Below are 137195 nucleotides of genomic sequence, written 5' to 3'. Positions count from 1 at the left end.
TCAGAGACGTCCCTGCTTATTTCAGCAAGACAATGCCAAGCCACATTCTGCACGTGTTACTGTTGGAGTTATTCTGTAGATACACTTTTATTTTATCATGCATGTTTTGTGTTCTCTGCTCTGGTAGAATGTAGTTCTCTCTGCTCTGATAAAGTGTACTGTACTGATGTGATGGGTGAAGGTTACTTAAGATATGTGACATGACGTGCTTCTGCAAGTTGTGGTATCTCTGTGTGCACGCTAAGCTCTTTTTCAGGACATGTGAAGATGACCCAGGCAGAATGCAGCCATAAGCGGAGCAGTGAGATAAAGAATAGAGAATTGAATGTTCCAACCACAGTGTGATTATGATACATTAGTCCTTGTGTCAGAAGAAGTGTGATTAATCGTTAGATGTCTTAAACACATCTTAATCGAGCCCAAGATTAAAAAGGTTCTGAAAGTCCTGAATGTATTGTGCAATCAGCGGTTCTGCGGCAACAGCTCACGCGCTATCACTCCTCCCCTTAGGAGCTGTACCGCCCATGTATGTAGGGAAGTCCTAAATAAAAGAGCAGGAGCGCAGGCCAGACTTTAGTGTAGCTTTGGTGTACAGCCTGACTTGCACTCCTCGCGAGCTAAAATTGACTTTCTGTCTCACTGTGTTTCTTGACTCTGTTTGTCTTGTTAAAGGTTTTAAGAATGTTTGGAGGAGAAAATACCCAACATTGACTGGGGGCTCGTCCGGGATTTGAACCCGGGACCTCTCGCAACCGTAGAGGAGTCCGCCCTCCTCGCGGATTTTAACTGCTTTACATTAACAGACGATTCCACGCCATCGCTTACAGAGTTTAACTGTCTTATGTGATCTGATCACCACTCACTCAGTACTGTTACAAAGAAATTCTACTCACGGACTCGACCTCCTGTCTGTCTTCTTCGGGAAAATCTCGTCAACCAGACGATGCCAACGGCGGTCGACAATTGCAGACACGATCAATCGATCGCACCTTGGCCAAGGATTTACGTCTGGACTTGGCGACCCTCCGCCGGACACCTCCGGTATTGTTGGGTATTTTCTCCTCCAACATTCTTAAAACCTTTAACAAGACAAACAGAGTCAAGAAACACCAGTGAGACAGAAAGTCAATTTTAGCTCGCGAGGAGTGCAAGTCAGGCTGTACACCAAAGCTACACTAAAGTCTGGCCTGCGCTCCTGCTCTTTTATTTAGGACTTCCCTACATACATGGCGGTACAGCTCCTAAGGGGAGGAGTGAGCGCGTGAGCTGTTTGCCGCAGAACCGCTGATTGCACAATACATCAGGACTTTCAGAACCTTTTTAATCTTGGGCTCGATTAAGATGTGTTTAAGACATCTAACGATTAATCACACTTCTTCTGACACAAGGACTAATGTATCATAATCACACTGTGGTTGGAACATTCAATTCTCTATTCTTTATCTCACTGCTCCGCTTATGGCTGCATTCTGCCTGGGTCATCTTCACATGTCCTGAAAAAGAGCTTAGCGTGCACACAGAGGTACCACAACTTGCAGAAGCACGTCATGTCACATATCTTAAGTAACCTTCACCCATCACATCAGTACAGTACACTTTATCAGAGCAGAGAGAACTACATTCTACCAGAGCAGAGAACACAAAACATGCATGATAAAATAAAACAGTGTATCTACAGAATAACTCCAACAGTTACAACAGTGTGGCTTTGTAGTAAAAGAGTGTGAGTACTAGACTGGCCTGCGTGCAGTCCAGACCTGTTGCCCATTGAAAATGTGTGGCACATTATGAAGCGCAAAATACGACAACGGAGACCCTGGACTGTTGAACAACTGAAGTCGTACATCAAGCAAGAATGGGAAAGAATTCCACCTACAAAGCTTCAACAATTAGTGTCCTCAGTTCAACAAACGCTTATTGAGTGTTGTTAGAAGGAAAGGTGATGTAACACAGTGGTAAACATACCACTGTCCCAGCTATTTTGAAACATGTTGCAGGCATCCATTTCAAAATGAGCAAATATTTGCACAAAAACAAAAAGTCTATGAGTTTGAACATTAAATATCTTGTCTTTGAATATGGGTTGAAGAGGTTTTGCAAATCACTGTATCTGTTTTTTATTTACGTTTTAAACAACATCCCAACTTCATTGGAATAGGGGTTGTAAGTGTGTAATCAGTATGTATAGTGTCTGAATATGTGCCAGTGGCCCTCATCTGTCAGTGTTGTGCAGAGTAAGGTTTATGTTTTGGGTGCAAATATGAAATACACACGAGGGCGTGCGGTATTTATGAATATTGCGCACCACCCAGATTCCACCGTACACACCTGCAGCTGTTGATAAATGCGGCGGCTGAAAGTCATCGTAATTATCAAAGGAACACCCATAAATATGCACCGCGGGGCTCTTCCATGCCTTGTTTTTACGACAATGACAAGTGAAAGACCTTAACTATGAAAAAAAAAAAAACTTCATGGAGCTAGAAATGGAGACCCTCACCAGGGAGGTAGAACTCCAAAAATAGTCGTTTTGAAGACTCAAAAGTGGGATAAAGGGAGCTCACACACAAAAAAAAATATGGCTAAAATCACAGCCCTTGTAAACAGCGTGGGGCCCATTGTTAGATCCCCTGATGAGGTAAGTTATTTTAATAATATGGATAATTTATTTAATTCAGTCATAATTTGTGCATTATGCCTATGAATTTACAGGTAAAAAAAATGGTTTGACCTAAAAATAGCTACCGAAAAAAGAGTGGCGGCTCTGAAGAGGAGCCAAACGCCAACAGAATGGGGAGAATCAGATGAGACATTAAAATTGACCCAAATTGAGGAGTAGGTCACGGCTCTAATTGGTACGTTCTCTATTGAAGGTGTGCCAGAAGGTGTCAGACACTCATGAGTATGTCCCAGGTCCTCCAGGTAAGTCTTAACATACTTTTTTCTACAGTGCAAAAAGAATATTTTCCCATCATTTCAGTAATTTTGACGAGTAAAGAAAATCTGCCAGTGGGGTAAGTGTTTCACTCAAAATTAAAAATGAAATTAAATAAATCAAGTTAAGATATTTTACTCATACCCCTTTAAAGTCAAACACTTGCCCCACTGGCAGAGATTTTACCTTTTTCCAAGTGTAAATTACTCAAGGGAAGGTAAAAGCTTTGAATAATATTTACCCAAGAGTTTTATTTTTTGTACACAGTTGCACTCATTTTAATGAATAAACAGTATAATTTAACAAATGGGTAATCTTTGATTTTCAGTATGCTTTATTTATAGAAGACGAGCCAACTCCAGGCCCCAGCTCACAGGCCAAACCACAGGCAGGAACAAGCACAGAGCTTGACACCACGGAGCGCGTGGAACCAGTCCCAAGCCCTGCAGCAAGATCCCACGGGTAATGACAGAAGAGGTCCAAGAAAACAGGACGAGATATGTCAGCAGCTTGTAAATATTAACAAAGCGTTGCTGTCAATTGATGACACTTGAAACAAAATAAGCGACAATCTGGAAAAATAAAGATGTTTCAAACATTGCTGTGATTGTCATTTGCATTATACCTACATTAAAATCGTTGAATGAGCTCCTGTCTCAGTTGTATGGCCCAAGGTGCAGGAGGGATAGGCCATGGTTCCTCAGTATTTGCCTGCTCTGCTTGTGCATTAAATGGCACACTGGACTCTTCAGGTTGTGCAGAACAGAGCACGCCAGGATAATGTGGCACACCTTTTCCGGGGAGTACAGGAGCGTTCCCCCAGCTTCCCTTAAGGCGACCCACGCAGCACTCCACCGTGGCCCATGTCCAGGTGTGCGCTTGGTTAAAACGGTGCTCTTGTAGCATGCGCGCATCTGCCAGAGGGATTATAAGGAAATCCAAGAGGGGATAGCCTTTGTCACCTGTAACATAATTATTCATAGGAACTTTTTCAATTAAAGTGCAACCACTCACTTTAGACCAACCTAGGAGATAACTTTGTCCCCTCAGAGCTCCCTCTTGCAATCTTCTGCCTACACTGCTGTGCTGGAAGATGAAGGCATCATGTATGCTACCAGGCCACCTGACTACTATATTCAGGAGCCAAAGCTTGGCATCGCTGATGAGCTGCATATTGATGGATTGGTAATTTTTCCTATTAACATATGCGTAATCATTAACCGATGATGGTTTCAGACGCACATGAGTGCAATCGGTTGCCCCTCTAACATTTGGGAGGTCAACAATCTCATAAAATTCTCTCTTAATCATTGCTTGCTGGTCATTGTCATATGGGAATCTGATATATGCTGGAAACAGGTGTCTGATTGCAGCCAGCACAGATGGTAGCATGCGGCTCATGGTTGGCTGGGTTATTCCAGACCTGTCAGCTATTTCCCTTAGGAATGACCCCGTAGCCAGGACACCCAGCGTTGACAGCACTTGGAGCGGCACGGGAATGGCACGAGACCAGCGGGTCTCACGTCTCAGCCTCTGCTCCAGGTTGGCACATAACTCCATCAGGACATGTCATGGTAGCCTGAATGTACTGACGAGCCATTCGTCAGACTCGTGTAATAGGTCTGCTCTGTTGCGGAATACTCTCTCTCTTCTCAGAGCAGCGTTTGCATCCTCCAGAAGTGCAAAGTCTGCCATTGTTGCTGTAGTTGTGTGACTTGTTGCTCATTTTATAGTTGCGCTGGACATGCGTAGCCAAGCACTGTTTGACACTAATTGAAGGGGATTAATATTTGCATTCTATTTATTGATTCTGTTACAGGAGTGTTTAACATTTAACATCTTAACAGATAAGATGAAACTGCTCAACATGATCCAGATGTGAAATTAATAAAATGTATGTTTTATGTTATTATATATTTTAATGTGAGAGGAGGGTTTTTGGTATTTTCAGGTCGGAAATATATTGTGATCGTTATTTTGACCTTTCTGCGTGATGTGAAGCTGTTTTGAATTTAGTGTAAATTATACACCACCTCCCGACTTGGTGTAGGATTTGAGCGCAGCGCACACCCACATTGGGATTGATAAATGTGAAACCAGCAGTGACTTTTTCCATACACCTCATCTACGCACGGATTTTGCCATATGCAATGTTGATAAAGGAGGGCCAATGTGAGTGTATAAATGTATTAATACCTTATCACATGTATCATGCCCTGATGTATCTGTAACAGCCCAAGTCCGCCAGAGAAAGAACAAGGACCCCTTCTTCTCCTTCTTGGTTCCCCTCAGCCATTCAGTGAACAAGTTCACATCACTCTCCGTTTTCCTGGTGGTGTTCTTGTTCTTATGTCTCTCTGTTAAGTCATGAGTGTCCTCTTCGCTAACTTCTTGATGTCTCACAATTTCAGTATGAGACTCAAGTTGTAGAATTCTCCCTGCTAGGGAGGCTAAAACTCTTATCTTGATCAGACATCTTGACTGAATTAAATGATCTGGATCCTGTCTCAGGATCCTGCATTGTCACCAGGGTAACACAAAATCGGTGTATGTCATTGGTTTGGCTGAGAAATGGGGGCTCCTGATTGGATGAAAAGTGGAGAGATACAAAGCCTGTATTTTAAATGTCTTTTTTGTATTGTCCTGTTTTAAGATTTGTATTGATATTGTTGCCACAGTTTCGAGGGCAGTAAAATTGATAGGAAAAGTGTATGATTTATCAGCCCTATTTTTTGTTGTATCTCATGAGGGCTGGTTTATGAGTATAGGGCAGATTTTTGTTGTAATATGTGTTGGGAAGGTGTCGTGACACGGACCCACAACAGGGGGCGTTAATGAACGGACAATGGATAAGCCAAAAGGTAACAATTTAATGTTGTGAATCGCACAACGAGATACAGACAACGACAGAGAATGTGGATCGTCAATCATACACGAGGTGAAGTGTGGGCAGGCTCGAAGATAGAAGACATCTGGCAAGAGAAGAGCCGGATCCCACACAGCTTCCACCGCCAACGGATCTGAAGAACACCGGAGCCGCCAAGCCCTGCGCCCCAGGTGGCCACTGTCTTTAGCAGTCAGACCCGGTACTGCTGGCAGAAACAAACAGTTAATGGTGGGTGTGTGAATACACACCCAGCAATCTTACAGTGCTTATTCCTCCAGGAGGGAAAACCTCCACCTGCAGATACAGAATCACCTGTGCAGCTCCTGTCAGTCACTTCCCTGGAAGGAGTGAGAGGCGAAGACGTCGCGCTCACACTATCCGCCAATCCAGCTTCAGACTGTATCCACAGGAAAACGGCTGCACACAGAACAATATTCAGTCTCAGAAAACCACAGCAGAGAAGGTTACCTGAATGGTAGCTGATTTCTCGGCGGGGAGGTGGAGTTGCAGTCCGGCTTTTATGGAGGATGTAGTTGATGAGTGACAGCTGGTGTTGATGATGTGTGACAGCTGTCACTCCAGTAGTTTCGAAGCCCTCTCGTGCTTGAAGCCCGCACTCCAAGCAGGGCGCCATCTGGTGGTGGTGGGCCAGCAGTACCTCCTCTTCAGCGGCCCACACAACAATATGTGATAAAATGGTTTATCTAATCTAATGCTAATCTGACCTACATCTCTCCCTTTCTGGTTGTCAATCAATGAAACTATACTAATAACACACACCAAAACTCTCCTCTCAAAAAACCCACAACGTACAGAGGGATTGCCAATTTATAGGTACTATGAGAGTTTGATAAGTCCCGCCCCGAAATCAAATCGGTGTGACATAGTGACGATTCATTTGGGGAGTCGCGTGATTTTTCGCAGGCTGAAGCGAGGCATCAAACAATCTTGCATCAACACTTCTGCTTTTTAAAGATTGATACGGTGTTGAGTCGTCTGCTTCGAGCAAAACGTCATGAGAAACCACATATGTATTCAAGAAACATGGTTAGAGTGTAGTTGGGATTTTAGACTACATAGGGAGCAAGGAAACGGGAGAGGGTGTACTACTTTTATAACGAGATGAGTACCATACAGAGTAATGGGTATATAATAGGAAAAGGGCATGAATATGTGGTGGAAGTATGGGTGGATAGTGGTAAACTATTATAATCCATGTAAACAGAATTTGATGAGAAAAGGAAAGGCTATGAGTGATAATGTTATTGGGTGTGAGGATTTCAATGCCCATAATACATTATGGGGAGGGATATGTTAAATGAAAGAAACCTAAATGATGGAAAAAAAGACTAGGATAGATACAAGAACTGGCAAAGAGTCAGTGCTGAATCTCACATTAGTGTCTAGCAGACTGGTGTGAGTGGGTCATGTATGACAAAGGGCCTGTAGGACATGATCACTATCCAGTTATGTGTAGGCTGGATATTACTATATCACAGTATATTGAGAATGGTACTGGAAGATGGGTCTTCCGAAAAGCAAACTGGGGAAGATTTGTGGAAGTGAGTGACACGTACCTCAGCTTAGTGCAAAAGGAAGATGATGTTGAGAAATTTGAAAGTGAACTGTGACAGAGTATACATTTGGCTGCAGTAACTGCTATACCGGTAAACATTTGAGGAAAGCTGTTCCTTGGTGGAATGATAAGTGTGACGAGGTAATTAAGAACAGAAATCGAGCTCTTAGGATTGCTAAAAAGGACTCAATTACCAGCATTTGATTGATTATAAGCAGTTACAGGCAGCAGTGAGGAGAACTGTAAGACAAAAAAAAAAGGACATACTGGAGGGATTACTGTGGCTCCATTAGAAATACCACTTCTATAGATGAAATATGGGGGTGATCAAGAGGATGGAAGGTAATAGAAGAGACTGGAGCTACCTTATCCTTTCTGATGGAGGACAGGTGGCAATATCAAATGCAGAAAAAGCAGAAATGATGGTGAGAACTCTGAGTAGCATGCATAGTTCTTGTAAACTACCTGAAGAGGAGAAAAGCAGCAGAGCAGATACAGGGGGTGGGGGGCATAGTGGCTATTTTGAATTTAGTCAAAGAAAAGCTAAGTCCCATGATAAGTATAAGTACAATGTTCCATTCACTCTGGGAAGTGTAATAAGTCCTATAGTGTTTATTATGATAAATGATATTTTCTCAAATATTCATTTAGATATTGGTAAGTCATTGTTTGCAGATGATGGAAGCTTATGGAAAAGGGGGAAAATGTTAAATTTATTGTGGGAAAGCTGCAAGAAGCTGTAACTCAAGTATAAGATTATGAAAGTAAGTGGGAATTTAGGTTCTTTGCTGAAAAGACTAAGACCATGATCTTTACGAGGAAGAACTTTTTTTTCTTTCCCCTGTCTGCATATATAGTAATGGTAAGTGCCACACTGGCAGAACCATTTATGAACATTAATGCCCATATATGCAATTTATTCTTGCAAGACAGAAGGTATGTAGTGCATAAGTGAATGTGGTGTGTGTGTGACCCCATCCGCCCTTCCCGATCAGCCTACAACATCCTACTCAAAACCAACCGACAACTTCTATCAGGAAGGGCTGACCACCAAAACGACACAAAGACAGACAAGAATGAGAGACAAGTGGTGAAGACAATAACTGTGACGTGAGACACCAAGGAGACAGGGCCCCAACCATACAACATAGCATGACAAACAACCACACATGAACAAACAGTGACAGCAACAGTCTGTTGTCTAATTAGTGAGCATCCATACCCTAATCTAGAACACCATAGTGTTAATCCTCTTAAGAGCACCCAAAAACCGAATTGTGGTGACGGCCACAAACACGTGACCATCCACACACAGAGACCCAGATCACAGCTAAATATCCGATCACTACTGTGGCTGGTGTGTTGGGCCAAGACAAGAGTACAGAGAACCTTACCATATGACATGGACCACACCGGCACATCAGAAGCCACGCGGCCGGCCGCGAGCAGCGATGGAAGTGGGTCAAGGATGCAGGGCCCCAGGGGAACCAGGAGAAAAGGGGCAGCGGAAGGGCACGGGGGCCAAGAAAGGCAGCCTCCAGAGCCACCGGGCAGCACAGCAAAGCAACAGGGGAGCGGCCCGACGGCGCCGGAATGCACCCCCAATACCCCCCCCCCCCACGGAGGCACAGGGAGCCGCCCCAAACCCAAGGGAAGCACACAGGGTGCCGGCATAGGCCCACCAATAGGGGAGCCCCAGAACCACGCCACCAGGGCCACGGGCCCTGAAGGCGGGCACGAATGGTGGCAAGGACGGGTAGCAAAGGAGCCACCGCAACTGAATCCAAAGCACATGGTAGGAACCACTGAGCCACACGAGGGCAGGGCCCAGCCCCCAGACAAGAGGCAAGGCCCGACCCCGGGGCCAAGAAGAGCACAAGGCCCCTCGACGCCAGGCTCCCCAGTGCAGCCAGCAGGGCCCCCCAAACCCACCCCCACCCCGGATCCCACCCCAACCACCAAAGCCCATGACCAGTAGACTGCCCGAGCGAGAGTGGGGCCCACCCCGCGGAGACCACGGCCCCCCATACCCCCAGCAACCGCCAGCCCCCCAGCGCCAACACCATGCGCCCATCACCACCACTCACCCCCACAATGGGCCGCGGGTCCCCGGGCTCCACAGGCCCAGAGCAGGGCCAGGGGACCACGGCAGAACCGGTGAGGCAGACCCCTACCCCAGAGCCCCAGACAACCACAGCCACCCGGGGCCAACCCCACGTGCCACACTCACCCTACCTACCAACCCCGCCATGGTTATTACAATTAATCTCCCTTGCTGTGTACAACCCCTAAGTGTGCAAAGATAAAGTGTTGCATTAAAAGCAGGGCAAGAGATGGCAGGTGGCAGACTGTCATGGGTGGCCACGGCACACCGCTGTGCCACAGCCTGCCCTGCAAACCCACCACCGCCTAGTGACCCCGGCTCTAAATTGGTGAAGGTGTTTACTAAACGTGTAGAAGTAATGTCACAGTGGTCTTTTTTTTTAGTTGGGTTTTTTTTCTTTATGGTCCCTCAATTATTTCAGTTTTTTTATTTTTTTATTTGGGTGTTGTGTCTGTTTGAACAGGTTTTTTTGTATGTACTTGCTTGTAGTTTTGTGGTTTTATTGGGTTGTTATTAGTGGTAAGTGTTTATTTGGATTGGAGTTGGGAGAAACTGGACTAATTGAATGGCTCCTCCCTCACTGAACTTTATTGGCTGATTTCAAAGCTGGAGGCTGGTAAAAGGGGGCGGAGGGTGCAGGAGGGGGAACCCGGTCAAAGGGAACCAGGAAGCAGCTGTATGGGAGGAAGGTGTGAAGACAGAGATGCGAGGAGACGGCGCAACTGGGGAAATCTCATGCTTGATGAGCTAAGTGAAAAGGGATGTCGTTTTGCAGCGTGCAGATTTGGTTGTGTGGTCTAACGTTGTTTGAGTCAGGCCGCTAAAAGCTGTCTCGTTTTGAAGCGTGCGTCTCCATTGGCTTCCTGGATATCGGGCCGGAGCGTTTTTTTTCCCCTGATTCATCGGCAGTGTAGGCAAGGACAACCACACTTGGATGTGGGGCCCCGGAGAGCGATCCAGACTTGACGTGGAGAGAGGATTTGACACTCCATAAGCTAAGTAAAAAAGGGACGTCGCCCTGCAAGAGCCAATTGTGTGTGTGTGTGTGGGTGTGGTTAACGTTGGACCAGGACACTGAACGCCCCCTTCTTTTTTTTCTCCCTCTCCCTCTCAGTGTGATGGAGGTCGAACCCGTGGCGACGGAAGAAGGCTTCCTGCTTTCCTCCCCTCTACAAAAAGGACAATGCAACTGGTGTTTTAAGTGCATTGGAGACTTTTGGGACTTTGTTAGTTGTTGTTTGGTTTTATCATTAGTCCTTTTTTTTCTCTTTCTTTTCTCCAAGTACAGACTATCTATTTAGTTTTATTGCTGGGAGTTATTTTCTTTTATTGGGATTCTTTATAACTGTGTTTTATATCTATTTGTACTTTTTTGATTCTATTAAAATTTGTTTAGTATTTGATATTGCTGACATCATTTCCAAACATTTGGTATCCACAAACTTGACATTATTTATTTTTGGCGTTGTCGGCAGGATACCAATATTGTTTGGAAATGGATGCAGCCCCAAAAGGTTCGGACTCGGCCATTACTGCACAGTTTGTCATGCCGTGGTTTATGGGGGCAGCTTTTATACCGAAATTTGATGGGGAAACTACTAAATTTGCTCAATGGAGGGCACAGGTAGAAGCTATGTTGAGGGCACAAGGGCTAAGCCAGCAACAACAAGCAGATTTTGTTCTTGGGGCATTAGAGGGCAACGCTAAGCGAGAATTGCAGCTTTCTGGCCCAAGGGAGAAGGATACGGGCAAGAAAATTCTTGATTTATTACAGACCCTGCATGCACAATCAACTAGTAAAGCACAGCTATGAGCTAATTTTTTTAATTGTAAACAAAAGATTGATGAAACTGTTAATGATTTTATTTTGCGGTTAAGAGTTATTTTATAGATGGCAAGAAAATGATGAAGATGGCGCCAGTGGGGAAGATGAGGCACTGTTGGATCAGCTTATGGTGGGCTTGAGGAAGGGGCCAATTAGGCAAGAATTGATCCGACAAATGAGACGTCAAAGAACTACGTCCTTTAAGGATGCCTACAAAGAAGCCCAGGCTTTGGCACAGGAGCTCGATGAGGATGAAGAAGCCACTATCTCGAATAGAGTCTATGCCCCACAAAGCCAGGCAGCAGTTAACCCTGATCAATTAAAAGCACAGATTAATGCCAAGCTCAAGGAAGAATTGTTTGGTGAGATAAGGACTGAGATTAAAGATCAATTAAAAGCTCTCTCTTCTGATCTCATTACAGAGATAAAGGCCCAGTTTTCCATCCACAGTTTACCACCTGTGACTCCATCAGCTCCCCGCAAAGGGGCGCCAGGGGGTACTACTGCTGCAATTTATCAGTGGGATTCAGAGGGGAGACCTATTTGTCGAGCTTGTAGAGCAGCCAGTCATGTGCAGCACCCCGTGCCCTCAGAGGTCAGTTAAGCCACAGGATTTTTAGCTTCCCCTGCAGCTGAGGGCCAAGTCGTGGGGGCAGTAAATCTGGAGCAGGAGCCCAAACCAAATGCAACCAAGCCTGGGATTGACTCAGAGCCGAAGTCTGCCCTTGTCGGTGAGTGCCCTGATGTTCTAATAAAGTTGAATAACCGAGCTGTTCCTTTTGTACTTGATACCGGGTCGCAGGTCACGCTGATGAGCCAAAGTCTATTTAAGAGGCACCTGGAAGGGACTGGGGTGACTGGTGCCAATACTGTGCCTTGGCTGACTCTCCGGGCTGCTAATGGATTGAAGATACCCTATATAGGCTACGCCCTTGTTGATTGTATGGTGGGAGGCGTTGATGTTCCAGGTAAAGGGGTAATAATTGTAGAGGATGGCTGTTTGGGCCCCGATAAGGGCATACTGGGGATGAACATTATAAGGCCAGTCTGGTCCGCCCTTACAGAGGGGAGTCATCCGGGGTTGCTAGCTTTTAAAACTGTGATGCCATCTACAGAGAGTGAAGCCTGGTCTAGAGCATTTGTGGATTGTCAAAGGGCGGCTATCAAAGAGCCATTGTATGAACGGGTTGCCAAGTTGCCTCACCAGTTGCCAGTAGTCATCCCTCCTGAGTCGGAGATGGTTTTGTGGATGCAGATAACTCCCACCTCTTGTAATTCATCTTGTGTTGTGGTTGGACCTCTTCCAGAGGGTGATAAAGAGTGGCGTATAGGGCAGACCTTGGCCACAGTGACAGAAGGGCGTGTTCCATGCAGAGTGTGTAACCCTAATCCATATCCAGTGGAAGTCCCGCAGCGACAGCCAGTGGCTAGTGTCAGGGAGGTTATGGTGGCGGATATCCAAGGAGAGCAGGAGCTTGTATTGAACCCTGTTGCCCCAGATGTTGTTGAGGTGACCGTGAGACGTGTGGGGGTGGGGGATGGAGAAGTTGAACATTTACATTCTGTGTTGCCCCTCCCGGGAGGTGGCCTTACTCCGGGCCAGCAGGAGGAGTTGACAGCCTTGCTCTATAGATGGAGGAAGGTTTTTCCACAACACGAGGAAGACTTTGGCCGAACTGGAGTCGTTAGACACCAAATACCAACAGGCTCAGCGCCCCCCTAGTCAAGAGTGGTATCGTCCAGTCCCTCCTGCGTTATATCAAGAACTACAGACACTATTAACGAATATGCTTCATAGTGGAGTAGTGAGGGAAAGTGCTAGCCCATGGGCTGCCCCGATTGTGCTTGTGAGGAAGAAGGATGGTGGTTGGAGATTTTGCGTGGACTATAGGAAACTCAACGCACTGACTCATAAAGATTCTTATCCCCTACCTCGCATAGAGGAATCCCTGACGGGGCTGAAAGCGGCCAAATGGTACTCCACTCTGGACCTAGCCAGTGGTTACTGGCAGGTCGAGATGGACCCTGCTGACCATGAGAAGACAGCATTTACAACTCCTTTTGGGCTGTATGAGTTTGAGAGGATGGCCTTTGGCTTATGTAATGCCCCTGCCACGTTTCAGAGGCTGATGCAGCGCTGTTTGGGTAGTTTGGTTAATGACTCTCTGATATATCTAGATGATGTTGTGGTCTTCTCTCCAGATTTCAACAGCCACCTGAAACATCTGGAAGAAGTGTTTCAAAGGCTGAGCCAACATGGCCTTAAGTTGCAACCAAAGAAGTGTAGCCTTTTTCAACGGGAGGTGACTTATTTAGGCCATGTGATTAGTGAGAAGGGAGTGGCGACTGACCCTACTAAAACTGCGGCAGTAAAAGAATGGCCAGTGCCTCAGACATCAAAACAGGTGAAATCGTTCCTTGGCTTTGCCGGTTATTATAGATGGTTTATCCCTGGTTTCTCAAAGATTGCCACACCTCTTAATGCCTTGACTCGGAATACTGCGCGTGATAAGTTGACATTATTGGACTGGTCTGAAGAATGCCAGAAAGCCTTTGACACTCTCAAGGCAGCTTTTGGTAAATGCTCCCATTTGGCTTATGCTGATTTTCGTTATCTTTTAGATTATACACGGATGCCAGTTTTCAAGGCCTTGGTGCTGTATTGGCTCAAGTCCAAGGTGGAAAAGAGCGAGTCATTGCCTATGCTAGTAGAAGTCTCCAGCCTGCTGAGCGCAATGACCAAAATTACAGCTCCTTTAAGTTGGAACTGTTGGCCTTGAAATGGGCAGTCACTGCCCATTGGCACTGCAACAGTAAGGTGTGTGCATTAAAATTGCAAGGAAGGAGTGGCGGATGGAGATCACAGTGGAAGGCTGCAGTGCACAGCTGCGCCACAGACTGCCCTGCAAACCCATCCCCAACACCCTACCGCAAATCATGTGAACACTACAATGTGCTACTTACAACCCAATATGATGTGCGTGCAGGTGCTAACCTGGTGAAGTGCATTAAATGGGTGTGACACGTGAGGCCCAACCCCAAGCATCAGGCGGAAGGAGAGGCGCGGCAAGGGGAGGAGGCCAGCCCCACCGGGCCCCCAACCCAAGATCCGGCAGAGGTGCCAGGGAAACCACGGGACGGGGGGTAGGTGGGCAGCCCGGGAGGAGCACCGGGGGCTGGGGAGGAGCAAACCAACAGGGGGGACAGGGGGCCAGGGAGCCACAGATAGACGGGCCACCCCGCACGGAGATCCCAGAACCATGGAAGGTGCAGGATGAGACCCCGGAGCGGCAGGGGCAGCCGAGGAGCCATAGGAGACAAGCGGGCCCCACAAACCCAGAGGGAGAGGCCAGGGCATGGGGGCCACGCACACCCGAGCCGGGGGAGAGGCACCATCCACCGTCCAGGCACCGGACCCCAACCCACCAACGGTAGAGCAGACAGACCCAACTGAAAAGGAACGATGGCCGCCAAACTCTCCCCCCCCCCGCCACCCCCATCCCCACTGCCAATAGGACCAGAAGCCCCACGGCACAGCACCCGGGCCCCCACCAGCGGGCTGGCCAGCCACCCAGCCCACCCCAGGCACAGAGACGCACTCACGCACCGCAAGGGAGGAGCCGAAGGGAGCGCGGGCCAGCACCCAACCCAACCCCCCTGGAAGCCCGCGGCGCCAACCGGCAGTACTGGGAAGCAAACCCCCCAGACCCCCCAAGCCCCACCCCAACCCCAAATCCCCCAGCAAGTCCAGGTCCCAACACCCAGGACACCAAACCATCCACACACGGCCAGGCCACACAGCCTCGCCGCACCCAAGGGGCCAGCCACTCTAAAAGACACAATCTCTCTCCTCCACCAATTCAATCATATTCAAGAAAAGAATAGGAAAAAAAAAACAAAACCACACAGTATCAGTCTCTGACAACAAGAGTACCCCAAAGAACTGCAACCTGGATCAGCGGCGCAAGAGAGAGAAAAGTCAGTAGGTCAGCAATAATAGGAACAAATCATAATCTAATATTAATACAGTACAGGTGCAAAAGTGGAGGAAGAAAATTTGAAAAAAATATAAAACTCAGTGTATGGTAAAAATTTGGACAGTGTTGTTTTAAGTTTGTGATTTTTCTTTTTTAAATTAAAGACTTACATATAGGGATCATATAATAAAATGAAAACAAATGCATAAAGGTGATGAACATAATGAGGTGTCTTGCTGGAACGGAGTGGGGAGCAGATATGGCATCCTTAAAGTGAATTCATGTGTATTTGTTAAGATCAAGAATGGAATATGGTAGCTTGGTGTGTATGTAGGTCTGCCTCCAAGTCAGTTTTGTCTTGGTTGGATCTAGTTAATGCTTCTTCTGTCCAGGAGTTTTGTGGCCTCCTGTTCGTTTGTGGCAGCTAGAGATACCAAAGGTTGACTTTGTACTACTTGAAGTTAAGGCAGTGAATATTTATGGGGTCCTGGTCAATGCTTTTCATGAGCATGTAACAGAGAGGTACCTGTTATGATTTGAGGCCAGGATTTGAACAGAGTCTGATATTTCCCAAATGCAGGGCAGTAAAGACAAATGGTTGAATTTCAAAGAATACAAGGTTTAATGCAAGACTGGTGGCAAAGATACAAAAACAATGGAGGAGCAGGAACAACAAACATACAATGTTCACCCACTCAGGGTGTGGGGAGGTCCAGGGCATGAGGAGCCAAGGTTAAACATAGGCAGACAATCTTCTAGGGAGTGCAAAAACCAGAACTGAGTACTTACAAAAAGTGGAGCAGAGGAGAACACAGGACATCAGAAAAGGTGAGCAGTTCCTTTAAGAATGTTAACAGAATGTTAAGCCAGTACTGCATGGACAAGGGCAAACAGCTACACAGGAACCAGCTACAATGGGAAAACAGCAACAATAGACCCACAAGGGACATGAACACAGGTGAGGTTAAATACTGAGTCTGATGAGTGAATTAATGCCAGCTGGAAACTAATGCCACATTCACACCGCACGCCACGCAACGCCACAAATTTGCTTCCCTCGCCTGGCAATGGACACGCCACCATTGCCCGGTGTGTCACTCTGCTTTTGCTGTGAAAATTCTCCCCAATGCGTCATCAAATAGGAGAAGCTTCCATTCGGCTCGCCGTCAAGTCAACATGCCGGACCTTGATCACATGGAGCGAGTTGCTGTGCTCTATTTGTTGTGGAAAGCTGACAAACGTCGCCAGCGGCACCGTCGCTGGGTTCACAACATCTTCATAATACGTTCCCAATTCGGGGAGTTTCATTATTTGCTGCAGGAGCTCCAGTTTGAGGACCTCCTGTCCCTTTCGCGCGCGCACATGTAAACAAAGAAAAGAAAAAAAAACTAGCTGCCACTGTGGTTCCTACGGTCACCATTTGTTTTATTATACACCTGTGTAGTTAATAAAATTATCTTCACGGACGATTCATTCGTGCGCGCACGTGAAACAAAAAACTGGCTGCCGCTGCTGCGGTTCCTCACTCTCCCTTCAAACTCTGTCATAATTGTGTTATAAACCAGTCACCATTTGTTTTATTATACATCTGTGTAGTTAATAAATAAAATAATCTTCACAGATGATTAGTTCGTGCGCACATGTGAAAAAAAAAAAACTGTCTGCTGCTACTGCTGCTGCTCGCTCTCCCCTCAAACTGTCATAATTGTGAAATAAAGGACAAAAGGGACATAAGTCTACCTCACAGGCTGGCTGCCAGAGACAGGACATGTCCACATCAAGTATAAACTCCAGACATCTTCACGTCACTATATATCCAGTCCCTGATTGGTCATCGCGATGCAACAAGACGAAAAAGTTCAGATTTTTCAACTTGCCACAAACATGCCAATCACTCAAAATCACTTCATTCGCGTCGCTTCATTTGTGTCCACTGTGTTGCATTGCGTGGCTTGAACTTTTGTGGCACCACAACGCATCCTTCCATAAGGATTACATGGCAACCTGTCGCCACCATCACTCGTGTGGCGTGCGGTGTAAACGCGGCATAAGAGACAGTGTGTGAAGACTAAATTAAGACACTAAATGGCAGCAGAGAACAGAACATACATGAACGAAGAGCACAGACATAACTGACCCAACATACTCTTAAGCCTAATGATATAGAAATGAGCAATGATGAACACAGTGGAAAGATCAAGACACAAGCAACCACAGGAGTGTAGAACATAAACTTGGTTGGAAAGAACGATGAGAGACCAGACAGGAAACATGACTTGAACAAAGGGTGGGGTCTAACCAGGACCGACAGCACTGCGCGCTCACAGTGAGAAATACCAAGACACAGAGCATGCACGTGCACCAGAAACAACAGAGAGACATATCCAATCTATACAGGGACCAGAACCCCAGGACTAAAGAGACACCTGCAAACAAACTGAGACGAGCAGGAGAAAACAGGAGCTGACTGTTGGGTTGTTTTATCACGGTGAGACCTCCAAAAAGACGGACAAGAAACGGACTTCAAAGTTTAGATGTCGTATTGAAAAGAGTTGTTGCACCGGTACAGAGTTATCTCAGCACTGGACTCTTTGCTGGTCACATGCAAACACCAGGAACAAAGAACCCAGACTTTCTTTGTTCTCTAACTTTTATAACCAGCCTAAGCCACTCCCATATGGGCGGTCCTGAACCTGGCTTGAGTCAGTGTCTATGTAAGCTGGCTGCAGGGTGGTGAAAGTGGGCGGTGTCTTTGCGGTGTGTTTGTGGTTGTTATGTAAAAATCTTATAGTGTGTGTTTATGTATGTAGTGTAGTTTCATGCAATAAAACAGAGTGTTCCATCATGCTGATTCTTTTTCCAAATAGACATGAATAGTTTTATCAATTAAAGTTTTATCAATTAAACATATTTAAAAATATCAGATGGTTTGATCAGTTAGACAGCTGGATCTGATAGTTTTACCAAATACAAGGACATTTTGTGCATCAGACATTTTGAAAGGCAGTTATGTTAAGATCAGATAGTTACAAGGACATTTTGGATGTGCGTCAGCCATTTTGTGTTATGCATCATGGAACGCTCTTACACTGACAATCTCACATGCACACAGAACATGACGGGAGGATGTGGAAGACCGACAACACACACACACACACACACACCCACACACCATACCATACCAGAGGAAGGAGGGATAATACAAATACACATACACAGCATGACAGAAGAGGAGACTAAGACAAGAAGTGTGAATGAGTGCCCAAGGAAATCACGCAGAACTGCATTCACACACACTGACGTACACATCCACATGGACAAGGGCCAGCAAGCACGTCAACGTGGACCAGGAGGGGGGCATGCTAGAACACATACATGCAGCTGCACACACCCATAACCAGAAGTGCACATGCACCTTCACACACACGACTCCAACTCTTTCATCCAAATGACAAACAGATTCACACAGACAGGAGACATGAACGGACACAGAACAAATACAACAGAAAACTTGGACACTGACCATTCAGAAGACAGGACAGATGGACAAGGATGGATACAAAATACAAGACCCCAAAAACAACCTGATGGGATCCTAACAGTACCAAGAACATGTTTTACTTTTCACTGAAGGGTCAAAGGATCCAGAAACAGGTGCTACTGGAGCACATGGGCGCAATTTGGTGGGGGATAGGGGGGACATGTCCTCTTCACCTTTTCAACCAAGGGGGACAGAATATGGTATGTCCCCCCCACCTTCTGACATATGTGTGTACTTGAAACATGCTATGCCAGTCTTATGTGCAAACCGTGTCAGTCTTGTCTTATGTGCTCGTCATCAAGCTGCGCCGAAAGACGGCAGCACTGATGGGGAGCTCCGTTCAATTCGCACTCTTTTTGCTCGCTTTTCTGTTTTATTTTACCTTTTGCACTTGCAATTTACCGCATGAGACACTCCGCTTCGAGTATGACCGTGCAACACTTTTGGATTTACGTTCCTCAGCAGGAGAGGAGCCACTCTTCGAGGACGGCGCAGCGGATGTGCTGCCCCTGGTCCTAAACATGCTTGTATTTCTCTGTTCTTCACGACGCCGCGGGACAAAGAAAAAGACACGGAGAGGAAAAAGAGCCGGTATTCTGTGCAGAACTCAGAGACTTAATAAACCTCCGCTTCCCTCTATCCTCCTCGCCAACATGCAGTCTTTGAGGAATAAAATGGACGATTTACGTGCAGGGATTAGCTGTGAATGGGACACTAGAAGCTGTTGTGTTTACGCCATTAGCAAGACCTGGCTGGAGCCGGACGTGCCTGACGGCTTGTTAACACCAGATAACTTCACCATTCATCGGCTGGACCGGCTGGACAAAAACTCAGGCAAGCTGGGCGGAGGGGGTGTGTGCTTTATGATTAACTCCTCGTGGGCCACAGATGTTCGGATCCTAGCGTCTCATTGTACACCAGTCCTAGAGTTACTCACCATTAAAGTAAGGCCCTTTTATCTGCCCAGAGAATTCAGCTCAGTGATACTAAGTGTAGTTTATATTCCACCTACTACATCTGAGGCTATTAAAACCCAAGCCCTGGATGAGCTGTATGGGATTATAAATGGACTTGAAAACACACACCCCGATGCTGTTTTCATTGTTTTGGGAGACTTTAATCGAACAAACATGAAAAAAGTATTGCCCAAATACTATCAACATATTACTATGGCCACCAGGGGAGATCAGACCCTAGACCACTGCTATACACCCTTTAAGGATAGCTACAAACCCCTCCTCCGCCCCTCTCTAGGCAAGTCGGACCACAACATGGTCCTCCTCCTTCCTGCCAACAGACAGAGACTGAAACAGGAAAAACCGGTTCCTAGGGAAATATTCAAATGGGACACTGCAGCAGACGGAGCTCTCCAGGACTGCTTCGAGACAACCGACTGGCAGATGTTTGCTGACTCAGCAGAGGGAGACCTTAACGAGTACACAGACTCTGTCATAGGTTATATAGGGAAGTGCATTGAGGATATTGTACCAAAAACCACCATCTGCACCTACCCTAACCAGAAACCATGGGTCGGGCTAGAGGTACGTGCCAAACTCAAAGCACACACCGCTGCCTTTAATTTTAGAGACCCTGAGGCCTACAAAGCAGCCAAGTACGACCTCAGAAAGACTGTACGAACATCACAGCGGGAGTATAGGAAGAGGGTCGAATCTGCCCAACAGAGCAACGACGCGCGGCAGGTGTGGTATGGCCTCCACTGCATGACGGACTACAAGGGGAGGAGCAGGTCTGTGGAGATGTCCAGTGCATCATTCCCGGACGAGCTCAACACCTTCTACGCCCGGTTTGATGCAGACAACACCACACCTGTCACCAAACCACATGTGGACAGTAAGGACACCACACTCCACATAGACCCAGCTACAGTGAGACAGGCATTCAAGAAAGTAAACCCTTGTAAGGCTCCCGGGCCCGACGGCATCCCAGGGCGGGTGCTGAGAGTCTGCGCTGACCAACTCACTGAGGTGTTTACCAACATCTTCAATCTGTCACTGAGCTTGTCTACTGTACCCACCACCCTCAAGACCTCCACTGTTGTTCCTATCCCAAAGCCCCCCACAGCAGCCTGCCTAAATGACTTTCGGCCCATAGCACTCACATCTGTCATCATGAAGTGCTTTGAGTGGATCATTAAGAAACATATCTGTGCCTCCCTCCCCGACACCGTAGACGCCCTGCAGTTTGCATACAGAGCAAACAGGTCGACAGAGGACGCCATTGCTCTGGCAGTTCACACCTCCCTCAGCCATCTGGAGAAGGGGAATACGTATGTGAGAATGCTCTTCATTGATTACAGCTCAGCATTCAACACCATAATCCCCTCCAAACTGGTCACCAAGCTCACTGCCCTAGGCCTGGAGAAGTCCATATGCTGCTGGATCTTGGACTTCCTCACTAACAGACCACAGGCGGTGAGAATCGGCAGACACCTCTCCTCCACACTTGTCCTCAGCACGGGTGCTCCTCAGGGCTCTGTTCTCAGTCTACTTCTCTACTCCCTCTTCACATATGACTGTATAGCCAAGCACTGCTCTAACATGATCCTCAAGTTTGCTGATGACACCACCATCTTGGGCCGCATCACTGACAACGACGAGACTGCCTACAGAGATGAGGTGAAATCACTGACCAGCTGGTGCCAGGAGAATAACCTCTCTCTGAACATCAGCAAAACTAAGGAGATGATAGTGGACTTCAGGAGGCAGCACGGAGGTCACCACTCCCCCATCCACATCAACAACACCGAGGTGGAGCAGGTCAGCAGCTTCAAGTTCCTCGGCATCCACATCACCGAGGACTTATCCTGGACCTTACATGCAGACACTGTGGTTAAGAAAGCCCTGCAGAGACTCTACTTCCTGAGAAGGCTGAAGAAGTTTGGCACAAACACCACCATCCTCACGAACTTCTACAGGTGCATCATCGAGAGTGTGCTGACGGGCTGCCTCACAGTGTGGTACGGGAGCTGCACCAGCCAGAGTCAGAAAGCACTGCAGAGGGTTGTGTGCACGGCTGAGGACCTCACTGGCAGCAGTCTTCCCACCATCCAGGACATTTACCACAGTCGGTGCCAGCGTAAGGCACGCAGCATCATTAAGGATCACACTCACCCCGCAAAAGGACTATTCGAACTGTTACCCTCTGGCAGGAGGTATAGGAGTCTGCCAGCCCGTACCAAAAGACTCAGGAACAGTTACTATCCACAGGCTGTCAGACTGCTGAACTCTAAATAACACAGAACTATGATAATAACACTGCACTAAGCCACTTCTTTAACACTATATGTCTGTTGCTGTTATCAATGTGACTGTATCTTGTATGTCACCACCTTACCTTTCATAACTCATCTCAGTTTTTTACTATTTATTATTACCTGTGCAATAACTTGCTACACAGCTGTGCAATATGTCATGTGCAATAATACTATGTGCAATATGAACAATACTACAACCTGTGAATACTACAACCTGACTACTGCTGACTATTATTATTATTATTATTATTATTATTTATTTATTTATTTATTTATTTATTTTACATATGCTTCTATTTTCGGTATTTATATTGCATGCTATTAGTACTTCCTGCGAGTTTGAACAGTCCTTCTCATCCTAAGCATTTCATTGCACTGTTGGCTCTGTGTTAACCTGCATATGATCAATAAATTATCTTGTATCTTGTATCTAAAACCATGTCAGAATAGTATCTTTGTTTCTGCAAGTTTGTATTTTAGCAGCATTGACTTGTTTACAACACCTGTTTCTTGTTAGTCACATTCAGAATTTTCTGGGACTGCATTTGCCCAGATTTGAAACCAAAAATAGTTGCCTCTAGGGACTAGTGTCTAGACATAAGTATCAATGGACCATATGCTAATTTACTAAATTCTGAAAGTTAGAAAAGGAAATCAGAAAAGCTATCTGGGACCTCAGAAAGCCCATCTGCAATTATTGCTTGATCTCCAAAATCAGTCTATGCAAGCAAAATTATGTTCAGTATGAGTGTTGTCATTAGTGCCACTTCAAAAATGTAATTAATGATAAGTAATTTATCCTAAACTTATGATCTGTTGTTTTTTCAAACTTATGCAAAAACAAATCTTGAGAAAAAAATACAGTATGCGATAGTTAATAATTATTGTTCTTTCATATTTATGAATACATTTTACCACATTGCAGTTGTTTTTTTTAATGAGAACTCAACCTATCATTCATTTTGAGTTCTACACATGTGGTGATACCTTATTTACACCAGGATGTTAATAAAATCAGTGCTGGCTATTCTCAGAATAAAGTACTTATATCCACAGTTTCAAATTGTATAAGTCAAATGGTGTCCACTTTATGGTCTTCTCAAAACATTAAAATTACTGTTCTGGATGCTCAGAATGCATCTGAGCTTATCTAGAAACCGTTGGCTTCTGCGGGCCTCGCACTTTGTCCCCCACAATTTCTAGTTCTAAATTGCGCCCTTGCTGGAGCAGCTTTTGAAATCCAATGATGGAGAATTGAGTTATGCAAGAGAACATCAGAATTCTTGAATGTATTTACAGCTGAGTTATTTGCTATTCTGATGGCAGTCCAGTGAACAGCACAGATAAATCAGTGTAAAGTGTTGGTGTGCAGTGTGACTCTGTGTCAGGTATCAATAGTATTGGCACAGGTTCATCCAGGAGTTGGCAAGACCTCATTTATGATATTTTTTGGTGATTAGGGATGTGGCAAGGAAAGGGGTTGAGATAATATTGATATGGGTTCCAGCACATATAGGTATCCCAACAAATGAGAAGGTGGATAGGTTGGCCAAAAAAGTTGTGACAAAAGAAAACATAGACATTAGTGTCAATCTTTCCAAAACAGAAGGCAAATATTGTATGGAGAGAAATTAACTTAATGTTGGGAACAGGAGACTAAGGGTAGGCATTTATTTTCTATAGCTAATAGAGTGACAGATTCAGTAAATAGTTGTAGAAGAAGAGGGTGGAAGAGAAAGAATGAAGTCACTATTGCCAGACTGAGAATTTGTCATACTTTCTTTAACAGTATTTTGTTCCTCCTAGGAAAGCATCAGGATGGACTTTGTTTAGAAAGTCAACAGCCAGAGACAGGGACGCATGTCCTCATGTATTTTAATAAATATTCCAAAGAAAGGCAAGACCTTCTGTGAGAATTTAGAAGAATAGGCTTGAAAGAAGTTTCTGTAGGAAGTATTTTAGAGATAGGGTGGAATGGGAGGGGGGTTTAGCTTTTTTTTTTTTAATATGGGTTGCCGCAGAGCCACGTCACTTCCGGCAAAGTGACCAATCTGAAGGCGAGAATTCGTACTTCTGTGACTGGCCACTGTTGGAGTGTGAAGCCTAATACCTTGTGGAGTTTTACCTTTTCACATGTTGGAGTGGGCCCTTTACCACAGTATTTAACTGAAAACCCAAGACATCAACCTCCTGGTTGGAGCAGAATTATTTACTTCTTTTAAATACCTATGAACCCAAACATCAACATGTGGGCAGCAAAACTATTTACATTAGGTCACACACCCCACGTGTCCGTTGATGCGAAATAAGGAAGTCAGTCTCAATTTATAATGTACATTGTCCCAGAAGACAGACCTCTTACATGGGAATTTATTAACAAATTATTATTCAAACAGAGTGAATAAAGAAAAGTTTACCAGACACAGAATTCTGTGGATCCATTTGGCTGGCTCCTCCTAATGTAATTCTTAGCAAATCACCAGCAGGGGAGAGAGCAGAAAAGACTGAAGACATTTTTATAATCAGAATCTGCTCTCTGTTGATTGGTCAGCGTCCCATCCATCTTCACGGTCCAGCAGTGGTCTTCTCCCACGGTCCACCCACTGCGCTGTCCTCTCCTTTGTTCTCCTTTAATAGGCAAAATCTCCTTCACATCCTTATCAGCTTGCTTTGGGCCTCCTCTGCATGGTTTCTAATTCATGTCAACTTGAAGTGATACTTCAGTTGACATCATTGATAAAGAAGTGATCCTCCCATGTGTGTGCTTACATGATCAAAAAATGCCACATGTCATGTTTAGGCCATGTGGCTAACTAGGTCAAACTTTAAAGACATGAAAAGCAGGGCCTTGTGTTATAGTGGAACCGCTGCCTGCGGTTTACGTCTTTTCACATGATAACAAGATAATGAAAGGCGCTTAGCTTTTACAAGATACACTTTTGGTGCAGACAAAAGTACAGAAACTTACTGTGCAGATATCAGGAACACATTGACCCAGTGCAAACTTGCTGACATTCATCGCTTTTAACCTCACATAACCCCAGCAGAAATGCAGCAATGATTAACATGGGATTTAGAGTCTGAAGTCAATAATATTATATGACATATGTATAAGTAATTTATTAACAACGCCTGATGAAAACACGCTCGGGCTGCAGTGGTTATCTATTGAAATCAGCTGGTTTTGTTTTATCTCCAGCTTGCTTCTAACAGCCAGCTAACAGCTGTCACTACCTGGAAAGATGAGATTTATCCACCAAGCTGACCTGAAATGAACATTAAATTGACTTTATTGACGAGTCCGACCCCTTTGAAAAGTGACCAAATTACATATATTTGTATTGACGTCGGCGATGTTTTCATCGGCCAAACATGGCCACCAGAGGGCGCTCGGACTCATCGAGAGGATTTAGTACTGTTATAACGGACTGAAGCAGAAGGTGGCAGCAATGCAACAATAAGGATGTGGGCTGCCGTTAAACGCTAGAAGCAGCAGCAGCAGAAGAAGAAGAAATAGAAATGTCATCTGAAATTCACCATTGAAGTAGCTAGCAGGTTTCACTTTCTCATACATCATGGATTGCTAAATAAAAAGAAGAAACGGCAATACATACAACGTTGTCAAGGAGTAATCTGCGAATATGACAAATGGTAGGTGTGTTGTTACGAGTTGCAGCGCTGTATTGAAGAGTTTAAAAGTAGGTTTGTGGACGGAAACTACCGTAGCTTAGCTGTAGACGTGGCCCACAGTGAACCGATGGTCTCGTTAACGCCTTAATATCGACTTTCTAATGTTTTCGTTGGAGTTCACTTCCCAGTGTACAATGAGTCATTTTTAATATAACGTCATTTTCTCCCGCAGGCCTCGAGGTAGCATGCTAGCCAGAGTTAGCAAGTTTTCAAAAATAATTTGGACGCCTATGTTTTATTTATTTATTTTTTTGTGCACAATTTGAGAAAAGTGTGAAACAAAAATACCTTGATATTTAACGAACCGGTGACAGTTACGGCAGCTGTAACTTCAAATGTTGGGGCTATTCTTATGACAGCCGCTGTTGTGTGTTTTGCTAGCTCCTTGTTAGTATAGTGATAAATATCTTCATGGGTCATGCTTGAGACGGGTTCGATTCTCTGCGGGGCACATTGTCTGTGATAGTCTGATGCATGGAAACCGATGACGCCCCAACACATCCCCATTGTATATTAAAAGTATTTTCATTAGGGGCCGAACAGAAGATTTTTGGGGGAGGCAGTAAATATTTGAAAAAAAAAAAATCTGTCTCATGAAAGTTTGCCGAATTTCCGCATCAGACTTACAGAGTGGTTAATTAGAGCCGACCGTCTGTGATACCAACTGATATCACATGAAACTTTGAGATCATGCCATCAGTGTGTAACAGTGTGCACCCCGCCCGTTACTCGCGAACATCCATGCATTAATCTAGCTGGGTCCATACTCTTCTCTGCAGTGTATCCAGCGTGATCAAGGGCTGCACAGAAATTCTGTGGTTAAGAAAAGAAAGTTTTTGAGTCAGTGTATCTGCATCACCACATTTATTAAAAATATGAAGCAATGCTAAAATACCCTTGGCTGTATGAGCATTAAAATAGGAAACAATGTGACCTTTTGACCTCTTAAAATAAGTAATGGTTAGCCATCTTTGAACTTCTCCAAGGTCTGTGCCCCAAGAATGTTCCCTATGAGTTTGAAGACCCTGGCAGTAATAGGACTGGACTTATGCTGAGTACAGTTAGACGGATGGACGCAAGGCCTTCGCAGTACCCTATGGCCATATTTTGTCCTCGGGTAAACATATTCCAATATATTTTGATATTATAGCTACTTGAAATAGTGTTTTTGTACTTACTCTGTATATAGCAAGTGTATTTCGCAAATGGAAAACATTGCAGTAGACTGCTTATTCTAGCCACTGAACACATTAAAATATCATTAGATATGTTGGGAAGTATGGAACATTTCCATGAGGAGGTACACGTGGACATTTAACTCAGTAAATGTCAAGAAAAGTTTTAAAATGAATCATTAGAAAAGCAGCTCCTTACGTCAGCATTCATCTTTTTAGTCCAAATTGAAAAGTTCATTCCAGAATAATCTAAAAAGTAGACTCTAGGTTCATAAATGTCAGAATTCTCCTTTAAGAGTATCAGACAATCAGCAGGTTCAATTTGCAGTGAAAATAAGTTGTTTCCTGAGCAATTGCTAACAGATATTGCAGGGAAGTCCGTATGACATTGACTTTTTCTTCCATAGTGTATTCTTTCGATGGCATCCTGGTGTTTGGGCTGCTTTTCATCTGCACATGTGCATATCTCAAAAAGGTGCCTCGTCTGAACAGCTGGCTACTTTCAGAGAAGAAAGGGGTGTGGGGTGTCTTCTACAAAGGTACTTATGTATGAACACACCTGTAATTTCCATCCAAAAGTGTCTTATTAAATTGTATTTTATGAATTTGTGTTATTACTGCTTGATGTATGATTTTGTCAATTATCAGATGGTCTTGGACTCATTAAGAACAAATCATTTAAGTCATATGTATGAACTTTGCTGTACAGTGCAGTCTACAAATATTTGTGCAGTGACACATCTGTTTGAAAGACAATGTAATTGAAATTTGAGTGAAAACCTTATTGCTTTAGTTTCATTATGTATTTCATATTGGGTGTTGAAATTATGTCTGTTGTAGACAAGTTCCCTGATTTTATGCGGGGAAAAAGCAATGGTTGTTTTTTTTTTATTTGTTTTGTTTTTTTTTATTAAATATATGGCCAAGTAAAATAACTGGCTTTTTTGATATCTAAATGTATACTTGCATGATCATCTTAATTTTCATTTTTGAGAGCTGTTTTTTTTTAAATATTGTTTCAGCATACAAACCTCTAAGAAGGGGTGTCCTTCCACGTAATTAATATGCAACAGTAAATGTTTCACAGACTGATGCCTCACTGTGAATAGGTGTCATTATTTTGAAGCCATTTTTGTAAATCAAACATTTATCTGAGCATTAGTTTGAGGAAAAAAGCACACACATTTATTAGTAAATCAATAATCACCAAAACTTTTTTTTCTTCTCTCTTACTTGGAAAAAGAATGGACATTTCCTTGTTGACAGTACTGGATGCTTGATTTGTAAACAGATTGTTTTGTGCTTGTAATTCTAGTAGTTCTATTCCTGGACAGGTTTTTATCATCATTAATCATCTGCACAAACATAGCCCTACTGTGAACCTGTGATCCAGCAGACACAGAGCCACCATGGGTCAGCGGGCCCGCAGTACTATCCCACAAAGCGTTCCAGTGGTGTGCCTTGCTGCTTTACTCCTTGGCAATGTCTTGCTCTACCTGTATCTGGATTCCATGTATCAGACTGATGATTACCCAGTGTTGTCTCATGTGGGCTGTCTGCCTCAACACTTTAAAATGGCAACCATGAAAAACTGCTCTTCTTGGTTGCAGTGTCCACAAATAAATGCTGAAGTACACAAGCTGAAGCTCATCGGTCAGGGAGCAGTTAAGAAGGTCTATCTGGCAGAGTGGAGGGGTCAGAAGGTGGCTCTGTCCAAACTGTCCTCTCTGGATTACCTAGATGATTTTCTCCATGGATTGTCCATGTTGCAGGCCTTGCAAAGACCCCATGTGGTGCAGTTGGTCGGGTTTTGCCTTGAGGACCATACACTGGTCAGTGAGTACCACCCACTCGGCTCACTCCTTAAGCTAGAAAGTGTCCTTTCACAAGAGCGGCACCAGCACCACAACACTTGGCAAATGCGGTTGAGACTGGCCATAGATTATGTGTCCATCCTCCATTTCCTCCATAACAGTCCAGCTGGATGCCGGATCATGTGCGATTCCAGCAGCTTGGAGAAAACTCTCTCTCAGTTTCTATTGACCAGTGACTTCCACTTGGTAGTGAATGATCTCGATGCACTTCCTGAGGTGGATGCATCCAGAGGCCTATTTGCTAAATGTGGACACCGGGAGCTTTTTGGGGACTTTGTAGCTCCAGAACAGCTGTGGCCATTCAGGAACAATGGCAAGCCATTTTCAGATGATCTCATGCCTGCTTATGATGAGAAGACTGACATCTGGAAGATCCCAGATGTGACCCGGTTCCTCATAGGAAGGGTTCCTGGAGGGGATTTGGTCCATTTCCATCTTTTCCAGATCCATGAGGACTGCAAGAAACAAGACCCAAATCTTCGGCCATCAGCTCTTGATGTGTTAAACGTGTACAAGTCAGTCTATGCCAACATTGTACGAGACAAGAATGGACAAAGAGACATGTTGTAGAAATGTGACAAAATGACAATAAATTGTAGATCTACAGTGTTTCACAGTGTTAGCCAGTTTGTGTTTTTAAATATTCTCAGGTTTGAAGTATATTGTAAGTTTGGATTTTCAGTGTTTTCATTTTGTCTTATTTGACCACTGTTAAAAATGTTTCTCAACATAGGGAATGTGAAATCTCAGAAAATCCCCCTGAATCCAAGTGACTTAAAATAAAAAGTATTATCTTGAGTAGGTTATAGTTTCTCTAACATGAACATTTTACTACTGATTCTTCCCAAGTTGTAACATTTTTTTTGGGGGGGGGGGATCTGTTTCTACATCCCCTGGCAAAAATTATGGAATCACCGGCCTTGGAGGATGTTCATTCAGTTTAATTTTGTAGAAAAAAAGCAGATCACAGACATGACACAAAACTAAAGTCATTTCAAATGGCAACTTTCTGGCTTTAAGAAACACTAAGAAATAAGGAAAAAAAAATTGTGGCAGTCAGTAACGGTTACTTTTTTAGACCAAGCAGAGGGAAAAAATATGGAATCACTCAATTCTGAGGAAAAAATTGTGGAATCATGAAAAAACAAAAGAATGCTCCAACACATCACTAGTATTTTGTTGCACCACCTCTGGCTTTTCTAACAGCTTGCGGTCTCTGAGGCATGGACTTAATGAGTGACAAACAGTACTTGTCAGAGTTGTTCAGAGTTGGACCTGAAAAGAACAACTGTTTACACACAGAAATGATCACACAAGAGACACTGAATTTCTTTGTCCTGTATAGGAGAGGACAAAGGAGAAGCTCCTTCAGAAAGAACTGTTGTCCGTCCTAAAGGCCCGCCCATTTGCCTCTCCTTTTTATTGAATATCGTTACATACAGCATATAGGAGTGACAATATCACAAAACAATGGAAAGACACAGTCTGGTCTCACATTGATATGAAAACTGTTAATGGCTTTTGAGCCCTCAGTCTCCTAAACTTTCCATAACAATGTCCAGCCCTTGAACCGTGTTCCAGTTACAATGTTCTTCTTCAAGGCTGAACCATTAATCAAAAGTACACATCTGTGATTAGCCAAACATGACCCTAGCCAACCAGTCTGACATTCTGGCAAAACAATCTGCACATTGAATGGTCAAAGATCATCTGCTCACTTTTCTCATTTGACAGTCTTAATGATCACTTGAACCATTCAGCGTATATGATTGCTTTTGACACTAAGTAATTATTTAAAGGAATAATGGTACATGAACTTTCACACATGCATATACGTATATATGAAAAATAGAGAACAGAATCAAAGACATGATTACAGAAAGTACATCAAAGTGAAGACAATATTTGATAATACATATATTGACAATATAGAGAAAAACCCTGTCAGTACTCTTCATCAATCTGGCTCCAACTTTCTCTCATTGCTGTTGCCAGATCAGCTTTGCAGGTTGGAGCCTTGTCATGGACCATTTTCTTCAACTTCCACCAAAGATTTTCAATTGGATTAAGATCCGGACTATTTGCAGGCCATGACATTGACCCTATGTGTCTTTTTGCAAGGAATGTTTTCACAATTTTTGCTCTATGGCAAGATGCATTATCATCTTGAAAAATGATTTCATCATCCCCAAACATCCTTTCAATTGATGGGATAAGAAAAGTGTCCAAAATATCAACATAAACTTGTGCATTTATTGATGATGTAATGACAGCCGTCTCCCCAGTGCCTTTACCTGACATGCAGCCCCATATCATCAATGACTGTGGACATTTACATGTTCTCTTCAGGCAGTCATCTTTATAAATCTCATTGGAACGGCACCAAACAAAAGTTCCAGCATCATCACCTTGCCCAATGCAGATTCCAGATTCATCACTGAATATGACTTTCATCCAGTCATCCACAGTCCATGATTGCTTTTCCTTAGCCCATTGTAACCTTGTTTTTTTCTGTTTAGGTGTTAATGATGGCTTCCGTTTAGCTTTTCTGTATGTAAATCCCATTTCCTTTAGGTGGTTTCTTAGAGTTCGGTCACAGATGTCATTTGTTTTGTTGTGCATTTTTGATTTTTTGAGACATATTGCTTTAAGTTTTCTGTCTTGACGCTTTGATGTCTTCCTTGGTCTACCAGTATGTTTGCTTTTAACAACCTTCCCATGTTGTTTGTATTTGCTCCAGAGTTTAGACACAGCTGACTGTGAACAACCAACATCTTTTTTTAGATGCAGACTAATGAGCAGATCTGATTTGATGCAGGTGTTAGTTTTGGGTATGAAAATTTACAGGGTGATTCCATAATTTATTCCTCAGAATTGAGTGAGTCCATATTTTTTTCCCTCTGCTTGGTCTAAAAAAGTAACAGTTACTGACTGCCACAATTATTTTTTCCTGATTTCTTATAGTGTTTCTTAAAGCCAGGAAGTTGCCATTTGAAATGACTTTAGTTTTGTGTCATGTCTGTGATCTGCTTTTTTTTCTACAAAATTAAACAACTGAATGAACATCCTCCGAGGCCGGTGATTCCATAATTATTTCCAGGGGTTGTATAAGTAATGAAAATACATTTTGGTTTCGGGCTCCACACAAGGTTATGCTACTGGAAACAGTTTTCACTAACTTTTATAGGACAGGAAAAAGTGTTTGCCCTTAAAATGATGGTATTACATATTTTAACAGAAAAAGATAAAACGAGACAGTCAAAACCAAACATTTCAAGATTGGACACATTTGATCTTTGTATTCACAGTGACTGCTCTTCTGGTTGCATGTTAAATTCAGTTGTTGAAAACTGTGTCACTGTCTAAATATTTAAAGACTCACTGTAGGTCTCTGTTTAATCTGCTTGTTGTGTATGCCTGCAGTTTACCTTTGTCTTTGCTCACATTCTTGATCATCAATTACTGTTCTCAGCTGCAGTAATTGGAACACGGCTTCATGTTGCAGTGGCGATTTCCTGCCTGGCCATGGCCGTCTATGTGGTCTTCTTGAAATGAGACTAGATTGGAAAGGACTTGATGGAACAGGCTGGGGATGATTTCATCTCTGTTGTCATTTATTAATTCTTGTTGTGGGACATCTCTTGGATTATGCCAGTGATGAAGAACCCTTGCCCTCTGGACCATCTGAAAGACCAGACAGTGCTGCCCTCTACTGGTGACTGGGTCTACATCTCCTCCCAGAACAATATTTGTACACTACAGATATGAAGGCCATCCTGAAATCACCCCCCACAGATTTAGAGGGAGGAACACACCCATTTGAATGACATGGTATCAATTTACTGCTGGGTAACTCTCTATCCACACCCAGTAATTATTTATTATTGAAGAATACAGAATACAATGAGGTAAACAAGTATTTGATCCACTGTTGATTTTGCAAGTTTTCCTACCTACAAAGAATGGAGAGTTCTGTAATATTATCGTAGGTACACTTCAACTGTGAAACACAAGCTAAAAAAAAAAAATTCAGAAAATCACATTGTATGATTTTTAAATAATTAATTTGCATTTTATTGCATGAAATAAGTATTTGATCACCTACCAACTAGCAAGAATTCTGGCTCTCAGACCTGTTAGTTTTTCTTTAAGAAGCCCTCTTATTCTGCACTCTATACCTGTATTAACTGCACCTGTTTGAACTTGTTACCTTTTATAAAAGACACCTGTCCACCCACTCAGTCAGTCACACTTCAACCTATCCACCATGGCCAAGACCAAGGGACAAAATTGAAGACCTGCACAAGGCTGGGATGGGCTACAGGACAATAGACAAGCAGCTTCGTGAGAAGGCAGCAACTGTTGGCATAATTATTAGAAAATGGAAGAACCACAAGATGACTGTCAGTCTTCCTTGGTGTGGGGTGCCATGCAAGATCTTACCCTGTGGGGTAAAGATGATTCTGAGAAAGCCCAGAACTACATGGGAGGACCTGGTCAATGACCTGAAGAGAGCTGGGACCACAGTCCCAAAAATTACATTAGGAACACACGATGCCGTCATTATTTAAAATCCTGCAGGGCACGCAAGGTCCCCCTGCTCAAGCCAGCACGTGTCCAGGTCCATTTGAAGTTTGCCAGTGACCATCTGGATGATCCAAAGAGGAGTGGGCGAAGGTCATGTGGTCAGATGAGGCCAAAATAGAGCTTTGTGGTATCTACTCCACTCGCCGTGTTTGAAGGATGAAAACCACCCAAAGAACACCGTCCCAACGGTGATGCGTTAACATCATTTTTAGTGGTGCTTTTCTTCAAAGGGGACAGGACAACTGCACCGTATTTAAGGGCGGATGGCTGGCGTCATGTATCGTGACATTTTTAGCAAACTCCCGCCTTTCCTTAGTAAGAGCATTGAAGATGGGTTGTGGCTGGGTCTTCCAGCATGACATTGACCTGAACACAGCCAGGGCAACTAAGGAGTGCCTCCGTAAGAAGCATTTCAAGGTCCTGGAGTGGCCGAGCCAGTCTCCAGACATGAACTCAATAGAAAACCTTTGGAGGGAGCTGAAACTCGAATCCTGAAAGTTCTGGAGAAGATCTGTATGGAGGAATGGATCAAAATCCCTGCTGCAGTGTGCAAACTTGGTCAAGAACTACAGGAAATGTCTGACCTCTGGCACTGCGAAGGTTTCTGTACCAAATATTAAGGTCTGTTTTTCTGTTGTATCAAATACATATTTCATGCAATAAAATGAAAATTAATTATTTAAAAATCATACAATGTGATTTTTTTTTTTTCTTTTCACTTCTGTCTCTGAGTTGAAGTGGACTTATGATTAAAAAAAAATTACCAACTTCTCCATTCTTTTAGGTGGGAAACTTGCAAAAGCAACAGTGGCTCAAATACTTAGTTGCCTCACTGTACGATACCTGCAGGGTGTGAGAAGTACAGAGTTCTGTTTTGTAACATGCCTGTCTACGGTGTAAAATTGTTTGGAAGCATTCTGGGAGATGCTAAGTTGTGTGTGACCAACTCTGCTTTACTGTCATATTTCATGTCATGAATTCTAAATGTTATGAACAGCGGGGAAGAAAATGGAACCAATCTTGTACTATACCCTTTATTTTACTTGTTACTGTTGCCAGTCCAGTTTGGCTTCTCTGCTTTTGTCTTGGTTTGATTTGAAATGCATACATTGCTAATCTAAATGCATATTGATGTCAGTGGTTACAGTAGGTCACTTCAATGAATTTCTTTCAGTAAGGAAGAGCTGCAGAAGTGTCAATTTGATAACTTTCTGGTGTAAAATCATTGGGGGGGTGGGGGTTTCAGAATATACAAAATATTCCTCAAAAACAGTTGCCTGTATTATATTTACATGAGCTTTTATGCATAGGTAACTGAAGTGAATTCACTTTTGAGGTATCTTTAAAAATGTTTACCTGTGAACTTGTGTTTGTACCCTTATGCAAAACCTGTTTGAATATGAGCAAGGTTGCATTGCACTCTTGGCTTCCAATACATTCTTAGCATTTGTAAGACTTAAGTGGTGATTAGGTTGTTTTGAGTTGTCATGCTTTTCCCTTTTTTGTTTATTATGCAGCAAGGTTTCTAGTTTCTGGAAATCCACCCAAATGCAACGGAGTATAAAATTTCAACGTTAGTCATGGGTGAACTTTTTTGATCAAATAAAAAAAATAATAAAAAAAAAGGATTTTCATTGTTTATTACCAAAAGCTCATCAGAATATCATACAGGATAAGGGGGTTGCAAAAAAAATGCTGCTCATGCTACTTAAATGGTGCCCAGATTATCACTGTTGCACCAAATTTAACCTTGTGGTAACCTTGACATCTACATTATGTTAAACATGAAAATAATAAACCCATGCTAAGTTGAGGTACAGAAACATTCTGGTTGTGGGGATTGAATATAATATAAGAAATGTCTGAACTCTTAAATGCAATGTTTAAATGGGGATGGAGCTTTTCATGCCATGTTGAATTTAATACAGCCACCTTATATATTTTTATGAGTGAGACAAATGATTGTGGATGGAATAAAATTTTGAGTAATGACCTGACAGTTTTTTTTTTTGTTTTTTTTTTGGTGGGAGAGGGGAGTGTTATGATGGCAAATACTTATAACTGGTACTCAGTCCCCTGAGATGTTATGTTATGAAAACTGAATGTAATGCAAGTTTTTTTTTCTTTCTTTTTTTGTAAAGCCTTCAGCTTACAGGTTGATTTAGGTTCCTGTGATTAGCAAGGCAAGTAGTGAGTGGCTTTGAAAAATGTCCTTGAGTAACTAAAAACCAAGTATATTTAGCTCAGAAATTTTGGATTCTGCTGGATACAGTTGTGGACATTCCTATTTTGGTCCATGTTGGCATCTTTTAACATGTAAAATGAACAAAAGAAAAATCTGTTAAGTTGCTTGTGGATCCTTGTTTCTGATCACTGGGTCCTGGTGGTCATGAAGGTCAGTTGGTATAGTAACTAATGTAGTTGTCTTAATTTACAGTATGTATAGTGTAAGAAATTGGTTCCTTTGCATTTCATTTTTAGTTTATATAGCGCCAAATCACAACAAAGCTGCCTCAAGGCGCTTCACACAAGTAAGGTCGATCCTTGCAAACACACCAATTATGGCAAAAACAGGCAGGGGATTTGCTTTCGGTCTTCAAAAAATAAAATCGAAGGACAGAATTGGTGACAAGTGTGGCAGTACAGAGCATCTGGAAGGTGTTCATGGTGCTTCACGTTTTCCACATTTTATGTTACAGCCTTATTCCAAAGTGGATGAAACTTTTTCCATCAATTCTTTCTTTAATTTAGATTTTTGCAAATTTATTAAAAATGGGAAAAAAAAGCTATGAAATAACATGTACATAAGTACAACCCCTGGCAAAAATTATGGAATCACCGGCCTCGGAGAATGTTCATTCAGTTGTTTAATTTTGTGGAAAAAAAGCAGATCACAGACATGACACAAAACTAAAGTCATTTCAAATGGCAACTTTCTGACTTTAAGAAACACTATAAGAAATCAAGAAAAAAAAATTGTGGCAGTCAGTAATGGTTACTTTTTTAGACCAAGCAGAGGGAAAAAAATATGGACTCACTCAGTTCTGAGGAATAAATTATGGAATCACCCTGTAAATTTTCATCTCCAAAACTAACACCTGCATCAGATCAGATCTGCTCGTTAGTCTGCATCTAACAAGGAGTGATCACACCTTGGAGAGCTGTTGCACCAAGTGGACTGACATGAATCAGGGCTCCAACACAAGAGATGTCAATTGAAACAAAGGAGAGGATTATTAAACTCTTAAGAGGGTAAATCATCACTCAATGTTGCAAAACATGTTGGTTGTTCACAGTCAGCTGTGTCTAAACTCTGGACCAAATACAAACAACATGGGAAGGTTGTTAAAGGCAAACATACTGGTAGACCAAGGAAGACATCAAAGCATCAAGACAGAAAACTTAAAGCAATATGTCTCAAAAATCGAAAATGCACAACAAAACAAATGAGGAGCGAATGGGAGGAAACTGGAGTCAACGTCTGTGACCGAACTCTAAGAAACCGCCTGCCTGAAGAGAACATGTAAATTTCCACAGTCATTGATGATATGGGGCTGCATGTCAGGTAAAGGCACTGGGGAGATGGCTGTCATTACATCATCAATAAATGCACAAGTTTACATTGATATTTTGGATACTTTTCTTATCCCATCAATTGAAAGGATGTTTGGGGATGATATCATTTTTCAAGATAATGCATCTTGCCATACAGCAAAAACTGTGAAAACATTCCTTGCAAAAAGACACATAGGGTCAATGTCATGGCCTGCAAATAGTCCAGATCTTAATCCAATTGAAAATCTTTGGTGGAAGTTGAAGAAAATGGTCCATGACAAGGCTCCAACCTGCAAAGCTGATCTGGCAACAGCAATCAGAGAAAGTTGGAGCCAGATTGATGAAGAGTACTGTTTGTCACTCATTAAGTCCATGCCTCAGAGACTGCAAGCTGTTATAAAAGCCAGAGGTGTTGCAACAAAATACTAGTGATGTGTTGGAGCGTTCTTTTGTTTTTCATGATTCCATAATTTTTTCCTCAGAATTGAGTGATTCCATATTTTTTCCCCTCTGCTTGGTCTAAAAAAGTAACCGTTACTGACTGCCACAATTTTTTTTTTCCTGATTTCTTATAGTGTTTCTTAAAGCCAGACAATTGCCATTTGAAATGACTTTAGTTTTGTGTCGTGTCTGTGATTTACTTTTTTCTACAAAATTAAACAATTGAATGAACATCCTCCGAGGCCGGTGATTCCATCATTTTTGCCAGGGGTTGTATTCAGACTTTGCCATGAAACTCAAAGTTGAGCTTGTGCATCCTGTTTCCACTGATCCTTGAAATGTTTTTATAGCTGAATTGGAGTCCACCTGGGGTAAATTCAGTTGATTGGACATGATTTGGAAAGACACCTGTCTACATATAAGGTCCCTCTGTTGACAGTGCATGTCAGAGCACAAACCAAGCATGAAGTCAAAGGAATTGTCTGGAGACCTCTGAGACAGGATTGTCTTGAGGCACAAATCTAGGGAAGGGTACAGAAACATTTCTGCTGCCTTAAAGGTCCCAATGAGCACAATGGCCTGCGTGATCCATAAGTGGAACAAACACGAGGACCCTTCTTAGAGTTGGCCCACTGTCTAAACTGAATGATTGGGGAAGAAGGGCCTTAGTTAGGGAGGTGACCAAGAGCTCCAGCATTCCTCTGTGGAGAGAGGAGAACCTTCCAGAAGGACAACCATCTCTAGAGCAATCCACCAATCAGGTCTGTATGGTAGAGTGGCCAGACAGAAGCCACTCCTTATTAATGGCACATGGCAGCCCACCTGGAGTTTGCAAAAAGGCTCCTGAAGGAGTCTCAGACCATGAGAAACAAAATTCTCTGGTCTGATGAGACAAAGCTTGAACTCTGCCATGAATGCCAGGTGTCATGTTTGGAGGAAACCAGGCACCAACCCGACAGTGAAGCGTGGCAGTGTCACCATCATGCTGTGGGGATGTTTTTCAGAGGCACGAACTGTGAGATTAGTCAGGGTTGAGGGAAATATGGATGCAGCAATATACAGAGACATCCAAGGTGAAAACCTGCTCCAGTGTGTTCTTGACCTCCTATTGGGGAGATGGTTCATCTTTCAGCAGGACAATGACTCCACTGGAAACAAGTGCACTTGGACATCACCCCTTGCAAACTTTCTCTCAGGAATTTCTTAAGAACTACTATATATTCAGTTTTGAAATCTTGGATTTTGGTAGATACTGGTAAGGACCAGTCAACTTACAATTTTGGGCCTATCTTTTAACATAACGAAGTAATTCCTTAGTGTATTAGTTGAAATAGGATTGGGACTTGTCTGGGTTTACAGACAGGCACATGATGTCAAATAGGTCTTTTTGCATGCAATTTAAGGAGCCTTGTTGCTAACTGCAGGGACACTTGCGTGTTCCAACTATTTTAGTGACTGACACTTCACCTTTTTACAAGTGAAGCTCGACAAAACTCTTGCAGTGTTGCATCACACGTTTAATTATTACAACATTACTTTGAAAAAGTATGGGGTCTCGTGTCGAAGGTTCAGAAAGGGGAAAAAAAAGTGATATAAACGGTGCGAACATTCCAAACGTGAGGGGGAAATTCCCTCTGTCCTTTCCACAGTGGTAACTGGATATCCCCTGCTTTTCCAGTGTTGCCTCAGTTCTCGCGAGATTCCGGCCCGTTGTCGAGATCGCGATGTGACCTGACGGAAAGACGTGCGCGTTCGCGTTTCCACGCGCCCAGCAAAGCAGCAACAGCAGCTTCTGCTTCAGGGGATCGAAAAATCCACACGGCGAGTCCGCACTTCCTGACCCGAGTCCGTCTTCAAGAGGAAGTTACCTCCAGGAGCACCAAGTCCTGGGAGAGGAGAGTTATTTTACACCGAATTTGCGCTTCTGAACGGCAGAGCTCGTGACATTCTGGAGCGTGCGGAGGAGTTGAAGTTTGGAGGTGAAACGGAGACGGCAGAAGTTTCCGCTGGTATGTTTTGTCACCGCGGTGCTGCTAAATCCGCAGGAATGTCGCACAAGGAGAGACCCACTTTCTATCGTCAGGAACTCAACAAAACCATTTGGGAGGTCCCGGAACGGTACCAGAACCTATCTCCCGTCGGCTCCGGTGCTTATGGATCTGTGTGGTAAGCGCTGTTTGCAGGCTGCTAACGATTGCACAACCAATCTGCTGCTTCTCGCCTCCGGAGGCCCGCGGCGCTGACTTCCCCACGGTTCACTTCTCCTTCCATTAAAAAAACAAAACAAAAAAGCATTGTTTATTTCTGCCGTCTCGTTTATCTGCGAAACGCATTAGCTTCGCTGCGGAGGTTCGTGTTTGCGTGCATGTTTTTGCTCGCTTTTTTGCTTCCTTGTGCTGTAAAACTCCTGTGTGCTGTTGTGCAGTAACGCGGAGTTCGAGATTTTTCCTGTTAGCTGTGCAGGAAAGTGCCCTTTTTTATTCGGTGAATTTGACTCTACTGTTCGAAGAGTGCACGTTAGCGGTTTGCATCATCTGCCAAAGTGGTGCTTCAACGTCAAATGTGGTCCTTATGGAGCGAAGAGCTACGATCTGTTCACACTGTGCGCGCATTATGCATTTTTCAGTTGGGTGCAGTCTGCAGAGTCCCAGAAGATCACGTGGTTTTCAGAAAGTAGGCCCCCTCGTGTAGGGTGAGAGCCCATCCAGCAACGATGATGACTCCAGAATGATGTCACCCTTTCTCTCCTTGTAGTACAACCATGACTCACAGTCCCGAGGTTAGGTAGTGGCCTCAGCCCTGATGTCTTCAGTAAGCTCAGTTATAGAAGCAATAATACTGTAATTAGAACTTCATTTATTTGTTTTATTTTGTTTGCTATCATAGTAAATAAAATAAAAGGCAGCTTCCACTGTTATCATAAAATTCACAAATCTCAATGACTAAAATATAAAGACATTTATTGTAAAATACAAATATGTACACATGGCTGTGACTCTGGAGACACCCCAGAGGTGGATACAGCACACAGGAAGATCGGACACAACATCAACATATCCCATCTACCCCCATTCTCGCAGTTGGTGTGACGTCACACGTGACGTAATTTCTAGGCGCCATCTTTGTTTGGGGGAAACGTGAGCACATCTGCAAAGGTCGTTTCTTTACTTCCAAGTTAGTTTTTTTTTTTTTTTTTTTTTTGATGATTATCAGTACGAAGAGAATTTGCCACCTGATGCACGGAATTGATACAGAAAGAAGCTGGAGTTGGCAGGAATCCGAAAATACCCATATACAATTATTGCAGGCGACTGATTCGACGATCCTAAACAATGGCCAGAGATGGATTACAAAGACGTCTACACATACTTCATCAAGAGTTCCCGTGAATAATCTTTATATATATAAAATAATTGTATCAGTTAAGCCCCGGTCATATGGCACTAATGATGGACTCCGAAGCCAAAACAAAACAAGAAATCTGGACTTATGTTGACTTTCGGAGACATCGTTTAACCATCATCCAGCTTTGTTTCTGTAGCTGGTGCTTTATCAGAATTTTCAAACTGTTGAAAAATGTGAACGGATTCTGACCACAACCTCAATTCATAAATATTAACACAAAAAGTACTTACTAGATGAAATGGGCAGAATACAGATAGCACGACCAGACTTGGGACTCCATTGTTTCTTTTTGATACTCTCATCGGTGTTTACAGCGGCCCTGTTGATTGCAGCAAGCCATTTCTCATGCCTGCATTTCTCAGATGGTATAATATAGAACTGCTGTTCAGGATAACTCTTGGTTGGCTGTACAACCTGGAATACAACAACATTTGGGCATTTTTGTGCTGTTTTCAATGTTACCAAGGTCGCGCAATTTCCCCAAACTAAGATGGCGGCTCGCTTCCGGCTAGGAAGTTCCCGGATGTCTGAATGCGAGAGTGTGCCGTCCTGCACAGCTTGAAGTGCCTCTGTCCATGCTTGCCAAAGCTTGCAAGTATGGACTTGCAAGTAAACCCATCTGATGCCTGAACCACAGACAGTCCTTATCAAATAATTTACACTAACAACTCTTTCCCAAAAACCGTAAATTACGTCTGTTAAGCTGTGCGTATGACAAACATTTTGCTCGCTGAACAGTGTCTTAGGTAAACATACATTGTTATGAATTTTGTCATGCTCATTGGCATACGTTTGGCAAATGCCCAAATTTTTTGCAAGCTTTCAGCTGACCGAAGCAATGCTATCATATCATCAGCGTAACTCAAGTTGTTCACGAACTTGCCAGTAATATTATAGCCAACTCTACTATTTTTAGTGGAGTTGGCTGTAAAAGGAAGTTTGGGGTCTCCTGCTGGAGCTGTTGCCCAATATGGCGCAATAATCCCACCATGCCATCCCTCCATTCAAGACTGAAAATCACCAACGTACACAAAACTGTTGCGCAGAAAACCAAAACATAAACAGTATGACTAGATATCGTGGTGTACGTCTGTGTAACAACTTATGCAAAATTCATTGCTTGAACGGGGACTCCATTCACCCCCTCCAGCCCTTGCTATGTTGCATATAGTGAATGAATGCATGATGTGGTGAACAGTTTGCTTGTGTATCACCATGGTGACCAATATTGAAAACACATTCATTCTGACAGTGCTGCTAGCAAAACCAAAGATTTCTGTCCTTTTTTGATGAATGGTAAAATGTGGTTTGTGCCGTGCAGTTTGCGTGCACTGCTCACTGTGCGCGGCATCAAGTTTAAAGGGTGTATCGCACTCCAATCAATGCTTTCTTTAAAAAAAAATTATATACCAGATTATGAATCATTACTTCCAACTCTTTAACGTGCAGGAGTCCTGATGTAGCTGATAAAAATAAAATTAGCCATACAGTGTCAGAAAAAATGCATGCAGATTCAGAGCTATTTTTAGTTATAATAGTGACGTAACCTCGGGTGCTGAGAATTACCTGCCTGAAGGCCACTCCACCTGTGTTCAGCTACAGTTCACTTCACAATTTACTTCAGTACACACATTCAGTCTGGATTGTTTTTTGTCTCCAAATGTGATATGGATTTAATATGGTTTTAATATGACTTTAATTTGGTTTTCATATCAAATTCTTGTATTTTGTGATCAACATTTGTCTGTCTGTCTTTGTAAACCCACAGCGTATTCAGAAAAAAAAAAACACCCATTGCATACATCTCAATAAGACTGAATAATAATAATCACACACCTTGAAAGTGATGTCTGATTTCACTCCTATTGTGTGTTCACACACAGAGCCATGTAGAACTCCGCCATGTAGAACTCCACCATGTGACACTGTTTTCTCCATAGGAAAGTGGTGTTTCTTTACAGCTGGCATGCCCATGCAGTCGGTCGCGGTCGATTGTGGGCCGAGTTCCAGTCGATCGCATGAAAAAAAAAAAAAATCTGTCACGGGACTCGAGGATTTAGTGCTGCTATAATGGACTGATGCAGCAGGTGGCAGCAATGCACCAACAAGGATGCTGGCTGCCGTTAAACGCCAGAGTAGAACAGCTCTTCTTCTATGGTGGATAAGGTCAATTGTCACTTTCATCTTATTTTTTTCATTTATTCAAATGGCAAATCCATCTGTCTTATCTGCAATGTAAATGTGGCTTTACTGAAGAAAGGGAATTTGGAGAGGCATTTAAGAGGATTCGCGCAAAATACGATGCTTATTTCTAATGCTAACCCAGCTAAATCCCTTCTGCTGGCTCGAAAAGTCCAGGAACTGAAAAGTCGGCGAGCAGCACAATGATTCATGGTCCATAAATATGAAGAGTGATGAGTGTGGCAAACCAGATCGCAGTGTTCTGTTCGGGTCAGGAGTCTGAGGACGCATTTATTCTGTTTGCAGCTGGAGGAGACATTAGGTGGCTCAGCAGAGGTATGGTGGCTGCTGTATCACTGTATTGCATTACTAAGCCATATATAATGATTTATAACACAAACTGTCAAAAGGGTAATAAATATAAGTGTAAAGATGATTGAATATATCATCAGAGCAGTAAATTAATCAGTCTGCTGAACACTGCGCAGATCGCTGCTGCGTTCTTGTACCGTCGGAAATTACAGCTTGTTTTTGATTTTTTTTATGTGGGTGTGAGGTCTGCTTCACTGGACTCAGGCACCTTATATAGGCCAGAATTAATCTTTTGTGTGGATACAATGATTTTTTTTATTTTTTATTTTTTTTACCAAAAAAAAAAAAACAAAAAAAAAAACACACACCTGCCACAAGCAACTACTGAGTTTGAAACAACAAAAAATGTCCTGTAATTTCCGACGGTACCTGAACAGAGCAGTCACATGGACTGATCAATTTACTGCTCTGATATATTCAGTCATCTTTACACTTACCTCTTATTACCCCTTTTGACAGCGCCTTTCAGTCCAGCCCTGTCTTCTGCCTGAAATTAAAGAATTTCTGAAACTTTCAAATCATCCTGAATATGCACAGCTTTTGGATTTGAAAGCAAGTTTAAAAGCATATTACATGTGCTATCAAGCAGGTTGCAACAGTGTGACCTGCAGAACTTTCCACACATGGACACAGAACTTAAGCACCAGGACAAAGACTGGAGCCTAAGAGTCCACGTTATGATGATCATTTGCAGAGCATCTTGTCAGAATTTGACAGGCGCTTCACTGACTTTGCATCCAAAGAGCCTGCTGTCAGTTTTCTGTTTTCCATTTGGGGAAAATATAGATGTGGACTGTATATTGTCCAAAATGGCATCACTCTTCAACCTGGATACTCACACTGAAAAATGACATTGAGCTCAAATCCAGAACAACACCTGACATGAATGTCCAAATCCGGAATCTAATGCAGAAAGAGTGCCTGAGTGCCTGCTTACGGATGCACTAAGCTCCTACTGTCTGGACTATGAGAGACTGGCTTCCTCCTCTCGGGGCCAGAAGTCCAACTAAGGTAGGGAATAACTTTTCCAACTTGATGCCAGTCCTAGGTCTACTTGTGCCTTTTCTTTTCTACCATGCACATTTACTTCAATGATGCATTATTATTGTTAAAACCTGCCAGAAAATTATTACATTGGTGCACAATATATTGCGGCTACGCTGTGGCATTCTATATGACTCGGTAGATCTCGATACACTGTCAACTTTAAAAGTAGATCTCGGTTCAGAAAAGGTTGGGCACCCCTGCTTTACATCCTCCTTTGGATGTCTCTTAGTAGCTTAGCTATCAGTTCAGTTTAGCTTAGGCAAGTACACAAAACGTATGAAAGCTGATCCACGTCACGGTTCTTCTGTTAACAGCAATCACTGGTTGTATTTCTGTTTGACTCTTGATCATAGAAACAGGTTCGTCAGTGAGACTCTCCCATGTAGCAGCTTAGCTTAGCATGATGCCACATCACAAGCCACAAACACATCAGATTCCACACTGGTTCCTATTGTTAAGAACAAGGGTGATGTGCAGAGCTGCAGTAACTACATAGGTATAAAGTTGATAAATGGTAAATGGACTGCATTTATATGGCACTTTTCCATCTGCATCACATGCTCAAAGAGCTTTACAAATAGCCACAGCATGAAGTTAGGGGAAGAGTAGGAGAAGCTAGGCTTAGAAAACAGGTGAAGATCTGTGAGCAACAATATGGTTTCATGTAGAGAGCACTACAGATGCAATGTTTGCTCTGAGAATACTGATGGAGAAGTATAGATAAGGCCAGAAAGTGTTAAATTGCGTGATTGTAGATTTAGAGAAATCTTATGACAGGGTGTCAACAGAAGAGATGTGGTATTGTGTAAGGAAGTCTGGAGTGGCAGAGGCGTATGTGAGGGTAGTGCAGGACATGCACAAGGCTGGTGTGACAATGGTGAGATGCACACTATTAATGAGACTCATTCAAGGTAGAGGTGGGATTACACCAAGGATCAGCTCTGAGTCCTTTCTTGTTAGCAATGGTGACAGGTTGACGGATGAGATCAGACAGGAGTCTCCATGGACTATCAGGGTTCTCCCCAGAAATTCGTATAGCGGTGCTGTTGGCGACTATAATCCGAAGCAGCGCGCAAGTCTTCCACTTGGGGTCCTTTGCGACCTTGTGTCCTGAAGCCCAAAGACAAAAATGAAAGTCTTTTAGTACTGTTTCTGGTCTGACTCTGTGCTGCATTGTTGAGTGAAATTAATTTAAAATGTTTGTGTTTCATTGACACACTGTATACATACAGTACATATACATACATAAATGTGCAATAAACTTTTTTGAAAGAAAAAAGAATGTACAGTAAGACAACTTAAAATGTGGGAGATCCCAGACTTTTTTCTACACATTTGCCCTGCATAATTTTCAATTTGAAAAGTTTGAATCCCCAAGTCACATTATCACCAGACTGGGGGCATTCACTTCAAAGTGTGAAATTCTCACCTTGTCCTTGATTCAGATTTGCCCCCCCCCCCCCCCCCCCCCCCCCCAAAAAAAAAAACAGCTTTCCTCCCCAAGTCAGCATGTGCATTTCTGGAAAGCGTCTTACTCTGCGTTTCTCGGCGTGTGATGCACATTTTAGGAAAAGCAGAAACATCCTGCTGGCTGACAGTGAAATGAACACTGCTTCGTCTGATAGCGAAGCTTCTGAGCTTTCATTCAACAGTGAAGGTTCGCATTTAACAGAGGCTGTACAGACAGACAGGAGGCGACACACTTCACCCCAAAATTCTTAATTTTTTTTTCAGTCTGTCGGTTTTGGATCCTAACATGTGGTGGCGCTGCTGTTAGTGTCGCAGGATGCTATTTTAGTCCCACCGTGAACGTGCACGCGTAATGTCTCCACGATGATGTTTTTACAAACTGCCGGGACACGCAGATGATTTTTTTTTTTTTTTTTTACATTTGGAAAAAGTTGGAATATTTATTTTCAAGAGATAATGGACTTTCTATCTAACTGTGTGAGAACTTTGTGCAGAATGTTAGGAATGAAGGTATCAGGGGACAGCTCAGGTGGGACAGTTTGTAGACAAAGTCAGAGAGGCGAGATTGAGATGGCTTGGACTAGGGCTGCAGCTATCAATTACTTTAGTAATTGAGTATTCTATCAATTATGCCGATTAATCGAGTAATCAGATAACTATTTTTGCGTTTTTAACAACATCAACAGTCCAGGGCGCTTCCTAAGCAGTGGCACAATGTTGCTGCGTCATCACGCAGATTGATAAATTTAGTGTATTTGGTGTTTCCCTTTTGCCTCATTAACCCTCCTTGTGGGTTAATGAGGCAAAACGCCTTCTTGATATCTATATCCTAAATAGCAGAGATATAGAGGAACATAATAAAACAAGTTTCGCTGAAATCCATAGGGGGTGCACCAAGATATGGCCAAATGAAAATTTGGCCATATATAATATAAATATATTTCACCTATGCAAAAGCACCCTAACTAAACCACCGCCATTTATGCAAATTTGGAAAAGAACTTGTCCCAGTGTATCCAAATATGCATAAATGAGCAAAACGTATTCAGGGCGCAGGCCCTGGGAGGGTCCTAAATGTAGGCCAAAATGCCAAAAGTTGTGACTTGAAGCGCCACCCATAGGCAGCGCCCTTAGTTAGCCTTGAAAAATATAACTCTAAATGGGAGAACATATACCATAAGATCAATGAGGCTTACTGAGGGCGCACAAAGATATTCAAAGGTCAAAATCCACATTTTGACTTCAAGTTTTGGCCCCTTTAACCCCTACCCTAAAAAGGGTCGTAATATTCCCCCCAAAGGGATTTTTGGATTAAAAAAAACAACTTAATTTTTGTCCATTTGGACAATACATCTTCCCTAAAAAAAAAATCTTCACTGGCCTACTGAAACATAATATATCACCACCCATTTGAAAGTTACAAATTTCGGCTCTTAATGATATGTAACATTTTACCACAAACTATTATACTGTGGTGTATACTTCTGCTGGTTGACTTATAGCAAAACCATCCATCCATCCATCCATTTTCTTCCGCTTTTCTGGAGTCGGGTCGCGGGGGCAGCAGCTCAAGCAAAGCCGCCCAGACCTCCCGATCCACACACACCTCCTCCAGCTCCTCCGGGGGAACCCCAAGGCGTTCCCAAGCCAGCCGAGAGAATGTAGTCCCTGCAGCATGTCCTGGGTCTTCCCCGGGGCCTCCTCCCAGTGGGATGTGCCCGGAACACCTCTCCAGCGAGGCGTCCAGGGGGCATCCGGAAAAGATGCCCGAGCCACCTCAACTGACTCCTTTCGACGTGGAGGAGCAGCGGCTCGACTCCGAGCTCCTCCCGAGTGACCGAGCTCCTCACCCTATCTCTAAGGGAGGGCCCAGCCACCCTGCGGAGGAAACTCATCTCGGCCGCTTGTACTCGCGATCTCGTTCTTTCGGTCATGAACCAAATCTCATGACCATAGGTGAGGATCGGAACGTAGATCGATCGGTAAATCCAGAGCTTTGCCGGTAAATCGAGAGCTTTGACTTATAGCAAAACCAAAGTAATTTATTTAGATATTTTGAGCAACCAGTTTTACTGTCCATTTACTTCCATTTACATTTGTGACCCTATTAAATGTAAAACTTATTTTACTGCTGGATTATGCTTAAACAGCTTAACCTGGGTCGTTGGACTTTATCTTAATTTTTCCCCGCTAAAACCCTAAAGAGCATATGCCTCTGAGTAATATACGAGGTCTGTTAGAAAAGTATCGGACCTTTTTATTTTTTGCAAAAACCTGCAAAACCTGCAAAAACCATCAACATGCTGAAATGACCAGATCATTTTCAAAGTGAATGCTGTGGTGATGCGGGACCGTCATGTGACTATCCGAGAAATTGCGGAAGAGGTGGACATCAGCACTTTTTCAGTACATTCCACTGTGACAGAAGATTTGGCCATGAAAAGAGTGGGGGTGAAATTCATACTGCTGCTGATGGCGCAGCAAAAGCGCCTTCGTGTTGAAGTCTCACAGGACATGTTGTGACATGCCCACCTCTTCCACAAGTTCTCGGATAGTCACACGACTGAAAAGTCACCGAAAGCCGTCTGAATCATCCGAATGGTTTCCAAAGTTGTGTTTTTTTTTTAAATTTATATATTAATAATGGCAACAACAACAGCAATAATAGTAATAATAACTCTTCAGAAGCGGCAAGTCCGCTTCTTAACTCCTCTCAAAGCCATTAAAATATGTTAATCGTGACTGAGTCACTTTTGTGCAGATTAAAGTTGCTAACTGGGACTCTTGTCTTGTGGCAGTCAAGAAACGAGAATCGTCCTCTGTTCCATTGGCACAGCTCCAAACGCTGCATGGCTCTCTGCCGAGACAGAGTCCGGTCGGAATTAATAACTTCAAAACGAATTGCTGCTTTAAATAAAATGACACCTCTTTCCAAACGCTGTAATACAGAAAGTAAACTACAATTGACTAAAATGTTTTTTTTCTTCCCAAAATGAGACGTCCTGCATTCTTTATGAATTAAACTGATGCTGACGTGAAGCACAGCCAGCTGCAAGAGTTCAGCTCAGAGGTATGGAAAGACATTCATGCCAGTAATGTCTGAAAGGAAATGCTTTTGACAAAAACTACATATTTTGTTAATTTCTATTTATATTCAGAGATCAAGGAGCCACCATGTAGAGTTTATTTAGGTCCAGAGTTTAAGGATCCAGTGACCAATTTCATATTTACTTACTTTAAGACTCAATAAAATATTGTTGACATAGAAAACCTTTCAAGCCTACTTTTAGTACACAGAAAATTCACAAGCAGTATCAATAAGGGAATCGAGGAATCAGATCAATAAGTGGAATTGATAATAGTATAGATCGATTAAAATCTTATCAATACCCATCCCTAACCACGCTCCATGCTCCCACAGAATCTCGCGCATATTGAAATGTATGTTGTCGATGCGTGGAGCGTGCGTTTGGCCGTTTCCGTCAGCGATCTTCAGCAATGTTCGTTAGCATCTTTAAATGCGCGGGAAGCTGCAGGAAATGAAGACGAACAAGACTCAAATCTAACAGAACGCTTTGAAATTCGAATTGAAATATGTTTAAACTACATCTACCCAAACCCGGGCAACAACCAGGAAAGAGTTTTGCTGAAGGAATTGGAAGAGGAAGCTTAGTGATGATGAGTTAAGGGAGAGAGACAGGCTATATGAAACAAACAAGAGGAAGAGATGTTTTGTCCCGACCTGGCCACAGAAATGCCCGTGGCTTGGTCATGACCAAGAGAAGAATGAGGTTTTCTGCCAAATCTGCAGGGCCTATCCATCGTGACAAGTAAGTAAAGCATATGCTTGGTCCTGGTAGACCCTGGCTGTTTTGAAGCTAGTTTAAAAGTCTAACCAACTTGCCTTTGTCTTAACTCCACGGTGACATTAGCAAAGGAGCTAAGCATATTTTTTTTATTCAATTTTTAGATCTATAACTCCAATCCAGACAAGGCATACTTTTTGATATGGACCTACACCTGTATTTTACATTTCTGACTGTGAGTTAGTCAACTCTGAGGGTTGCTTAAAAATGCCCTCTAAATTTTATGGGAGTCACTTTATTTTTTTACACTTGAGAATGCCCTCTGATAATTTTTTTTTTTTTTTTTTTCTTTCACACGTGATTGTCCATAGACCTTTATGTTTTTCTAGATTGGTTTATATTATATAGGCAGTTTTATTTGCAGGATTTAAAGGTGGAATATTATGAACTCTCACGCGCAAAACCATGGGCCAGTGCTCATACACTGTGGGCTACAAACTTCTAAATTCTACTGGCCCTGTGGGCCAGTGGGGGAAATTGGTTTATGTCAAGCCCTGTGTTGATACATATGCTGAGTGGAAAAGGGAATGTAAAATGAGGCCTATTTGGTGATGAGATACAGGACTCAGCCACATGGGGTGCAGCCAGTACATTCTGAGTGCTGGTCCCAAGCCCGGATAAATGAGGAGGGTTGCGTCAGGAAGGGCATCCGGCGTAAAACAAGCCAACCCAACTATGCAGACTCAGAATCGAATTCCCATACCGGATCGGTCGTGGCCCGGGTTAACAACGTCTGCCACCTGTGCTATTACCCAGCAGGGTGCCCGTGGAAATTGGGCTACTGCTGGGCGAAGACGACGAAGAAGAGGAGGAAAACGTTGCAACGAACAGCGGGAGAAGAAGAAAACTAGAAGGGTGGAAATGAGAGTGGGGACTTTGAATGTTGGTAGTATGACTGGTAAAGGGAGAGAGCTGGCTGATATGATGGAGAGGAGAAAGGTAGACATATTGTGTGTGCAAGAGACCAAGTGGAAGGGAAGTAAGAGCAGGAGCATCGGCGGTGGGTACAAGTTGTTGTACCATGGTGAGGACAGGAAGAGAAATGGTGTTGGGGTCATTTTAAAGGAAGAGTATGTTAAAAGTGTGTTGGAGGTTAAGCAAGTGTCTGACAGGGTGATGAGTGTGAAGTTGGAAATTGAAGGGGTGATGATGAATATCATCAGTGCATATGCCCCACAGGTAGGTTGTGAGATGAAGGAGAAAGAAGATTTCTGGAGTGTGTTAGATGATGTGGTGGAGAGTGTGCCCAAGCATGAAAGAGTGGTGATAGGAGCAGACTTCAATGGGCATGTTGGTGAAGGGAACAGAGGTGATGAGGAAGTAATGGGTAGATATGGTATCAAGGATAGGAATGGGGAAGGACAGATGGTAGTTGATTTTGCAAAAAGGATGGAAATGGCTGTGGTGAATACCTACTTTAAGAAAAGGGAGGAGCACAGAGTAACATATAAGAGTGGAGGAAGGTGCACACAGGTGGACTACATTCTGTATAGGAGATGCAAGCTAAAAGAAATCACAGACTGTAAGGTGGTAGCAGGAGAGAGTGTCACTAGACAGCATAGGATGGTTGTTTGTAGGATGACTTAAGAGGTAAAGAAGAAGAAGAAGAGAGTGAGAGCTCAACAAAGGATCAGATGGTGGAAGCTGAAGGAGGAAGACTGTTGTGTGAAATTTAGCGAGCAGGTGAGAGAAGCACTAGTTGGAGGGGAAGCAATTTTGGACAACTGGAAAAGTACTGCAGATGTGGTGAGGGAGACAGCTAGGGCAGTACTGGGTATGACATCTGGACAGTGGAAGGAAGACAAGGAGACTTGGTGGTGGAATGAAGAGGTCCAGGAAAGCATAAGGAGAAAGAGGTTGGCGAAAAAGTTTTGGGATAGTCGGAGAGACGAAGAAAGTAGACAGGAGTACAAGGAGATGCGGCGTAAGGCGAGAAGAGAAGTGGCAAAAGTGAAGGAAAAGGCATATTGCGAGCTGTACAAGAAGTTGAATAGTAAGGAAGGAGAAAAGGACTTGTACCGATTGGCCAGACAAAGGGACAGAGCTGGAAAGGATGTGCAGCAGGTTAGGGTGGTAAAAGATGCACATGGTAATGTGCTGACAAGTGAGGAGTGTGTGCTGAGAAGGTGGAGGGAATATTTTGAAGAGTTGATGAATAAAGAAAATGAGCGAGAGAAAAGGCTGGATGATGTGGTGAGAGTAAATCAAGAAGTAAAAGAGATTAGCAAGGAAGAAGTGAGTGCTACAATGAAGAGGATGAAGAGTGGAAAGGCAGTTGGTCCAGATAACATTCCAATGGAGGCATGGAAATGTCAAGGAGAGATGGCAGTAGAGTTTCTAACCAGATTGTTTAATAAAATCTTGGAAAGTGAGAGGATGCCTGAGGAGTGGAGACGAAGTGTGCTGGTTCCTATTTTCAGGAACAAGGGTGATGTGCAGAGCTGCAGTAACTACAGAGGCATGAAGCTGATCAGCCACAGCATGAAGTTATGGGAAAACAGGTGAAGATCTGTGAGCAGCAATATGGTTTCATGCCGAGAAAGAGCACTACAATGCAATGTTTGCTCTGAGAATACTGTTGGAAAAGTACAGAGAAGGACAGAAAGAGTTACATTGTGTGTTTGTGGACTTAGAAAAAGCTTATGATAGGGTGCCACGAGAAGAGTTGTGGCATTGTGTGAGGAAGTCTGGAGTGGCAGAGAAGTATGTTAGGGTAGTGCAGGACATGTACAAGAATAGTGTGACAGCGGTGAGATGCGCAGTCAGAATGACAGACTCATTCAAGGTGGAGGTGGGATTACACCAAGGATCAGCTCTGAGTCCTTTCTTGTTTGCAGTGGTGATGGACAGGTTGATAGATGAGATCAGACAGGAGTCCCCATGGACTATGATGTTTGCAGATGACATTGCGATCTGTAGTGAGAGTAGAGAGCAAGTTGAGTCTAGTCTGGAGAAGTGGAGATATGCTTTGGAGAAAAGGGGAATGAAAGTCAGTAGAAGCAAGATTGAGTACATGTGTGTAAATGAGAGGGAGCACAGTGGAATAGTGCAGTTACAAGGAGTAGAAGTGGTGAAAGTAGATGAGTTTAAATATTTGGGGTCAACTGTTCAAAGTAATGGAGAGTGTGGTAGAGAGGTGAAGAAGAGAGTGCAGGCAGGGTGGAGAAAGGTGGCAGGAGTGATTTGTGACCGAAGAATATCAGCAAAAGTGAAGGGGAAAGTTTACAAAACAGTAGTGAGACCAGCTATGTTGTATGGTTTAGAGACACTGGCACTAACAAAAAGACAGGAGGCAGAGCTGGAGGTGGCAGAGCTGAAGATGTTGAGATTCTCTTTGGGAGTGACAAGAATGGACAAGATTAGGAATGAACATATCAGAGGGACAGCTCAGGTGGGACGGTTTGGAGACAAAGAGGCGAGATTGAGATGGTTTGGACATGTGCAGAGGAGGGACCCAGGGTATATAGGGAGAAGGATGCTGAGGATGGAGCCACCAGGCAGGAGGAGAAAAGGGAGACCAAAGAGGAGGTTCATGGATGTGCTGAGAGAGGACATGCAGGTGGTTGGTGTGACAGAGGAAGATACAGAGGACAGGGTGAGATGGAAACGATTGATCTGCTGTGGCGACCCCTAACGGGAACAGACGAAAGACAAAGAAAAAGAATACAGGACTGTGGCAACCTGGCGCACTTGGATTTTAGCCTCAAAGAAATGTGCAGTGACTTGACCCAAGCACACAGGGGCTTAAGTTTAAACCTGCAATTTTAACATGACTTCAACTGTCATGTTAAGTATTATAATATGTAGTTTTAGGAGAGTAGAACAGTCTTTTTTGAGTAACTTTTGTGCACTGAAATATTTTGGCATAGTCTCTGAATGTCTTCAGTTTTGTCTGTAAAGTATGTCTTCAAAAATGAACCTTTACTCAAAAGTGTGTGTGTGTGCGTGCGTGCCTTGCCTGGGTGCACATGTGTCGTCGGGGGAGTTGGGGCATTTTTTTGACCCCTTGCCCTTCTGGCTATGGATCTGTACAGTGCCTCTTGACAGAGCAAAATACAGACAAGATGACAAGAAAATTTTATATTCATTCGATTGAGACAATCACATAGGGACATCTCTAAATATCGTCATGGATGCTTACTGAGTTATCAGAGGTTTCCCCAGACAATGAAATAATGGCGCTGTGCTTTTATACTCATCTGGGGCGTCATCTCATAGTGTTTTTTTTTATTTGACAGCTTATTCATTAACCTTCGTCAAAGCCATTTAAAGATGGCAATTGTGACTCACCTTTCTGCTGGTTCAAGTCACTAAGCAGGACTCTTGTCTGTTGTTGCGGGCAAGAAAGAATCATCCATTTCACACCATACAGTTTTTATTCATTCTCATTAGCATGCCTTTTTATAGGGCAGTGCACAACAGTTCCCAGGCGTGGACTGGACCATTAATATCTCTCACTTTGGTGGTTCGTAAACTGAAGTTACAGTCCCTCCTGTAAAGGGGGGGGGAAATATCCTTGTGTGTTGTTGTGGAACGTGGCAGATTAAACATCGTTCCTCCAAATGGTGCTGCTGGTACCGACTGCGTGTCTCTCCTCCGGGCCGTAGTTTGCCAAAGTTACGGTCCCTCGTGTAAAGGAAAAATGATAACGTCCTTTGTGCGTTGTTTTTGTGGGACCTCAGCACTTTTCCTCCAAATGACTCATTCTCTGCTGCTGTTACTAACTGTGCATCTCTCCTCTGGGTCGAAAGTCCGACCGGTAACTTTATTCTCTGTGGTAAGATGTTAACACAGCTATGTGCAGAAGCACTGCTGCAACACAACTAATGAAATACTTTTAAATCTCAGCTCATTTAAAATAAGGGTTGACAAATATAAATGCCAACCTGTGAGCTTTAAAATGTATTTTTTTTTCTTTCTTTTTTTAAAAATTATCAAATGGTTTGAGAAAACACTTGTATTTTTATTCTTATGGAATTGTCCATTAAGGTGTAAAGAAAGTAAAAGTTTCACTCATTTCTTTCTCATTTCACAAATGTCTGCAGTGGTGGGCACAGCTAACCAAAAAGTTAGCTTCGATAACTGGTAATCAGCTAACTGAAAGCTATCTTTAATGCTAAACAGAGTTCTAGCTAGCGCAAACTTGCGTTACGGCCCGTTACGCTATAATTTTGGACTGTTACGCTTATTTTGGACCGTTACGATTTTCAATACAGCGTCTGTAATCAGCCGTTTCTGCAGCGCAGCGTTTCTGCAGTTTGAAGCCATTAAATCGAAGCAATGCTTTGATTCAATGGCTCGTGGCTCTTTGATTCGTTGCTCTTCAGAAGCGGTAAGTCCGCTTCTTAACCCCTCTGAAAGCCATTAAAATATCATGAGTCACTTTTGTGTGGATTAAAGTCACTAACTGGGACTCTTGTCTTGTTGCAGTCGACAAAACGAGAATCGTCCTCCGTTCCATTGTCACAGCTTTAAACGCTGCACGGCTCTCTGCTGAGACAGAGTCCACTCGGAATGAATAACTTCAAAACGAAACGCCGCTTTAAATAAAATGACACCTCTTAGAAACGTTGCAGTACAGACAATAAACTACAATCGACTAAAACGTTTTTTCCTCCCAAAATGAGATGTCTTGGATTCTTTAGAAACCTGACCTGCAACACAGCTGCAAGAGCTCAGCTCATAGGTATGGAAATGAGGGATGTCCCGATCTGATCACGTGATCGGAAATCGAGCCTGATCACGTGGTTTCTGACTTGATCGAAATCGGACGTTGCATCCCGATCAGGAATCCGATATAGATTTTATCCTCATTATTTTGATCAGCGCTATTTCAGGCTCATTATTGCAGAGAGGCATCAGAAGCATCGCTTTAGCTCGGCTTTTGACGTGACGCTTCTGACCGGTGCGTGCATTGCCGCTTGTCAGCAGGCTGACGTGGTCAAAGTTCAACCCAATCTTTGTTTTTTTTTTTTTTGTTTTTTTTTTAAATTGAACAAAAGAAAAAACACAAGTTCAACCGGACAGAGGTGGCGGGGAGTTACGCGCACAAAGTTTCTTTCGCAGAACTGCTGTTTGTGTGTTTACGCGCTCAGCCTGACGCCTCGATAGAACGACAAGAGGATGATGGACACTTTCCCACTGAAACTCTTGCTCAGTCATCCCTCCGTGCGCAACAGGACCCGGTGCTGACCAAGTCCTCAGGACGACGATCATCATCTGATTTAACAAAAAGAAAAAAACAAATTGTCCTGTGATCGTTTGTCTGCAAAACGGAGCGAGAGATGGTGTGCACATGAGCGACGTGCACACTCATCACATTTACAGTAGGAGCGCGTCTTAAAGAGCATCCGTCTTCATTCACATTCACTGCGCTGCTCTGAACTTGTTGAACACTGATAAAGCATCAGAGGGACACTGAGGACTGTCAGGACGCAAATGTAAGTTGCTTTTTTTTTTTTTTCCTTTTACTTTTCAAGTTGACTTTTGAACTTTCGACGCTCTAAGCTGTGACGTAGCTTCGCGCTGTCCAATAGGAACGACGCGTTGGGCCAAAACACGGAAGACTAGTGGCAGAAACCACTGATCACTACAAATGGTAAATGGACTGCATTTATAAAGCGCTTTTCCATCTGCATCAGATGCCCAAAGCGCTTTACAATTATGCCTCACATTCACCCCGATGTCAGGGTGCTGCCATACAAGGCGCTCACTACACACTGAGAGCAATAGGGGATTAAAGACCTTGCCCAAGGGCCCTTAGTGATTTTCCAGTCAGGCAGGGATTTGAACCACAGATCAGTGCAGAAACCACATGTCTGAAGAAAAATCCTTGGAAATGTTTTTTGTTGTTGTTACCTCAAAATTTCTGATTACTGTTTAAAAAAGTTTAGAACACTTGTTATTAAAATAGCTAAATAAATAAATGGTTCTTTAGAAACCTTTCATCTATAAATTTAAACCACCTGTTATTTCAGATTAGATCATTTCTTGTTTAACATAAGGAACCTTGGACATTTATTTTTAGACAAAATAACATGGAAATTTGTACATTTTTTAAGTCTGGTAGATTACTTGATTGTTCAAGCTACCTCAAGGAGAAGTGCACTGTTTAAGTGATAAATAATAAAATAAGGTGATTCAAATGAAATTATTATATACTTAGCATTTATTCATTGTTCATTCAGTTTTTTAAAGTATTGGATCGGGACTCGGTATCGGCAGATACTCAAAATCAGATGACTCGGAATCGGATCGGAGCCAAACAAACCTGATCGGGACATCCCTAATGGAAATACATTCATGCAAATAATGATGTCTGAAAGGAAATTCTTTTGACGAAAACTAACATTTTATTTCTGTTCATGTCCAGAGATCAAGGATCCACCATGTAGAGTTTATTATGTCCAGAGTTTAAGGATCCAGTAACCAATTTCATATTTATTTACTTTAAGACTCAATAAAATTTTGTTCAATTTCAACTTAATCAGCTTATAAACTGCCAAATTACAACAAAAGCCACCTTAAGGTGCCTCACACAGAACAGTTCAACATAAAAAATTAAAATAAATAAATAAAAAAAATTCAAATACCTAATTAAAAACAGAAGTAAAAGAATAAAACATAACAAAATAAAAACTACTCATAAGAGAGAGAATAAAAATAGGTTTTAAGTCTTGACTTAAAAATGTCCACGGACTCCGACTGCCTCACTAAGTGCCATGTACTGGCTAACCCAGAATGAGATTGCTCACTCAACAAACTTCCCCAGCCTTCTGGACATGATGAAGGGACTTGGGCTGTCGTTCCTGGCTTTTCCCCTTTGGGTACCCCCAGAATGGCCAATTTTTAGCTTGAATTTTCAAAAGCTTCCCCCCTTCCGCACCTCCCCCCCCGGCCGCTTCACTCCCTCGATATTACCACTACGCTAAAATTTTATCCTAGCTAGAACCCTGCTAAACCGATAAACGTATCGTAAGCTACAGATAACCGATTACTAACAAACTACTAACAAGTCAATTTTGAGTTTAAACATCTCCAAAGCTTCTAAGGTGATCACAAACCCAAATAGCCATTGAGCCAGTGCTTCTGTCCTTGTGTGCTCTACCCCCTGCTATAGAGAAGCGTCATTTACCCTGACAGGATACAGTGGTCCAGCGATGAGGCAGAGGTCTTGAAATGGAAAGCAGGATTGAATTATGGTTTTGCTTTATAAATAAAATTATTCCGGATAGAATAACTATATTAATGTAAACTCTTAAAATGTACAAAGTGATATATAACACATATCTGTTAATTTTAAAATAATGCACTAATTCTGAAGATTTGAATTAACACACAGATGCCCAAAGCGATTATGGGTAAACTAAGCCTCCGCTCATGCTGATTGGTTGATTCCTTCATTCTATGTAAAATCCAACACAAGTGAATCAATGTAACATTTGTTTGTGTTTACAAATAAATGTGCTTTTGTAAAATGTCATTTTATATATAAAAAAAAAGAAATTTTCAAGTTCCCGCTCGACAGCGCTTAAGTGCACGCGTGATGACCTCACAACTCTATCCGGTTAGGGAGACATTTTTCTTTCAATAACAAGAACTGTCAAAAAACTTTCTCGTGTGTGGTTGGAGTTGTGTGGCAAGGGGAATCGCCTTTTGAATGCTTGAATAATGATGTCAGTCGCACAAACTAATCAAACAATAGTGAAAACATGTTCATTGCGCCCAGAATGTTGGTATTTTGGTCGTTGAACTTTGCGGTGCAGTGTCATAATAACGCATCAATCAGCCGCTTCGTGCGGTGTCATAACAATGAATCAATGTCACTCCGTGAGGCGTCATAACATCCGATTGGTTAGCGGCTCCGTTCAGCGTCATAACAACGAATCAATCGGTCGCTCCGTGAGGCATAATAACATCTGATCGGTTAGCGGCTCCGTGCGGTGTGAAAATGGATCAATCAGTTGCTGCGTGAGGCGTCACAACATCAAGCCTGGTTCGCATGGCAAGATAATTAGGCTGATATCGGACCCAAGCTTTCCCTTCCAACAATCTTAAGGACGCCCCGACAATCATGATGATGCTAAATATATTCTTATCAGATTATATTCCTGCTGTTTGTGGTGTGTTAAGAGCTCTCTGATCTGCTCAGAATGACATGAGGACCTAAATGTGACATGCAGCCAATCAGAAAGTGAGGTGTTTGACCTGGGAATGTTCGTGTGTGAAATCTGTTTGTGTGTGTTGTTTTTACCGTGTGGCTGACACCACACACTGTACAACTAAACCTGTCAGATCTATGATTTGTTTTTATCTCCACGTGTGTGGTCTCTCAGGTTTTGGAAACCTACAGATAATTTTAAAATCCTGCGGTCAACACTGAGATATAACCGGTCCCAGGAGATGGCAGTGTTTTATGCATTTTGTCACCGGTTATATCACACGGCCTGAATCACAATTTAACAGACTTTTCGGCTTTGCAAATGCTTTTTTACCCAAATGAAAAAAATGACATATTTTACAAAAGCACATTTATTTACTCGTATCACCAACACACGTTACATTGATTCACTTGTTGTTAGTTTTTACATAGAATGAATTAGTCAACCAATCGATATGAGCGGAGGCTAAGTTTACCCATAATGCCTTTGGGCACCTGTGTGTTAATGTTCAAATCTTCAGAATGAGTGCATTATTTTAAAATGACCAGATATGTGTTATATATCCACTTGGTACATTTTAAGAGTTTACATTAATGTAATAATTCTATCTCGAATAAATTTATGTATAAAGAAAAATCATAAGTGAAACCTGCTTCCCATTTCAAGACCTCTGCCTCATCGCTGGACCACCGTATAGGGTTAAGGAATAATGATTTTTTTTTTTTTTTTTTTTTGTGGCAGTTTGTCAGCCAGGCCCTTTCTGATGGGGGCAGAGTTGAGCTCAGCTCATCTTAGCTACCTCACTGCTGCAAAATACATTGCAGACAAGAGCAAAAGGATTATAAATGTTTTCAAGTTACTTGCTATTTAAAAAAAAATGTTAGGGATCTAAAAGTTATCGGAACTAAATTTATTGGAAGATAATTGGTCCGCTGATGGTTTTAAAACTGATTTAAATAGCTAATCCGCAAACAAAAACATTAGCTTCGATAATTTTTGGTTATCGGATTAGCTGAACAGTGCCCATGACTGAATGTCTGATACTTTATTTAATATCAATTAGACAAACTGTAATTATTTTAAAATTCATTTGAAACGTAATTTTTTTCTTGTTTTTATGACTTTCTTTTGAAGGATAAACATAAAAAAGACATTTATAACGAAGTACTCAGGTGCACGTGACTTGCCCGACATGTACTTGTGTATGTTCTAAGATACTGCCGGTTTTCCATGTTCTTGTTCTTTGGTGAACAGTTTGACATTAAACTTGGAAAAGCCTGTTTGTGTAGATGCATACCCCCACATTCTGTAGTCTGAAGTGGATCACAGCTGATGACACACCAGTCCATTACAGGTTTGTCAAGTCAAGGCCTGTACCCATTTACAGCTGGGTGGACTGGGACAAAGCAGATGAAGTGGTGTGACAGTGAATTGGAACCAGACCTACATATTGGTAGCCCAACTCTGATCCCACTAAGCTGTCTGCTGTTCATCTTTGTTCTAAAATACTGCTCGTCCTTGTTCAAGGCAAGTCTTATATTCTTGGAATTTTTTACTAAGTACTTAGAAAAACGTTGATGAAACAAGTATTATTTGTTTGTTTGTGCAAACATATCTGATGATTTGTCTAATCAGACCTTGCTCAACCTGTAAAGGTGTTCAGGACTTCTGATCCTGGCAGTTAAGTATGCAGTACCTGCTAAACAGGTTGTGTTTTTTGTTAACCATTTTAACTCTGATGATTTGTATTTTGGCCCCCAGAAGACTTGGCTGTGTAGTTTCAGGGATGCACATGATGAGAGATTATGGAGTGTTGCTGTTGCTTTAAGGACTTCCCACAGAGCGGGACGTCGCACTGCGCTCTGAGGCACCATCGTCAGCCTGTTTCGAGCTGAAAACCTCCAAATTTAAGCCTCTGTTGACCCAGGACATCGTGAGAGAACAGAGAAGTTTCAGAAGAGCTCGGGATCAGCAGTTTATCCGGACATTCCACTATTAAAGGAGATTTTGTAATGAAAGACGTGCGGACGGATTGGGCGCCGCCACAGGAAAACACCTCCGTGTTGATAACCATTTGTAAAAACCAGGCGGCTTTTGATGGCTTTCAATAGAGTGAGTATCTGAGAAATTGTTTAACAGCTGGACATGTTCCAGCTTGTCCTTAAGGCTTCCAACGGAGGTGTTTTTCCTGTGGCGGTGCATTGCGCCGGCTGCCTGCCATCGCGCCAATCCGTCCGCACGTCTTTCATTACAAAATCTCCTTTAACAGTGGAATGTCCGGATAAACTGCTGATCCTGACCTCTTCTGAAAGTTCTCTGTTCTCTCACGACGTCCTGGGTCAACAGAGGCTTAAATTTGGAGGTTTTCAACTCAAAACAGGCTGACGACGGCGCCTCAGTGCGCGGCGCGACGTCCTGCTCCGTGGGAAGTCCTTAAAGCGACAGTAACACTCCATAATCTCTCATCAGCCGTTAAAATTTTCACCGAAAACCAGCTGAATTTCTCGAATGGTGTCCATTTCGATCTGCCTCACAGGTTCTGAAAAAATTTTGATAAAGCAAAGCGCCAGTCTCTCAGGAAGAAGTCAGACAAAGGAATTCCGACGAGGGGGGTGGACCACTCCTCACTCAAAGCCTGCCCACAGGTGAATGACGTAACCGACAGGCGTGAAAAAACTCTTGCATGCCCACGAGGGTTCAAGCTTGTCTGATGTAATCGCACGTGATTCAAATCCATATAGTTTTTGAAAAAAATAAAAAGGTCCGATACTTTTCTCACAGACCTCGTATATTCTTTGTGCTTAAAAATAATAAGGAAAATAATACAGCTGCCAGTCATCTTTGGTTTCTACACACCCGATCCCCAAGCTCGTGTGTGGAGATAAGGGACTGTGCTTTGTTGCTCTCTTAACATGAGAAAATGAATAAACGCTGCATAGATGCATATTAATGAAAAGCTGTTAATAACAAGTTATAGTCTAATTAATATGTTTACTTGATTTAACTTTTCTGCATAACTAAAGTGGGATGTGATATCTTCATTTTTCTAAGCAGTGTCTAAGATGGGTTGTCGCAGACCGAACTGTTCCCCTTAAAAAAAAAAAATCTGTCCACCCTGCCTTCACTGCACGTCATTAGCCGCGGTTCACCGATTAACACCTCGCTTCTGCATTTAACTCCACTCCAGTCATCATCTATCTCTGCGACAGATATCTGAAGCTTTTGTACAACAATCATTTCCACATAAATTCAGCATCATTTCATCATAGAAGACAGAGGAAGTGATCAGAGCAACACAGCTACACGGGCTGCTAGCTGTTGCGTTCACTGACCGTCCATTTCAAAGTGTCACTGATTAATGCCTCGTTTCTGCGTAAAACAGCCTAGTTTCTGCTTATAACTGACTTAGAATGATTTAAGAGATTTTACTTTGTCGTCTAATGTTTAGTAATCCCATTAATGCATTTGATCGCTTTGGGTGAAGCGACACCATCTCAGACATGCTGTTGTGGTCCGAAATGACGCATGCGCAGTGGAGGCAGGGCAGACCAATTTTAAGGGGGGACTGTTCGGTCTGCGACAGGGGCATAACTGGGTCTGTTTGGGGTTCTTTTCAAAATCATGTCACTTTGGGTTTGGGAAGCCATAAATTTGAAAATGATTGAGGCTCTTGGGGTTCGTAATCTTATCAAACATGTAGTTTGTGGTGTCACTTTTGGGATAGGGTAAAGGCTAGGGGTGTGAATCTTTCAGTATGTCACAATTTGGTTTTTGATTCTAAATAAATTCAGTACACAGAATGTCAGGAGCTACTCAAGTGTTCTGCAGTGTGCTAAGAAAGATGGTGTGGCAAATGATGTCATGAAAGCAAAAAGATTGTGGTTTTATATTTGAGAAAACAAAGCTAATTTATGAAAACAAAAGATAATCTATGAATAAAGATTAATTTTCCACAACGCTGCACGAATGCAGGTCTTTTGAACTAGAATAGGTGTTGGCTCTAGTTATTCTTTTTGCATGTTCAAAATTGCAAGAAATTTGTTAGTGAAGCAGAGTAAAGTAAAATACGTAATTTGTGATTTGTAATGTTTTTATTCTAAGAGCCACAATTTCAGGCAATTTAATTTAAAGATAAATATGCACATGTCATTTTTTGTTATTTTATGTCATTTGAGGTTAGATATTAGTGGTAAATAATGTTAAAAGCACATCAATATTGGATGGATATAGTGTTTGCTGCTGTGTTCAAATGTTTACATACAGTATCTTTAATCTGTGAGCACCAGAGAGCTGGATCACACTTTAAGACCATAAGACAGAGTGTAAATGTAAGCTTTCTTTTTTCATTAAATGTTTTTGAATCAAATTACAGCTCTTGTCGTTAGCATTGGATGAATCTGCTGCATGCTTTTTTGATCAGTCCTGCAATGTGTTGCACCAGACCACCTTCATCATTTTGTCAAATTTAAGTTAAATTTTTGCACAAATTATGGCATGTTATAAATGATCACTCTTTACACTTTAAAAATCACTGTAGATGACGTCTCTATTGCGACCATCCCATCCGTGAAACCTTACACCATTTCATATAAAATGTCAACTTTGTAATAAATTCATCACATTGTTTGTCACCTCGGTCTGATCTAATACAGAGACACTGATTCAACAAATATGTGGATTGGTATGTTTTGACTTTTATGTCCCTAGTTTGTAAGACAACAAAATCCATTTATTTTTCCAAACATTCCAGAGTGAGTGTTGCAGGCTGTCCACTCAAGTGCTCCTTCACAGGACTCCCCCTCCTACAAACAGCAGGAAACAACTCGCTGAACAGCAATGAGCAGAAGCAAACCAATCAGAGATGTTATTTAAAAAATTTTTTTTTCACGTTTTGAATATTTAAGGATAAGAATTGCGAATCCCCACCCCTCATATCACTATTAAAGGCAAATAAAAGGTGTAAATGTGCAAAATAAAATACTAATACAACACACTTTAAGCAGTATAAAGTATTAAAAAGCTGTGCTATACACTAGCACCATACTCTATAACTCATGAATGTGTAAAAAAATTTATAAGCAGTATTAAGCACCTAAATGTATCTATGTCATGATGCGTATCGAGTATCTGAGGTCCTGTGATACGCATCACACCGTATTGAGTTTTTAGAAGGGATATAGAGCCCGAGTAAATATGTTTCTAAAACTCAGTGTGGGTGTGCTGCTGTTCGTTGTCACTGTGAGACACAGCGAGATGATGCAAACTGTGCCTACATCATTTTGGAGCATAAGTAGCGATTCACCACTTATTGGCTCGTTTCTTTTTAAAACTGACTTTAGAATGATTTAAGAGGTTTTAATTTGTCATCTGATGGTTAATCACATTATTCCCTTTGATCGCTTTGGGTGTAGAGAGTCGGTCTCGGACAAATGCGCAGTGAAGGGCAGGGCAGACCAATTTTTAGAGGGGACCGTTCAGTCGGAGACACCGGTATAGATCCCTCATGGGTATAATGAATTTTGAATGATGTTCACGTGTTTTCAGCAAATGTAAAAGTGTCTTAGCGTTTTCGTTTACTTGTTGTCCTGGTGTAGATGAGTGCAAGACCGGGAGCCACTTATGATACTATAATGTTATTGTGTCTGATGAGAATTTATTTATGGTGCACAGCACAAATTACACTTGCAGAGTCTACTCACATGTCAAACTGATTAAAAAAAAAAAAAATCTAATGTGTATTGTGTACATGCATATGTAAATTAGATAATGTTGAGAATCAGGCACTGTAAATGATGCACAGGGCAAAAATCTATTCACTTTAAAAGTGGCTCATCAACAGTGGGCTCAGCTGTCTGCTGACAGTTACTGCTTCCCTGTGATGCTGGTCTTATATTGTTGCTGTTTTTACAGCCTGTATTTTATTGCACTTCGTTATTGAGCTTCCATTTATTACAGACTAAATGGACAGTGTGTGCTTAGAGCCGTTGTGTTTGTCCTGCAGATTAGCAACAGTTTCAATCCCTGCATGTATCTTTGTGTTGTCAAGCTTTTTTTTTTAACTTTCCTTTTAATTATTGAATGTGTTCATTAAGTTTGTATTCTTTTGCTACTGGCACAAAGAAGATGTTTTGTAAAAGTGACATAAAGTATGCTGGGTGTGGGAAATGATCTTACTGGAACAACCACATTTCATATCTGGAACTGTTCTAATTATGCTAGGTACTCAGGAACACAACTTTATGTTCAAGACAGGCTTTAGTTGACAACAAGCACAGGTTTTGAATTCCACACATCTTTAGTGATAGGTTTTACAGTTCATATTGCAGTACTGTGCAGATGTTTTAGGCATATTTAATGCATCATAAAAGTATTAAAAATTATGAAAACCTGATAAATATTCATAAATAAATGAAATGTGATTAATGTATGAAAATCAATATGAATGAACACATTTTTTTTTTTTCGGTATATAAGGTGCACCAGCATGTCATTAGACCTCAAGAACTATTTTAAGACAATGCAGCTTAAAATATATGTAATGATTTTGTGTAGACATGCCAATAAAAAAGGGGGTGTGGTAGCGGCTAATGTGCCCAGATAGTGATGTCAGCTCAGAACATGGCGCCATTTTGGGCCCAACTGCGCTGAACTACTGAATGAACCTTTAATGTTTACATTTTTTAAAAAACTCATTTAACCACATACAGCAACATATCCAGGTACTTTCAAACTTATTAGCTTTAACTATTTTCATAGTTAAGCTGTCAAAATAACTCAACTATTTTGATAGCATATCAAAATAGTTAAGCTATCAAATTTACAATTTGTGATGATTTATTTAATTTAAAGCCTGATTTATGCAGCTGCACAGCTGTAACTCCGTGTCATGCAATGCAAGTTCTCCGTTTTTGGATTATGCTTTATTCTGGACTAATTTTACCTTCAACAAGCTTTTCTTTCTACATTCATCACCTCCAAATCAAAGGTAAGATGAACATTTTCCTCTTTTATCGACTTTGTGCTATAAAGTTGCAGACTTTTTGGATCCATTTGTAATCAGCGTGCACACTGCAAATACTTTTATGATGGCAGACGAAGGATTGAAAGCAGCAAAGTGTCAAATCACAGCGGGCGATAGTGGCGCGTCCATCACCAGGCAAGGCAGACGAATTTGTGGCGTAGCATGTCGTCCGGTGTGAACACAGCATAAGGAACAAGTCAGTGTGGAAGTAGAAGCTAAAACTTATAAATATAAAGTTTTTAACCTGTTGTGCCCTTTCAGTCGAATTTATCATCACAGCCTGCCAAAAACTGCTAACCACATAAGATAGCCTTGTTTTGGAACACAACGTGTGGAAATGCGTTAATTTCTTATTGTGGAAATTACTTGTGAATAAACAGAGCTTGTAAAGAAGTTCCTCCCTGTTTGTCTGCTCCAGGTGCATTTCTCAGCCTGATCCAGAGGATGCCAGTGCTTTGTTCTGCCAACCAACAAGAAGAAACAAATAACTTATTTTAAAAGCTGAAAGTTCTGGATTTTTATTCATGTAACAACCATCCCTTTATTCACACCACCGTTCCGTGCACGGAATCAGCTATGGACTACATTGTCAGGATTCTTTTCGAACTATCTTACTGTTTCTGCAAATTGACTGAGAACAATCTTGGATTGGATTGCGATTTAAAATTCATGTTGGATTGATTGGAATCTGTTGATAACAAAGGACCAGCGGTGCACACCAAAATGTAAGTTCTTTTTCCCTTTTTTATCAATTAATAAAATATCAAATGACAATCTTTTTTATGTCATATAATACAAATAATGAATTTTTCATTTGTTCAATGGAAAGAATATTTCATTCTGTGAAATATTCTTACCATTGCACTCAAACATTATTTGTATAAGAATTGCATTACATCTCGTCGTTTGCGATAGGTTGAATTTCCTGTACAGGTGTTTTGTTTTTTGTTTGTCCCATGACCTGGGGAAACTCCACTCATATTTTTATATGTTTTTGTGCAAATGACAGCATCTCATAAAACCTTACTTTGTACAGATGCAGTGTGGCTATTTGATGGCCATCTCAACCTTGAAATTTTACACTAATTCATGTAAATCATCAACATTTATCAGAAATTGGTGGCAATTTCGGTCTAAACTCGAAAGCAGTGTATCTCAACCAAGGACAGTGATTCAACAACATAAGCGGGATCTGTATGCTTTCGCTTAAGGTTAATATTTTGGAAGAAAAAGGTACTCCAATTTTGGTTTCTGGGTGGAATAATGCAGTCGGTTGCGTCAAACGGCTGGCTCGCTGATTCTTGTGTTCGACACAGACGGCAGGCTGAGGGGGCTGACCACTTCTCCTCCAGAGAAGGGTAACATTTCTGCAGAAGTTAGAATAAATTCTAATTCGCTGTTTCGCAGTTAGGAATCTCGCGCCATCTGGCAGTCAGTGACTCACATGAGAGGTCGGTTTCAGCAGAGTTCTGGTTTAGGGCACAATGTAAACACACCTTGTGAAGTTCGGACAACCAGACAACATTGGAGCATGGCAGGAGTTTATCACAGGTGCTACACCTCTTCCAGATAACCCTTTCAACTTGGGAGAACATGTCAACATCATAATGTCTCGTGAACTTGCTGAATCGATGCCATCCACATCCTTACTAGCCATTGTTTACATGGCTTTGAAATGCCGGAACTCTGCTGGTGCCACGGTGCATTCTGGGAAGGTCAGGGGATTATGGGAAATGTTAAATTACCGAATGGTGGTTGGTAAACTTGTTGGTACATTACTGCCACCTACTGAACAAGTGTGTATAGTAGCAGACTGACAAAGCAACAAAGTAAAATCCTGCCTTGACAAATTAGTATTAGTGTGGAAAATGTATCTATAGTCCAAAAAGTAAAAGCCCTCATTGTGAGGAATGGCTTTTCAGACTAATGTGATTGGATTATATATTTGATTATTGCACTTAATCTTCATATGATACGGCATTTCTGACTTCAATGTGTTCAGTGGCACTGTATAATACAAATAGCATTCTATTAAAACCAAACTGATAATGTTTAATATTTGTTACTTTTGGTATAATTTCTAACTTTCTGTTGATCAGAAACCAGACAAAGCTGACTGTTGGAGTGTACCAGAATGCACCTTGGAGCATGTAGCATTTCAAAATTTCCTGGGGAAGTTCCCTCAAACCCGTCTTCAGTGACTTTTGGCTTTTGATCCTCACATACAACCACTTTTGCAAAAAAAAAAAAAAAAAATCCCCCCCTTGCTGCACTTCAATCTGAATCAATTACTGAATTGTGGTCTTAACAGTTTCACTTTTTGTCTTTCAGTTCAGCATATGACATGAAGTTGTGCGTGAAGGTTGCAGTAAAGAAATTGTCCAGACCATTCCAGTCGATCATCCATGCAAAGAGAACTTACAGAGAACTGCAGCTGCTCAAGCATATGAAGCATGAGAATGTAAGTCACCTGCTCCTGTTTTTTTTTTTTTTCCTTTTGTTTTTGTTAGTTTGTTTTTAGGTTTGTTGAAGCTCACCTGATCTTTTCTTTCATTTTGTTTTGGCCTTTGATATTTTACTAGCGCGTTGTCTGTGGGGATCCATGGGCTCTAGAATAGGTAGTATTTATAAAATAGGTAGCTGACATTTTTGTGGTAAGGGTGGTAATATATTAAGCAAAGCTTGTATAATGTGTTGAAATCACGTGCGAGTCCAGATTGTTTTCAGAACCTTAGACCTCAACAGTTTTTAGAAGAACTCAAACCTTTTATTTCCTGTTAAGTATGTATTTTTTGTTAATTTACTGTCTTAATGTATTTATAAATTGTTTGGGTTCTTGTTATCATATACAGTTATTTTATTTCTCTTTGTATTTTGTCATTTGATTTTTAAATGGACCACAATGGAAATACGTGTTTTCACTTTGTCATTCATGTATTTTTAATGCATTTACAATTATATTATGTACTTACATTGAACTTAAAATCACGCATGCTTTTAATGTAAAGATGACTTACTGCCCCCCTGCTGGAATGGCGTGAGTCCAGAAAGCAGTTAGCAGCACGCAAGCACCCACAGCTGCTGTAAGCAGGTGGTTATAATTGGGCAAAGACAGTGGCTGAAGACATTAAAACCACTAAACATTTCACTCACGGTAATAGCAATATGAGACTTATGAATAAAAATCAGCCGTATTACTTTGTCACTGTATATAGGCCCCCTGGCCCATACTCTGAATTCCTACATGAATTTGGTGAACTTGACAACTAGTGCAGATAACATTCTGATTATTGGTGACTTCAGCATTTATATAAATAAGCCCTCTGATCCCCTACACAAATAATTTATGGAAATTATGGATGTATTAGGATTCCAGCAATGCATTCAGGATTTGACGTACATTAGTGGAAATACCCTGGATTTGGTGATCACACGTGGTATTGCTGTCACAAATATTATCATGCCTATTGCATCAGTGGTCTCTGATCAGTCACGTATTAGGTTTACAGTTTCGCTGCCATGTTTAGTGCAACAACCACCTTATCACTGCGGCGACGCATCAGCTACGATTGAACTCAAAGCTAGACTGCCTGATATCTTAGCTTCATTTTTGGAACATGCCAAAAGCAGTGGCTGAAAACATTAAAACCACTATACATTTCATTTAGGGGAGGTGATGGTCTTGTGGTTAAGGTGTTGGGCTTGAGTCCAGAAGATCATGGGTTCAAATCCCCGCCTGACTGGAAAATCACTAAGGGCCCTTGGGCAAGGCCTGTAATCCCCCTATTGCTCCTGGTGTGTAGTGAGCGCCTTGTATGGCAGCACCCTGACATCGGGGTGAATGTGAGGCATAATTGTAAAGCGCTTTGAGCGTCTGATGCAGATGGAAAAGCGCTATATAAATGCAGTCCATTTACCATTTACTCATGGTACCAACATGAAACTTAAATCACTCATGGTAAGTGCAACATTGAGCTACAAAAACACAATAAATCAAAAACACTAGCAACACTGTTAAATTAACATAAACCACAATAACAGCATCAAAACTCAGAACTCCCATGGTGTATTGCAGCACAGCATCCATTGTTTATTGGTTAGCTAAAATTGCTAATTTCTCCCAAAATATTTATCCTGTCAACTTTCTGTTTTTGCAGTGTTCATCCTTTACTCAAAATTCATAAGCATACAAAATGGTAAATTTCATCTCTCCCCTGTTTTTGCGTGACCAAAGCCATAGACACGCACATATACATGCACACAGAGGCCACTTGACATATTATAATATAGATTGCATATAACAATGACGGAGCATATGATAACAGTCTGCGGCACAGAAGGAAGGGAAGAGAGACTGGAAAAAGAGCATCTTTCTCAATCCCGCAACCCATAGTTTCCGGTGGAGATAGTGTAGGTCTTTGATTTGCTTGGAGCCATACAGCTGCTTGATAGTGTCCCCTCTTGATATGAAATGACACGTCATCCTGGCTTGGAGGTAATGTCTCCAGAGGAACAGCCTGAGGAAATAGAGAGGCCCTGGCACTGTTTGATGAGCCAGCTTTGAAAACCTTGCAAATAAAGCCCTCTACATCAGCACAGGCTGTACTGCTTAGGTCACCTCTTCCAAGTTCTTTCAGGAGATTGTGGTGTTCCATGAAGACTTTGAAATAAGATTTTTGAGTGTCCTGCCAAGAATGAAGTGGTATCACATCCTGTGATGGCATGGAAGGCTGGCAGGGAACTGAGTAGAGCATTGCCAAGGTTCTTGGCAACTGTGTGAATTGGAATGAATTTCTGCTTCTTTGAGGTGCCTGCCTTCATCCATACACATTTGATGCTAGCAAAATGGGCTAAAAGGAGAACCATAACATCTGTGTCTCTTGTGACCACAACAATAGCAAAGGCTTGGCTCTTGGTGCAATGATCTAGTAGGGTCTAGTACTGTATTTTAGACAGCAACCCGTCCAGCTGTCATTTGGGCGGTCACTTTTCCAAAAAGACAGCCAAAAAATAGTGGGTGGCGTTGTCAAAGTCATCTAAAATGGGTACATAATGGCCTCTTACCTTGTCACCATCTAATTTTGGCTGAATCCTACTTTTTTCACCAAAATATAGTGAATTATCATCTTGAGTACGCAACTAGCAAACCCGCTCCTCCTGGTTTTGTATTTACGCCCGGTAACATGTAACGCGATTGGTCAATTGGCACCATCTTCTGAAAAGTTTTTTATTTTTTCTATTTTTTTATTTTTTTTTTTTTTTTTGCGTCCTTGCTCTCGGCCGAGACGGTCGCATTTTTCTCTTTTCCCTCCCTCCTAATCTTTCCTGCTTCTGTGGCGTGTTGTCTGTGAGGCTGCCAGCTTTGCTCTTCTGGAAACAGCAAAAATGGATCTGTTAAAGTGGTTTCTGAACGCAGTTGACACTATTTTTTCTACAAGACGCTCGGGAGCGGAGGACCCGACCTGTCCTGCCGGGACACGTGATGGGTTACGTGACGGACAGTTGGAGGAAATGGCAGGTTATGTGCCTTTACACGCTGTCTGTGGAGGACGTCGAAGATGTGTATATATTTGGCATGGTGGTGACCGGGTTCCTGCTGTGTAGAGCGGGCATAGCGCTAGGTTACCGGAAAATTAAGAAAGTGGAAGCGGCAATAATTGGCCCATCCAAGCTGCCCCACTTGATTGATTCGATTCAAAGGGCAGTGTCAGCTCAGTCGGCGGGTGTTAACCGCGCGTTGGAAACCATTTCTGGTAAGATGGCTACACTGGAAAACCCCATTGATCGTCAGTAATGACCACATCTCCTCTCCTAATTCAGATGTATTGGAAGCCACTCTGTCTCAGACTGTGGAATCTTTCAGGCGTCTGCTAATCTGGATTTTCATTCGGCTTCCCAAAACACAGCTGCACTTCAAGGCCACTGTGATAAAAACCTCCTGGAGAAGAACAACGCTCATGCCTCACCCCCCGGTCTTCCCCCGCTCTCAGCTTCTCCAGCTCTGACATTGACTGTGGACAGTGGACTGTTCAGGGCTGGGCCCTTCCTCCCTCCAGCACGGACGTGCAAGGCCGTTGATGGCGCCTAAAGGCGGCCTCCGGGTGTTCTGTCTGATAACTGGACTCTTACAAATCTCGGTCGTCGTCTCTCGTCCTGTTGTTGTGTGTGATCATTGTTCATTGTGCTGATGGGTTTTTTCCTGCATTGCTGCTGCATGATTCAGTGCAGCAGCAATGAAGGTTTTTCTTTCCCAAGTCTTACCTTGTGTGTGTTTTTTATATGTGTTCATGTACCGGGCCGGCTTATGTGTGTTGTTGTGTGTGTCGTTTGTCGTCATGAGGCCGGTCATGGTTTGCTCAGCCTTGCTGTTGACCTAAGGCAGGACATACATCTGGAGCTAGTCCCCGGGCGCCTAAAGGTGACTTCTGCTCCTAACTGGCAATTAGGATGGGTTAAATGCAGTAAACACATTTCATTGTGCAGGGAACATGTTCCTTTGTGCATATGACAATAAAATTCCTTTGAATCCTTGAATTCTTTTGAATCCTTGAATCCTTATAGCATATCAAATTCAGAAATATGTTTAATGTTAATGCATTTTTATATAAAGCACGGGTAATGGATATTAATTTTAGCCATGTCATTGTATATTTCATGTCACTTTAATTAAGGTCTAGTAAGTTGTATTGTGTGTATGTTATCATAAATGTTCATAGAGCAATTTGTGACATTCATGAGACTCAAGTAAATGATGATAAAAGGTGATAGCATGTCATATCACTGCAATGCTCTGGCATGCTGTACACAGCAGGTACACTTTAATTGAAAAATGGCACAAGGCGCACGCTGGCCCGTTCGGATTGTAATTAAAGTTCATCCTAGCCAGCCTACTACGTAGTAAGTAAAGTGTGATACTTGCTACCTGACCTGAGTACCACGTGAACTGCACAAAAAGGGGCTTCAGTGAGCGGATCGTGATTTAATATATATAAGGCTGACTCTGTGTGTGTGTGTGTGTGTGTGTGTGTGTGTGTGTGTGTGTGTGTGTGTGTGTGTGTGTGTGTGTGTGTGTGTGTGTGTGTGTGTTCGTTCGCTCACGTATGCTTTCAACCTAACGACCCCAGTGACCTCCCCCTTGGTGCCCCTAGTCACCATAAAACTGGAGGATGGGAGTGGAGGGGAAGGGGTGGGGGCGGTTTGGGTCCACAGATCCCATCTGTTTCATGACCATTACAGAAGAAGACACCCACTCCCACTTCTGGACGGAGCTGCACCTCAGACAGAGAGTAAAAAAACAGAATCAGGTGGCAGAATAATTTGTATAATTTGTCAGCATTAAGCAACAAGAAAAACAGAAGAAATACTCAGGTGATCGCCGGCCACTAGCTCTAAGCGTCACTAAAAGACCCAGACTTCAGATAAAGTTGAGGCCACTGCCCCCTCTATTTACTAATAAAATGAATTTAAAAGGGTAGACAGCACAGTACCATACTATGCCAGTATGCTAGCCATACGAAAGGGAAAATAAGTGCATCCTGAGTCTGGACTTGAAAGCCTCTTCGGAATCTGTTTTATTGATGCGGGGAGTAATAATTAGTAAACAGAGCGGGCTGCGGCCTCAACTTTATCTAAAGTCTGGGTCTTCTAGTGAAGCTTAGGGCTAGTGGCCAGCGATGTGAGTAGTGTGAACCAGGTCCAAAATGTTATCCCCTCCTTGTTGGGAAATCAATATGCTGGTGTAGTTTTGGAAGGACAGTCTTGAGATCAGCATAATTAAAATCCCCAGCAAGGATGGTGAAACCGTCTGGGTGTGCCGTCTGTTCACTGACAGCTTGGGTACAGTTCACTAGTATTTCTTCTGTTTTTCTTGTTGCTTAATGCTGACAAATTATACCTTATTTGTAGTCTTTCTGCCATATGATTCTTTTTTTTCTCTGTTTGAGGTGCAGCTCCATCCAGAAGTGGGAGTGGGTGTCTTCTTCTGCAAGCCTCCCGTCCTGTACACCAACATGGACTCCAAAAATTTCCTGTATATTTGTATTGTCAATTGTGTCGATAGCATGGCCCAAGCAAAGGGTCACCCCTTTGAGTCTGGTCTGCTTGAGGTTTCTTCCTCAAAATATCAGAGAAAGTTTTTCCTTGCCACTGTTGCCTGTGTGCTTGCTCTAGAGGTTGGTAAGGTTAGACATTACTTGTGTGAAGCGCCTTGATGTAGCTATGTTGTGATTTGGCACTACATAGACTGAAATAAATTGAAATTAAAAACAAAACAGCTTTTGAACAGAAGTAAAAATAATATCATGAAAAATAACAGGAAATCAGCAGAAACAAACTGGAAGGTCATTTACTTCCAGAGGTTGCCAGATGTCATACAGATTTTTGCAGTTAAGCGTTTTAAATACTCACCCAAAATTCACACCACGGAACTATTTTCAAATTTAAATATCAAAAGACAGAAGAGCCCTGCTGCTGAGGGAATCCTGGGAGTCCTTCTGATCGAGCCTCAGCCTGTTGATGGTGTGAGACCGGTAACGCCCCCTGTCGCACTGGGGCCAGGCCTTCCCGGAGTTGGGTTGTTTGTGAATGTAGATGGGTGGTAAACGCCATCTAATTAGCTAAACACCCTGTCACACAGCATACGATTCCTGAATGAAGGGAAAAAGTAAAAAGTCACAAATTGTTGAGAAGAGGTGGACGAACAAGCATTATAACCGAATAGCCTGTGAATCAAGAGCGCAAAAGGGACGAAAGAGGAACAAAATGAAACCGACGCGAACATTGATCTCGGCGCTTTAAATGAAACGCTCCTGGAGCCGCTGCTGGAGCAGTGTGTGTCTGCATCTCTGCATTCCAGGACTTGGCACTGGGTCGGAGCTCATAGCACCCGAGTCCTGGAGAAACTGCAAACAGAAGCGCCTGATCCGACCCACTGTGGAGATCTGCGCACACGTTGGTGGGTCCACCTGCTCTGGTTCCTCGTCCAGAACAAGAGGGATTATCTCCTTGATCATCAGAATCCTCACTGTCTGGTTCAGACTCTGACGACGCGCTGTGCGTTCCGTCTTGCTCCAATTAAAAAAACAAAAAACGGAAGTGCTAAACATTCATAAGATGCCTCATTTTTCCAAAAAAAAAAAAAAAAACACCACCACACTAACCACACAAGCTAAATACACCACCAAAATTATACACAGTGCAAACACGCCAAATGTTTAGAGTTCTTCTGTGTCCCAAAAAGTAGAAAATATTGCCATTTAAACTCCAAAGCAAACTTAAGATATATATATATGTGTGTGTATATGCGCAGGGTCCCCCCCCCCCCCCCCAAAAAAAACCCCTGGTGTTTCTGATCGCCGACACTGCGGCTCTATGATCAGTTGATCACACGCACGCATATGGATTCGATTACCAGTTCTGATCACACACGTACAGGCACGCGCTTCACCTTCTCTCCACCCGATTCACTCTGGATGAATGCAGTCAGTGTTTGGATGTATTATAACGCACGTACACACCTGCACAAAAGGACTGCCTCGTATATGATTTAGTGACTCAAACGACTCAAACACTGGGTTTTCTGTTTTCATATGTCTCACACCTGTGGATCAAAGCTGTTCACATGCGAATGTCCACTGCTGCTGGAACTTTTTCCATACCTGATGGCTCAAAGTCTTGCTTCTGTAAACTGCCACCTGGTTTGTACAAACGGAGGCGCAGTTTGCTCTGAGAGATTACAGCAGACAACACGAAATAGCTCCATGGAAACAAACGAAGCTGATTTCGCTACTGCGAACAAATACACAGCCATCAACGATCGTGTTGGCCGTCGGCAGCTACACGGAAACAAGGCTGATTGCATTCCTGCAAACCCCCCCCCCCCCCCCCCCCCCCCCCCCTCGCTGTGAACAAATATGCAGCAATCAAGGATCACTTCCTCAAAACCATTGAACTGTCAGACTGAAAAGGCCAGCAGGCTCTTGTCTCTCTGCATGGGCTGGGGGACAGCAAGCCCTTCAGAGTTCTTGGACAGAATTCTGCAGCTCCTCTCTCCTCAGGTGCATATAGCGCTGGAACAACACCACGATCATGGACTGCTGTACGCTGGTGGAGGGGCTGACAAATTCTTCCTGGCTGGCCAGCACCACCACATGATCGCGGCAGCACTCGCCACATCACACGCAGCAGCAGAAGCCCCACACCACACACCAGCTCCACCGTGGAGGAAGCAGCGGCATCTCTCCTCCACAAAAGTGCTCACAAACCGGCTTCTCTACTGTGTGAAAAAATTCAGTTGGTCGAACGAAGTCAAACCAAACGCCAACATTACAAAAACTAAGCAAACAATAAAAAAAATGTGAAGAACTACAGCAAAATAAAATACGGATGAATTGAGGTATTTTTGAATTACTCAAAAGTTTTAAGAGCACAAACGAAAAATTTTACGGCACAAAGCAGCACAAACGTACCACAAACGAACAACAGTGCTATTTTAATATTTTGAAGTGGGGGTGGGGGGCATTTTACACAGGTTTGGTTGGGTAGTGGTTGTTGTTGTTGTCCACTGGGTCAACAAGATAGCTGTAGAGGAAATGCCAACTTTAGTGTGTGCATGTGTTTGCAGTTTGCACCTTCCATTTTTTTTAGATGACACGCAGACAGGAAAAGAAACTGCAGCATGAAGCACTGTAATGGTGGTGGGGGTGGGGGGGGGTTGTCAGTAACAATATTACAACATGCTGACACTCCGGCTCTGTAGTATTAATTTCCACAATGCATTGAAGCATAATCAGTAGGCAAATTGCCATTATCCTCCAAATTGTCCAGTTCAAGGTAACAAACTGAAAATATGATCAGTTGAAACAAATGTATTTAAAAAAAAAAAATACTCAAGTAGTAATGAGGTGATTTTGTTTTTCAGACAATTTAAAAATGAAAACGTCTTTATTATGGGTCGCATGACATACAGAAAGTCATACGACACTTATAATACATGACATAATATGTGTGGATGGAGTAAGAGATGGAGCACTTGTTAAACCTTGTAAGGGATAATGTTACAACAATGTTGGATTTTTTTGTTGTTGTTGTTGGGGGAAAGGTAATATTTAGCTGGACTTGCCCATCTGTCATTGTGACTATTGGAATTACAGTTCTCACAAGAGGACAGTACCCAGCATTTACATCCCATCACTCTATGGAAATGTTGACAGTTTGCGATAGTGTTTGTGTGTTTTGCTGACATTCCAAAAATATCGCTTAATGTGTTTGCGTCGAACTGAAATCGAAACCCAGCTACTCAAACCCGCTGCTGTCCCCTTCATACTCTGAGGGAAAACACCTGTCTAATTTTAAGTAAGATATGAAATGCCATGAATCTATTTAAATGTGATATAAAACAAATATTGAACAGTTTCCTTTCATGCAGTGGAAAGAATAATTTCATGTTGTCAGATGGAATGTACCATTCATTGAAACCAAGCTGAGTTGAATGGTACATTCATCTTTCACCTCATGCCAATATTCTTACCATTGCACTCAAACATTTATTATTTATATATTATGCATTTATAATAATTCACATCTGTACAGGAGTCGGGTGCATATTGCATACAGTTTATTAGAGAGATGGTTCCTAATTGATTATTAACAAATTGTAAGAATACATGAAAATTCAGTAAGGTATGCCTTCTAGAATATATTCCATTTCTAAGGTAGAACTCTACTAGTGTATACTAAGGTATATCTAAAAAAGGAAGAGTAGAGTAGAGTAAAGTAGAGCCACTTAGGTGCCTGGTCTTGAGAACCAGGGATTGTAGGTTGAAAAGCTTTTTTATTTCATGGGAACTCTCCCTACCCACCCAAGCTGCTCAAAAAAATGGACATATCATAATAATATATCATAAGACATATAATAAGAAAATAGAATTCATGTATATGTGATATTTATATAAGGGTAATAAACAACATGTACAGGAAATATGATTATATAATATTATCTATCAATCAATCAATTTTTTTTTTATATAGCGCCAAATCACAACAAACAGTTGCCCCAAGGCGCTTTATATTGTAAGGCAAGGCCATACAATAATGATGTAAAACCCCAACGGTCAAAACGACCCCCTGTGAGCAAGCACTTGGCTACAGTGGGAAGGAAAAACTCCCTTTTAACAGGAAGAAACCTCCAGCAGAACCAGGCTCAGGGAGGGGCAGTCTTCTGCTGGGACTGGTTGGGGCTGAGGGAGAGAACCAGGAAAAAGACATGCTGTGGAGGGGAGCAGAGATCGATCACTAATGATTAAATGCAGAGTGGTGCATACAGAGCAAAAAGAGAAAGAAACAGTGCATCATGGGAACCCCCCAGCAGTCTACGTCTATAGCAGCATAACTAAGGGATGGTTCAGGGTCACCTGATCCAGCCCTAACTATAAGCTTTAGCAAAAAGGAAAGTTTTAAGCCTAATCTTAAAAGTAGAGAGGGTGTCTGTCTCCCTGATCTGAATTGGGAGCTGGTTCCACAGGAGAGGAGCCTGAAAGCTGAAGGCTCTGCCTCCCATTCTACTCTTACAAACCCTAGGAACTACAAGTAAGCCTGCAGTCTGAGAGCGAAGCGCTCTATTGGGGTGATATGGTACTACGAGGTCCCTAAGATAAGATGGGACCTGATTATTCAAAACCTTATAAGTAAGAAGAAGAATTTTAAATTCTATTCTAGAATTAACAGGAAGCCAATGAAGAGAGGCCAATATGGGTGAGATATGCTCTCTCCTTCTAGTCCCCGTCAGCACTCTAGCTGCAGCATTTTGAATTAACTGAAGGCTTTTTAGGGAACTTTTAGGACAACCTGATAATAATGAATTACAATAGTCCAGCCTAGAGGAAATAAATGCATGAATTAGTTTTTCAGCATCACTCTGAGACAAGACCTTTCTGATTTTAGAGATATTGCGTAAATGCAAAAAAGCAGTCCTACATATTTGTTTAATATGCGCTTTGAATGACATATCCTGATCAAAAATGACTCCAAGATTTCTCACAGTATTACTAGAGGTCAGGGTAATGCCATCCACAGTAAGGATCTGGTTAGACACCATGTTTCTAAGATTTGTGGGGCCAAGTACAATAACTTCAGTTTTATCTGAGTTTAAAAGCAGGAAATTAGAGGTCATCCATGTCTTTATGTCTGTAAGACAATCCTGCAGTTTAGCTAATTGGTGTGTGTCGTCTGGCTTCATGGATAGATAAAGCTGGGTATCATCTGCGTAACAATGAAAATTTAAGCAATACCGTCTAATAATACTGCCTAAGGGAAGCATATATAAAGTGAATAAAATTGGTCCTAGCACAGAACCTTGTGGAACTCCATAATTAACTTTAGTCTGTGAAGAAGATTCCCCATTTACATGAACAAATTGTAATCTATTAGACAAATATGATTCAAGCCACCGCAGCGCAGTGCCTTTAATACCTATGGCATGCTCTAATCTCTGTAATAAAATTTTATGGTCAACAGTATCAAAAGCAGCACTGAGGTCTAACAGAACAAGCACAGAGATGAGTCCACTGTCCGAGGCCATAAGAAGATCATTTGTAACCTTCACTAATGCTGTTTCTGTACTATGATGAATTCTAAAACCTGACTGAAACTCTTCAAATAGACCATTCCTCTGCAGATGATCAGTTAGCTGTTTTACAACTACCCTTTCAAGAATTTTTGAGAGAAAAGGAAGGTTGGAGATTGGCCTATAATTAGCTAAGATAGCTGGGTCAAGTGATGGCTTTTTAAGTAATGGTTTAATTACTGCCACCTTAAAAGCCTGTGGTACATAGCCAACTAACAAAGATAGATTGATCATATTTAAGGTCGAAGCATTAAATAATGGTAGGGCTTCCTTGAGCAGCCTGGTAGGAATGGGGTCTAATAAACATGTTGATGGTTTGGATGAAGTAACTAATGAAAATAACTCAGACAGAACAATCGGAGAGAAAGAGTCTAACCAAATACCGGCATCACTGAAAGCAGCCAAAGATAACGATACGTCTTTGGGATGGTTATGAGTAATTTTTTCTCTAATAGTTAAAATTTTGTTAGCAAAGAAAGTCATGAACTCATTACTAGTTAAAGTTAATGGAATACTCAGCTCAATAGAGCTCTGACTCTTTGTCAGCCTGGCTACAGTGCTGAAAAGAAACCTGGGGTTGTTCTTATTTTCTTCAATTAGTGATGAGTAGAAAGATGTCCTAGCTTTACGGAGGGCTTTTTTATAGAGCAACAGACTCTTTTTCCAGGCTAAGTGAAGATCTTCTAAATTAGTGAGACGCCATTTCCTCTCCAACTTACGGGTTATCTGCTTTAAGCTACGAGTTTGAGAGTTATACCATGGAGTCAGACACTTCTGATTTAAAGCTCTCTTTTTCAGAGGAGCTACAGCATCCAAAGCTGTCTTCAATGAGGATGTAAAACTATTGACGAGATACTCTATCTCCCTTACAGAGTTTAGGTAGCTACTCTGCACTGTGTTGTTATATGGCATTAGAGAACATAAAGAAGGAATCATATCCTTAAACCTAGTTACAGCGCTTTCTGAAAGACTTCTAGTGTAATGAAACTTATTCCCTACTGCTGGGTAGTCCATCAGAGTAAATGTAAATGTTATTAAAAAATGATCAGACAGAAGGGAGTTTTCAGGGAATACTGTTAAGTCTTCTATTTCCATACCATAAGTCAGAACAAGATCTAAGATATGATTAAAGTGGTGGGTGGACTCATTTACTTTTTGAGCAAAGCCAATAGAGTCTAATAATAGATTAAATGCAGTGTTGAGGCTGTCATTCTCAGCATCTGTGTGGATGTTAAAATCGCCCACTATAATTATCTTATCTGAGCTAAGCACTAAGTCAGACAAAAGGTCTGAAAATTCACAGAGAAACTCACAGTAACGACCAGGTGGACGATAGATAATAACAAATAAAACTGGTTTTTGGGACTTCCAATTTGGATGGACAAGACTAAGAGACAAGCTTTCAAATGAATTAAAGCTCTGTCTGGGTTTTTGATTAATTAATAAGCTGGAATGGAAGATTGCTGCTAATCCACCGCCCCGGCCCATGCTACGAGCATTCTGACAGTTAGTGTGACTCGGGGGTGTTGACTCATTTAAACTAACATATTCATCCTGCTGTAACCAGGTTTCTGTTAGGCAGAATAAATCAATATGTTGATCAATTATTATATCATTTACCAACAGGGACTTAGAAGAGAGAGACCTAATGTTTAATAGACCACATTTAACTGTTTTAGTCTGTGGTGCAGTTGAAGGTGCTATATTATTTTTTCTTTTTGAATTTTTATGCTTAAATAGATTTTTGCTGGTTATTGGTAGTCTGGGAGCAGGCACCGTCTCTACGGGGATGGGGTAATGAGGGGATGGCAGGGGGAGAGAAGCTGCAGAGAGGTGTGTAAGACTACAACTCTGCTTCCTGGTCCCAACCCTGGATAGTCACGGTTTGGAGGATTTAAGAAAATTAGCCAGATTTCTAGAAATGAGAGCTGCTCCATCCAAAGTGGGATGGATGCCGTCTCTCCTAACAAGACCAGGTTTTCCCCAGAAGCTTTGCCAATTATCTATGAAGCCAACCTCATTTTTTGGACACCACTCAGACAGCCAGCAATTCAAGGAGAACATGCGGCTAAACATGTCACTCCCGGTCCGATTGGGGAGGGGCCCAGAGAAAACTACAGAGTCCGACATTGTTTTTGCAAAGTTACACACCGATTTAATGTTAATTTTAGTGACCTCCGATTGGCGTAACCGGGTGTCATTACTGCCGACGTGAATTACAATCTTACCAAATTTACGCTTAGCCTTAACCACCAGTTTCAAATTTCCTTCAATGTCGCCTGCTCTGGCCCCTGGAAGACAATTGACTATGGTTGCTGGTGTCGCTAACTTCACATTTCTCAAAACAGAGTCGCCAATAACCAGAGTTTGATCCTCGGCGGGTGTGTCGTCGAGTGGGGAAAAACGGTTAGAAATGTGAACGGGTTGGCGGTGTACACAGGGCTTCTGTTTAGGGCTACGCTTCCTCCTCACAGTCACCCAGTCAGCCTGCTTTCCCGGCTGCTCGGGATCTGCCAGAGGGGAACTAACGGCGGCTAAGCTACCTTGGTCCGCACCGACTACAGGGGCCTGGCTAGCTGTAGAATTTTCCACGGTGCGGAGCCGAGTCTCCAATTCGCCCAGCCTGGCCTCCAAAGCTACTATTATAGGAGTAAGCTTCTAAAACCTAAATATTAATGCTAAAATATTGATACAGGAGAAGATTGTAGTATTGTAGTATACATATTAGTTTGTAGACTAGTAGTAAAATTAAATTATAGCTAGTAGGCTAAGCTTTAAATATGGTTATATTATTATAGAAACAGAAGCTATGATGTAATATGTTTGAAGTATATCAGTCACTGGCAATACACCTAAACCAAACCATATCAAAAACGATTCACGTGTCTACAAGCTTCATGTCTCATGCCAGACCTTAATAAAATGAGCACATATTCACTATGTACACAAAGGTGTTTGTCTGGATCTTGTTTATGCAGGCCCTTATTTCAGCGCTGGAACATCTTGCATACTACAGCTGTGGAACTGGAGTCAAATGAATTGTTGGAACTGGCAAAATGCTTTGGTGCATGTATTTGAGAACCACTCTTACAGAGCACCAGGATTATGTGGGATTGTTGAAACTCAGTGCCTCTATCACTGCGCCAAATGCAGGGATTTCAGTCTTCATGGTGTATAATGATGTTTGACATTCTGTCAAAAAACACTATAAAATAATTCCGGTTATTATGGTAAGTCAAGTTTACTGAAAATATTGTGATCAGGTTTTGCTTCAGCTTTGTTTGTCACCTGTGTGCTTGCTCAGGGGAGTTGGTAAGGTTAGTGATTTGGCATTATTTGAATTGAATGAATCAAAAATCATCAGTTGTACATACAACCTTGTGATTCCCTGCTTATAGGAGAGATTCTGTTTTCCTCACGCTGTTGCCAGGAGACTCCCTGGATTTGATCTTTGGAAAGCCCGAGTGGGCCAATCAGCTCTTTGTTGTGGCTGTGGCTCTCCAATGAGCTGTGTGTTTAGACTTTGTGTGGGTGGGTTGCTTCTGTGTTTTTACTAGCCCACCACCCGCCTCTCCGGGGGGGGCAGAGCAGACCTGGCACTCATAGCTACACTTTGCAAGTATACATGTGCCTTTCATATTTGTTCCCCCATTTTATAAATGAAATTTCTGCTCTGTATACATGCCCAATTTTACTCTTTGTTTTTGTGCAACTTCAAATTTGTGGTTTTTTTTTTGTTTTGTTTTTTTTAATCCACTGAAAAATATAAAATCTCCATTGAATAATGTGTGCTGAAATTAAGACATATCCTTTTTAAATTGTGAATAATTCACAAAATCAGTAAATAAATTTAAAACAAACACAGTTGTCAGTAACTTATTCTTGTGGCAGTTATACATTCAATTTCCATCAGTTAAATCAGGAAAAATGGTGGATATGCCAGGGATTGATATTTATATTTGTTAACACTGTGTATGGACCTGCATGGCAGCCTTGAGCCATAACAATGTGGTACATGGTATTGAACACATGCATGGACACATTTCAGTGTGGCTTTGCACATTCTCTCTCCCTGAATGGTATTACACACACACACACACTCAGAACATGCCCATTGTATACATATAGTTGCACAAGAGCTGCTTTCTGCACATCAGAATAGCACATTCAATTATTTTGAGCAATAGATATAAATGGGTGCATTAATTTGATCATTGTTTTTGTGGTGGTGTAAATACATGTGCATTCACAGATCAGAATGATTCCATTCAGATCGGAACCCTTCATTTTACCATAGTGATTGACTGGGGGGGGGGGGCAATCCAAAACCTTCCCAATGTTAGTTTGTGAGCTATTCCTGTTATATGCCTCCTTAGTGAGGCTAGAGTATTTGTTCTCCAAACATAGCAGCTCTCTATTTCTTGATTAAGGTCATTTTTAAATATCTATATTATATTAGCCAAGTTGCTTCTGTGAGTGTGTGTGTATGGCTTCGATCATGTAAAAACCGGGGAGAGCTGACATTTGCCGTTTGGTATGCTTATGTATTTGGGTCAAAGATGAACGCTGCAAAAACGGAAAGTCGATAGGGACAAATATTGGCTATTTTAGCTAACCCATGGGTTAAAGTTCTCCGTCACCACGATGGATTCCTGTCATTTGGAAAATTTAACAACACATATGTAGGGCTGCAGCTATCGAATATTTTTGGAATCGAGTAAATCTGAAAAAATTTTTTTTTTTTTTTTTTTTTTTGGGAATAGTTAAACATGATTAAAGTGCGCTTCCTTTCGCTTCATCTGCGGAGGTGGAGAGCAGCCAGTGGAGCAAACCGCGTTTTAAAAAATATATATAAACACACTGCTTCACTTTAAATGCATAATAAGTCAGTTTCAGACAATCAGCACAGACCCTTTCTCTTAAAAGGCTTTATTTTACCCAGCATGTGGCTTTGTAAACATCGCCTGCTACATTGATTAGTGCTTACATTAGTTATGGGCATGCTCTACGGTCGTCTTCTCGGTTTTTTTGTGGGAGCGTTACAGTGCCACCTCCAGGCCTGGTATATGTACTACAGCTTTACACGAAGCTTCGAGGCAAAGAATTTGCCTCGAACATTTTTTGTAATCGAATTGCGCTGCGTCCCTCTCTAACAACTAATGCAGCCAAAACGTATCTCTTTTGCATGGTTTTCCCACATATTGACTACTGTTTCACTAACTGGACATTTGCAGCCACCTCGGTATTAAAATCCATAGAGCAGTTGTATAATAGAGCAGTTAAGATATATGATAGACAATCTGATTCTTATCATCACTGTAAGGTTCTGGAAAAGCATACGTTTCTAGACTTTGAAAATCTGAAGGTATTCAAATATGCCTGCTTCATATGTAAATGTTTACATGGACCAGCACCAACTCCTGTTAAAGAATTCATCCACATAAAAAGATTCACAGGGTATGGTACAAGAGCGGACACAAGAGGTAACTGTGAGATTACCCATAGAAGGACCACCTTTGGTCAGAACGTATTATCCATAAAAGGTGAGCAAGCTTGGAACAACCTGCCAGTCACAATCAGGGAGAGCACCACTTTCACTACCTTCAAAGGACAGTTGAAAGCTTGGTTACTGGCAAATCAGACATGCAACCATCTGTAGCCTAACTGTGGAGGCACCACTCGAGTTTTTTTTTTTTTTTGTTATATGTACACAATGTCCTTGTGTACTTTATGTTATTAAACGGTTTAGTAGTCTTTACACAATAAACTTGTGTAGGACACCCTGTGCAAGATTTACACTTGTGCATGTGCAAATGAGTGTATTGGGCAACGTGCAGTACAACCCAGTATTGTAATACGCAATTCAACCAGGCACTGAAGCACTTTGCACGTAGCACTTGTCACTTTAATGCAGTACTTTTGCACCTCAATCACCCATCATCATCATCATCATAAAACTCTTTTGGTTCCTCTACCTGTCGGCTGCTTATTAACGATCAATTGTTGCAACTTTGAATTTGTAAATATTTGTATGTATATTCTGTTTTAATTGTTTTCTGTCATGGTTGATTTGTTTTGGTATGTTGTGTGTTCTTAGTCTGTTTCTATGTTACTGGGGCTACGGATGGAATTAGCATCCTGCTGTAACCCGGCATATTTACATGTAACTATGTTCATTAATATGCATTGTCTCATTTCAAATAAACGTGACGTGAATTATTCAAATTACTCGATTAATCGTTTCAACCCTACACACATGCGCACGCACGTGGTGTCATGCATGTTTTGGGCCGAAATATGATACTCTCACTGTCAAAGCAACATCCCATTCTGTGCTAATCATAGCAGCAGCAATGTCAGCGTGGATGGCGCTGCACCGCGGAGGAAGGGACTGTGTGAATTTTCACTCCTCTCCACTCTGCTCCTCCCTGTCTTCGTGGGAACATTGGCAGACCTTCCCCAAGTTGAAGCAGGGTGTGGCTTTGCTTTGAACCAATGAAGCATTGATCCAACTCACTGCTTCCTTGGTTCTTTGTTTTATTTTGCTTTATCTTAATTTTCCCCCACTAAAACCCTAAAGAGCATATGTCTGTGAGTACCTTTGTGTTAAACCAGCCTGTTATGGTCTTCTGAAACTATTGATAGATGTATTTTATAACTTAAAAACTGGACCAATGCTAACGCTTTAGCATATCTATGGCATTTTCAATGTTAAAGTTAGCATTAAGCCGTTTGTGTGCATTTGTTTTCTGTATAATAATTAATGGCTCAGTGTTTGCTGTCGTAAAATAGTCAAATGTATTACGAATTGTTTTTTATTTTTATTTATATATTAATAATAATAATGGCAATAACAACAACAATAATAGTAAAGAAGCTTGAATCTTCGACTGGACTGAGTTGCTTGACGCGAGGGCACTTCGCTTCTAATCGCAGAAGCTTCCTCAGCAAAAATTCTTGCTCTGGTAGTCTGACTTCTGTCTTGACTCTTGTAGAGAAGAATAACAGAAGCCAGCAAAAGGAGAAAGCTGGGGAAGCTTCTGTGATTAGAAGCGAAATGTCCTCACGTCAAGCAACGCAGTCCAGTCGAAGATTCAAGCTTCTTTACTATGGAAACCACCTGGACAACTGAGAGCCTTCACAGAAACAAGAACAATAATAGCAATAATAACTAATAATGCTACAATGCAATTTTATAGAAACAGACAAAAACAACCTGATAAAACAAAACACAACAGAAAAGCTAAAACCAACTAACAATGAACATGAATAAATAAATATAGAAATAACTGTTTCCTGTGAACACCCAGTGACTCTTACACCTCCACATCATCCCTGTTTTATTTAAGTTTAATGACCATTTGTTTTGGTCAAACCACATCTAAGCTGTGTTTTTACACAAGAAAAAAAATAAAATCCAGTAAACTGCACATTTGTGTCTTTTTTCTTGAAAATATCTTATTAAAGATCACATATTACACTTTAGTCAGGCCTTTAAAATACTTTTGTGGACTCTTGATGTAATATGTCATCAGTGGTTGAGATAGTTGCTGTAGGCATCTAAAAATGCTCATAATCGGGTTAAGCTTGATGGAAATCTCTTTGTGGTGTGTCGGTGATGTATGTATGTGCAAAATAAAACAAAACACTACTCCAGGTATGTTTTTGACGAGAATATAACATAACTTTGTTACAAGCTCAAACGTTGATGTTGCGCGATAAGGCCTTTTAATAATAACCGACTTAAAGAAATAATGGCAAAACTCACAAGTAAGTATTAAAAAAAAAAAAAAAAAAAACGATTAATTGAAAAAATAATCGATTAATCAGTTACTAAAATAATCGTTAGTTGCAGCCCTAGTTTGTTTTACGAGTGAGAGCATTTTACCGATTAAATGTGAATAAACCAGTTTTGAGTTTCTCAGTGTGCATGCGTTTTCAAAACTGGTGATAGTGTTACTTTGTGCACAGCAGAACAATGTTATCAGTTGCTTTAGGCCCTAATTTTGTATTTTATTGACTGTACAGCCAGTGACACAGCAATCTTTTGGCGCATTTACTGGATTAGAACCAATCAAAATACTACAGAAGACAAAGAATTTTTACTTGACAGTTTGAAGTGAGTTTTCTTTGTTTCAGGGGGCTTCATACCCATTAAAACTCACTAGAATATACAAAATTTGACTTGCTCTTTTAAAAAATTTCTGTGGGAGCACGCCCAGACCCCCATAATCAATAATGTGTTTTTACTTCACAGTTTGAAGTGACTTTTATTTAAGAGGACTTCATACTCATTAAAATTGACCAGAATATACAAAATTTGACTTCCTCTTTTTAAAAATTTCTGGGGGAGCACCCCCAGACCACCCTGAATTAAGACTACACCCTGCCCCCCCCACCCTTTATGTACCTTTATGTTCAGGTTTTGCATTTCTTTATGCTCTCTCTCTCTCTCTCTCTCTCTCTCTCTCTCTCTCTCTCTCTCTCTCTCTCTCTCTCTCTCTCTCTCCCCCTCCCTTCCCCCCCCCCCCCCCCTCCTTAGAGGCTATTTAGAATAGATTTGTATGCTGTATAATGTGTTTATTGTATTTATTGAGGGGAAAAAAAAGTGTGTGCCCCCACGACGCCACATTTTAGGGAATTGCTGGCATTGATTTTTGCCAGGAAAAAAAATTTCAGTCAGATGATAATTTATTGCTTTAACCCATGAGCCAACCAAAAAACAATGGATGCAATGCTACAATGCCCCGTGGGAGTTCGGGGTTTTGAGGTTTTAAATGTTATTGTGGTTTATGTTATTTTAACAGTGTTGTTAGTGTTAATGATTTATTGTGTTTTTGTACCTCAGTGTTGCTCTTACCATCAGTGGCTTAAGTTTCATGCTGGTACCATGTGTGAAATGTGTAGTGGTTTAATGTCTTCAGCCACTGTCTGTGCTTGTCAAATTCAAAGCACCTGCTTACAGCAACTGTGCATGCGTGCAACTTCGATCAGGAACCAGAGCACAGCTGACATTTGCTGTTTGGTGTGCTTATATATTTTGGGTCAAGGATGGACAGCGCCAAAATGGAACATTGACTGGACTAATAGTTTTGCAGAAGCTACGAATATCAGCTAACATTGCTAATTACATTTTGGACTCGCACGCCTTTCCAGCAGGGGTCAGTAAATCATCTTTATATTAAAAGCATGAGTGTGAGTGCATATAATTGTAAATACGTTAAAAATACATGTATGACACAAGAAAGTGAAAACACTTATTTCCATTGTGGTCCACTTAAAAATCAAATGACAAAATAGAAGTAATAATAGTGATATAATAATTATCATGTGTATATGATAACACCAACCTAAACAATTTATAAATACATTAAGACAGTAAATTAACATTACGGAACACACTCGACTGTTCGGTGCGCAGAACTGTACGCAGATTACACAGTATGACTCTGCACAGTGCGATGATACACACGTGTATTTGTTTCCATAAGTCAGACATTTCAGTGAGCTGCTCTGCTCATGTCCATGGAATGTATGTACAGATTTTTTGCTCTGTGCAGGAGACAAGGCCAGCCCCTTCAGTGCCGGAGGTGTGGTCAGTCCCCTCATCCTGCTCTCCGTATCTCAGTTGAACAAAGAGGACAGAGAAACAGCTAGTTGAAGCAAGCAACCGCATTATCCAAAAACTTTGGAAGCATTAATGGAATTGGTTAATTTGCCTTTTTCTTCCAAAATATGAACCTAAAACAAAAGGGTACAGAGCCGCATTTGTTGAATTTCTGTAACCGGATACGTCTGATCATTCGAGTTTAGACAGATAACACCAACACCTTATGACAAAAGTTGATGTTTTGTATGAATTAGTGTAAAATGTCACAACTACGGTGGCCTTGAATAGTGACACTGTGTACAGTGATTTCAAATCTGTACAGTGAGGTTTTGTGAGATGCTGTCATTTGTACAAAAATCAGATACTTAAAATGGACAAAATAAGGTGGTCTGGCTCGACATGTCACATAACAAAAACACAAACACTTAACGTGCTGCACAGTAAATTCATCCCAATGCAAATGAGAGATGTAATCCGATTCATAGATATTTATTGAAAATAGTTTACAATTGCACTTTATCTCACAGTGCTAAAGTGGCTGATGGCAGCTCTCTCACAGATCGTAGCTACTGATTTGAAGAACTTTCAAAACCGAACTCGTACCAGACTGTTACGTCTGTGTACCGTGGCACCTCTAGTTTGATATTTAATGAAAGAAAACAAGGTATTTTAAATATGCATGTAATTCTTCACATTTATTGTTGAACAAATGTCAAATGAATTGTCTCCGTCACGTGAGTAAATTTTGCTGATGCTTTTGAATGGCATCTCCTTGTTTTTAGGTAATCGGCCTATTAGATGTCTTCACACCAGCGACGACTTTGAAGGAGTTCAATGATGTGTAAGTTGCATTTTTTTCCCACTTCTGCCATTTAGTTTTCCTTCTGTGGTTTCTCTGTTGTTCCATTTTCAGTTTTGTTCCCTGCCTCGTCAGTTTCAGATCTCCTGCAGTAGTTGTTGTTTGTGTTATTCTCACATAATGAAACCATTCATCTCAGCAGATGACTGTGAGATTCACAAAAACTGTTACCATGTGCCGTAGTCCAACAGATCACAGCTTCATGTGAGTGCAGCATGTGGCTAATGACATTGAGGTGAATGGGGGTGAACATGTGCATCTTGCACATCACAGCTAGTCTCCATAGTAACGGCCATCTGCCAGTTCTCTGGGGTGCTGTGTTATAGTGTGTGTATGTGTGTGTGTGCACGTGCATACGTTTCAATCAACTCATGTCAATTAGTTGCATGCTATGACATAATGCACATACACCACAAACATGCACAGTAGCTCAACTCATAGCACATTTCTGTTTCTGGTGGATTCTAATAAATACAGACCCATTCTGGAATGAATATAGTGCGCAGACGTAGACCAAGCCATATCTGTCTTGTTTTGCACTAAGTTCAAACAGACGCATGGCATACTGTACATACAAACTGTACATATCCAGACAGGTTGAGTCAGGTCAGCTGGACTTGTTCAATTCCTTGAAAATGTTTTGCTCTTCATTCAGAAACGCCTCATCAGTCTGTGTGGTCACTGATGTCACAGTGATCTAATGACAGCCGTTAGGTCCTTGGTCACATGAGGTTACTTGAATTCAGGTGCGAGTGCTCAAGAGATGACAAATTCATATATACATAGTAGGGGTGGGGGGTACGTCGGTGTCATCGTCATCATGGATTGTGCAATACCGTCAACAATGTGACGCGTTGGACCTTTAACAACAACAAAAATAGATGAAAAAATTAAAAGTATTGCCAAATTTCTTTCAGTTTTGAGATCAATAATGGGGTTCCACATAGAGATGTTTTTATAGATTAATTTATCTGGGTTTTTTTTTTAAATTAATCTAGGTTGTTTTCCCAGATAATCTATTTTTATTTGAGTAATATAACAATGAATTTAACAAAATTCCATTTTAAAAACCTGTCATTTATGTCACAATATTTTGTCTTCTCTTTAAAACAAAATATTGTACAGTATGCAACATCGTGCATTATTCCACAACAGAAAAATTGCCCAGTCTTTCCTGCTAATCTGTGTTTTTACAGTAATGTTTGTAGTGCAGTCTACATTTAGCAATCAAACAGTAAAATAAATGAAAATATAAAATTTCAGTCACTTTTCAATCACTTTTAGGAGTAATAAAAAAGTGTAACCTCAAATCTAGCAATGCAATTAAACATTTTACAGAAATATGTGAGGTTATATTTCATGTCATTTTAATGCTATGATTAGGTCATAAATAATAAGGTAAAAACAAATTAATATTGGGTAGGCACAGCATTTTGTTCTGTCTTGAAAACTTAGATACAGTATCTTTAATCAAGTGTGGCAGAGAGCTGCCATCATGCACAGGAGTTTTTCTCTTCAGATAAAAGTATAAAAGTAAACTTCTTTTCATTAAATGTTTTTATTTTTGATTGCATCAGTTGTGTTGGATGAAGTTACAATTCATGAGCTAGGCAAGTGGGTTTTTGATGTACTTTCAATGTCCTGCCCTCAAGCCCATCTGCCTTCAACATTTTGTCAGTTTTAAGTTTTTGCTTTATTTGGAGCTAATGACTGCATCCCATAAGTCATCACACTCTACAGATTTAAAATTAATGCAGGCGGCTTTGTTATTCTGTGCACATTCCATCCACAAAATCTGAAACCAATTCATATGACATGTCAACTTCTGCAATTAGTTTCATCATCTTTTCTCCTGCTGCTGGTGGCAGTAAAGTCACATGCACAGATCATGCTTTTAAAAATAAATGCATCAGTGTCGTGGGCTGTGCTGAAACATGAATCACTGGTAGAGGTGAAACATTACTTTTAACAGCAGCAACAAACACGGGGACAAAAAGGGAAAAGGACAGCGCTGTTTTGCTCCGACTGTTGTCTTGAGAAATTGCACCGGGAGGCTTCAGCTTAAAGTGCTCGAGCATGGTGGCAGTGCTGCTGTGATAAGCCATTTCTAACTTGCATAGTACCGTGTTATTCAGTATCTGCTTAAAATATTCCCAACCTTTAGAAGAAGAGGGCCCCCCACACCACTTCAGCAACTTGCACCAGAGTCCATGCTGTGACAACACACTGCCATATTGCGACACGCCGATGGCACATTACATAAATCAACGTATACATAATCAGTGTAATTGATGTCATTGCCACATCATCCCAGCCCGAATCACTAAACATTTTGGTGTAGCTCTGATCAGCGCTGCTGCACTGCTGGTTTTGTGATCAGAGTCACAGAATGCTTTTCTTACAGGCATAACTCACTGTAAGGTACTTTTGACATTAACACATAGTAACACATGGGTAGCATGGTGGCTTAGTGGTTAGCACTGATGCCTCACAGCAAGAAAGGTCGTGGGATCACTTCCCGCCCTTTCTGCCGTGTCTGCGTGAGTTTCCTCCAGGTACTCTGGTTTCGTCCCACAGTCAAAAACATGCTTATTTTAGGGTCTGCTTCTTTCTCTGGCCCTGACTAAGGCAGCGTCTCTACATCTGGAGTTGGTCCTTGGGCTCTCAACTGTGGCTGCCCACTGCTCTTAGTGGTTGGATTGTGTCTAACTGTAATTAGGATGGGTTAAATGCAGAGGACAAATTTCTTTATATGTATATATGTACAATGACAATAACGGCTCTGTTGTATTGTATTATAAAGTAGACTTCTGTATGCCAGCTCTTTCCTCTCTCTTGCTGCAACTGAGGGAATCATAGTAGAGAAGCTTGAATCTTTGACTGGACTGGGTTGCTTGACGCGAGGATGTTTCGCTTCAAATCGCAGAAGCTTCCTTAGCTAAAATTCTTGCTCTGGTAGTCTGACTTCTGTCTTGACTCTTGTAGAGAAGAATAACAGTACAATTAATAATACAATTTTTAATTTAATTAATTTTTTTAATAGTCTTTGAGCCCAATCAAAAACAAACTAAATAAAGTGTTCATCAAGATTTAGCTATATTTGTAAACTATTGTGTTGTTATATTCTGTACCTGCTCCTGCAGTATGGCACAACATGCATTCAAAAGCCACATGTTGTGCCATACTGCATGAGATCACAAGAGAAATTTAACAGCTGTTTCAGGTCCAAATGTAGTCCAAAGAATGCACCAGAATGCACCACAGGGCACTTGTATTCTCAAAATTTCCTTGGGGGGCATACCCCCCCAGATCTCCCCTTAGTTTTCCGAACGCCTACAGCATTCAGGGTAACTTTTGCTGTCTTGAATATTATAGATGAATCACATTGCTGTCTTTTTTTTTTTTTTCCTCCTAAGTATCCACGTAATACGCTGAGCTCCTTGAAAATTTGGGGCATGCTGAAAATTTTCAGTGAATACCAGCATGTGACTCATACGTCCCGCATGTACGGGACATAAGTTGTAGATAAGTTTTGTGATTGTTGGCACACGTTTCTTGTAATTTACTCATAAGTCTAAATACATCCATCATTGCTGGACATTGATTGGCTGAAACCTGCAGTCCTCATGCAAACAGACAGTTTTATTCACACACGGAGTAAATACAGTGAGGAAAATAAGTATTTGAACACCCTGCGATTTTGCAAGTTCTCCCACTTATAAATCATGGAGGGGTCTGAAATTTTCATCTTAGGTGCATGTCCGCTGTGAGAGACATAATCTAACAAAAAAAAAAAAAAAAAATCTGGAAATCACAATGTATGAATTTTTTTTTAAATAATTTATTTGTATGTTACTGCTGCAAATAAGTATTTGAACACCTGTGAAAATCAATGTTAATATTTGGTACAGTAGTCTTTGTTTGCAGTTACAGAGGTCAAATGTTTCCTGTAGTTTTTCACCAGGTTTGCACACACTGCAGCAGGGATTTTGGTCCACTTGTCCATACAGATCTTCTCTAGATCTTTCAGGTTTGGAGTTTCAGCTCCCTCCAAAGATTTTCTATTGAGTTCAGGTCTGGAGACTGGCCAGGCCACTCCAGGACCTTGAAATGCTTCTTACGGAGCCCCTCCTTAGTTGCCCTGGCTTTGTGTTTGGGGTCATTATCATGCTGGAAGACCCAGCCATGACCCATCTTCAATGCTCTTACTGAGGGAAGGAGGTTGTTTGCCAAAATCTTGCAATACATGACCCCATCCATCCTCCCTTCAATACGGTACAGTCATCCTGTCCCCTTTGCAGAAGAGCACCCCCAGAGTATAATGTTTCCACCCCCATACTTCACGGTTGGGATGGTTTCTTTGGGGTTGTTCTCATCCTCTAAACATGGTAAGTGGAGTTGAGTCCAAAAAGCTCTATTCTGGTCTCACCTGACCACATGACCTTCTCCCATGCCTCCTCTGGATCATCCAGATGGTCACTGGTGAACTTCAAACGGGCCTGGACATGTGCTGACTTGAGCAGGGGGACCTTGCTGCCCTGCGGGATTTTAAACCATGACAGCATCATGTGTTACTAATGTAATCTTTGTGACTGTGGTCCCACCTCTCTTCAGGTCATTGACCAGGTCCTCCTGTGTAGTTCTGAGCTTTCTCAGAATCATCCTTACCCCACAAAGTGAGATCTTGCATGGAATCCCAGACCGAGGGAGATTGACAGTCATCTTGTGTTTCTTCCACTTTCTAATAAATAATCAGAACAGTTGTTGTCTTCTACCAAGCTGCTTGCCTGTTGTCCTGTAGTCCATCCCAGCCTTGTGCAGGTCTACAGTTTGGTCCCTGGTGTCCTTAGACAGCTCTTTGGTCTTGGCTATGGTGGACAGGTTGGAATGTGATTGATTGTGTGAACAGGTGTCTTTTATACAGGTAACAAGTTCAAACAGATGGAATTAATACAGGTAAAGAGTGCAGAATAAGAGGGCTTCTTAAAGAAAAACAGGTCTGTGTGAGCCAGAATTCTTGCTGGTTGGTAGGGGATCAAATACTTATTTGCAGCGGTAACATACAAATAAATTATAAAAAAAAAAAAATCATACATTGTGATTTCCGGATTTTTTTCTTTTTTTTTGATTATGTCTCTCACAGTGGACATGCACCTAAGATGAAAATTTCAAACCCCTCCAAGATTTCTAAGTGGGAGAATTTGTAAAACCGCAGGGTGTTGAAATACTTATTTTCCTCGCTGTATTACCTGTTCATTTCAGTCTAATTCACCCTCACAGTCTTACAAACATGTATCCACATAAAGCTCCTGATTTTTGAAAACAATGTCTGAAAATACAACAAGTCCCTCTGTGGTTTTTCTGCTCCAGGTGCATTTCTCAGAGGATGCCGGTGTCACGCTCTGCTCACACAGAAGCGCTGTGATGATTTAAACTTTTAAAGCGCCAGTCGATTGCGATCAAGTGTGATCAATTAAAGCACTATAACTCTTTAAACTTTTAAAGCGCCGTTGCTGTCGTTGTGATCATCAGACAACCTGATCGATCAGGTATGATCAGACCCGAATTAAGTGCTGTGACTCTTTAAATTTTTAAAGCGCCGTCACTGTCGGTGTGATCACACAGCATTTCATTCAGGTCTGATCACACCTGATTGCGGTCGACTGGTACTTTAAAAGTTAAAATTATCACAGCATTTCATTATTCAGGTCTGTGATGACCTGATCAAGTATGATCAGTGGACCTGATTAGAAAGCAACCAGCGCTTTAATAGTTTTAAGTCACAGCACTCCATTCATTCACTGCAGCGTTTACCACACCCAGTCGACTAATCAGCATTCTGTACACAATGAAAATGGTCCACCAAGATAAAAAATAAAATAGTTAAATTACTCTGTTTCTGATCCCGCACCACACTATGCAGTACTGACCAGAACCACTCGGTGGAAATGGGGCTTTCGGCATACGCTGGCTAATCGTCAAGGTGTGACAGCTGCATTAATTTATTAGACGTATGCTAGCATTTTTAATACAGTTGGCATTAGGGATTGGTATTAAGATTTTAATCTATCAGTGCCATTATTGATTCTGTTTATCGATACCTCTTGTGAATTTTTTTGTGTACTAAAAATAGGCTTTACAGGTTTTCTATGTCAACATTTTATTGAGTCTTCAAGTAAATAAATATGAAATGGGTCACTGGATCCTTGATCTCTGGACATAAATAAACTCTACATGGTGGATCCTTGATCTCTGTAAGGAAGTGCTTTTGACAAAAACTATAGATTTTGTTTATTTCTATTTATGTCCAAACATTTTTGGCATGAATGTCACTCCATACCTCTTAGCTGAGCTTAGCCAGCTGCTGCACGTCAGTGCAGGACGTGTCATTTTGGGAGGGGTAAAAAACGTTTGGATTGATTGCAGTTTATTGTTTATATTACAACGTCTGGAAAGAGGTGTCATTTGATTTAAACAAACGGTATGAGGTAATTAATAACTTAATACCTAACCCTGGTCGGCATAGACAGGCTAAATCTCCAGGGTGTGACAGGGCCTTTAAATCAGTGAGCAGCATGAGGGCTGCTGAATGACACCAACAGTGAAGACAAAGTGTAAATGTAAACTCTCTTTTTTCATTGAAGGTTTATAACTTTGATTCCATCTATCTTTCACATTGGGATAAATTCACCGCTGGTGGGGTTTTTTGTGCGTGACTTGTGGAGCCACGCTGCCTTCAAAATGTAGTCGTTAAGTTTTTTTTTTACTTTTGTACAAATAACGCCATCTCAGAAAACCTCATTTGTATAGATTTTAAATCATTGTACACAGTGTGACTATTTGGTTAACTTCTCATCCATGGAATTTTACACTCATTCATCCAAACATCAATTTTTGTCAGATTGGTGGCGTTTTCTGTCTAAACTCGAATGTGGACTGACCTCATACAGGGACAGTGGTTCAACACAAATGCATATCAGTACACATTCACTTTTTTGGTTTGACTTAGACACAGCAGGCTGGGGGTGGGGGGTGTGCTGGCACCTCCTGCACTGAAGGGGAAGAAAGAACCCGCCTTCTTTCACAGATCATGAAACTGGAAGGACATAGTCTGTGGACTTGAGATGAAATGTCTGTGACATATGGAAACAAATAAGCACATATCTACAACCCCAATTCCAATGAAGTTGGGACGTTGTGTATGTAATGTATGTATGTAATTAAAAACAGAATACAATGATTTGCAAATCCTCTTCAACCTATATTCAATTGAATACACCACAAAGACAAGATATTTAATGTTCAAACTGATAGACTTTTTTGTTTTTGTGCAAATATTTGCTCATTTAAAATGGAGGCCTGCAACGCATTTCAAAAAATTTGGGACAGGGGCAACAAAAGACTGGGAAAGTTGATGAATGCTCAAAGAATACCTGTTTGGAACATTCCACAGGTGAACAGGTTAATTGGAAACAGGTGAGTGTCATGATAGGGTATAAGAGGAGCATCCCCAAAAGGATTAGCCTTTCACAAGCAAAGATAGGGCAAGGATCACCACTTTGTGAACATCTATGTGGAAAAAATCGTCCAACAGTTCAAGAACAATATTTGTCAACGTTCCATTGCAAGGAATTTAGGGATTCCATCATCTACAGTCCATAATATAATCAGAAGTTTCAGAGAATCTGGAGAACTTTCTACACGTAAGCGACAAGGCCAAAAAGCAACATTGAGTGCCCGTGACCTTCGATCCCTCAGGCAACACTGCATTAAAAACCCAACATCATTGTGTAAAGGATCTTACCGCATGGGCTCAGGAACACTTCAGAAAACCATTGTCAGTTAACACAGTTCGTCGCTACATCTACAAGTGCAAGTTAAAAACTCTACCATGCAAAGCGAAAGTCAAACATCAACAATATCCAGAAACGCCGCCGCCTTCAAAGGCCCGAGCTCAGAAATGGACAGACGCAAAGTGGAAAAGTGTGCTGTGGTCTGATGAGTCCACATTTCAGATTGTTTTTGGAAATCATGGACGTCGTGTCCTCCGGACAAAATAAGAAAAAGACCATTCAGATTGTTACCAGTGCAAAGTTCAAAAGCCAGCTTCTGTGATGATATGGGGTGTGTTAGTGCCCATGGCATAGGCAACTTACACATCTGTGATGGCACCATCAATGCTGAAAGGTACATCCAGGTTTTGGAGCAACACATGCTGCCATCCAAGAAATGTCTTTTTCAGGGACGTCCGTGCTTATTTCAGCAAGACAATTCCAACCCACATTCTGCAACAGCATGGGTTCGTAGTAGAAGAGTGCGGGTACTAGACTGGCCTGCCTGCAGTCCAGACCTGTCGCCCATTGAAAATACGAGGGCTGTCCGTAAAGTATAGGTCCTTTTTATTTTTTTCAAAAACTATATGGATTTCATTCATATGTTTTTACGTCAGACATGCTTGAACCCTCGTGCGCATGCGTGAGTTTTTCCACGCCTGTCGGTGACGTCATTCGCCTGTGAGCACTCCTTGTGGGAGGAGTCGTCCAGCCCCTCGTCGGAATTCCTTTGTCTGAGAAGTTGCTGAGAGACTGGCGCTTTGTTTGATCAAAATTTTTTCTAAACCTGTGAGACACATTGAAGTGGACATGGTTCGAAAAATTAAGCTGGTTTTCAGTGAAAATTTTAACAGCTGATGAGAGATTTTGAGGTGATTCTGTCGCTTTAAGGACTTTTCACGGTGCGAGACGTCGCTCAGCGCTCTCAGGCAGCGTCATCAGCCTGTTTCAAGCTTAAAACCTCCACATTTCAGGCTCTATTGATCCAGGACGTCGTGAGAGAACAGAGACGTTTCAGAAGAAGTCGGTTTCAGCATTTTATCCAGATATTCCACTGTTAAAGGAGATTTTTTTAATGAAAGACGTGCGGACGGGTCCGCGCGTCGGGACGCAGCCGACGCGGTGCGGCGGCACAGGAAAAACACCTCCGTGTTGATAACCATTTGTTAAAATCCAGTTGGCTTTTGATGGCTTTCAGTGGAGTGAGTATATGAGAAATTGTTTATCAGCTGGAGATGTTCCAACTTGTCCTCAAGGCTTCCAACAGAGGTGTTTTTCCTGTGGCGGAGCGCCGCGGCGGCTGCGAGCCGACGCTGCAATCCGCCCGCACGTCTTTCATTAAAAAAATCTCCTTTAACAGTGGAATATCCGGATAAAATGCTGAAACCGACTTCTTCTGAAACTTCTCTGTTCTCTCACGACGTCCTGGATCAACAGAGCCTGAAATGTGGAGGTTTTAAGCTTGAAACAGGCTGATGACGCCGCCTGAGAGCGCTGCCCGACGTCTCGCACTGTGAAAAGTCCTTAAAGCGACAGAATCACCTCAAAATCTCTCATCAGCTGTTAAAATTTTCACTGAAGACCAGCTTAATTTTTCGAACCATGTCCACTTCGATGTGTCTCACAGGTTTAGAAAAAATTTTGATCAAACAAAGCGCCAGTCTCTCAGCAACTTCTCAGACAAAGGAATTCCGACGAGGGGCTGGACGACTCCTCCCACAAGGAGTGCTCACAGGCGAATGACGTCACCGACAGTCGTGGAAAAACTCACGCATGCGCACGAGGGTTCAAGCATGTCTGACGTAAAAACATATGAATGAAATCCATATAGTTTTTGAAAAAAATAAAAAGGACCTATACTTTACGGACAGACCTCGTATGTGGGACATTATAAAGCGCAAAATAAGACAACGGAGACCCCGGAGTGTTGAACAACTGAAGTCGTACATCAAGCAAGAATGGGAAAGAATTCCTCCTACAAAGCTTCAACAATTAGTGTCCTCAGTTCCCAAAAGCTTATTGAGTGTTGTTAGAAGGAAAGGTGATGTAACACAGTGGTAAACATACCACTGTCTCAGCTTTTTTGAAATGTGTTGCAGGCATCCATTTCAAAATGAGCAAATATTTGCACAAAAACAATACAATTTGTCAGTTTGAACATTACATATCTTGTCTTTGTGGTGTATTCAGTTGAATATAGGTTGAAGAGGATTTGAAAATCATTGTATTCTGTTTTTATTTACATTTTACACAACATCTCAACTTCATTGGAATTGGGGTTGTATAATCATACTGTACAGCATTGTACTGTGTATTCTGCGTGCAGTTCTGCACACTGAATGTCACATGCATATGGTTAAATACACACGCATGTATTGTGACACCCCACATATATATATAAACAGACTTCAGAGATGTGCCAGTGCTTAGAGTCCACCATTGATTTATGATGTGAATTGCAGGTATTTGGTGACACACCTAATGGGAGCAGACCTCAACAACATTGTCAAGTGTCAGAAGTTGACTGATGACCATGTCCAGTTCCTCATCTACCAGATTCTCAGAGGCTTAAAGGTCAGATGAACGACCGCTCTTTTTTTCTTGATGCATGCATCTCAGTGTGTTAACTTGTTTGATAGTAGGATGACACTGTAATGTCATTTGTTTTATATTAAATTGTTTCATGTGCTGTGCGTTATTTTTTTGTGTGTGTGTTTGTAAGCCATATTGGGCAGCGCAGTCTCATTTGAGGGCGGGCGCTAAAGGGTTAAAATACGACGCAATAATCCGACATCCAGGGACAGCCCTCTGAGGTTTGGAGCAAGTTACACAGCAGACAAAGTGAAAATGCAAAGAAAAGATGACAATGCGGTGGAAAGTGGACATGTGTTGTGGTTTGTTTATGACCCGGAGCTCAAACATGTCGAGGTGGTTGTGCAGGCGAGAGAGCACAGCTACTCTGGTTAGCTGTGTAGGATAACACTTACCAACACAACCTCTCCCATTTGCCTCGTCTTCCCTTCTCCACTGGGAACCGGAAAAAAAAAACTGCAGTTTTCACTACTTCTTCAGTGATTGCAGCAAAAAACAAAACAGTACACAATTTATCCGTGAAGTTATGCTGTGCTTGTATTGCACAACGGGAGGCTGTCCCCAGAAGTGGTCAAATCCCGCGATATCACTCGGGTTCAAATGAGACTGCGCTGTCCTATTTTGACGCCAGTATTTATTGTTGACTTGATTCAGATTTTGTTTGCATTTGTGTTTTCTGCTTTACTGGTGTCATTTTAATTTGCTGGTGTTTCGGCCTCTATCATCCACCGTACATTTCTTATACCTAATATTTGTTACCAATATAGTATGGCAGAAACCTGTTATTTTTTATTTATTTTACAGTGATGAGACTTTCTGTTGTTTAACACTGTATTGCCTTTCAGTTCTTTTTTTGTCTCATACATTTGGATAAAAATGGTTTAAATGTTAAAAAAAAAAAACCTGTAAAAATTGGAAATTATGATTCATATAATTTTACTGAAGTTAAAACATAGTGGTGATCATTGTTCTCTTCCCGCAGTACATCCACTCTGCAGGTATCATCCACAGAGTAAGTAGCTGTTAGATCTGGTTTCCTTGAGCAAATGTTTTGCATGGATCATCTTCAAGTGCGTTACATCATGTGGTTTTGATCCACAGTTCAAAAGTACATATTACCACATGATGTTCTTACCTCTGATTTTGTGTGGTTTAAGTATTATGTATGTTATTATCAACACAGTACCCACTTATTGTTTCTCTGTACTGACCTCAACCTGTTGCATGTGTGCTTATGTGTGTGTTCTGCAGGATCTGAAGCCCAGCAATTTGGCTGTGAATGAAGACTGTGAGCTCAAAGTAGGGAAATACTTGATTCAGTGTCAAGATTTAAAAACTGTGATTTCACTGATCATTGATTGCAAGGTGTTTAGTCATGTACAAACTTTCTCACTCTCATTATTTCTCTTTCTCACCCCCCCTTTTTTTTCTCTCTCTCTCTCTCTCTGGTGCCCCCAAAACCTCTTCATCACTAAGATCCTGGACTTTGGTTTGGCACGGCACACAGATGACGAAATGACAGGCTACGTAGCCACCCGTTGGTATAGAGCCCCGGAGATTATGCTTAACTGGATGCACTATAATAAGACAGGTACACAGTGGTATTTAATTACAATGGTTTATTTTGTCAAAAATAAAGTTTGACTGCCTTTCAGAAAAATAAAAAAATAAATAATCTGGTGGATTTCTATTAGATAGTGATATATGACCTTAGATTTTCTACAATTTTATTCATTTATTATTATTTATTTATTTATTGGGGGGGGGGGCGCTCCAAAACCAAAGTTGGGGTTTTGCCTCGAGCCTGTAGATGTGTTTTCCACCCTTCTTCTTTTTTTGCTTTTGACTGCCCAGCTGTGTTTTGATTGATGCCAGACTATGATGGAAGGGGTTCTGGAAAACTGCAAAGTTTCAATGGGCAGTTTCAGGTACACACTGCCTTTCAAGCATTTTGGAAACTGAATTGGAAACTTTATAATTGCCCAGGTCTGCCTTGCAAAAGAGATCTTGATCTCAGTGGGACTAACCTGATTAAATAAAGGTTAAATAAAAAATGTGTAGCCCATAGGGAGCACTACAAAATGTTTTGGTGACGTGACATTTGGATTTAAGGCATTTCTCACTTGCACCTTTAACATCCCATGCTAGTTCATGCATGTGACTCCACCAGAAAGCCCAAAGCTATGCCACTAGAAATTAATGTCGGGTAAAGACGGAGTGACCGTACAGATGAGATCAGCTCTGTCAAAATCATGGGGTCACATGTCTCTGTACCCTCATCAGTTTTGAATGAAATCTTTTTAACTCAACTGTTATATGAAGATTAGTTTGGTTCAGCTCTGTTAACAGTTTTCTGACTGTCATTCCACAAGTATTTGACACTATACAGTCACCTCTGCTTAGTTACATATGTCAGCAATAGATGTCATATTGTACTGACACATCAGCTGTTGTCTTGTTCGTTGATATGCAAATTTCAAGCAAATCTGCAACTGTTTGTCATTTCATCACAATTCTACAGTTTAAAGTTGGGGTAAAGGCATACTCCATTATATAGTTGTCATTGACTGCCAGAGTTCTTATATTGATAAAATGTCTCCTGCTTTCAGGTTATCAGGATGGAAATTATTTTCAGTAGAGCTGGAGTATGCACTGTAAAAACAATCTTGTAAGATGTGTTCTGTAAAGCATTTTTGTTCAAATTTATGTTTGTAAATGTACCACATTCATGGGCAGAAGAGTTAACACAGCTGAAACCCAATGTAATCTTTTTACAACAGATTGCAAATAGCGATGGGTATTGGGAACCAGTTCTTTTCGGGTATCGTTAAGAAATGATTTGATCCACTGACATCTAGACATTGCTGTCATTGGATAAGGATGGTATCCCATTACTGATGTTTAATACCCAATTGTCTAAATTTTTGGCAATAAATAATTAATGGAAATCACATGTAACCAGTGGTAAGCCTTGTTGTAGAAAAAATTGTGACGTCAGGATAAATCGTAATCTAAGAACGTGACTAATTGGATTTAATTGGTACAGATCTGAGGTACTCACGCAGAAGTACTCGAAAGTGGACAATCAAGTACAATATGCTGTAATCTGGACAAGTGCCTGACTGATATGGATTTTTGAGGGGGCCAATATTGATCTTTGGGAGTGAAAAAAGTATGTCTAAATAAATATAAGCAATCGACCAACGTCTGTCATGTTGCCATTACACTGCCTTCACTCGGATTGGCAGTCACCATTATGTATTGCTTTGCATTTGTATAAAATAGACTTCTCGTCTATTTTGGTCCTGCTTAGCTGGCGACACAGTGACCACTTGTTTCTTGTCACTGTAAAAAGCCACTCTTGATTGAAAAAGAATGGCAGCTGGTTGCTTTGCCTGTAGCTAATGTGACCATGTGATGATGGGAGTCCTAGCCATTGCCTTCAGAGCGAGATCTGCTAAACAAACTATGCAATGACACTGTTTCCAACAGCCACTGTTTTTCTGCATTGTTTATTCAGTAAAATGTTTTCATATACTGGCAAAAATAATGCTGATACAGTGTGTTTGTGAAATGCTCATTTGAGAATAGTGATGGGTATCGCTAAGATTTTATCGATACCATTATCGATTACACTTTTCAGTCCGATTCCTTGTGAATTTTTTGCGTACTAAAAGCAGGCTTTACAGGTTTTCTATGTCAGCGGGTCAAAGAGCCTTTTCTTATCGTGCGCCTGCTCTGTGGAACAGTCTTCCTGCGACCATGAGGCAGTCGGACTCCATGGACATTTTTAAGTCAAGACTTAAAGCCTATTTTTATTATCTTTCTTATGAGTAGTTTTTTTAAATCTGTTTTATTCTTTTACTTCTGTTTTTAATTATGCATTTGAATTTTTTAATTTTTATTTATTTGAATTTTTTTATGTTGAACTTTTCTATGGGAGGCGCCTTGAGATGGCTTTTGTTGTGATTTGGCGCTTTATAAGCCGATTCAATTGAAATTGAACAACATTTTTATTGAGTCTTTAAATAAATGTGAAATTGGTCACTGGATCCTTAAACTCTGGACATAATAAACTCTACATGGTGGATCCTTGATTTGATTTCTGGACATAAATAGAAATAAACAAAATCTGTAGTTTTTGTCAAAAGCATTTCCTTTCAGGAATTATTGGCACGAATGTCTTTCCATACCTCTGAGCTGAAGTCTTGCAGCTGGCTGTGCTGCATGTTAAGATGTAATTTATAAAGAATGCAGGACGTCTCATTTTGGGAGGAAAAAAAAACTTTTTTGTCTATTGTAGTTTCTTGTCTGTATTATGTTTGTAAGAGGTGTCATTTTATTTAAAGCGGCGATTTGTTTTGAATTTATTAATTCCGACCAGACTCTCAGCAGAGAGTGGCGCAGCGTTTGGAGCTGTGCGAACGGAACAGAGGACCATTCTCGTTTCTTGACTACAACAAGACAAGAGTCCCAGTTAGTGACTTTAATACACACAAAAGTGACTCACGATCTTTTAATGGCTTTGAGAGGGGTTAAGAAGTGGACTTGCTGTTTCTGTAATAAAGGGATTAAAATTTTCCTATATACTTTATACCATTCGGAGCCATAACCATCTGCACCAGGACTGGTGTCAGATTTAAGTCTAGATATGGCTGAATTGATTTCTTCCACCGTTATTAGAGCAATTAATTTCTTATTCTGCTCCTCTGTTATTTGTGGCAAATGTAACTTGTCTAAGTACGTGTCTATTTGAGATTCATTATTATTTTCTGTTTGTGCATACAACTTGGCATAATAATCTTCAAAACATCTATGTATATCCTCTGTTTTGTATACCATTTGCTTTGTTTTAGGGTCTTTCATCTTAGAAATTTGTCTTAATGTCTGTTGCTTTTTAAGTTTATATGAAAGTAATTTTGTAGATTTACTCCCCGCCTCATAATATCTTTGCTTTGTGTAAATCATTTTTTTCTGGATTTCTTGAGAGAAAATGTCATTAATTTTTGCCCGTATTATCTTTAATTCTTCATTAGTTTTATCATCAACTTTGTTTTTATGCTCTCTTTCCTTTTTTTCCAAATCTGCTTGTAATTGTTTTAGTTCGGCTTGTCTCATTCTTTTTATGTGAGCAGATTTTGCTATCAGCTTTCCCCTCAATACCGCCTTGCATGCGTCCCATAGTATAGGTGGAGACACTTCACCGTTATCGTTTTCTTTAATATATTCGCAAATATTCCTCTCAATTTCCTCTTTCATCTGACCATTGAGCTAACTTGAATTTAGTCTCCATACTGTTGTTTTCTTTTCAGTCCCTGTGAATATTTTTAAAAATATTGGGCAATGATCCGATAGGTCCATGACCCCCATATAACATTCTTTTACTCTATAACGATCTTTTGAGTTAATTAAAAAATAATCGATTCGTGAATACAGAGCATGAGGAGCTGAATAATAGGTGTAATCTTTTTTGAGTGGATTTAGGTCCCGCCATATATCTAAAATCCCATGTTCTGACAATAATTTAAAAATTCTTTTACCAGTAGTGGTCTTTTGTTGGGTTTTCCCTGTCGAATCTAAATTCGAATTAAGACGCTGATTTAGATCACCTCCCCCTATTAACACTCCTTCACTCTCAGTTATCACCAGCTCAAAGAGGAGTTTGAAGAAACCCCAGTCCGAGCCTGGGGGGGGCATAGATATTGAGCAATGTAACCAGAACTCCCTCTAGTCTACCTATAACTATTACATATCGACCTTCCTTATCCTTTATAGTTTTAAGCATTTCGAAACTTATTCTATTGGATATTAATATACAAACCCCTCTTCTATGCCCTGACTGATATGAAGATGAAAATTCCTGATTATATCCATTTCTCTTGAGTTTTTCATGTTCTTTATCAGTCATATGGGTCTCCTGTAAGTATAGCATTTCCACACCCTCTTTTTTCATCTTGCTCAACACCTTGCCCCTCTTGATTGGACTGAGGAGACCATTAACATTGTATGAGGCTACTTTTATATGAGTACTCTGTGATGCCATTCTATGTTACATAATGTAAATATTGTTATTCCTTTCACCCTATGTGCTACATAAAACAAACATTTGGAACAGTAATGAATACAGAAGAACAACTTTGAACTAAATATACTCAAGACTTCCAAACATGAGGTCCAAAAGGAGACCTTGGTAGAGCAAAGTACCAGCTCTGAGAGATAACCCCTAACCCCGTAGGGTAGGGGGCCCTTGTGACCATATTTGGCCCTGTTCATTCCTCCCACTTTTTGTCCACTTTGAAATAAACATAAACTCCCCGACTGATAAATTAACTAAATAGAGGAAGGCTCCCTCTCTGTTGTAAACGAATACACAGTCATTTTCAACATAATTTCCATAACACCACACTGTTGTCTTGATGAGAGAAGGTCCTATTGGTCCAGTGGCTTACTGGTCCTCTTCCCCCGCTCTTCTGTAGTTGAAGGCTTGCAGTTTCTCCTTATATCCCAAAGATGCTGTCTGCTCCGGTCTGTCCCCTCCTCGAACAGAGCGCCACATCAGACGAGACAGCCTCTCCAGGGGGTCATCCACAGGTCTGATGATCCGGATCTGGAAACCCCTCGCCACCATATCCTTAGTTGCCTCTGCTGCCGTGGTATACAAGCGAGTTTCATCTTCATAGAAAACACGAAGCTTCGCGGGAAAGGGCGTCTGGAATCTGATTTTTTTTTTCTCTCTCAGCACTCGCTTTGCTTCAGCGTATTCCTTTCTCCTTTTCATGACTTCGGGTGCATAATCATGATCCACGTACACCTGTTGCTCCTCAAACATGAAGCCTCTCATTCCCCACGCCTTCTTTATAATTTCCTCTTTACATTTGTAACTTGACAGCTTCACAATAATCGAGCGTGGAGGTGCACCTGTAGGGGGACGTGGTCCGAGTGCTCTGTGTGCTCTCTCCACTCGGAGTGCAAATGTCGGTGGCAGCTCGAGTTTTTCCCGGAGTAAAGTTTCCACGAATGTGCACACTGACTCCGCGCTCTCCTCAGCCCGTTCTCTGATGTTGTGCAGACGTATATTTTCGCGTCTGCCTTGTCCATCCTGGTCCACCAACCGCTCCTCCAGCCTTCTCTGGATCTTGATCAGCTCACATGTCGCTTGCTCAATGCACTGGACTCGGTCCTCAGTCCCTTCGATACGTCTTTCCGCTTCATCAGTTCTGCTATTGGCCGTTTTTATTTCTGCCCTGATATCTTTCAGATTTTCCACTGTTTCACGACGAAATTCCATAATTTCACGCAGAACAGTCTCCAGCTCTGACATTTTCCTGGGTTCGGAGTACCTCTGCACTGCCCGTTCCTCCTCCGCATGTACCTCTGTTAGCTGTGGTGTTAGCTTACCCCCCTCTTCTTCGTCCGTGTGTATCTCAGTGTTTCTAAAAGATTTTTTCGTCTTTCCTCTTGTCATTGTCAAAAGCCCCTTTATGCCTTGATATTTTAGGGATTACACGGCAAAATTCACCACTCAGGGCTTCACCCAACTTAAAAGTCGGGGAGCAATGTTTTTACGCTGCCGCTATCATCGAGTCCCGACCGGAAGTCGGACTTGCTGTTTCTGAAGAGCAGTGAATCAGAGAACCAGCGAGCTAGTCGATCGAAGCATTGCTTCACTGGTCACGCTTCAAAGTGGATTAGCGCTGCAGAAACGGTTGATTACAGCCACTGCAGGGTCTGTAATCAACGTAGAGGAATCATAATTTTCCCGACAAACGCCCTCAAAACAACGGCTGCTCTGAAGGACCAATAAGGGAATCGTTAAGCAAAAAGGCTATTTATCGGTGGATCGAATCATTTCTTAAAGATACTCGAAAAGAAGCGGTTCTGGATACCCAACCCTTTTTGAGAATGAGATTTTTTCCCACCTTCATTTGGACCATTTTGGGATCAGTGAAAATACATTGAGAAAATTGGCGGGCATGGGGTGGGGGAGCGGCGATAATAGCTTGCCGGTTTTGCTTTTCACTGTGTTCGCTCTCCCAAGCTAATTTATAAATAAACAGTTTTCTTAGCTTTGTGGAAAAGTGAGTGAAAATCACAGTAGTAGTGTAATGAGAATTGTACATACTCGGGTGTATTCGGTAATAATCTGTTATACTTGTATGTAATCAGATTTAAAATAGTAATTGATAATAAATTTAAAATAGCAATAATAACTGCAGTTGCATACAAATTTTAGCTATGATTTTATATATTTGGGCCAGATTTCCTCAAGTTTGTAATCAGGATGGAAAAATTAGCAATGGGAAAACACCATAACTCTTGTTGACAAGATGTTATTGCTATGGATAATGACTTTGATGCAAAAAAAAGTCAAACCATCATAAATAGATGTTTTGTCATAATTTTCAAAGTGACATGTTGTTTTAGTTGATCAGGAGTTTTTCTAGGAAAATGTAGCAACAGGGTGACACCAGATGCGGGTGGAAGGGGGTGTGGAGCTTTTGAATATTTGAATATCATTTTGCCATGTTTTTAGTATGTTGAAGAAAAAAAATACTCTGTTTATTATGAACAGGCTTGTTATTTCCTGGCATCAATGTTATGTATTTACGGAAGAATTGATTGCCAAGGGGAAGGCTGTGTGCTAGGTATAAAGCTTAAAAAAGGGTGTTTTGGCAAGGGGCGCACAGCCAAAACAAGGGGGCACGGCACCCCTGTTTCCCAGTTTATAAAAGCCACTGTTGATAAAGGAGTAAGCCATATGTGACCAGTCCTATTACACTGTGTCCTTTGAAATGTGGCTGTGCATACAATGACAATGCAGAAACAACATATTTATTACAAATCTACAGTAAAACTCATCTATACATCATTGTATAAACTGGACATTCGCACTCATCGGTCAAAAGCAAATGTCCCAATGCTTTTGTGTGGTTTTCCTTGTAAGAAACACTGTATATACCAGATTTTGTATAACAGGTTTTGTCCATTTTGTACATATAGGGGATTTTGTCCGTTTTATGCATATAGCGGATTTCAGTTTGAACCATTTTCGCTGGTCTACCTGAATGTTATATGTGAGTTTTACTGTATTTCATAAAGTGTGCTGCCACAGTTTTATTTTGCAGTGCAGCAATACAGAAAAACCTCTGATTTGCATACTAATTAGGATGTAAACCTTGTCATATTGTCAAGTATTTACTATGCTTCTTGTCTTTTTGTCGTTATTGTTTTTTATGAATATATGTAATAGTGGATATCTGGTCAGTGGGCTGCATCATGGCTGAACTACTTACTGGAAAAACACTGTTTCCTGGCACAGACCGTATCCTTCCACCTCTGTTATTTCAGTGCAGAAATAACGTGACTCCTTGGAGTAAAAATTGCTGAACACTATTGCAAATGATGCTTAGGTAGTACAGGATGCATTGGTTTTTTTTTTATGTCAGTGTGTGATTCAATTTTTCCATACAGGTTGCATGATATCCTTGGTCTTCCACATGTTCATGCTCTCACAAGTGGTTTATTGCTTACACAGCGGTTTATTTTATTATTACTTTTATTTTAATGGTCACATAACTTATGTTGATGTGTTTTAGGGTTTGTAGCCACATTGGAATAAAATTAAAGTTCTGCTTTAACTGAGCTTCATGTCAAGGAGCATGCGCTGATCACCACATTCACCACATGACAGACTCACTCAGGTCGTATTTCAGACAGACCACTGAAAGTGGGCATCTAAATCTTTTAATGCATACACAGCAAAAGAACACAATCATGTTGTTTCTATACCTAGACAAACCTGGATACATGTCTGCAGACATGAGATTTTTTTTTCAATTTTGGCAGACTTCTGGCTCTTTCTCCTCCCAAAAGATCATTTTTGAGGTCAGTGCAAATTTATTGAGAACATTTCTTGGTTGCGGGGGGCAGTAATGCACACCTAGTTTGCCAATGCCACCCACCAGTAAAGCCAACAAAAGGAGGAGGAGATAATGGCGGGTGTTCTGTCGAGCTTTCCGTTGGAACATCTTACTAAACATTAACAAGAACAAGATGAAAATACTCAAACTGAGCAATGAAAGTGTTAGACAGATTGAATTAAGAATAAATGTAGCTATGTCAGTAGAAGTTAATCAACAAATTAACCTATTTGAATGAACATTGCTTATATGCAACATTTCGTACTTCCCCTTTGCCATGTTGATGGGGTTTTTGTCAATGTCTTATATCAAATTGTTGAATAAAATGGTCAAATCATGCAATGTTTTAAAGTTAAGAGTGTCCAGATCAGAGCATGAGAGTTGAGAATTTAATCACTCACTGAATTAAATTGATTTGCCTTCATAAACTACAATTCTATAACTTCCCATCCTGAGGCTTTGTTGTCCATCTCAAGTTAGTCAGTCACCCTGAAACATTTGTGGACTGTAAATGGTCAATAACTATGAAAGGGAGAAGCTGAAAGAACAGAAAACTGAGAAAAACTGTACTAACAAATATATGTTTAATACTTAAGATACCAATTTGCATATTCATCGAAGATAACCTCATAATACATTTCTGTTTTAATATAATAAATATGCATGTTAACTTCTCAATTTTCCAAGTGTGAGGTCTTAGTTTTATAAGGTTCGTACAGTTGGAATTTTAAGGTGAAGTTTGTATTGACAAAATATAGGAAAGTGCTTCATTTCAGTGTTCAAGTTTTAAAATGTTGCCAATCTCAAGGCTATGATTGGGAAAATCTTTCCCAAATGAAAGGCTTCTATCCTCCCTGGTAAGGAACACACTTGTACTCTGATTCACCTCCTTTTTTTTTTTTTACCTGCCAGTGTTAGACAGGTCCTATTTCCCGCCATAGTACAGATAAAATGTTTTCCTATTTTCAAAATACCGAATGTCAATTACTTTTTTATTTGGGCAGGGGTGAAATTCCAGTGATCTATAATTGGACTTTTGTTCTTGTTTTGCACATTTAAGAATTCTTTGTTGGTTATTCGATCTTGGGCTTTTCATCACTGAATGGGTAAAATCATCATTAAAAGTGTCCAGTTGCACAGACCTCTTGTCTGTCGTGCTAAACGTGCACCATTACATCACTAAATGTAAGTAAATTTGCAAAATGGCCAATTATACAGTAAGGCTTACCTTAGCCTGGGCGTCCTCTTTTGTGGCTGTCCCACAGACTGCAAAACATGTCAGGTGCATGGTAGGAGCTTGTTCTGTAAGATCGAGTCCCACCATTGATCCTCCACTTAACTGTTTTTACAGCATCTAAACTGAGCAAAAATAAGGTGCAAGGTGCAAATAGGTTGTACTTAGTTTAGGTGTTTTTGGCATACCATGAAATAAACCAATCACTGACTGTCATCTGTCATTCCCTTTGAGACGCAAGCTGGTGAACTCAGAAATGATTTTACAGCAGGTGCAGCAGTCATCCACCTGAGGCGAATCCTTTGCACACCACCACCTCCTGCCTATTCTCTGCCAAACATTTGATCTCCTCCATATTCCACCATAATGCCCTTCATATTCCACTAGGTGCACACACTAACAATGATACTTGTGTTGTGCTGTATGTTTCTTTGTGCCAAGTGAAAGATTGTGGCCTAAATGTTTTTGTGCAATGATTTTATGCATTTTATAGTAAATAGTTACTCATTATTGCCAGCTGCTATTACAGAGAATATTTCAGTACAGAATGCACCAGTGTATAAATCCTTTCAGTTGACTGCTTACGGCACGTGCAAAAGCATAAATGAACCTTTTGTTTTGTTTGTGGGTGTGTCTGTACATGCTGAAGGATACATATGTTGGGACTGAGAGTCCCACATTGTTTTGTCCCAACTTTGTTGCTGTTTCTGCTGCTTCTGTATAGTACAGTCAGCCTTCCTGTTTGTCTCCTATCAACCTGCACATTCACAGTGGTAAGACTTGAAACGGTTTAAAGATGCAACACAGAGCTCTGTACACAGACGGGCCAGGGTAATGTTACATACAGAACCTGATACACATTAGATAAGGTCAGTCCTGTTAGGTGTGGGCGGTCTGTTTGCATAATTGTAACTTATGCTCTGAATAATTGCTCCAGTACATGCTCCCTTGCCACTTTCAGATCATCTGAATAGGTAACGGAGCTAGCTACTGGAAAGCTCACTTAGATATGTGATATGTATTAATCTCTCATTTTGCTGTCAAGACAGTCTGTATACAGGGTGTCATTTAGTGGGAAAACTTAAAAATTGTTTTGTATGTTATGCATGGGTTGGTACTGTGCCTTTAGTATGACATCGGTGTGTGACTGTCAGACACTTTATCATCAGATCAAATGGAAAAAAAAACTTTTTTTTTTGATATATATAAAGGAGTTTTACAATTTTGTATGATCTGAAAAATGACCAAACATTGTTTGACATGATGTGACCTTAAACGGCACATGTTGAATAAAAACAGTAATATTAATGAGACAAATAATACGTGTTATTGTTAAAAATCTTCATTCACTTCCCAGTGTTGTAATAGTTGTATGACAAGTGTGCCTGTCAGTCAGTTGTAGCTGCACCATATGTGTGCAAGAGTATCATTTACAGTATTTATTATTTTGTAATGGACTGCATGAATGAAACTGAATGAGTTTATGACATACACTTATGTCCATATAAAGCTTCGTGTTGATAGTAACTTTTTTTTTTGACTGTCAGCGTATTGGAGTTGAAAGCATATGTCATAGTGTGTAAACTGTCAGCTTTAGTTTGAGGTGAAATACCTCCTAAATGGATGTTCAGTTTTTAAATGAAAGGCCCTTTTGTGTGTAGCTGTTAATTTGAAAGGGACCAGAAATATTTAGACAATTGAATGCTGCCTTGTTTAACTCACAGATATGTAGTGTTGTCATTCTATGTTCCATTCAAAAATCAGAAGATAAATAGTGTAAAACTAATTTGATGTTTTGTAGTTCAGTTAAATTATTACATGGGCAGTGTGACAGCATGTTAAGCCTGTCTAGACCAGGCCGTAGCCAAAACACTGAAAGACATTGCAGGGAAGGAGGTGAGTGAAGTAAAGCACCAAGATACACAAACTCTGAAGGAGTTGGTCGCTTCAGAGGTTGTGGTACTGCTGCCTGTCTTCACCAAATACAGCTTTATGGTAGAGTAGCATAACTTTCAAAGAGGATATACAGTAGTGTTCAGAATAACAGTAGTGCTATGTGACTAAAAAGATCTAGGTTTTGAGTATATATCGCATACCAGGTATCATGGATCAGTTTGGATATGTCAAAATACTTGAAGAGGTCATGTTGCCTTATGCTGAAGAGGACATGCCCTTGAAATGGGTGTTTCAACAAGACAATGACCCCAAGCACATTATTAAACGAGCAAAATCTTGGTTCCAAACCAACTAAATTAATGCCTCACAGATGTGAAGAAATCATGAAAAATTGTGGTTATACAACTAAATACTAGTTTAGTGATTCACAAGATTGCTAAAAAAAGCAGTTTGAACATAATGGTTTTGAGTTTGTAGCATCAACAGCAGATGCTACTATTATTGTGAGCATCCTCCGAGGCTGGTGATTCCATAATTACTGCCAGGGGTTGTATTATTGTGAACACCCCCTTTTCTACTTTTTTTTACTAATAGCCCAATTTCATAGCCTTAAGAGTGTGCATATCATGAATGCTTGGTCTTGTTGGATTTGTGAGAATCTACTGAATCTACTGGTACCTTGTTTCCCATGTAATAATAAGAAATATACTCAAAACCTGGATTAATCTTTTTAGTCACATAACACTACTGTATAATCTAGGTTTGGGTTGGCTTGAAGCCATGTAGAAGACTGTAGCCAAATCCAACTCTTTCTGGTTATCTCTGTGATATGTAATGCTTCAAATCAGTGTTAAGCAGTGTCTGATTATTTTGATCTCTTAAAAAGTGTGAGACTGCATACAGAGTTGTAAATCATGCATCACTCACCTGATTTAGATGTAATTACTCTAAAGTCAGACTTGACCGTCTGCACTGTAACCTCACATTCAGTGATTCTTTTAGACACTTGTTATTAAATAAATAAATAAATCTGTGTCCAAATATAGATTGACCAAACTGTGGATTGCAACTTTCTGTTCCACGTGTCTCCCATCCTTTACCCTCCTCCCCTCCTGTTTTCCTTCATGTGAGTGTGGTAGACATTGATCAGTTGCAGCTTACTATGAAGCTCGTTGGAGTACCGGGGCCTGAGATCTTGATGAAATTCTCATCTGAGTCTGTGAGTCTCAAACACCATCCTGTTTTGTTGCCTGTGTTTGAGTTGCTTATGTGTTGCTATGGCTAGAGTCTCTTCTCCCACTTTGGACTGTCACTACTACATGCACTCTGTTCCTGTTTTGCTGTGAAGATGTGTAATATTTTAAGGGCTTCATTTGCACATGAGCACTGGGCTTTTGATTCTTGCTTTTCTTGAGCACAGCAGTTGTCAGTTTTGCTGTTCGCGACCCAGAGTGCTGTAGGCTTGTTTACAGTGCATCTGGAAAGTATCCACAGCGCTTCACTTTTTCCACATTTTGTTACAGCCTTATTCAAAATTAATGAAATTCATTTGTCCCCTCAAAATTATACTCACAAAACCCCATAATGACAACATGAATTTTTTTTTTTTTTTTTTGCAAATTTATTAAAAATAAAAAACTAAGAAATCATGTACATAAGTATTCACACCCTTTGCTCAGTACAGTAGAACCTTGGTTTTAGAACTTAATTGGTTCCTAAATGTTGTTCTTAAACCAAGTTGTTCTTAAAGCAACACCAATTTTCTCATAAGAAACAGTATAAAATGGGTTAATCAGTTCCAGGCGCCAAAAGGAACGCTGTGTTTTTACCTTTTTAAACAGCAGTTCAAGCATCAAAGGCAGACATAAACAAAGAATATGCATAGTATCTTATACAAAATTACAAAATACTGTACAGTCATTATAATAAAATAGACAATTTAATTTCACCTTACCTGTACAGAAGATACTTGATGTCAGTTCCTCCATCAACCCCCCCCCCCCCCCCCCCGTTTCTGAAGAAGTTAAAGTTCCTCCATAGACAGCTCAGTACTGTGGTCGCCAGCACTGCTTTTCATTTGTCTAGATCAGCAGCAAGTTTTCCACCTTTTCCAGTGTCTGTGATCTTTGTTTGGCAACATTAACTCCCTTTATCACCACTTTTTTTTCAGTATGGTACAGATTGAAGATTTTGCCAACACACAGATGCCAGACACCACACTCGTTGTATGCTAACCGCGTTAGCACTTTTAGCAGTTCTCGGTAGCTTCACTCATTAGCTCCACTTAATGTATGATTACAGGAAAATGTATGCGGCTGATAACTTTTAATGCCCACAACAAAGTTGTCGGTGAAAAATTGCTGTTTCTTCACCTCTAACCATTAGAACTACCACACAGTCTCCAAACATACGAGGTCTGTTAGAAAAGTATCCGACCTTTTTTTTTTTTTTTTTTTTTTTTTTTTGCAAAAACCTGATGGATTTGAATCACGTGTACTTGCATGAGCCAACCTTGAACCTTCTGGCGCATGCGTGAATTTTTTCACACCTGCCGATTGCGTCAGTTGCTGGCAAACAGCATTTATGTGAGGTCGTCTGTAGTGCTGTCGGTGGATTTTCATTACAAGGAAAATCCATCAGGTTTTTGCAAAAAAAAAAAAAAAAAAAAAAAAAAAAAAAAAGGTCGGATACTTTTCTAACAGACCTCATATGATTGAATAAACATCCGAAGTTGGGCGTATTTGCTTATTGGAGGATTGCAAACCAACACTGCATTATTTCCACCTACTGCAGCGGAGGTGTTAGTGCACCAAGACTTCAAAAAGCAGTGCATTTTTCTTTCAAAAAATATGTTTATGACCTGATTTGTTTGTAAAGAAAGCCATTCGAAAACTGAGGTTCCACTGTACTTTGTTGATGTACCTTTGGCAGCAATTACGGCCTCAAGTCTTCTTGAATATGATGCTACAATTTTGGCACACCTATCTTTGGGCAGTTTTGCCCATTCCTCTTTGCAGCACCTCTCAAGTTCCATCAGGATGGATGTTGAGTGTCGCTGCACAGCCATTTTCAGATCTCTCCAGAGATGTTTAATCAGATTCAGGTCTGGGCTCTAGCTGGGCCACTCAAGCACATTCACAGAGTTGTCCTGAAGCTACTCCTTTGATATCTTGACTGTGTGTTTAGGGTCATTGTCCTGCTGAAAGATGAACTGTCGCCCCATTCTGAGGTCAAGAGTGCTCTGGAGCAGGTTTTCATCCAGGATGTCTCTGTACATTGCTGCATTCATATTTTTGCTGCAGAGATAGCTGTCCTTCTGGAAGGTTCTCCTCTCTTCACAGAGTAAATGCTGGAGCTCTGGCAGAGTGACCATCAGGTTCTTGGTCACCTCCCTGACAAAGTCCCTTCTACCTCGATTGCTCAGTTTACACGGGCGGGCAGCTCTCGGTGGAGTTGAACTTTTTTGATTTGCGGATGATGGAGGCCACTGTGCTCATTGAGACCTTCAAAGCAACAGAAATGTTTCTGTACCCGTTCCCAGATTTGTGCCTCGAGACAGTCCTGTCTCAGAGATCTTCAGACAATTCCTTTGACTTCATGCTTGGCTTTTGTTCTGACATGCATTGTCAACTGTGGGACCTTATATGTAGAGAGGTTTGTACCTTTCCAAATTATGGCCACTCAACTGAATTTAATTCAATTCAATTCAATTTTATTTATATAGCGCCAAATCACAACAAACAGTTGCCCCAAGGCGCTTTATATTGTAAGGCAAGGCCATACAATAATTACGTAAAAACCCCAAAGGTCAAAACGACCCCCTATGAGCAAGCACTTGGCGACAGTGGGAAGGAAAAACTCCCTTTTAACAGGAATAAACCTCCAGCAGAACCAGGCTCAGGGAGGGGCAGTCTTCTGCTGGGACTGGTTGGGGCTGAGGGAGAGAACAAGGAAAAAGACATGCTGTGGAGGGGAGCAGAGATCAATCACTAATGATTAAATGCAGAGTGGTGCATACAGAGCAAAAAGAGAAAGAAACACTCAGTGCATCATGGGAACCCCCCAGCAGTCTAAGTCTATAGCAGCATAACTAAGGGATGGTTCAGGGTCACCTGATCCAGCCCTAACTATAAGCTTTAGCAAAAAGGAAAGTTTTAAGCCTAATCTTAAAAGTAGAGAGGGTGTCTGTCTCCCTGATCCGAATTGGGAGCTGGTTCCACAGGAGAGGAGCCTGAAAGCTGAAGGCTCTGCCTCCCATTCTACTCTTAAAAACCCTAGGAACTACAAGTAAGCCTGCAGTCTGAGAGCGAAGCGCTCTATTGGGGTGATATGGTACTATGAGGTCCCTAAGATAAGATGGGACCTGATTATTCAAAACCTTATAAGTAAGAAGAAGAATTTTAAATTCTATTCTAGAATTAACAGGAAGCCAATGAAGAGAGGCCAATATGGGTGAGATATGCTCTCTCCTTCTAGTCCCCGTCAGTACTCTAGCTGCAGCATTTTGAATTACCTGAAGGCTTTTCAGGGAACTTTTAGGACAACCTGATAATAATGAATTACAATAGTCCAGCCTAGAGGAAATAAATGCATGAATTAGTTTTTCAGCATCACTCTGAGACAAGACCTTTCTAATTTTAGAGATATTGCGTAAATGCAAAAAAGCAGTCTTACATATTTGTTTAATATGTGCTTTGAATGACATATCCTGATCAAAAATGACTCCAAGATTTCTCACAGTATTACTAGAGGTCAGGGTAATGCCATCCAGAGTAAGGATCTGGTTAGACACCATGTTTCTAAGATTTGTGGGGCCAAGTACAATAACTTCAGTTTTATCTGAGTTTAAAAGCAGGAAATTAGAGGTCATCCAATTTACCCCAGGTGGACTCCAATTAAGCTGTAGAAACATCTCAAGGATGACCAGTGGAAACAGGATGCACCTGAGCTCAATTTTGAGCTTCATGAAAATTCAGTAAGGTATCTTATATATTATATTCCAATTCTAAGGTGGAACTATGCCAGTATACAAAGGTATATCTAAAAAGGAAGAGTAAAATAGGAGAGTAGAAAAGAGTAGAGTAGAGCCACTTAGGTGGAGAACCAGGGACGGTAGGTTAAAAAGCTTTTTTATCCCATGGGAACTCCCCCTACCCACCCAAGCAGCTCAGGAAAAAAGGTATATATAATATAATAAGTAATAACACATAAGGATAAGACATCACAGGAGAAGCTTGATAAAGACGGTGAATACCCATGTACATGTTATTTCTTAGGGTTTTATTATTATTATTAATTCATTTGCAAAAATCTTTAAAAAAATAATCACATTGTCATTATGGGGTCTTGTTGGTGGAATTTTGAGGAGAAAAATTAATTTCATCCATTTTGGAATAAGGCTGTAACATAAAATGTGGAAAAAGTAAAGTGCTGTGAATACTTTCCGGAGGCACTGAACTCATTCATTTATTTTGTACCTCTCCCTGATCATCTCAGGCCTGATTCGTGAGGCTACAATGAGCCAATTACATTAGCTAACAAAGAGAACACATCTGATTTAATTCCTTATGTGTAGATAAAGTGGCGAGACATGGAAAATGAGCAGAATGTGGGGTCCCGAGGAGCAGGATTGAGAACCTCTACCTTGTGACTTATGACGTGACAATCGTCTTATAGGACAGGTACGATGCTTCCAGTGCAACCCGGGTTAGAGTATGGATATCACACTGAATAGATTATTTTACCGTATAATCGGGCCATCTAGGTTTGCTTTGTTATAACACAAAAACGTTCTTCCTTCATCCATCATCCTCACCGTGTGTTTGTTCCCTCCCTTTAGCCCTGCTCTGACACTTCCTCCCCCCTGACCAGTTGCCAGACATAAGCTATCCTCACCGTCCATGCTTTTTTGACATGCTGACATCCATGTTATGATGCCCCTTAACTCAGACGCTATAGATATAAACCAGCTGCAGCAGATAATGCGCCTGACGGGGACGCCCCCAGCCTCCCTCATAAGCAGGATGCCCAGCCATGAGGTGAGACAATCCTCCACCTTCCAATGTGCTGTGGCTCTGTCTCTCTCTCGCGCTCTCTTTCTGCCTCTCTCTCTGTCGCTCTCTCTCCGCAACAGAACCGGAGCTGAGCCACAGCCATCCGCCAGTCAGTACCCACAATCCTCTTTACATTCAAGACAGACGTGTATCAGTAGCCGTCAACATTCTGACCAGTGTCTCTGCATCCTCTGCGTTTTAGTCTCTCCTTTCACTCCACTTATTCTTTATTCTCTCTGACTCACCATGCTCCTTACATCAAGGCTTCCCAGAGTGCTTTCCTAGTGCCACTGTATTTTGACGAGTTACCTGTGGCCTTGGTTCTTGATCCCTCTGAATAATGTACTACTTGTGTGATTTGAATGTGAATTAAAAAGTTTAAAAAAAAATTTTAATGCATGCTTTTCTGGGTCGATTTATGCACACTGAAGTGTATGAATGTAATCGCTCTATATTCATGAGGGAAAATTCAATCAAAATAAGTGTAACATGATTCTAAATTCTGAGCTGTCATTAAAAAGAGTTGCCTTTTCATATTGTATTATTATGAAAATCAATTCATCACATTTGTTGATCATTTTTACAGGCGAGGAACTACGTTAAATCACTTGCCCACATGCCTAAGATGAACTTTGCTGACGTGTTCATTGGGGCCAACCCACTTGGTAAGTTTTCTATCTGGCACCAGACACTGTTCAGCTACTCCTGACTCAGTGGAGACATCTAATGGAAGACGAAAGCCACTGCTTTTTCTTTCTGTAGTAGCTTGTATTAGTTATCCACCTCTGGAGGTTTGTCACACCACTACGTCAGTTGGTGGAGATAATTACAGGCACTTACAGTACTGTACAAAGGTTTTAGGCATTCCAGTCTTGGCAAGAATATTTTTACTTGTTTTTCCCTTGATGTACTGTGTCGACAGAAAATCAGATTTGGAAAATCTAAACAATCCTATTCCAGTTTAAATAAATAAATTCACCTAAAAGCAATACAGTAAACCTTGCATATAATAGATTCAGGGGGATCGCCGAATTTTGCCCGTTATTTTGTCCATTATAATCGAAATCCATTATATGTATAAAACAGACAAAATCTGTTATGTAGAAAATGGACAAAATCCGTTGTACATATGTAACAGATTAGATACAGCCAGGAGGAGCCAAACGATTCATGGGAAATGCTCAGCACCAATTAGGTTTATATATTTCCTTGATTAAAAGCCTGACCTTGAATCGGGACCTGCCTCATTTAATGAGTGGGTCAAAACGGCGTCTGAAAAAAATAAGCATGCCTTAAATAAGCGCCAGCCAATATGTGCATTAAAAAGATTACATTTGGTTGAGTCACTCTATTTTGTAAGTCCGCTGCAGAGTGGTATCTTAAAATTCTAAAGCCTGGTTTATGCTTCTCCAACTCTGTGGTCAGGCAATGATGTTGACGTGCACGTGACTCTTTAAAGTTCTCTGTCTCTGGGAGGTGGCTGTGTCTTTTAAAGTTCTCTGTCAATTTGCCACAGGAACAGAAGCTTTTTCTGGATTAATTTGTCCCTCAATGAGCTCAATCATCAACCTCCAAACCAACAGTATAGTACGTACAATTTCTTCCATGAATTGCGAGGCATCTTTTTCTGACTCATTGTGAAGTTTGCTGACTTTTCTACCGAACGTATTTGATCCATAATCGAAATGTGATCTGCATGCGTACGGCAAAAGCTTTTAAAATATGATGGGAGAAGTGAAAATATAAAAGTGACAAATCGCAGCCTTTGCAGTCTCCGTCATTTAGCAGGTGCACACCATGGGGAGGGTTCACAGCCCCGCAGAGGTCTGTGATCTAAAGCGTCATCTTTGGTTCGTCACACCCAGCGATATGTGTGAAACTTAACACCATATTACAGTGCAGGCAACAAGCATCATTTTAAGAATCACCGGACTTGAATAAAGGCCTTTTTTAGGTCCTGTGTCTGAGCACAGTTTGGAAAATATAAATGAATGGTCTTTTAATCACAGAAATATGGTACCCACTTTCCTCGAATCAGCTAGTGTCAGTGCTGAACTTCATTTTGTACCTCTTTTACTGGACACGTCCAGACTGCTTTGTCCGGTATATATGGGGAGTTTTTAACGGAAATACATTGTGATCGGATGGGACGTTTTGTCCAATGTGAGTGAAAATCCGTTACACAAAATCCATTATATACAGTGTTTATTACATAGAAATTCATACAAACGCATTGGTACTTTTGCGCTTTTCTGGCGAGTGCAAATATCTAGTTTATACAGTGACTGTTTAGGTGAGTTTTACTGGATATAGCTGAGTACATACAGTTGTATGCAAAAGTTTGGGCAACCCTGATAATTTTCATGATTTTCCTTTATAAATCATTGGTTGTCTGGATCTGAAATCTCAGTAAAATATATCATATAGCAGACGAACACACTGATATTTGAGAAGTGAAATGAAGTTTCTACTATTTACAGAAAGTGTGCAATAATTATTTAAACAAAATTAGGCAGGTGCATAAATTTGGGCACCCTTGTCATTTATTGATTTGAATACATTTAGCACTAAATATTGGAACACAAAATTGGTTTGGTAAGCTCATTGACCCGTGACTTCCTTACACAGGTGAATCCAGTTATGAGAAAGGGTATTTAAGGTGGCCATTTGCAAATGTTTCCCATCTTTGCATCCCTTCTAATGAGTGGCAACAAGGGAGCCTCTAAACGCCTCTCAAATGATCTGAAAACAAAGATTGTTCAACATCATGGTTTAGGGGAAGGATACAAAAAGCTTTCTCCGAGATTTGAGCTGTCAGTTTCCATTGTGAGGAACATAGTGAGGAAATGGAAGACCGCAGGCACAGTACTAGTTACGGCCTGAACTGGCAGGCCAAGAAAAATCTCAAATAAGCTGAAGCAAAGGATGGTGAGAAGAGTCATACTAAACCCACAGACCTGCTCCAAAGACCTACAACATGATCTTGCTGCAGATAGTGTGTCTGTGCATCGTTCAACTATATAGCACACTTTGCACAAAGAGATGCTGTATGACGCTGTAATGCAGAGGAAGCCTTTTCTGCATACACACCAGAAACAGAGTCGCTTGAGGTATGTTAAAGCACATTTGGACACGCAGCTTCATTTTGGAATAAGGTGCTGTGGACTGATGAAACTAAAATTGAGTTATTTGGACATAACAAGGGGTGGTATGCATGGCTGAAAAAGAACACAGCATTCCAAGAATAACACTTGCTACCTACAGTAAAATTTGGAGGTGGTTCCATCATGCTGTGGGACTGTGTGGCCAGTGCAGGTACTGGGAATCTTGTTAAAGTTGAGGGTCACATGGATTCCAGTCAATATCAGCAGATTATTGAGAACAATGTTCATGAATCAGTGACAAAGTTGAAGTTGCGCCGGGGGTTTCAACAAGAAGACCCTAAACACTGCTCAAAATCTAATAAGACATTCATGCAGAGGAACAAGTACAAGGTTCTGGAATGGCCATCTCAGTCCCCAGACCTGAATGTTATTGAAAATCTGTGGTTTGATTTTAAGCGGACTGTCCGTGCTCAGAAACCAACAAACCTGACTGAATTATTGATGTTTTGTAAAGAAGAATCCAGACTCTCATTGGAAGCTATAGAAAGTGTTTAGAGGCTGTTATTTCTGCAAAAGGAGGATCTACTAAATATTGATGTATTTTTTTTTCTGTTGGGATGCCCAAATTTATGCACCTGTCTAATTTTGTTTAAAGAACTATTGCACACTTTCTGTAAATCCTATGAACTTCATTTCACTTCTCAAATATCACTGTGTTTGTCTGCTATATGATATATTTAACTGAAATTGCTGATCCATACAACAAATGATCTATAAAGGAAAATCAGGGAAATCATCAGGGTTGCAAAACTTTTACATACTACTGTAAGTATTTAGACAGTTTAATTTCAAGTCCATTGTGGATTGTACAGAGGCAAAGTTGCAATAAAGATGCGCTTGTAGTGTAGACCTTCAGCTTTACTTCAAGGGGTTTAACAAAAGTTTCACATTCACTTTCAAGGAATCGCCGTATCTGGGTTTTGGAATGGTCAGGGCATTCCGTGCGAAATTCTGCCTGAAGAGGGGATGGGCCAATGCAGGAGTGCGTGGCCAAAATTACGTTCTTCGCAGTGCCCTCCCCTCCATATATTTCAGTAAAATGTCTGATTTCATGACAAATAACTTGCCCGTTTAGTGCCAGATCTCATGTTGCAAACTCTCAAATTGACATTGTTGTGCAGCTACCACCGATATATATATAAAAAAAAAAATTTAAATGTGTGCTTGTGTAAAATTCATGAAAAAATTCTCCATGCAAAACAAAAGTTATTGTGGCTAAGCCATTTGCAGAACTCTGAAAAGACCAGTGCACATTGATTATGTCGTCAGGTAATATGCAGAAGTGACAAGAAGAACCTTATGGATAAACCTAATGCTAACATGATTTTTTTTGCTTTTTATGGTGTGTTGAGGTTACAAAATTAATTTAGTAAATTAAATTAATTGCCTATTCTGGGTAGGGAATGCGGTCTTGCCCCAAGTGAAGGAGTTCATGTACCTCGGGGTCTTGTTCACGAGCGAGGGGACAGTGGAGCGTGAGATTGGCTGGAGAATTGGTACAGCAGGAGTGGTGTTGCATTCGCTCTACCATACTGTTGTGACGAAAAGGAGCTAAGCCAAAAGGCGACGCTCTCGATCTACTGGTCAGTCTTTGTTACTACTCTCACCTATGGTCGTGAGGGTTGGTCATCTGTGGGGAGCTCAGAGTAGAACTGCTGCTCCTTCACGTTGAAAGGAGCCGGCTGAGGTGGTTTGGGCATCTGCTAAGGATGCCTCCTGGGTGCCTCCCTGTGGAGGTGTTCCAGGCACGTCCATCTGGAGAGGAGACCCCGGGTTAGACCCAGGACTAGGTGGAGAGATTATATCACCACACTGGACTGGGAAGGCCTCAGGATTCCCCAGTCAGAGGTGGCCAGTGTGGCCCGGGAATGGGAAGTCTGGGGTCCCCTGCTGGAGCTGTTGCACCCGCGACCCGATCTCGGATAAGCGGTTGAAGATGAGTGAGTGACATAGGTTTTTCCCACACAGTAAATGTTGAGATTATCTCAACAATAGTGTTCATATCTCTGCTTTTGAGGTTAAAAGACACCGAGAAAAAGCTGGACAGAAGGGTTTCACAATCCTGATACTTTGCAGAAGAAAAAAAGATCCAAGTCTTTATGGTCCTGAAGCTTGGTTCCTGTTTCAGAGGATCCTCGGGTACTGTTGGAATGACTTTGTTTCAAAGAAACAGTTACTTTTGTGCAGCAGATAACAGAATATTTACAGAGGAATCCTTCAAATGGTAATACAAGCACCAAAGTTGGCACAAATAATCCTTAGGCATTACTCTGTTGAGAAAAACCAGTAGCCACTTGAAATTTCAGTAGGCGGCCAGGTAGTCAATTGAAGAATTACACAGGGGTCAAAATTTAAAAATGTTACAATCATATTGAAGCTAAACCACATTACTTGTCTGATCATAAACATTCCAAAAAGGTATAGTTTGGACTATCTATGACTGAATGTTATGGGTTTAAACCGCAAGAATGGTGACAAAGGTCAGTTCCAGTTTGTACAGGGGTCAGAAGTAAAAGTTGCTCCAAATATTGTAAAACGTGATGCAAATTATTGGTTGAGTTAATAGGGTTTTAAAAAGGAATAGTTTGCACCATATGTCATGCTTAGTTATCACGTTACAGGGCAACATATAGTGAGAAAAATAAGTATTTGAACACCCTGCGATTTTGAAAGTTCTCCCACTTAGAAATCATGGAGGGGTCTGAAATTTTCATCTTAGGTGCATGTCCACTGTGAGAGACATAATCTAAAAAAAATAAAATAAAATCCATAAATCACAATGTATGATTTTTTTTAAATTTATTTGTATGCTACTGCTGCAAATAAGTATTGCAACACCTGTGAAAAATCAGTGTTAATATTTGGTACATTAGCTTTGTTTGCAATTACAGAGGTCAAACGTTTCCTGTAGTTTTTCACCAGGTTTGCACACACTGCAGCAGGGATTTTGGTCCACTCCTCCACACAGATCTTCTCTTGATCAGCCAGGTTACTGGGCTGTCGCTAAGAAACAGAGTTTGAGCTCCCGCCAAAGATTTTGTATTGGGTTTAGGTCTGGAGACTGGCTAGGCCACTCCAGAACCTTGATATGCTTTTTACGGAGCCACTCCGTGGTTATCCTGGCTGTGTGCTTTGGGTCATTGTCATGTTGGAAGACCCATCCACGACCCATCTTCAATGCTCTAACTGAGGGAAGGAGGTTGTTCCCCAAAATCTCGCAATACATGGCCCCGGTCATCCTGTCCTTAATACAGTGCAGTCGTCCTGTCCCATGTGCAGAAAAACACCCCCAAAGCATGGTGCTACCACCCCCATGCTTCACAGTAGGGACTGTGTATTTGGGATGGTACTCAGCATTCTTCTCCCTCCAAACACGGCGAGTGGAATTAAGACCAAAAAGTTCTATTTTTTTGGTCTGACCACATAACTTTCTCCCATGACTCCTCTAGATCATCCAAATGGTCATGGGCAAACTTAAGATGGGCCTGGACATGTGCTGATTTAAGCCTGGGAACCTTCGGTGCCATGCATGATTTTAACCCATGATGTCTTAGTGTATTATCCACAGTAACCTTGGAAACAGTGGTGCCAGGTCTCTTCGGGTCATTGACCAGCTCCTCCCGTGCAGTTCTGGGCTGATTCCTCACCTTTCTTAGGATCATTGATATGCCACGAGGTGGGATCTTGCATGGAGCCCCAGTCTGAGGGAGATTGACAGTCATATTTAGCTTCTTCCATTTTCTAATAATTGCTGTAACAGTTGATCTTTTTTCACCAAGCTGCTTGGCAATTGCCCCGTAGCCCTTTCCAGCCTTGTGAAGGTCTACAATTTTGTCTCTGGTGTCTTTGAACAGCTCTTTGGTCTTAGCCATGTTAGTAGTTGAGTTTTACTGATTGTGTGGGGTGGACAGGTGTCTTTATGCAGCTAACGACCTCAAATAGGTGCTTCTAATTTGGAATAATAAGTGGAGTGGAGGTGGACATTTTAGAGGCGGACTAACAGGTCTTTGAGGGCCAGAATTTTTGCTGATTGGCAGGTGTTGAAATACTTATTTGCAGCACTAACATGCAAATAAATTATTTAAAAAAAAAATCATACATTATGATTTCCGATTTTTTTTTTTTTTTATGTCTCTCACAGTGGACATGCACCTAAGATGAAAATTTCACAGGGTGTTCAAATACTTATTTTCCTCACTGTCACATACCAGAGAATATAATGGACGTCGACATTGTTTAACCTTTACCTTGCAGACCAAGCAGTCAACACAGTCAAAACTATTACATTTATTAATCCTATTAGTTTTTCAAAAGAGTAGCGTCTAAGGTGTATTTGTGCCGAATTTGGTGCTTGTATCACCATGTGAAGGATTGTTTCAGTTATCTGCTGCACTACTTAGGGAGACTCTGATGAGGGGCATCTCTTGCATTGGGGATGAGCCAGTTGTCTGGCTGAGTGATTGCTTTTCAGGACTCCGTTAAATGATGTAGTAGATGTGCCATCGTGCAACACCAGCACATGCTCCCAGACCTGACTTGGACTTTGACAATGGAGGGACTATACACACAAATGGCTGTAATTCCTCAATGGTTCATGCAATATTTTTACCTCTGCCAAGGAGGTTATATTTTTGGTCGGGTTTGTCTGTCTGTCTGTCTGTCAGCAGGATAACTCAAAAAGTTTTGAATGGATTTTGATGAAATTTTGTGGAGTGGTTGGAAATGACAAGAGGAACAAGTGATTAAATTTTAGTGGTGATCCAGATCACGATCCGGAGCCCAATGCTAACGCGTTAGCATGTCTATGGCATTTTCAATGTTAAAAGTTAGCATTAAGCAGTTGCAGCTGTCGTCACGTTCGAGTGCATTTGTTTTCAAATTGTAATATTTCTTAAATTTATTACCTCCGCCAAGGAGGTTATGTTTTCGGTCGCATTTGCTCTCATTTCTAGAAATCTGGCCAATTTTCTTAAATCCTCCAAACCGTGACTATCCAGGGTTGGGACCAGGAAGCAGAGTTGTAGTCTTACACACCTCTCTGCAGCTTCTCTCCCCCTGCCATCCCCTCATTACCCCATCCCCGCAGAGACGGTGCCTGCTCCCAGACCACCAATAACCAGCAAAAATCTATTTAAGCATAAAAATTCAAAAAGAAAAAATAATATAGCACCTTCAACTGCACCACAGACTAAAACAGTTAAATGTGGTCTATTAAACATTAGGTCTCTCTCTTCTAAGTCCCTGTTAGTAAATGATATAATAATTGATCAACATATTGATTTATTCTGCCTTACAGAAACCTGGTTACAGCAGGATGAATATGTTAGTTTAAATGAGTCAACACCCCCGAGTCACACTACCTGCCAGAATGCTCGTAGCACGGGCCGAGGCGGAGGATTAGCAGCAATCTTCCATTCCAGCTTATTAATTAATCAAAAACCCAGACAGAGCTTTAATTCATTTGAAAGCTTGACTCTTAGTCTTGTCCATCCAAATTGGAAGTCCCAAAAACCAGTTTTATTTATTATCTATCGGCCACCTGGTCGTTACTGTGGCTCCTCTCCTGTGGAACCAGCTCCCAATTCAGATCAGGGAGACAGACACCCTCTCTACTTTTAAGATTAGGCTTAAAACTTTCCTTTTTGCTAAAGCTTATAGTTAGGGCTGGATCAGGTGACCCTGAACCATCCCTTAGTTATGCTGCTATAGACTTAGACTGCTGGGGGGTTCCCATGATGCACTGAGTGTTTCTTTCTCTTTTTGCTCTGTATGCACCACTCTGCATTTAATCATTAGTGATTGATCTCTGCTCCCCTCCACAGCATGTCTTTTTCCTGGTTCTCTCCCTCAGCCCCATCCAGTCCCAGCAGAAGACTGCCCCTCCCTGAGCCTGGTTCTGCTGGAGGTTTCTTCCTGTTAAAAGGGAATTTTTCCTTCCCACTGTTGCCAAGTGCTTGCTCACAGGGGGTCGTTTTGACCGTTGAGGTTTTTACGTAATTATTGTATGGCCTTGCCTTACAATATAAAGCGCCTTGGGTCAACTGTTTGTTGTGATTTGGCGCTATATAAATAAAATTGAATTGATTGATTGATTGTTTGTTTTTCTGTCTGTTTGTCAGCAGGATAACTCAAAAAGTTTTGAACAGAGTGGTGGAGTGGTTGGAAATGACAAGAGGAACAAGTGATTGAATTTTAGTGGTGATCCGGATCACGATGCGGATCCGGGAATTTTTCAAAGGATTCCTCACCATTGCGGGATAGGGGGAATTTTGACATTCTAGTTTCTAACTCCGCAAAAACAAGGCAGAAAGGCTTGAAAAAAATTAGGGTGTAACATAGTCAAATGTTCTATCAAACAACAAAGTTTGGTGATGATCTGAGCCAGATTCCGGATCTGGTGATCCAGAATATGCAAAAATATAGGGAAAAAATAGAAAATGTGTCAGTGTGAGGTGACAAATGAATCTAGAGATGCACAGCTAACACCAAATTGTAGCTGAATCTGTACTGATTCAGTAAGGTGTCATCAGATTTGATGTAGCTTCAAATGTTATGGAGCTAGATTCAGAAGAAAACCGCCATTACCGAAAAATCATTTTTATACAATAACTTTTGAACTAATAAAGACAAAAATGATTCCAAGTTCTAGTGGTATGTTTTCATGGTCAAGGATGTCAAATATAAAGGCAAGAAAAGTGTATGTATCATTGTTTTGGTTGTAACACTGAATTGTTGAATAGATCACTGTGCCAAGGAGGTAATCTCTTTAGGGTCAGTGACTCTATGGCCTTGTTTAGAGAAGTGTTTCATAAATGTTAAAAAAAATTATATATTTGCAGTTTAGTTGAATAATAAATTGAATTTTGTCTCATTTGTTTTTGTCTATAAGCACATGCAATATCGATATCAGTGCTCAGATGACAGTAGCTTCTGGGAAAGGTGCAAGTTGCAATAAACTGTGATGCCAAGCGCTAAGGATACATGCTATCCAGTCACAGCTGATGAAACTTTTTTACTACTGAGCAAACATCATTGTTAGACTTTTTTAGATTCAGTGATTCCATGGCGTGGCGTTATGTTATGGCGTCAATGACCCCATGGCCTTGGCGGAGGTTTGCACTCTCTGAGTGCTTCTAGTTGTTAAAGGTTTTGAATCAAAGCTGAAAGTATACACTACAAAGCACATTACAGTGTTAGATATTTAGCATTTTTCATTATTTTAAAAAATCTGGCGCATTATCCATCCATCCATACATACATACATTTTCTTCCGCTTTATCCAGAGTTGGGTCGCGGGGGCAGCAGCTCAAGCAAAGCCGCCCAGACCTCCCGATCCACACACACCTCCCCCAGCTCCTCCGGGGGAACCCCAAGGCGTTCCCAAGCCACCCGAGAGATGTAGTCCCTCCAGCGTGTCCTGGGTCTTCCCCGGGGCCTCCTCCCAATGGGACGTGCCCGGAACACCTCTCCAGCGAGGCGTCCAAGAGGCATCCGGAAAAGATGCCCGAGCCACCTCAACTGACTCCTTTCGACGTGGAGGAGCAGCGGCTCGACTCCGAGCTCGTCCCGAGTGACCGAGCTCCTCACCCTATCTCTAAGGGAGCGCCCAGCCACCCTGCGGAGGAAACTCATCTCGGCCGCTTGTACCCGCGATCTCGTTCTTTCGGTCATGAGCCAAATCTCATGACCATAGGTGAGGATCGGAACGTAAATCGATCGGTAAATCGAGAGCTATGCCCCCCTACTCAGCTCTCTCTTCACCACGACGGTCCGATACAGCGACCGCATCACTGCAGACGCTGCACCGATCCGTCTATCGATCTCACGCTCCATCCGTCCCTCACTCGTGAACTTAAACTCCTCCACTTGAGGCAAGGACACTCCACCGACGTGAAGAGGGCAAAGCACCTTTTTCCGGTCGAGAACCATGGCCTCCTATTTGGAGGTGCTGATTTTCATCCGGGACGCCTCACACTCGGCTGCAAACTGCCCCAGTGCACGCAGAAGGTCCTGATTTGACGAAGCCAACAGAACCACATCATCCACAAACAGCAGAGACGAGATTCTGTGGTTCCCAAACCAGACCCCCTCTACACCCTGGCTGCGCCTAGAAATTCTGTCCATAAAAATCATGAACAGAACCAGTGACAAAGGGCAGCCCTGGCGGAGGCCAACGTGCGCTGGAAACAGGTTTGACTTACTACCGGCAATGCGAACCAAGCTCCTGCTGCGGTCGTACAGGGACCGGATAGCCCTTAGCAAAGGACCCCGGACCCCATACTCCCGGAGCACTCCCCACAGGGTGCCCCGAGGGACACAGTCGAACGCCTTCTCCAGATCCACAAAACACATGTGGACTGGTTGGGCGAACTCCCATGAACCCTCGAGCACCCGATAGAGCGTGTAGAGCTGGTCCAGTGTGCTGCGACCAGGACGAAAACCACACTGCTCCTCCTGAATCTGAGGTTCGACCATCGGTCGAATTCTCCTCTCCAGTACTCTGGAATAGACCTTACCAGGGAGGCTATAGTTGGAACACACTCTCCGGTCCCCCTTCTTAAACAGAGGAACCACCACCCCGGTCTGCCACTCCAGAGGCACTGTCCCCGATCGCCACGCGATGTTGCAGAGGCGTGTCAGCTAAGACAGTCCCAGAACATCCAGAGACTTAAGGTACTCAGGATGGATTTCATCCACCCCAGGAGCCTTGCCACTGAGGAGCTTTCTAACCACCTCGGTGACTTCTGCCTGGGTAATGGATGAGTCCGCCTCGGAGTCCCCAGTCTCTGCTTCCTCTTCAGAAGATGTGACGATGGGATTGAGGAGATCCTCGAAGTACTCCTTCCACCATCCAACAACATCCCCAGTCAGGGTCAACAGCTCCCCACCCGCACCATAAACAGTGCCGGTGGAGAGCTGCTTCCGCCTCCTGAGGCATCGGATGGTTTGCCAGAACCTCTTCGAGGCCGACCAATAGTCCTCCTCCATAGCCTCCCCGAACTCCTCCCAGACCCGAGTTTTTGCCTCTGCGACCGCACGGGCTGCGGCACGCTTGGCCTGCCGGTACCTGTCAGCTGCCTCTGGGGTCCCACCTACCAACAAAGATAAGTAGGACTCCTTCTTCAGCTTGACAGCATCCCTTACTTCCGGTGTCCACCACTGGGTTCGGGGATTGCCGCCGCGACAGGCACCAGAGACCTTCCAACCACAACTACGAGCGGCCGCATCAACAATGGAGGTGGAGAACATGGTCCACTCGGACTCCATGTCTCCAACCTCCCCCGGGATCTGGGAGAAGCTCTCCCGGAGGTGGGAGTTGAAGATCTCCCTGACAGAGGGTTCCACCAATCGTTCCCAGCAGACCCTCACGATACGTTTGGGCCTGCCAGGTCTGACCGGCTTCCTCCCCTCCCAGCGGATCCAACTCACCACCAGTTGGTGATCGATCTGTCGACCCTTTTCCACTGTAGATCTGGCGCATTAAATGTACCTTAAACCTTTGTACAGTGAAAGCTAAAAGTACAGTTTTAACATCACATTGAATGACGTTTTTAACTAAACCTTGTTACCAGTTTAGTCTTATTGACCTTTGTCTGCTCATTTTCTCTCATTTCTTCTTTTTGTCGTGCTGGGTCTTACACTCTGTTCTCCACGTTTTCCTCCTCTGATCAAGCGGTGGACTTGCTGGAAAAAATGCTGGTGCTCGACACAGACAAGCGGATCACAGCATCTGAGGCTCTGGTCCACCCTTACTTCGCCCAGTACCACGATCCAGACGATGAGCCTGAAGCAGAACCTTATGACCAGAGCTTTGAAAGCCGAGAGCTGGAAATTGAGGAGTGGAAGTGTAAGTGTTGAAACTGTGGATTGAAGCCCGCTGACCCTCAGCACTGCTGGGGTGGCGGGGCGGGGATGGGGCTCTGAACGGAATAATTAGCAAAATTCCACACAGGTGATTTCATTTGTTCAAACATTTTTTCTCTCTCTCTTAGATTTAACTTATGAGGAAGTACTGAGCTTTGAGCCACCATCGTTTGATGAAGATGAAATGGAATCATGAGGAGGAACAGCTTTCTTCTGTCAATCGTTTTCCAGACACTTAAGGACTCAGTTTCATTTTGACTATCCGCCACTGTCTTCACACACATGCATAACTATGACATTCAAGTGCCTGCCATTATTCATTTCTTGGGGATGTAGAGTTTTCAGGGATAAAGCTGACACCTGTCCATCCCATCCCACACCTTGCTGTGTTTTATTATTGTTTACTGTTATTATTTTGCCACCAAATGCAAAGAAGCAGACTTGGAATCTCCTTATACTTTTAGTGAGCGCTTACCTCTGACATAATTCTTTATTTTCCTTTGACTTGCAAAATTTGTAATCATCTCAGTCATCAGTATCATAAAAATCAGAGAAATTGAAGTGCTGATACGTGTTTTATGAAGTATTTGCTTTTGGCAGTAATTTTAACAGAATAGCAAGGATTAAAAACTGGATTAAAATGTTTCAACACCTTTGTGAATCTAAAGCCAACTTTACCTCCAAAGATTACATTTAACCCCATCTCTTCCTACCAGTGATTATAATTGTGTAAATATGATGGCCAACAGTATTTGTACAAATAAGTATTTTAGACAAAACATTTAACCATATTTGTGTACATGCAGAGGCACAAATTGGCTGACTCCCCTTTTCCACTGTAGAAACATCTGACTATATTTCACCTTAAAATATAATTTAATATAAATATTAATAGCGAAGGATACCTTTATGTAAAATAATAATTGGCTTCTCAATTGGCATATTTGACTTATTGATGTGACTTCCTGTTCTATGAGAACTCCAGAAAATTCTATAGGATTTTTTAAAATTTGTATTTCCTAGAGCAGTGATTCTCAACCGGGGTGCCGCGGCACCCTAGGGTGCCGTGATCGATCGTCAGGGGTGCCGTGGGTATTTTTCATATTCGCGATTATTTTTCATGTTCGCGATTACCGTGAATTATTTATTTTATCCACAAAGTGTAAAACGACTCAGAATCTGACGTCAAACATGCTGCAGCCTCGCTCTCGTCTTAAGGTGGGACAATAACAAGGAGGCTGACGGCCGATTAAAACAGTGCCATCTTCTTCAAAAGCCGTCTAAAATGCGGAGCTGTCGGTGTGTGTGTCTGCCTGTGTTCACGCGCGCGGAGTTAACAGGCTGCAGACTGCGAGGGAGGGGGTGGGTGAGGGAGATTCCTGAATGCAGGCACGACACGTTCAGTGCACAGCGAGCGCGGAGCAGAGAGAGGATTTTAACCCGAGTGAACGTTAACAAAACGGAAACGTGAAGCTGCCTTTACTTCTCTCTGAACTTTCTCTAAAGGCGTGATTCTGCCGTTACCGTCCTGTTCACACCATGTGCGCGTCGTATGCTGAATTTATGAGATCATGAGATGAAATAAACGGTCAAATATCTTTAAAAACATATTTAAAAAATGAGAATATATGAATGAACTGAGCCACACAAGAAAAACAATGTTCAGACGCACAGATCACAAAAAGCAGGTGAGAACTCTGAACTTTAACAGCTGTTATTTTCCAAAGGTATTTATTTGTTCAATCTTGAGCTTAATGCAGTGTTTAAGCACAAAACGTGACTGATGAGGAGAAACGATTTCAGAAATGCAAAAGAAACAACCACAAATCAGAAAAAGTTGGGACTGTATGTAAAATGAAGATAAAAATAAAAATGTTGCACCATTCCCAGTTTCTCCACTCACAGAAGCCAAACGTTCTTCCAGAGTTGTATAATTATACTACAATAGTAGAATATAAAGAAGGGGGGGAAAAAAAGACATATTCGTCAATCGCAATTATTTGTCTGACAATTAATCGTCTCCAGAAATTCGTAATCGTAACAGCCCTACTTGAGATCAGAGCGCAAAATGCTTGAGGATTTTCGAAATGCGGTGTTTTCTGTATCGATTTTCTATTGCGATAATTGGGTTTTGCGCAAAACCAGAGGTAATAGCATTATAATATTTTGGTTGGTGGTGTGCCGCAGGATTTTGTAAATATAAAAAGGGTGCCGCGGCTCAAAAAAGGTTGAAAATCACTGTCCTAGAGTATGTAATTTCCTTGTATATCTTTGTGTGTGTGTGTGTGTGTGTGTGTGTGTGTGTGTGTGTGTGTGTGTGTGTGTGTGTGTGTGTGTGTGTGTGTGAAATTCGAAAATTGTATTATCAAAAACAGATGGTCTGCCACAATGTCTGACGGGACGCTCACCCGAAAGTATGAATGACCTGAAAGCAATAAATACTATTTTATGTTTTAGAGTTTCCAAGAAACAAATGAAAACGGCACATATGAAAAATGCCATTATCACTTTTTAAAAATTAGACATCTAAACACAAATGCTGTGTAGTTTCCATGTCTTTATCTTACTTTTATTTTATTCTCAAAGAATGCTTCTGCTTTCACAGACTACCACTTAGGCATGATTAAGCCAGATTTTTTGTTTGTTTTGAAAGTAATCTTTATCACAAAATCAAATAATTTACTTCAATCATATTACATTTATTAAAACAGTACTATTGCTTGTTGAATGTGGAGAGGGCACCAGTGTGCCTTGTATTTAAGTTTTGTTATGTTTGTATTTCTGTGTAAGAGATTTGTCTGAATTTAAGGTTCTTTTATTATTTATAGAAATTTTATTGTATCATAAACCAAAATTAACAGTAATGTCAGTTGAGCCTTGGTGACTGCAGTTACAGCTTGTATATCAGTGCAGTGGTATTGTTGCAGATAGCCATGATAATTAATTCCTCATTTTGCAATTGTACACAGGTTTAGAGCTTCAAATAGTTGAGATTTATGTATTTTTTCCCAAAATGTATTTTTCACAAGACCATATATCAAATGATTGAATTTTTTTGGGGGGGGCATTATTCATTTACAGAAAAGCCGCCGATTTAATTTCTGTTCCTCCCTACTTGGGTGTGAAACAAAGTTGATCTACAGATTCTGTATAGCATGGAATTTAATTTAAATGTGACATACAAGCTCTATCTACAGTTGCTCTGGCTAATATTCGCCAGTCTTCACAGTGCATCCCCATAATATTTTTTAACATCTTTTTTTTCCCCCTCCAGATAGTGTGTTTGTAATGTATTTTATGTGTGTCAAATCAGGAGTTTGTGATCTGGAATACTGTTTTGGGATAATGGTAGTACCATATTTATCATTCACTTAGATAATATAGTATGGCACATGTTGTTTGTGGGGATGTGTGTATGTTTACTCACTGGATGCTGAAGGGCAATGTTCAAGCCTCATACTTTGTAATTTTTAAGAACAGTTTCCTCAGATAGGATATTTTTCTTACCCATATCCCAGTGTTAATGCTAGTTAGTTTGGTTGTCGGTTGTGGTTTCTTTGCCTGAAATGTGTTCTCATTTTTATTATGTTCTTTACCACATTGTGTACCAACACAGGAGGCCACGACGCCTGTAAATACCACCATTAGAAAATAAAGGCTACTATTTTTAAATCTGTAATGGGTGTCATGGCGTCAGTCTGCCACCAATGGATGGTTGATCACGCTTTGCCAATAGGTGGCAGTGTAACACAAGTGGAGAAAGACATGCTTCTGTAATCTTAACATCTGCAAGGGAGCTACAGTCTTAAAATATAATTAAATGCAATTAAATTCAAACGATACATTTGGAGTCTTGCTGTTAAGTTTGGAATCCTGAGCTTCCACTGTCAATGATCATCATCAGACTTAAAAACTAACCTAAACCAGCAGGATACCAAACGCACGCATACACATATATACGAGGTCTATTAGACAATAAACTGACCCTTTTTTTTTTTAACTATATGGATTTGATTCAATTCCACCAATCATGCTTGAACCCTCGCGTGCATGCGTGAGTTTTTTCACGCGTGTTGGTGACGTCATTTCTCTGTAGGCAGGCCTTGAGTGAGATGTGGTCCCGCCCTCTCGGCTGAATTCCTTTGTTTCACACGCTGCTCCAGACGGCGCGCGTTGCTTTATCATAATTTTTTCTGGACCTCTGAGGAATATCCGAATGGATACTATTCGAGAAATTAAGCTGGTTTTCGGTGAAAAGTTTAACGGCTGATGAGAGATTATGGGGTGTTTCTGTTGGTGTAAGGACTTCCCACGGAGCGGGACGTCGCGCAGCGCTTCCAGGCGCCGTCGTCGGCCTGTTTCGACATGAAAACATCCTAATTTAAGGCTTAATTCACCCAGGACGTCGTGAGAGAACAGAGAAGATTCAGAAGAGGCCGGTATGAGGACTTTATGCGGACATTCCACTGTTTAAGGACATTTTTTAATGAAAGACGTGCGCGCAAATTCGCCGAGTCGTTTCCGTGACGACTCGGCAAATCTGTGTGCGCCGCGAAAGGAAAAACACCTCCTCGTTGAAAACCATT

The 137195-nt window shown here is 41.5% G+C and overlaps 3 protein-coding genes and 1 long non-coding RNA gene across 6 annotated transcripts; all 4 read left to right on the top strand.

The window, feature by feature from the left end:
* Nucleotides 1–367: 367 nt before the first annotated feature.
* Nucleotides 368–5112, top strand: LOC117507176. Its single transcript, XR_004559637.1, has 3 exons — nucleotides 368–378; nucleotides 4449–4451; nucleotides 4952–5112. It is a non-coding gene; the product is annotated as an uncharacterized LOC117507176 (long non-coding RNA).
* Nucleotides 5113–25607: 20495 nt separating this feature from the next.
* Nucleotides 25608–32494, top strand: tmem167b (transmembrane protein 167B). Its single transcript, XM_034166986.1, has 3 exons — nucleotides 25608–25770; nucleotides 27392–27523; nucleotides 32331–32494. The coding sequence occupies exons 1-3, from the start codon at nucleotides 25761–25763 to the stop codon at nucleotides 32411–32413; spliced, it is 225 nt and encodes a 74-aa protein (XP_034022877.1). The 5' UTR covers nucleotides 25608–25760; the 3' UTR covers nucleotides 32414–32494.
* On the top strand, nucleotides 27393–29476 carry pomk (protein O-mannose kinase). Its single transcript, XM_034166985.1, has 2 exons — nucleotides 27393–27523; nucleotides 28319–29476. The coding sequence occupies exon 2, from the start codon at nucleotides 28394–28396 to the stop codon at nucleotides 29426–29428; it is 1035 nt and encodes a 344-aa protein (XP_034022876.1). The 5' UTR covers nucleotides 27393–27523; nucleotides 28319–28393; the 3' UTR covers nucleotides 29429–29476.
* A 6701-nt stretch (nucleotides 32495–39195) lies between the features above and the next one.
* On the top strand, nucleotides 39196–133450 carry mapk14b (mitogen-activated protein kinase 14b). 3 transcript variants are annotated; one of them, XM_034166983.1, is made up of 12 exons: nucleotides 39200–39607; nucleotides 68296–68425; nucleotides 89978–90036; nucleotides 100349–100460; nucleotides 101461–101490; nucleotides 101730–101777; nucleotides 101955–102069; nucleotides 109729–109800; nucleotides 114668–114747; nucleotides 120168–120246; nucleotides 132419–132592; nucleotides 132738–133450. In XM_034166983.1, the coding sequence occupies exons 1-12, from the start codon at nucleotides 39453–39455 to the stop codon at nucleotides 132803–132805; spliced, it is 1122 nt and encodes a 373-aa protein (XP_034022874.1). In that variant the 5' UTR covers nucleotides 39200–39452; the 3' UTR covers nucleotides 132806–133450. The 3 variants fall into 3 exon arrangements, with proteins under 3 accessions (XP_034022875.1, XP_034022874.1, XP_034022873.1); XM_034166982.1 differs by lacking the exon at nucleotides 114668–114747 and adding an exon at nucleotides 119487–119566 and having other exon boundaries at nucleotides 39202–39607; XM_034166984.1 differs by lacking the exons at nucleotides 120168–120246; nucleotides 132419–132592; nucleotides 132738–133450 and adding an exon at nucleotides 119104–119465 and having other exon boundaries at nucleotides 39196–39607.
* The last annotated feature ends 3745 nt before the right edge of the window (nucleotides 133451–137195 follow it).

The sequence above is a fragment of the Thalassophryne amazonica genome, chromosome 3 (assembly GCF_902500255.1).
Source record: "Thalassophryne amazonica chromosome 3, fThaAma1.1, whole genome shotgun sequence".
NCBI lineage: Eukaryota > Metazoa > Chordata > Actinopteri > Batrachoidiformes > Batrachoididae > Thalassophryne > Thalassophryne amazonica.
Note: the sequence above shows the minus strand (reverse complement) of the source record. Positions and strands in the feature narration are given on the sequence as shown.

Coding starts and splice junctions, on each gene's coding strand:
- mapk14b (XM_034166983.1), top strand. CDS start 39,453: ATGTTTTGTCACCGCGGTGCTGCTAAATCCGCAGGAATGTCGCACAAG. Junction 101,491..101,729: donor CTGCAGGTATCATCCACAGA/GTAAGTAGCTGT, acceptor TGTGTTCTGCAG/GATCTGAAGCCCAGCAATTT. Junction 102,070..109,728: donor GATGCACTATAATAAGACAG/GTACACAGTGGT, acceptor TATATGTAATAG/TGGATATCTGGTCAGTGGGC.
- pomk (XM_034166985.1), top strand. CDS start 28,394: ATGGGTCAGCGGGCCCGCAGTACTATCCCACAAAGCGTTCCAGTGGTG.
- tmem167b (XM_034166986.1), top strand. Junction 27,524..32,330: donor GTGGGGTGTCTTCTACAAAG/GTACTTATGTAT, acceptor TACTGTTCTCAG/CTGCAGTAATTGGAACACGG.